The 142130-nt window shown below is 48.4% G+C and overlaps 4 protein-coding genes across 12 annotated transcripts; 3 read left to right on the forward strand and 1 right to left on the reverse strand.

Annotated features, from left to right (window-relative positions):
- Positions 1-12928: 12928 nt before the first annotated feature.
- On the forward strand, positions 12929-78318 carry COLQ (collagen like tail subunit of asymmetric acetylcholinesterase). Of its 2 annotated transcripts, none has more exons than XM_043875097.1 (17): positions 12929-13167; positions 45855-45967; positions 47046-47147; positions 50085-50129; positions 50453-50479; positions 52141-52212; positions 53989-54051; positions 54563-54589; positions 55206-55250; positions 56333-56368; positions 59504-59584; positions 64107-64212; positions 71737-71873; positions 72848-72967; positions 73303-73423; positions 75038-75140; positions 76909-78318. In XM_043875097.1, exons 1-17 carry the CDS (start codon positions 13062-13064, stop codon positions 76976-76978), a joined length of 1374 nt encoding a protein of 457 aa, XP_043731032.1. In that variant the 5' UTR covers positions 12929-13061; the 3' UTR covers positions 76979-78318. The 2 variants fall into 2 exon arrangements, with proteins under 2 accessions (XP_043731032.1, XP_043731031.1); XM_043875096.1 differs by lacking the exon at positions 12929-13167 and adding an exon at positions 37505-37907.
- An 8104-nt stretch (positions 78319-86422) lies between these two features.
- Positions 86423-101190, reverse strand: EAF1 (ELL associated factor 1). Its single transcript, XM_043873842.1, has 6 exons — positions 100785-101190; positions 98794-98888; positions 96727-96863; positions 94956-95146; positions 92501-92725; positions 86423-89861 (listed from the first exon to the last, which is right to left on the reverse strand). The coding sequence occupies exons 1-6, from the start codon at positions 101155-101157 to the stop codon at positions 89815-89817; spliced, it is 1068 nt and encodes a 355-aa protein (XP_043729777.1). The 5' UTR covers positions 101158-101190; the 3' UTR covers positions 86423-89814.
- Positions 92968-93576, forward strand: LOC122675309 (60S ribosomal protein L17-like). The gene has a single exon (XM_043873851.1). It carries the CDS (start codon positions 92999-93001, stop codon positions 93551-93553), a length of 555 nt encoding a protein of 184 aa, XP_043729786.1. The 5' UTR covers positions 92968-92998; the 3' UTR covers positions 93554-93576.
- METTL6 (methyltransferase 6, methylcytidine) lies at positions 101072-115711 on the forward strand. Of its 8 annotated transcripts, XM_043873844.1 has the most exons (7): positions 101072-101196; positions 102067-102453; positions 103177-103311; positions 107722-107892; positions 112986-113127; positions 113448-113501; positions 115398-115711. In XM_043873844.1, the coding sequence occupies exons 2-7, from the start codon at positions 102229-102231 to the stop codon at positions 115577-115579; spliced, it is 909 nt and encodes a 302-aa protein (XP_043729779.1). In that variant the 5' UTR covers positions 101072-101196; positions 102067-102228; the 3' UTR covers positions 115580-115711. The 8 variants fall into 8 exon arrangements, 7 of the variants coding, with proteins under 7 accessions (XP_043729779.1, XP_043729781.1, XP_043729778.1 ...); XM_043873846.1 differs by lacking the exon at positions 113448-113501; XR_006335232.1 differs by lacking the exons at positions 101072-101196; positions 115398-115711 and adding an exon at positions 111402-111543 and having other exon boundaries at positions 101205-102453; positions 113448-113466.
- Positions 115712-142130: the final 26419 nt, after the last annotated feature.

Below are 142130 nucleotides of genomic sequence, written 5' to 3' on the forward strand. Positions count from 1 at the left end.
TCAGCACGACGGGCCTATTGACTTTATAAAGAGCTGGTGGGCAGGGAGGAAGAGGCCCCTGAGCGGGGCTGTTAGCCTTTAGGTGCTGCCTGCAGGCGCGGTACCCCGCTCTTCAAAGGTGGCAGCTGTGCTTCTCGGTCTGTTATCTTTTGGGGTCAAGAATTCACCCCAAGTGCCATGCACCCAGCTAGTTTGGTCCCACATCGTTCCTTCGTGTCTTGTTGCTTGAGGAGAGGTGTGTCCAGGTGTGAGCACCACAGCAAAGGGTCCTGGGGTCCAGGCCCGTCTCAGGGCCAGTGTTTCACGAGAAAGACAGAGAGGTCCAGAGGGGCGAGGCGCCGGGCTGGGCAGAGCGCGGCCAGAGCACGTGGTGAGGAGGTGGCGGTGGCGGTGGACGGGTGTCCATTGGCGCAGCCGCCTTCAGAGAACAGTCAGCCCCGCTCCAGCTCAGAGACACGTCCTGCCTGGCCGGTATTCACGTCCCCCATCATCTCCACCTTCTGGACCCTCCTCAGGGGCCCCCTGCACCCCCACCCCACATCCATTTCCGAGTCCGTTTCTTACCGTTTCTATGCCAGGGTGCTCCCATTACCACATGAGTCAAAGCTTGTCTCTCCTCTCTTCAAACCCTCCACTGGCTTCCGTCTTAAAACAAAGCCAGACTCTGATGACCTGACGCCATGCCTCCCCCCACGCTTTCTCCCTCACCCACCCCTGCTTACTCTCCTGCAGCCACCGGGGCCTCCTTTCTGCTCCTGAAACAAACACCATGTCCCCTCAGGTCTCTCTGCCAGGCTGTCACCTCCTCGGGGAGGCCCACCCTGATTAGTTCTCTCTCTCCAATCTGTATTAGCCTGAATGTCTGGTTCATGCCTGGACTGTGCTTCTTGTCTGTCTTGACAGCTTCACACTAGAAAGTGATTTCCTGAAGGGGAGGAGTTTTATACATTCAGTTTGCACTAAACCCCCAACTCTTAGATTTTTGTATGGGACACAGCAGGGACTAACTGAATGAATGAATCTCTCTCTTACCTTCCTTTTTTTTTTTTCATTTCCATCTTCTCCAACTTAGCCTTGTCCATCCATTTCCTAAGGACATATGTGTGTTTGCAAAACTCTGTATGTAAGGAAACCGGTTATTACATAATCTATTGTACCGCAAGGAGTATTTTTTCTTTGCTCTCTGTAGTCCTTAAAAAAGAAAAATCACCTGTTCTCTTAACCCAGCTTCCATAGATATATATTTGGGCCTTGTAGATATAGTCCTTTTGCTGTGGCTGTTTTTAAAGCACTTTAAGATGTTAAGGAGAGGATTAAATATCGCCCATCCTGAATTTGTACAGTCTGTTCCCAGACAGCCGTCAGGATGGGGAACCGCCTGGTTGCAGGGGCCACAGGGCCTCGTTGAACACAGCCCGGGGCTGCTGAGCTTGTGTGTCCTCTCCACTGAGGTTGAGAGTGAAGTTGCTCAGTCATGTACAACTTTTTGCAAACCCATAGACTGTAGCCTACCAGGCTCCCCCAACCATGGGCTTTCCCAGGCAAGAATACTGGAGTGGGTTGCCATTTCCTTCTCCAGGGGATCTTCCTGGCCCAGGGATTGAACCCAGGTCTCCTGCATTGCAGGCAGATGCTTTTCCCTATGAGCCACCAGAAGCCTGGTTCTAGGACGTCCCTCAGCAGCTGGTACTGCTCGTGTTGGCCTAGATCCCCCTTTCCATGGCAGGGTAGACGTGAGGTAGTGACACAGAGCTGGGGCCCTGCCCCCACCCTCCCTGCAGAGTCCTGATTGGCCCTGGCCCAGCAGCGCGTTAGGAGTCGTCCTGCTCCAGGGTGGCCAGCGACCTCTGCCTCCAGCTGCATGGAGACTAGATCCAAGCTTCCAGACAGAGGTCTTGGCTTTACCCTGGGCCAGCTCAAACTGTGAGGCAGCGTCCTCCTCGCCCCATGCAGTCTCCTGGCATCCAAGGTGGGATGGTGGGGATGATGGGGCAGGGTGGCGGGGAGAGGTAGGCGGAGGTGATGGGGTGGTGGTGGGGGGGGGGAAACGTTCTCCCAACAAATACAGAATGAACGCGTTCTCCCAACAAATACAGAATGAACGTGTTCTCCCAACAAATACAGAATGAACGTGTTCTCCCAACAAATACAGAATGAACACGTGGCAAGTACAAACAGTAAACGGGGAACATAGTTTGGCCTGGCTAGGAAAGAAGGAAATGAAGGTCAGCTATGTTCTAGGGTTCACCTCTGGGAAACCTGGGGTACTCACACCACCCCACCTGTGAGGGTGGGGTTGAGTATGCTGAGATACTTTGGTGGCTTAGCGATTGTTTTGTGCTCTTTATTTCTATGATTCTTGAAATAACTAAGGTCAGGAAGCTGGCTCTGCCCAGGAGTCAGGATGTTTTCCCAGCCTGTGGCCATCAGTTCAAGAACCATCCATCCTCGGTTGTCACAGATCACTGGGGGTCCTCCTCCAGCATCTCCAACCCTCCCTGACTTCTTGTCTTAAAACAGTAACTTCCCTGTTTCCCCATCAAGGATGAGGATTCCTCCCTTCACAGCTGAGCGGCTCTTGGACCCACAGCACGTCTGAGCCTGGCGTCAGGTAGAGACGAGGTTGGCTGGTACTCCCTTGGGGAGCAGGCCAACTTGAGGCCCCGGAGCACCAGCTGGCTTCTGGCTCTCGAGGCGGTGCGAGGGGTCAGGTCCATTCTTGTCAGTGATGGCTCTGCCTGCCGGAACATGGCTGGAACCTCTGCTGCCATCCCTGGGGCCTCACATAAGCCTCAATTTTCTCACCTGTAATATGGGAATTATTATAAGTCTAGTCCTGCTGCCTCCCTTGTGCACTGCAAATGGGGGGAAGAAACTGTTAAAAAACATCTTATTAGAAAGTAAAGCCCTACATAATAATTGTTTATTTACCAACCAATGACATGTTTGCTGTATAAAATGCAAGAAAACAAGGGGGTTGGGGCTTCTCTAGTGGTTCAGCAGCTAACACTCCACTCTCCCAGCGCAGTGGGTCTGGGTTCAGTGCCTGGTCAGGGAATAAGATCCCTCATGCAGCAACTAAGACCTGATGCAGTGAAATAAATCAATACTTTTCAAAAAAGAACAAGAGTTCGGGGGAGAGATGGGTACCTGTGTACATATGGCTGAGTCTCTCCACTGCTCGCCTCAAACTACCACCACATTGTTCATCAGCTATACTACAAAACAAAATAAAAAGTTTAAAGCTTGGGGAAAAAAAGAAAAGGGGGGATTAAATAATAGGAATTAAATTAAAATAGATTTTGTGCCAAATGCTTTTTTAGGAGAAATAGCAAAGTAAATGGGTTTCTTTTCTGCAGGACTTCCCAGGGCCTTTGGTATGCTACCAAGAGGGACCTACAAGAGGCCACGTGTCTTGACTTATGTAAACCCCCCTGCTTTTTACAAAGTGGGGTTAGAATGGGTGCACCTCCAGCCCAGTTTTGGAAAAGCTGCGTTGAGTGAGATTATTGTCGCTGTTGTGACAGCACTCCAGGTGACCCAGGGCAAATCTCCTTCCAGACAGCAAGGACAGCCCCCTCCTGCCCTGCAGGCTCATGGCCTGGGCCCCTTAGACTGACGACCAGGAGCTTTCCAGCCCAGCTCTCCGCTGCCCCGACGATGGCTCCATCAGAGCTGGGAGGAGGGGCTCTCTCCAGCCTCCCAGCTGCCCAATCTTGTCTGCCTCCTGCTGACGCAGCTGTCAGCGGCTGTGGGGAGGTAGCCAGCGCTCAGTGTCACTGAATCAGCCTCCATTCTGGGCCAGAAAGAGCAGGCTCATGGCTCTCTTCTCTGCCAGGACCAAACAATAAACGGTCTGTCTGCCCTGCTCCGCAGGTCAGCAGGGACTTGTTGGACCTCGGACCTGCAGGAAAGACACACCTCTTCCCTTTCTTCCTTCTGCTGTACTCCTAAGGTGGCCGAGAATTTGATTTCAGATTAAAAGTCCTCTTATTTTTAAATTACAGATGAAAGAATGCTCACTGTAAAAATCCACTAATACAAATATCATTTGTATAAGATTTAAAAGGTATAACAGGTATAAGAAGATTAAGGTGTTATTTATATACGATTGTAGTATTGGAAAAGACTCCTGAGAGTCCCTTGGACTGCAAGGAGATCCAACCAGTCCATCCTAAAGGAAATCAGTCCTGAATATTCATTGAAGGGACTTATGCTGAAGCTGAAACTCCAACACTTTGGCCACCTGATGCGAAGAGCTGACTCATTTGAAAATATCCTGATGCTGGGCAAGATTGAAGGCAGGAGGAGAAGGGGATGACAGAGGATGAGATGGTTGGATGGCATCATCGACTGGATGGGCATGAGTTTGAGTAAACTCTAGGAATTGGTGATGGACAGGGAGGCCTGGCGTGCTGCAGTCCATGGGTCCCCAGAGAGTCGGACACGTGAAAAGTTGAGCAACTGAACTGAACTGAACTACATACGACTGAACTGGAAGGTTTCCCTCTGTTTTCCCTTGGCCCACACTCTTCCACCCCCAAGCATGTAATGCACACTCTAGACCTTCCTCTTTGCCTTTCTCTTCACACATATAAGAGATAAATACATAGACTCGCTTGTTTGGTCAGATGCATTGCATCTTTCCAGTTTTTCTCAACAATATTCAAGGGACAAGTTTCCATGTCAGTGTGTAAATGGGAACTATCTTTTTCTTCTTATTATTTTTTATTATAAAGTCAAGTTTATTGAGGGAAATTTTTTCTTGGCCACACACTTGGCTTGCAGAATCTTAGTCCCCCAACTAGGTATTGAGCCAGAGCCCCCTGCAGTGAAAGCGCAGAGTCCTAACCACTGGACCACAGGGAAGTCCCCTATTGAGGGAAGATTTACATACAGTAAAACTCATTGTTTTTAGGAGAAGAATTTGCTGAGTTTTGACATAGGAGACAACATTCCAGTCAAGACAGAGAACTTTATTATCATCACCCAAACTTGCCTTTGCCGTTAACTTCCTCCTCACAACGTAACCCCTGGAAGCCACTGATCTGTTCTCCATCCCTAGAGTTTTCTCTTCTCCGGAAGGCCATGTACCCAGAATTAAACAGGATTCAGGTTTTGTGTTGGCTCCTCCCACTTTGCATCATGCATCTGAGATTCAGCCGTGGCCTTCACGTTGACCCCTCATCACGTTACTGACTACTGCTGCCTTGTACGCAGTTTAGCTAGTCATTCCGGTTGTTTCTAGCTTTCAGCTATGACAAATAAAGTGGCTATGAACATGCACATACAACTCTTTGGGTGGAAATATGTTTTATTTATTTTAGACATGTATCAAAAAGGAGAGTGGTTGGGTAGTGTGATAAGTATATATTTAGCTTCATGAGAGACTGCCAAACTGTTTTCCAAAGTGGTTGTACCATTTTGCATTCCCACTAGCAACTGAGAGTTCCAGTTGCTCCACACCCTCACCAACACTTGGAATTGTCAGTCTTCTTTCATTTTAGCCATTCTAGTAACAGGTCATGGTGTCTCACTATGGTTTTCATTTACGTTTCCCTAATAACTAAGATCATGGCATCTGGTCCCATCACTTCATGGCAAATAGATGGGGAAACAGTGGCTGACTTTATTTTTCTGGGCTCCAAAATCACTGCAGATGGTGATTGCAGCCATGAAATTAAAAGATGCTTGCTCCTTGGAAGGAAAGTTATGACCAACCTAGACAGCATACTAAAAAGCAGAGACATTACTTTGCCAACAAAGGTCCATCTAGTCGAGGCTATGGTTTTACCAGTGGTCACGTATGGATGTGAGAGTTGGACTATAAAGAAGGCTGAGAGCCGAAGAATTGACGCTTTTGAACTGTGGTGCTGGAGAAGACTCTTGAGAGTCCCTTGGACTGCAAGGAGATCCAACCAGTCCATCCTAAAGGAGATCAGTTCTGAGTGTTCATTGGAAGGACTGATGTTGAAGCTGAAACTCCAGTACTTTGGCCACCTCATGTGAAGAGCTGACTCATTTGAAAAGATCCTGATGCTGGGAAAGATTGAAGGCAGGAGGAGAAGGGGACGACAGAACATGAGATGGTTGGATGGCATCACCGACTCAATAGACATGGGTTTGGGTGGACCCTGGGAGTTGGTGATGGACAGGAAGGCCTGGCGTGCTGCAGTTCATGGGGTCTCAAAGAGTTGGACATGACTGAGTGACTGAACTGAACTGAAGTGAATGACTAATGATGTTGTATTTTCATGTACTTGTTTGCCATTCATGTATCTTCTTTGGAAAAGTATCCATTCAAACTCACACCTTTTGCCCTTTTATTTTAGTTGGGTTGCTTCATTATAATTGAGTTGTAAAAGTTATTTGTGTATTTTGAATATAAGTCCCTTGTATGTGTCTTGCAAGTATTTTTGTCTAGTTTTTGGCTTCTCTTTTCAATTTAACATTGTCTTTTGAAGAGCAGAAGTTTTACAATTTTGATGAGTCCAGTGAAGATTTTTTTTTCTTTTATTGTCTGTGCTTTTTCTGTCCTTTTAAGAAACATTTTTTTTTTCATAGAAGCACGGATGGTTACTAGAGGTGAGGAGGTGAATGGAAAAATGTTGATCAAAGGGTACAAAGTTTTAGTTTGTAGGATAAATAAATTCTAGGGTTCTAATGTTTAGCATAGTGACTATAGCTAATAATACTGTATTGTATACTTAAATTTTTCTAACAGAGTACTTCTTTTTTTGGCCACACTGCATGACTTCAGGATCCCAGTTCCCCAGCCAGGGGATCACTGAACCTGTGCCCTCCGCAGTGAAGGGCGGGATCTTATCACTGAACCACCAGGCAAGTCCCTAAGAGAGTACTTCTCAGGTGTTCTCATTAGGAAAAAACAAGCAAACAAACATGTAAGGTAATGAATGTGTTAATCAGCTTGACTAATTATTTCACAATGTATATCCAAAAAATCATGTTGTTATTCCTTAAATATATAGAATTTTATTAAATATTTTTAATTTAAAAAAAGAAGTTTTGGCCTAACCCAAGGTCACTAAGATTTTCTTTTATTTTCTTCTGAAAGTTTAATGATTTTATCTCTTTCATTTAGATCTATAGTTTGCTTTGAGATAATTTTTTTGTAGGGGGCAATGCAAGGGTTGGGCTTCCCAGGTGGCTCAGTGGGTAAAGAATCCTCCTGCAACACAGGAGACCCGGGTTTGATCTCTGGGTCAGGAAGATCCCCTGGAGGAGGGCATGGCCACCCACTCCAGTATTCTTGCCTGGAGAATCCTGTGGACAGAGGAGCCTGGCAGACCACAGTCCATGGGGTTGCAAAGAGTTGGACATGACTGAAGTGACTCAGCATGCACACACATAATGAAAGGGTTAGGGTTCATTTTTGTTTGTTTTGCATATCGAATACCAGTTTTCCAGAATCACTGTTGCAGAGATAATGCCAAAGAATGTTCCAGCTACCACACAATTGCCCTCATTTTACATGCTAGCAAGGTAATGATAAAAATCCTTCAAGCTAGGCTTCAGCAGTATGTTAACTGAGAACTTCCAAATGTATAATCTGGATTTAGAAAAGGCAGAGGAATCAGAGATCAAATTGCTAACATTCATTGGATCATGGAGAAAGCAAGAGAATTCCAGAAAAACATCTACTTCTGCTTCATTGACTATGCCAAAACCTTTGACTGTGTGGATCACAACAGACTGTGGTAAATTCTTCAAGAGATGGGAATAGCAGACCACCTTACCTGTCTCCTGAGAAACCTGTATGCAGACCAAGAAGCAACGGTGAGAACTGGACATGAAGCAACGGACTGGTACAAAATTGGGAAAGGAGTGTGTCAAGGCTGTGTATTGACACCCTAATTATTTAACTTATATGCAGAGCACATCATGCAAAATGCTGGACTGGATGACTCACAAACTGGAATCAAGATTGCCGGGAGAAATATCAACTACCTCAGAAATGCAGTTGATACCACTCTAACGGCAGAAAGTGAAGAGGAACATAAAAGGCCTCTTGATGAGAGTGAAAGAATGAAAACACTAGCTTAAAACTCAACATTCAGAAAACAAAGATCTTGGCATCTGATCCCATTCAGTTCAGTCGGCTCAGTCGCTCAGTCGTGTCCGACTCTTTGCAACCCCTTGAATCACAGCACGCCAGGTCTCCTTGTCCATCGCCAACTCCCGGAGTTTACTCAAACCCATGTCGATCGAGTCGGTGATGCCATCCAACCCTCTCATCCTCTGTCGTCCCCTTCTCCTCCTGCCCCCAATCCCTCCCAGCATCAGGTCTTTTTCCAATGAGTCAACTCTTCGCATGAGGTGGCCAAAGTGCTGGAGTTTCAGCTTTAGCATCGGTCCTTCCAATTACTTCATGGCAAATAGAAGGGGAACAAGTGGAAGCAGTGATAGATTTTCTTTTCTTGGGCTCCAAAATCACTGTGGATAGTGACTGCAGCCATGAAATTAAAAGATGTTTGCTCCTTGGAAGAAAAGCTGTGACCAATCTAGACACATATTAAAAAGCAGAGACATCACATTTCTGACAAAGGTCCATATAGTCAAAGCTACGGATTTTCTAGTAGTCATGTGTGGATGTGAGAGTTGGACCATAAAGGCCGAGTGCCAAATAATTGATGCTTTCAAATTGTGGTGTTGGAGAAGACTCTGAGAGACCCTTGGACAACAGGGAGATCAAATCAGTCCATCCTAAAAGAAATCAACCCTGAATATTCATTGGAAGGACTGATGCCAAAGCTGAAGCTCCAATATTTTGGCCGCCTGATGCAAACAGCCAACTCACTGGAAAAGACCCTGATGCTGGGAAAGATTGAGGGCAGGACGAGAAGGGGATGACAGAGATGAGATGGTGGGATAGGATCACTGACTTAATGGACATGAGTTTGAGCAGATTCTAGGAGATAGGGAAGGATAGGGATGCCTGGCACACTACAGTCCTTGGGGTCACCAAGAGTCGGCACAGTGACTGAACATCAGCAAACCTTATTCCTTGCGATGTCTGTATAATGTTTCAGTGAATGGAGGGAACATCTGTTTCACATCTGAGGCTATGATGAATATGCTTGCATCTGAACTGCTAGGCAGTGGCAAGAGTATTTCTGTGGAATCTCTGAGTGAAATGGCACGTGTCTGCTCAGCGTTAAAGTGACGGGTACTCTCACATTGCTCCTCAGCGTGCACCCCGACCTCCAGGGCCTGGGAGGGAAGGCTCTAACTTTGATTGGCTTTATTGGTGTCAGCCTTTCACAAATCTCAGATCATTTCCTTCTAGAGAAATGTAATAGCCTGTGTTATTAGATTCTGAAAGATTCAGAGCCCTTCCAGAAGAGTTTCAAGAGAGATGATAATTTCTTCCTCAGTCAGTTAGGATAACCTCATATGAAACAGGCCCATAAAATACCTGGTCCAGGGGAAGTGGAAATTTACAAAACATGATTTAATAAGTACTGGGGGCCTATAAATGCCTCTGTGCTGGGGCCTCCCCAGAGGGTGGAGGTCTCAGTTGCATGTTTAGATGAGCAGTGACTTCCCCTGCATGGCCTGAGTGCACGTTCAGCCTCCTGCGTGCAGGCCGCGGTCCACACAGCCCACCCTGGCCCCGGCTCTCCCTGGACCAGGCCCTGGTCCACAGCTGCACGGGCGCAGGCAGGGCTGCTGGGAAGCTCCAGCCGCTCAGCATGGCTGGAGCGTAAGGTTACATCCCTTTTCCTACTTCCTTTTCATCTTACAGTGGTGTGATTGGACCATATTAACTGACACGGGAACTGTCCTGGAGGGTCTGAGGGGGTTGCACCGAGCTCTGAAACAGTCCCCTATCTTTAGGGACAATGGTGTGTGTGTGTGTGTGTGTGTGTGTGTGTGTGTGTGTGTGTGTGTGTGTGCGTGTGCGTGTGTGTGTGCGCGTGCGCGCTCAGTCACTCCATCGTGTCTGACTCTCTGAGATCCCACGGACGGTAGCCCTCCAGGCATCACTGTCCGCGGGATTCTCCAGGCAAGGAAATGGGGCAGGTTGCCATTTCCTACTCCAGGTGACCTTCCCAACCTAGGGACCAAACCCCCATCTCCCGCGTCTCCTGCCTTGGCCGGCAGATCCTTTAGCACTGCGCCACCAGGGAAGCCCCTCAGGGACATTCACATACGTTAAACAGCAACACATGGTGGGGTGGAAGCCGTTCAGACATTATACCACCAGTTGTCACTGGCAGGACGTAGCAACAGAATCTGTGGCAACTACAAGGCCAGTAGTGAGATCTGGGTGCTGAGAGGAGCAATCCCTCTGGCTTCTCAGAGGAGAAATCAGCACTGGATGGTGAAAGTCCAGGTTCTGGCATCAAGTTACTGAAAAATTACCTTCCCCTCACATAGCCTACACCTTCTGCAAGGCACCCAAAGCCCATTGCTGGGGCTGGAGGCTTCCAGAGCTGTGCAAACAAGCCTGAGAATTTCCTGGCTGGACTTGGCCAAAAATCATGATCCTTCTGTTAAACATTGTGGGAACAGCGACATGGGGTACCCCTTTCTTTAAACTGTCCTGTTGTTAATTTTGAATGTAACTCGAGTATATTCTTCATAGTTTTCTCCTAAATCGTGTATTAGTTAGCTATTGCTGCTGTAACAAATCATCTGAAAACCCAGTGGCTTCGGGACACTGAAGGCAAATCAACAGGCAACTTGCTTGCTCGTGACTCTGTCTTCTGGGCTGGGTTCACCTGTGTAGTTCTTTACAGGTTCACCTGGTCCCTTCGTTGACTACCATCATCTGGGGACCTGAATGAAGCTAGAGGATCCAAACTGACCTCACTCTCCTGTCGAGGGCCTTGTCCGAGACGGCCAGATGGCCAGTCTCAGCTGCTTCCCTCTCCTTGTGGTCTAGTCAGTAGTCCAGACTTTTGAACGTGGCAGCTATTTTCCAAGAAGAGGCAAAAGCCAAAGCTCCCAGGCCTGTTGAGGCCAGGCCCAGAAATGGCAGCATCAGTTCAGCCACATTCTGGGGGTCAGAGCTTGCCACAAGGCCGGCCCAGACTCGACAGGAGGGGAAACAGACCCCCACCTCCTGTGGGGAAGAGCATCGTGCATCTGCAGGGATGCGGGAGACTGCGGGTGGCCAGCTCAGCCGCCTGTCCACCGCGGCTCCACAGGCTTCATTTCTGTTGTCTCTATACATAATCTTTAATTCGTGTATGAGTCATCCCGTGCTACCTCATGTAACCTTTCCAACAGGTCGTTAAGGAGAAAACTGAGGCTCGGAGCCATCAGGTAGTTTGTCCCCGGTCACAGCAGAGCTCCAGCCCCTGGACCTGGAGCTGCGGGCATCGCCTCTCCGTGTCCTGCTCTTCTGGAGCTCGGCTCCTGCACCCCGGAGATGGGAGTCACACCATTTGTTTTAGTTTTTCTTTTTCTATTGGAGTATAATCACTGTACAACGTCATGCTAGTTTCGGCTGCACCTCAATGTGAATCAGCTCTGTGCAAAGCTCATCCCATCCCTCCTGAGCCTCCCACCCCACTTCAGCCCCCCCAGGTCAGCACAGGGCCCCAGGCTGAGCACCCTCTGTGGCACGGCCGCTTCCCACCCTCTGTCTGTCTTACACTTGGCAGTGTGTACACGTCAATGCTACTCTCTCAATTTGTCCTGCCACCCCCTTCCCCTTCTGGGTCCACGTGTTTGTTCCCTACATCAGCGCCTCTATTCCTGCCTTGCAGATAGGTTCATCCATACCGTTTTTCTAGATTCCACATATATGCATTAATATACGGTATTTGCTTTTCTCTCTCTGACTTGCTTCACTCTGTATGACAGACTCTAGGTTTCTCCACATCTCTACAAGTGACCCAGTTTTGTTCCTCTTTATGACTGAGTAATATTCTGTTGTATATCTGTACCACAACTTCTTTATACATGCATCTGTCAATGGACATTTAGTTTGTTTCCATGTGCTGGCTATTGTAAATAGTGCTGCAAAGAACATTGGTGTGTGTGTGTCTTTTTGTATTATGGTTTGCTCAGGGTATGAATTAATGCCCGTGAGGGGTTGGGAGTATGTTATGTAGATTAAAGCAAAATGAACATCTCTGTGGATTATTATTTTAATTATTTATATAGAGAGATCTAAAGATCTCTTTAACAGTCTCTATAACCTCATGAGAGGATTTATTGAAAGATGTGACATTTTATTTGAAGAATTTTGTCTAGCCAAAAGTCAAGTCAGTGATGTTATTTGCCTAATGTAGTATGATCAATAATCATTTGCATTATAATCCACTGACTTCATTTTTCGCTCATTGCTTTGCATAGATAAAAAGTTACAAATTCTTTAAAAAAAAAAAAAGGTTAGGAATAGTAGAGGGAAAATAAGCACTTTTTAATGGAGAAAGAAAGCTGTTTTGGAAAATATAAACTCACCACTACGACCACCCCCCACTTTTTATTGGATGATTAAAGAAAAAAATCCAGGGTCAACATAACATTGGTCCCCCAGTGGCTCAAAGTGTCACAGGCTGACCGCAGAAGGCTTTGTCTCCATGGAATTCAGTTCAAATCCTGAGAGTCTGAGTTGACTCTGGGATCTGCAGAACACCTTGGTTGGGAGGGAGCAGGCATTGGTGGATGATCAATCAAGAAGTCTGTCTGCCCTTGAGGACCGCTTCTAGGGGACATTTGAGAATTCACTGCCCTTCTTTTTTTTTTTAAAGTCACTTCTTCAGTGGCCTCTTTCCTCAGTCTGCAGAAAAGAAATTTCAGATATCTTAATTTTAACATGGGCATCTGATCCCGGGTTAAGATAAATATAACCCTGTGTAGTACGGAGGAGGTTTAGTGGGAAATGGTTGGCATTCTTTCTTGGTAAAGGCATGGGGAAAGGAGAGAGGGGAGGGAAAGCGCGGGGGAGAGAGAGAGAGGCAGAGAGAGAGAGGGAGAGAGAGGCAGAGAGAGAGGCCAACCACGAGAGGAAGACAAAGCAGAGATAAGCCAGGCTCCCCGCAGCCCGGCCTTGAGAACTTGACACTCTCCAGACCGCAGCCAGCATGGTTGTCCTGCATCCAGTGACTCTGGGAATTTATCTTCAGCTTTTCTTCCGCTTCATCGTGTCCCAGCCCACTTTCCTCACCAGCGTGCTCCCGATTTCAGCAGGTAAAGCCGGACCATGACCGCCCCGTCTCCCCTCTGTCGTCCCCAGCCAGGGAGGGAGGCAGCCTGGCCGCAGCGTCTCGGGCTGGAGGGGGGCTGGATGGGAGCGGCCTGGGGTCGTGGCTGGCTGTCCTTGTGGGGACACCCCTTCGGTGCTTGTCCCCAGCAGCTGCTCAGAGCCCGGGACCCTGGACAGACTGCTTCACTTGCTGCAGGATGGCGTTTTGGTCAGAATTGTGGGGAGCGTCACAGAGACAGACGTGCAAGTGAGGGAAGTGAGTCCAGACGTTGCCATCAATGCACCCCTGACCCTGTCCCTGGGGCGGGGGGCGCTCGGCCCACAGGGGCCCGCTGCGCTGCAGGCTAGCCTGCCCATGAGGGGCGTCCCGCTGGTTCTCTTGGGGGTCTCAGGGCCCCTGCAGCCTTGGGACCAGGTCTCCCATCTCTCCAGCGCTGTCTCCTTTTCCATCGAACTTTCTCCCTGAAGGGGTCTTCTTGGCGAGCGCGGAACGGGGCTGCAGAGTGGACGCCCAAAGTGCTGGGTGGCCAAGGGGGCTCTCTGAGCCCCTTAGCCCAGCAACCTCCCCTGAGGGCTCCAAGCTAGTGGCCTTGTCCTGCCCGAGCCCGGACAGGGGAAGTATTGGGTTACTGGCTGGCCTGTGTCAACCTTTCTGAGGAAACGCAGAAGTTTCCTGAGGGCTTGTGGGGGGTGGGGGGTGGGCAGACAGACCCCAGGCTTAGCAGCCTGCACCCTCACCGCCCCCCTCAGCTCACCTCAGTCACCCTTGACTGCAGCAAAAGCTGTTTCCATCAAGCCCTCCAATGCATCTCAGAAACACCCGAGTTGAGGCAGGAATCGCCCTGTCCCTTGCTTTGCTGGACGCAGGCTCTGGGGAGGCAGGACATGGCTCCCTCCCAGTGCCCAGCCCCGTCCATTCATAACAACGCTCCGCTGACATACGGAGCCGCCAACGTTTGTGGGCCCCTAGGGAAGGGCTCAGAGAAGGGTGTGGGGCTAATTATAAATGCAGGGGGAGCTAGAGGAGGGGGCGGGAGCTGGTGGAGAATGTTGGGGGGCAGGAAACGTGGATGGTCAGGCTGCCACAGGTGTGTGTCTTCACCCCTTCCCCCCATCAAGCAGAGAGTGCCAGGCTTTTGGGAGTGAGGAGGTCTTTACTCCCCAACTCAGGAGTGAAGCCCGATGGTTACTTTGGCCTGTTTGGTGGTTCTCAACCTAGCTTGATTCCTTTGAGAATCTGCTGAAGTCTCGGGACTCTAGGAAACTCAGTCTTGTGGTTCCAGCCCTGATCTGGGGTTGCGGGGGTTGGGGGGGGGGGGTTGCTCTCTGGTCTCTGGGAGGTGGTTGGCGTTAGACTGAGAGCAACTGTGGGTAGGCACTACACAGTCTTCCTCACTATTCCTAATCCCCCGGGGAAATAGCGGGGAAGTGTCCAATAAATATTTGGTGACTGGATGAGTCAGTGAGGGAGTGAAAACTTTTCTCATCTGTAGACTGGAGTCTGCCATCCTTTCTCACAACTTAATTTAGAGGCAGCCAAAGTGGCTACTGAGTTCTGAAAGCTGGAGAGAAGAGAACCTTGGGTATTTTGTTGTTTTTTTTTTTAACTCCTGGCCCTCAAGAGAGGCTCAGCATGGCTTAGATGGCTCTTAGGTGAGACCTGGTACAGACTGTTCAGTCAGGGTAACGGTGGATGAGAAAGGAACTGAGGACCAAGGGGACCACTCTCAGAGGTGCGGGTGGGGTTCAGGGAGCCCAGAAGGCAGGCTGAGAAACCAGCACCCTGGGAGCCTTTCCCATCCTGTGCTTGAGGGAGAGGTGGGGAACTGGATCCTGGGAGAGTTGGGATGTTGAAGGAGGAGTTACTGAGCAGGAGCCTTTGTCAAAGAGGGACCCAAAGCAGATAGCATCCCCAGACCACTTCAACCCACTCCTGCAACCTACTGGCAGTGCCTCCCGTGGGCCAAACCCCACTGGAAGCTGGGGCAAGAGGGCCCCCAATGTAGTCGTGGGGGTCAGCCCCTAGTTGAGTGAAGAACTGGGAACTAAGAAGAGTCAGCCCACCGGTCCAGAAGCCCTTCATCATGAGCTGCTAAATCCAGATCTTCTGGTGGTCTTTGGACATTTGGTAAAGCGATGGGGATTGCTCTAGGGGGGAGTCACGGAGGTGTCAGCTCAACGGAGCAAAAAAAACCTGCTTCCTCCCATGGAGTCACCCTGCCTTGTCCCTGTCACCAGGTCACCAGATAGCACAGTTCAGAAACTCACGCCCTGAAATGGGAACTTGTTCCTTAAACACAGGAGAACTTTATTCTGAAAACAGTTTTCCAGCAATCTGATGTGAAACAGTCTGAACCCAGAAGCTCACACTTCTTTTTTTTTTTTTTTTTATTATTATTATTTTTTTTTCAGTGGGTTTTGTCATACATTGATATGAATCAGCCATAGATTTACACTTATTCCCCATCCCGATCCCCCCTCCCACCTCCCTCTTCACCCGACTCCTCTGGGTCTTCCCAGTGCACCAGGCCCGAGTACTTGTCTCATGCATCCCACCTGGGCTGGTGATCTGTTTCACCATAGATAGTATACATGCTGTTCTTTTGAAACATCCCACCCTCACATTCTCCCACAGAGTTCAAAAGTCTGTTCTGTATTTCTGTGTCTCTTTTTCTGTTTTGCATATAGGGTTATCATTACCATCTTTCTAAATTCCATATATATGTGTTAGTATGCTGTAATGTTCTTTATCTTTCTGGCTTACTTCACTCTGTATAATGGGCTCCAGTTTCATCCATCTCATTAGGACTGATTCAAATGAATTCTTTTTAACAGCTGAGTAATATTCCATGGTGTATATGTACCACAGCTTCCTTATCCATTCATCTGCTGATGGGCATCTAGGTTGCTTCCATGTCCTGGCTATTATAAACAGTGCTGCAATGAACATTGGGGTGCACGTGTCTCTTTCAGATCTGGTTTCCTCAGTGTGTATGCCCAAAAGTGGGATTGCTGGGTCATATGGCAGTTCTATTTCCAGTTTTTTAAGGAATCTCCACACTGTTTTCCATAGTGGCTGTACTAGTTTGCATTCCCACCAACAGTGTAAGAGGGTTCCCTTTTCTCCACACCCTCTCCAGCATTTATTGCTTGTAGTCTTTTGGATAGCAGCCATCCTGACTGGCGTGTAATGGTACCTCATTGTGGTTTTGATTTGCATTTCTCTAATAATGAGTGATGTTGAGCACCTTTTCATGTGTTTGTTAGCCATCTGTATGTCTTCTTTGGAGAAATGTCTGTTTAGTTCTTTGGCCCATTTTTTGATTGGGTCATTTATTTTTCTGGAATTGAGCTTCAGGAGTTGCTTGTATATTTTTGAGATTAATCCTTTGTCTGTTTCTTCATTTGCTATTATTTTCTCCCAATCTGACGGCTGTCTTTTCACCTTACTTATAGTTTCCTTTGTAGTGCAAAAGCTTTTAAGTTTCATTAGATCCCATTTGTTTAGTTTTGCTTTTATTTCCAGTATTCTGGGAGGTGGGTCATAGAGGATCTTGCTGTGATTTATGTCGGAGAGTGTTTTGCCTATGTTCTCCTCTAGGAGTTTTATAGTTTCTGGTCTTACATTTAGATCTTTAATCCATTTTGAGTTTATTTTTGTGTATGGTGTTAGAAAGTGTTCTAGTTTCATTCTTTTACAAGTGGTTGACCAGTTTTCCCAGCACCACTTGTTAAAGAGGTTGTCTTTTTTCCATTGTATATCCTTGCCTCCTTTGTCAAAGATAAGGTGTCCATAGGTCCGTGGATTTATCTCTGGGCTTTCTATTCTGTTCCATTGATCTATATTTCTGTCTTTGTGCCAGTACCATACTGTCTTGATGACTGTGGCTTTGTAGTAGAGTCTGAAGTCAGGCAGGTTGATTCCTCCAGTTCCATTCTTCTTTCTCAAGATTACTTTGGCTATTCGAGGTTTTTTGTATTTCCATACAAATTGTGAAATTCTTTGGTCTAGTTCTGTGAAAAATACCGTTGGTAGCTTGATAGGGATTGCATTGAATCTATAGATTGCTTTGGGTAGAATAGCCATTTTGACAATATTGATTCTTCCAATCCATGAACACGGTATGTTTCTCCATCTGTTTGTGTCCTCTTTGATTTCTTTCATCAGTGTTTTATAGTTTTCTATGTATAGGTCTTTTGTTTCTTTAGGTAGATATACTCCTAAGTATTTTATTCTTTTTGTTGCAATGGTGAATGGTATTGTTTCCTTAATTTCTCTTTCTGTTTTTTCATTGTTAGTATATAGGAATGCAAGGGATTTCTGTGTGTTAATTTTATATCCTGCAACTTTACTATATTCATTGATTAGTTCTAGTAATTTTCTGGTAGAGTCTTTAGGGTTTTCTATGTAGAGGATCATGTCATCTGCAAACAGTGAGAGTTTCACTTCTTCTTTTCCTATCTGGATTCCTTTTACTTCTTTTTCTGCTCTGATTGCTGTGGCCAAAACTTCCAACACTATGTTGAACAGTAGTGGTGACAGTGGGCACCCTTGTCTTGTTCCTGATTTCAGGGGGAATGCTTTCAATTTTTCACCATTGAGGGTGATGCTTGAAGCTCACACTTCTGAAGAAGCCCGGCCCTGTGCATACAGTGAGAAGCACCACTGGGAAGCCCTTTCACTCCACCCGCTGCAGCTCAGGGGGTGCCTGCTGTGTGCCAGGCCCTGTGCTCACTGCCGTGCAGGGCACGAGACGAGCCCGACCGGCGAGAGAGAGGCCGAGATGGAGGAAGCCTGGTCTTTTCCCTCACTCTCCTCAGGAAAGACTGGCCTCCAGCAGCCCCAGACACAGCACAGCACTCTGAAGCAGATGGTCAGGGCCTGGCAGCCCCCCCGCTGGATCCCTGAGAGGCCCAGGAAGGGCGCAAACGGCATCCAAGAAGCCACAACTTGATGAGAGCAATCCTAGCACTGCAGCACCCATGTCAGATACCCAGAAAATGAGCTCAGGCCCTCACTGCAAGCCTGTGAGCACTTAGAAGGGTGTCATCCCCACAGGCTGGGAGAGCAGGCTTCTTGGGGGTGGTGAGTTAGCTGAGCACCATAGCCTAGGGTCTACCAGGGGCTGCTGCTTTAAACAGACACAGTGAGGACAGAAACAACAGAGACAGCTGACACAACTGATCACTAGAGGAAGGGTAAGGGACCAAGGGAATAATTCTTTGATCAATAAGGATAGCAGGTTGGAATTATTCCTAGAGCCTCTGTTCTGCATGTTGTCTGCAGAGGCACCATCGACTTGTAGCTCATTGATTGGTTGGCACTGTGATGAACGTGAATGACCCTGTGAAGACAAAATTGTGTTTGCTTTATTTTGCTTAAGAAGGCAGAGACGTGTCAGGTATTTAATTTCTATTGAACGTGGCCCTAAAATAGAGAGTGTCAGAAGCCCTAACTTTTGGTGTATTGTTTCAACCCTTGACGGGCGATAAACTACCATAACACTCAAGTGGCTGAGCAACAGTTGTTTACTGCTGAAGCTCATGTGTTTGTGGATCAGCTAAGGGTCAACTGATCTGACTTGGGTCTGGCGGGCCAGGCTGGAATCATGGTGGTCTGTGCATTCACTCAGTTCAAGGGTCCATTCACAGACGTGGCTCCATCATTGTAGATTTCTCAAATGTGGTGGCACAGACCCAAGGATGGTGATATTTATAGGACAGGCCTCTCACACACTTCAATCTCGGCAACTCTCACAGCACCTGGGATGGGTGTGATCTCATTCCTGCTTTTCAGAAGGAGCAATGAAGGCTCAGAGAGGTAAAGTGACCCACCCAAGACAGCACAGCTGGTGTTGGGAGAGCTGGAGACTGGAACCTGCCCACTGACTCTAATTCTAGGGCTCTTACCAACATAGACCAAATCTGCTATGGCCATGGATAAACAGTGATACTAGCTTTTAAAGTCCTATACCCCAGCCTCCAAAAATCCAGTTCCAGGTCTGCATTCTCCATACTTTCCTGCCTTCTCCTCAGGACATCAGCGCTTTTAGCAAAGGATTGACACAATGACTTCATACTAAAGTGTGAATGACTTGCCAGGGAACAGGTTTATCTTTCTTTAGAGGTATTTGTGTCCTGTGTGTGTGTGCTAAGGCACTTCAGTCATGTCCATCTCTTTTCGACCTATGGACTGTACCCTGCCATGCTTCTCTGTCCATGGAATTCTCCAGGCAAGAACACTGGAGTGGGTTGCCATGCCCTCCTCCAGGGGATTTCCCTGACTCAGGGATCGAACTCATGTCTCTTCTATCTTCTGCATTGGCAGGAAGGTTCTTTACCACTGCCGTCCCCTGGCAAGCCCCTTTGTGCTGTAAGAGGAGTCAGAGCTCTAAGCCAAAGTGTGCTTTGGTCAGATGGGCGTCAACCAGCGCATGTGGGGGATGAGGCTTCCTGGAGCCAGGGCACCAGCATTTCACAGACATTCTCTCCAGCATGTGAACCAGGCGGCTCTGCCCAGAGACACACATGGCTTCCCTTCTGCATCGAAGGATTTCTCAAGCAGGCAGGAGCTCACCAGGTGATGCTTGGGTCCAGGGTTCAGGATGAGATGGAGAGGAGAAGGCCCACATCCAGTCTGGCTGTCTCAGTCTTCTCTTGTGTGTGCTGGGACGGGACCAGGGCAGGCGTTCGTGGCCTATAGGACTGGTGGCGAGCCCTGCACTCCCCTGCCTGGAAGCCAGCCAGGCCACCGCTCGGGACCAATCGTGTTCTTGGCAGTAGATTACAGACCATTTATTTGTGTCTGATGCTGGTCGACTGTTGTTTAATGTTCTGTAATGTACTTCTCAGCCATCTCCTCTGATTTAGCTCCCCATATTTCCTCTGGATAATATAATCAGAGAGGGTTCTTAAATTAGAGGGCCCTCCAGGGGTCCCAGCTTGCCCACTTCGCCCCACCCTAAGCCTCCTAATGAAGCAGTAGATGCCTCTCAGCTCAGAGAGAAGTGGGAGTGAAAGATGACGACTTCCTCTCCAGGTTAGCTGGGTCAAGCCCCAACACTGTCACTCACCAAACCCAAGCCTGCTTCCCTCCGACCCACGCACATGCACGCATGCTAAGTCACTTCAGTCGTGTCCGACTCTTTGTGACCCCATGGAGTGCAGCCCACTGGGCTCCTCTGTCCGTGAGATTCTCCAGGCAAGAATACCGGAGTGGGTTGCCATGCCCTCCTCCAGGGGATCTTCCCGACCCAGGGATGGAACCCATGTCTCTTAAGTCTTCTGCGTTGGCAAGCAGGTCCTCTACCACTAGCATCACCTGGGAAGTCCTCTCAGACCCACAACTATACAAAAACAACACAGCCCCAGGAGGAAGAGAAATCCCTGTGACGTCCATGAGTCACCACGTAGGCTGGTGACCAGTCTTCCTGAAATGTGGTGCACATAGTAACTACTACTCACTCTCATTGCTCTTGTAACTGGTACCAAGTGCCCCCAGACCCTTCTTTTGCCAGACTTTTTCACAGCTGCAGTGTACTTGCTCTTCACAGGTGTCCTTCCTGCGGGGGGTCTTGAGTTTGAATCCTATGTGATTGTTGGACGTTCACATAATTATTGTGGTGTTAGCCCCCATTTTCTCATCTGTAAAGTGGGTACAGTGATCTCACAGGATTGCTACAAGATGATAAATTTAAATGTATTCATTCAATAAACACTAAATAACCCCCAACTCTGTACCTGGAGCTGGGATGCAGCAGTGAGCAGAAAAATACTTTCTGCCCATGGAGTTCCTGCTGTCATCCTAAGACTAGTCTCCTGGGCCCAAGGGCTGAATGAAAGACCCCTGCAGCAAACCAGCTGCCCAAGGACCACATCCACTCTTCACATGGTGCTGTACCCAGCGCCTTTATGCTGCAGTACCAAAAAAAAAAAAAAAAGAGAGAGAGAAAATTTTCAGTTGCCTTGTTTGCTAACATTTAAAAATCAAGTTATTTAACAATTTTTAAAAATTATTTTTTAAAAGTAACTTTGTTATATATTCTCAGCTGAGCTGGGTCCTCATTGCTGCATGTGGGCTCTCCTCTGGTTGTGGAGAGAAAGGGCTTCTCTGTAGTTCGGTGCGAAGGTTTATCATCACGGTGGCTTCTCTTGTTGCTGAGCACAGGCTCTAGGGTGCGAGAGCTTCAGTGGTTGCGGCACGTGGCCTCCATAGTTGTGGCACACGGACTTAGTTGCTCCATGGCATGTGGGATCTTCCCGGATCAGGGATCGAACCCATGTCTCCTGCATTGGCAGGAAGGAGATTCTTTACCACTGAAGCCACCAGTTCAGTTCAGTCGTTCAGTCGTGTCCGACACTTTGCGACCCCATGGACTGCAGCACGCCAGGCCTCCCTGTCCATCACCAACTCCGGAGGCCCCCTAAAAGTGTATTTCTGATGTCTCTTAAAAACCAAAACACCTCTTGGAAACCAGGGCAGCCTGGCCGTCCTGACCCACATCCTGGTACCGAAACAACTGTTGGCTCTTGAGTCCCCACCACACGCTCCCGTCTCACGACTGAGCTGCCTTCTCCCTTACTCCCACTGTTTTGGACTTTGCTCCCTCCATCTTTATCTGTCTTGGCATTTTTCCAGAATTCCCAACTCTGCAAAGCTCAATTTGAAAGTTAACGTCCTGGATCAGTGGTTCTCAAACTACAGCACTGGTTTTTCCTGGAGAGACATGAGACTCACCTGGGAAGCATTACAGGTACCCAGTGTCCTGGCCAAACAGACCAGCTGCAACAGACTCTCTGGGATATAAAATGTATAAGATCGGGCATGGAAAGTGTTGAGTGCCCCCGGGGTGATGCTAATGTCTGGCCATGGTTAACCATTACAGCCAGCACCAGAGTCACCGGGAAGGGTTGTTAAGCCAGGTTGCTGGGCCCACCCCTGGACTTTCTGATGTGGGGGAGTGGGGCCTGTGGGTTTGCAGTTCTAATGAGATGCCAGGTGCTGCTAATCCTGCTGGCCCCTGGGCCGTGCTTTGAGGACCGCTGCCCGTTTGCCTCTGTGTTCCTGCATTCATTTCCTCTGGCCACTCCCTGGTCACACGGCCTCCCTCCTCTGTGCAGGTCTTCCTCGACCTCTCTCTTATCAGGACACTTGTGATTACATTTATGGCCCGCTCAGGTAGTTTCCCTATCCTAAATTTCCTAGTTTAATCCCACCTGCAAAGTTCCTTTTGTCATATAAGGTAACCTTTACAGGTTCCAGGAATTAGAGTCTAGACCTCTTTGGGGGCCAGTAATCGGTTTTTCTCCCACAGTTGCCTTTTACACTGGGTAAAGGACCTTCCGAGGACTTTCTTTAAGGACATCAGGATCAGAGGCACATAGATACTATCGACATTTGGATCCCTCTCAGAGGGTAAAGCGTCTGCCTGCAGTGCGGGAGGCCCAGGTTTGATCCCTGGGTCAGGAAGATCCCCTGGAGAAGGAAATGGCAACCCACTCCAGTATTCTTGCCTGGAGAATCCCATGGACAGAGGAGACTGGTGGACTACAGTCCACGGGGTTGCAAAGAGTCAGACACGACTGAGCAACTTCACTTTCACTTCTAGAGCTGACCCTGAGACAAAGATCTGGGTGCAAGTGGTGTGTTTGGGGGGGTGATCCCAGCAGGGCACTGGGAATCCAGACAGGAAAGGAAAGGCAGTTGGTGCTGGGGGAGGTCATAAGCAGACTTGGGTTGGGGGGCAGCTGAGGCTCAGACCTCCCTCAGGGAGACAGGGGACTGGATGCTCACCCACCAGCTCTTGGGGATGTGCTTTGCAGGTGACATCCATGGCTGGAGAAGCCCTCCATCATAGGCTCAGGGGCTTGTGGCAGGAGCTGGACGCCTGCAGGCCTGGTGATTGCCAAGGGCTCTGGCAGGGAGCAACAGCGCCGTGGACACGTTAATGCAGCAGCTGTGGTCCTGATGGCCCTTGTGCTGTTGCCTGCCTGCCCACCCCTCTGGACAGTAGCAGTTATGGCTCAGCACCCACTGCTGTGATACCAGCACTGGAGTCCAGCTGCCAAGGGAGCCCCATTAACACTCATAAAGCTAACTTGCCTAGAGTTCTACTTATCTGCTAGACTCTTTACATACCTGACTTCTGATTGCAAGTTCACAAGACATTAGTAACCCCATGTTACCAAAAGGGGAACTACCACTCAGAGAGGTGCAGACACTTCCCTGAGGTTGCACAGGGCCAGATTTCCAAATCAGGACTGTCTGGGCAGAATGGTGCAGAGGCAGAAGAGCCAACTGATTAGGAGTGGGGCGTCTGGTGTCATGCTGCTTAGGTTCAAATCTTGCGTCTCCCTCCTTAGCTTCATAATGTTGGGCAGACCAATCGCCCTCTATGTGCCTCAGTGTCCCTAACTGTAAAATGGGGCTCAGAGTAGGATTTCAGTCACAGAGCAGTTGTGAAGATTAAGTGGGCTAATTATGAACACAAAGAACTTTAAAAAGCACCTGGTGTGTGATGTGTCAGCCTTTCTCTCATTATTTCCAGAATCTCACAGTGACTCTACACACACCAGGAGGTCATGACGGTGTCAAAAGTCGAAAATACAATACAGACAATAACTTTCTGCTTAAACTATCCAGTGGGTTAAGGCCATGCAAAAGGCTCAGTGTTTAGCCATTTTGCATTTGTGAACCAGTCCCTAAAGCAGGGACCCAGTGACCAGGGAAGGAGGCTCTTCTCGTGATGACCAGTTTTAAAAATACACCTGGCCCTATTCCATCTCCCCACTGGGTGTGTTAGACTCCATTCAAGCCCACACTTAGGTCTCCAGGGCAACCAGCAGAAGTACAAGCAGGAGGCGTGTGCTGGGAGGTGAGACAGCTGAAGGGGGGCCTGATGGCTGCTGGGAGGTTTGCACCACGAACCAGCTGAGATCTGAAAACAGAGAGGAAAGAAAAGAAGGGACTGGGAATGGGACTGGGACTGGCTCTTCCCTCCGGGGCTTCCCCACGGATTCTGCCGCTGCTCACCTGGCCTTCTTGGTGTCTTTCTGAGAAGCCTGGAGAAAGCCCTGGAGCTTTTCTGCTGCAGCTGGGAGTTCTGTCTGGGACTACATGCTCCAGGAAGGACATTCCGGGTCTCAGACCTAGCATGCCGGTCTCGGCGAACTAAGAGGGCAGGGGATGTGGTGATGATGGCCGTCCTACCTGTAGAGACCTACCTGCCAGACTGGGGCTTTCTAACCTTACCCTGACTCGGGGCTGAACTCGTCCCCTCTGTGAGGAGCCTGTAGGTGCGTCCTTACCGTTGACAGTTGAAACCAGGCTGCCCTCTGTGCCCAAACAGAACTGGCTGGTTTTCTGAGATCCTCTGTGTTGGGGTGGACCTCACAGGGTGACTCCGCTAACAAAAGGCCTCCAGAGTCTCTGTGGTCGTCGGGGAACCAGGTTCTCTGCTGTCGAGGTTAATGTGCAGGATGTGTGTGTGTGTGTGGTGGGGGAAGGTTCCGAGGGAGCCCATCCTGAGGCAAGGCCTTGGGTCTGGGTGTCGCTCCCCCACGCCCCACCTCCGCCCGTGACAGGAGCTCCAGGAGGCCCAGAGGCTGTCGGGTGTCGCTCCCCCACGCCCCGCCTCTGCCCGTGATGGGAGCCCCTCCTCCGCCCTTGACGGGAGCCCCGCCAAGAGGCCGTGGGCCCGGCTGGCGCTCCCCCACGCCCCTCCCCCACCCGTGACGTAAAGGGTGGTGCTCCTCCAGGCCCCGCCTCCGCTCGTGACGTGAGCCCCAGGAGGCCCAGAGGCTGTTGGGAAGACGTAGGTCCTGGGAGCGCTTTCCTCAGAGCATCTGAGTAACCGGTTTCCCTTCCTTTTTTTTAATTATGGGAGTTGACTGCCCAGCCCTCACCTCCTCTGTCTCACAGGGCACCTGCCCGACCAGCTTGGGGCCTGCAGCTCAGCTTCTCTTGTCCAGGCCCAGCTAGAAGGTGGCAGCGGGGGGAGAGTTAGCCATCACCCCGTTTACACTCAAGTTCACCTGAGAGGTGCTGCGGCGACGCGCCAAGACCCTGAGGTCAAACTCGGGGACCCCGGGTTCTTTCTCTGACCTGCTGCCGCCTCTGGGACACGTGTCCTATGGGACCAGCCATCTGCTCTGCGTGAGACTCAGTGTCCTCAACTGTGAAACCAGAGAATGGACCAGATTCCAGGGATCCTTGTAGCCACAGACTTACTCTGACTCTGTGGCACACAAGTCACTTGCTGATTTACAGAATTAGCTCCTCCACAAAGAAGGGGTCTTGGCCCACGTTTCTCTTCAGAGCTTTGACACCTGAGAGCTCACTCGTGGCAGGAAAAGCCTTGGGGTCCGTGTTCAGACAGCTCTGGTCTGGAGTGACAGCTTCGTGACCCCAGTAGCTGAGTGATCTTGGCCAAGTGGTCCCCGTTTGATTTGGGAAGGCCTCAGTTTTCCACCTCTGTATAATGGGATTAATAAGAGTAACTGCCTCTGGCCTCTGGCCTTGAAGCTGCTCTGAGACCCTTTTTGTGATTAGCAGAGACCATTCTCCTTACTTCCCAGAGAAGAAATGCCTCTCTCTGAAGCAGGGTTTCCCAACCTCAGCACTGTGATATTTTGAAATAAATATGTGCTGTGGGAGGTTGTCCTTGAAGGGTACTTAACAGTGTGGTGGCTGAAAAGCATCCCTGAACATTCATATTCATCTGGAACCTCAGAATGTGACTTTGTTTGAAACACAGATCTTTGCAGATGCAATTAGTTATGGATCTTGAGATGAAGTCATCTTGGATTTAGGGTTGACCTTGAATCTAATGACTGGTGTCCTTGTACAAAGAGGAGAGGCCACACCAGATCCAGGGAAGAAGGCCACGTGAAGATGGAGGAAGAGACTTGAGTGGTAAAGGTAAGGGCAGGGAATGCCAAGGATTGCTGGGAGCCATCAGACGCTAGGAAAGCATGTTCCCTAGAACCTTCAGGAGGAGTCTGGCCTTGGCAACACCTTGATTTTGGACTTCTAGCTTTCAAAATTTAGAGACAACAAATTTCTGTGGTCTTTAGCCATTTTTTGTGGCAATTTGTCATGGCAGCCTTGGGAAACTAACATAAGCACTGTCTCTGGCTTCTGCCCTGTAGAAGGCAAGAGTACCCTTCTCAGTTATAACAAAAATGTCTCCAGATGTTGCAGAAGGTCACCTGGGAGAGGGGCAAAATACCTCCCCCACTTTGCCCTTCATTGAGAACCACAGCTCTATTGTGAAACAATGAGGAGAGGAACTGAGCAGAGTGGGAGGAACCTGTGTTTCCATTTCAACCCCACTCAGAACAGCTCTGTGACCTTGGGAAAGGTGGTAAACATCTCTGAGCCTCAGTGTCTGCGTGAATAGAACAGGGGTTAAAAATGTACTTGGGGGACTTCTCTGGTAGTCCAGGGACTAGTTTTCATTTTGTTCATTTTTCAAAGCATTCTCTTCCTGCCTTATCACTGTGATCTCTGCTTTATTTGATTACCCTTCTCTTGGGAATTCCCTGGAGATTCAGTGGTTAGGGCTCCACATTTCTATTGCAGGGGGCACAGGTTCAATCCCTGGTCAGAGAACTAATATTCCGCATGCTGTGCGGTGCTGCAGCAACAAAAAAGATACTTGGATCTCTCAGAGCCATCACAATGAAGCAATGACAAAGTATGCTGAACGTGCATAGCACTGTGTCCAGCCCATAGCAAACACACAATAAACAGTAACTGAAAAATGGGGGTTGGGGGGAAGAGTACCTGCCTCATCAGATGTCAGTGTAGTAGGTACAGAGCTTTGCACTGCACCTGGAACATAGTTATGTATGTGTGTAAGTTATGTATGTGTGTATATATGTATGTGAAAGTTGCTCAGTCGTGTCCAACTCTGCAACCCCATCAACGGCAGGAGCCTGCCAGGCTCCTCCGTCCATGGGATTTTCCAGACAAGAATGCTGGAGTGGGTTGCCATTTCCTTCTCCAGGGGCAACATAGTTAAGCTCTCAGGTACTTGTTGCAACCGTTATTCCAGATGGCAGCGAGAGAGTTGGAATCCAGGCCACTAGCCTCCTCCCGAGTTGCTTCATTTCTGCCCTATTCCCGCCTGCTCTTATTTGGTGGCAAGATGGATTTGCTCAGGGCACTGGAGTCCAGTCTCAGCCTTCAGTCTCCAGCAGACCCTGGGTTGAGCAGGGCCCATCACAAGAGTGTGGGCTATGGAACCAGAGGTCTGGGCTCAGACGCTGAACCCCACAGGACCGTGGCGCTCAGAGCCTCAGTTTCCTTCACCTGGAAATAGGGGGCATAGCAGAGGATAATTCAAGGGGTTGCAATGAGGATCAAAGGAAGAAACATGGGAGGCCACGACCTGGAAACATGGGCTCACAGCAAGGGTGAGGCCTGAGCCGCTGAGTCCTGAGCTGATGGGCAAAGTCCACCTAAAGACACCCCCCTGAGCTGTGAAGAAGAAAGCTCTCAGTTCCCTGGACTGGGTGGGCACTCTAGGGGCCCCCAGGAAACTGCAGGCCCGAGGGGACCCCCCCTTTGGGAAGTTGTGTGACCCCATGTAGTCCCTAGCTGGTAGACAAGTCACTTCCTGTATCCAGTTCATCTGAGTCAGGAGAACTCGGCCCTCTGTCCACACAGCATCTGGAATGACGGTCTTGCCCCCTTCCAAATGGACAGTGATGCCAAGTCACCAACCAGGCCTGCCAGCGTGCAACCTCAGGGGAAATGAGACAGGTTATTAAACATAAAAATTTCAAATGGAATGCCAGTAAATGTGGGCTGACTTACCAAAGATGCTCAGTTTTGGGGCCACATACCCATCTGCTGCTACTTATTGTTTTTTCCCTGTATGAGGCAAGAAGATCCATTTGAATGGATTCAGATCATTGTCATCATTATTATTATAGCATCTGTCTCTAAATTAAATTATGACTGTTACTTGATATATACAGATTTTGATACACTTCCCATCAATCAAATAACCAATTTTTATTGTACCTCCTCCTATATGTGGGCTTCCCTGATAGCTCAGTTGGTAAAGCTGCCTGCAATACAGGAGACGCTGGTTCGATTCCTGGGTCAGGAAGATCTGCTGGAGAAGGGATAGGCTACTCACTCCAGTATTCTTAGGCTTCCCTTGTGGCTCAGTTGGTAAAGAATCTGCCTGCAATATGGGAGACCTGGGTTCGATCCCTGGGTTGGGAAGATCCCCTGGAGAAGGGCTAGGCTGCCCACTCCAGTATTCTGGCCTGGAGAATTCCCATGGGGTCGCAAAGAGTTGGACACAACTGCAGTGCGTCATGTGTACTTAACAGTATACTTAACCGTTATACTGAACAAGAAGATTCACAAGACAGACTAACACGAGAATCCCATAGTCTGTCTGTGACATTAAAGTAACACAAGTGAAGTAACCAATGAGAAGTGAAGCGGGTCACCATGGTGGGATCCAGGGTGCACACAGGTGGTTGGCATTTGAATGAACAGAGCAGTGAAGGGAAGGACACAGCTGATCTGGGTTCAAGTCCTGGGCCAGCCGTGCGTGTTCCCAGGTGGTGTGACAGCTGATATCTGTGGGCTACCTTCAGTAAAGAAGGTTTTTGTTTCCTGCATTAGGTCACAGATGAAATGTCTCCGGGAAAGCAAGCAAACAAACTTACATCTTACACCAGAATAAATCACAAATGAATTAAGATTGATAACATGAGATATGAAATCATAAAGTTATTAGACAAAAACTTGGGAGATTTGGGGGAGGACCTATAATGAGGAGGACCCAGAAGCCATAAAAAAGGCTTCTGCAATCAATTATACTACATAAAAAGAAAAAAGTTATGTATGAGAAAAACAATTCAAAAAACAGTATCAAAAGACCAAAACAAACTGGAGGAAATATTTGCAAGTTGTACCATAAAGTGCTACTTTTTTATATATTCAAAAAATTTATAACAGAAGGCCACCAAGCTAATGGAAAAATGGAATAAATACAAATAGCTCTAAAACATGTGAATGTATCCCCAGTCCCATTCAGTTTAAGAGACATGTTAATTATCACACCGAAGTGTCATTTTTCATTGGTCAGATGGATGACGTTCAAAGGTCTGACATCACGTGTGTGGGTGAAGGTGTGTGGAAACAGATACCATCATTCTCTGCTTGTGGGACGGAATGTGACTTGACGAGGACTTTGTGGCGATGAATTAGGCATCGTGTGTAAGAACTACAAATGCACACACTCTTTGACTCAGCAATTCTATTCTAGAAATTCATCAAATGGACATGCTTACCAATGATACAAAGATGCATGCAGAAGACTTATTTTATTTATTTTGGCCATGCTGGGTCTTCACTGTTGCACAAGGGCTTTCTCTTACGTAAAGCAGAGGCTACTCTAGTTTCAGTGCATGGGCTTCTCATGGCAATGGCTTCTCTTGTTGCAGAGCACAGGCCCTAGGCACACCGGCTTCAGTAGTTGCAGCTCTAGAGCTTGGGGTCAGTTGTTGTGGCACACCAGCTTAGCTGCTCCAGGGCATCTGGAATCCTCCCAGACCAGGGATCAAACCCATGTCCCTTGCATTGGCAGGCAGTCTCATCCATTGGACCACCAGGGAAATCCAGAAGGTTATTTCATTGTATAATTGTTTGTATGAGAAAATGTTTGCAAATCACCCAAATGCACATTAGTATGGGGCAGGGTGAACAAACTATGGTTCTTCCAAATGAAGGACTATTCCAAAGCCATAGAAAGGAATGTGGATGCATTTTGTACAGCACAGTAGCACGGTATATACTATTAGAAATACTGTGAAGAAACTGAGAAAGTTGAAAAAAAAAAAGAAACTGAGATAGCATCAGAAATATAGTATTATTTTACAAGTAACTCTTTGAGTAAGAGGGGGAAACACTATACCTATTTCCTCCACTGTGCATAAAATATTCATGGAAAAGTACACAGAAGACTAATTGAAAGTCAACAATTGGAACTGAGACCAGATCCTACATGTCTTGAGGCCAAAAAACAGAAAGAAAAAAAAAAAAAACAACAATATGGTAACAAATTCAATAAAGACTTTTAAAAATGGTGCACATTAAAAGAAAAAAACTTTAATAAAAAAAATCTGTTAAACACAAATTACAGAAGGGAATTGAGATCTCAGGGAATTTCCAGAATGCTAGAACCACGTAACCATAGTGCTGCTTATAAGATTCCTTCTGCCAGCTTGTTCAGTCAAGAAACTCTATTGTTCAATTGAGTTCAAGCGGGTCAAGCCGAGGTCCCCCGTGTTCTGGAATCCAGGGATTTCAGTGACTCATGAGACCGATGGGTAGAAACTTTCCCTCTGCCGGCGGGTAACCAGCAGGCAGCCAGGGGCTCCCAGGGTCCCTGGCTCCCTCCTCCCCACCTGCAGGGGACCCTCAGGTAACAATTCCTGGAAGTGGTGGAGGAGGGATGGGGGTTCTAGGGAAAGGGCTGTGTGAGCCACGTGATTTTGAATCATAAATGTCCATAGAGCTAAAATGTCTCCATGGATGAATGAAGGGGTGAAAACATAGCTGGTGGAAACTTAGGGTCTTTCCACTGAGTCCCACTTGTCAGGGCAAGTTGCAAACAATCCAGCCTTCGGGCCCGATGTGACTGGAGGGTTTTGCCTGTGACCTGTGGCCAGATCTCCAGAATCACTCTAGAAACTTGGCCTCCCTGTCAAGACAAAGCAGGAGATTGAATAGGACTTGCTGATTTATCCTGGCCGCTCTAATCAAATTCAGAGCCAAGGCACAGCCTGCCGTGGGGAGGTTTCTGGATGTTCCTTTGCCTCCTAATAACGTTGCCTCCTCCTTCCTCTCTATTTACCACATGCCATTTGGTCAAATTAGAGCTTGAACTCAGAAAAAGCAGATGCCTCCCTTTAGATAAGATCCAGAGAAGTCCCCTTGTGGGGGATGGGAAGAGAGGTGTGTCTCCTCAAACCTCTGCACAACCACAGACGTGGCTTCTGGTGTAAGACTTACTACAGAACAGTGACCACCAGGAGGTGACTTTCCTGCATCCTTGTAAGTTGGGCAGCCTTATGTGGGTGGGGCGCAGAAGAGGATGGTCATCTCATGTCCTTCCCGAGGACCAGTTTCTTGCTCGAGGTCTCCTGGTGAGTGACTCGGGGCTCCTCCAGGTGACACTGGTGCCCAGCTAGCTCCACGTGCGGCTCCTGAGCACCCAGATGTTTGCCAGCAAGGGCATTGGATGGCCCACTCCACTCCTAACCCTGTAGAGGTGTCTTTGGTTCTCTGTTGTCTGCTTGTATTTAAAAAATTTTATTGTAGAAAATCCCCAACATTCAAAAAAAGTGGAAAGAACTGTCCAGGGAACGCCAAGATGCCTACTCTCATGGGCTGACTTGCATCTCGTCCTGCCCTGAGATGTGTCTGTTGGAGTCCCAGCCCCCCTCACCTCAGCACGTGACTGTATTTGGAGTGATTCAGGTTACTTTACAATTCTCTGAGTGACTCACAGGAGTGAGTAAGGTTAAGCGAGGCCATGTGGGTGGCTCTGGTCCACACTTATGGGTGTCCTTTTAAGAAGAGGAGATCTGGATGCACACAGAGACACCAGGGATGTTTGAAAAGAGGAAGAAGGCCCCATGAGAACACAGGGCAAGGTAGCTGTCCGCAAGCCAAGGAGAGAAACGTCAGGAGAAACCAAACCTTCGGACACCTTCATCTTGGCTGTCTAGCTTCCCAAAGTGTGAAAAGTGATTATCTGTTGTTTCAGCCACTCAGGTACTCTGCTACGGCCGCCCTGGCAAACAAATACACCCACCACGGAGATTCTGCAGTTGTTATCATTTTGCTATATTTACTTATCCTCTGTTTATCCATCTTATTTTTTTTTTTTGATGAATTTCAAAATGAGCTGCAGATCCCTTGCCCACTTTGAAGAGTAAACTATTCCACAGAGAAGGTAAATGCATGCATGACTGTGCCCTCTCTGCAGCTGGGATAATCAGGGAGGCAACTGACTAGTGAGTTGCCTGCTCGTGTGCATTGACCAACCAGGAAACTAGAACCTGAAGATGAGTGATCATGAGAGACTGGAGACTGAGTGTGAATGCCCCCAAGCCCGCCTGACTGGGACACAGCTACATTTTTCTGAGGCTCCCTGCTGGTTCCCCCCCACAGGTGGGGGGTGTGGAGCAGGGTCAGCAGTTCATGCTGGTCACCAGATGTCCAGAAATCTCCAGGGTCAGACATCTGGACTCAACCAATGTCTTCAAGATCAGGCCACCTACCTACTGGCTCTGTGTGTCCCCAGGTGCCTCCTTAGATCTTGAGGCTCGTCTGGAGACGAGGCTGATGATATGGGTACACACAGCATGTGGGGACCAGGGAAGTGTGCTGCAGAGTCACGAATGTCCCCCCAGCTGGTGCCTTGCCAGATTCGGGATAATGCTATATGCTGTGACAAATGCCAGCATTTCAGTGACTTTGCCTAGTGAAAATTTACTTCCTGCTTGCCCAAGAGCCCAGAGGCTCTTGTCAGAGGCAGCCGGCCTCCTTGCTGGCATTCAGGGGTGCAGACCCTTTCTGTCCCAGCTCTCACATCACCAGAACCATCAGCGGGAAGAATCACATGGCCACATGCCACTCACTGAGGGGGCACTGGGCATTGCTGCCGCTTCTCAGGGACAGGTCTGTTCCTTGGAAGGGGAAGTACCAGCCTTCTCCACCCCAACTTGGAGGAGGTCCTGGGATGTCCAGTCAGCACCTGGGGATTGAGAGCCCGCCCCCAGGGAAGGGCCAGGTCAGGGTCAGGTGAGGGTAGATGGGGAGCCGCCTGCACCGCAAGAGCAGCTAGAGGAGCCAGAGAGGGTTAGGGTGGTCTGACAGGGAGCCACCCTCGGGGCTGGGGAGCACCCCCAGGAGGCCACCTTTGCCCAGGGCCGCATGAGAGTCCTGTTGAACTCTGACCCCCCACCTTCTCTGGACCGAGTGACCCAGCTCCTCCTTCGTAAATCGGGGATGATTGTCCCCTGGGGACTCAGTGTCATAAAGCATGGGACGTGCCGAGTCAGGTGATGTCACTGTTCCGTGAGGAGATCTTGCTAAACGAGGCCCAGCCGGCATCAGCCGAGATGCTGCTCCCTCCTCCCATCTCAGGGAGGCCCTCTTTCCTCAGAGCCCTTCTTAACACAGCGTCCCAGGAAATCAGCACCAGCCGTTGGAGCTGGCAGAGGAGATGAAAGCCCTTCGCCCTCCAGAGGCCAGATTGCGGGCAGGTTTGCCTTTCCATCCTGGGGGCACAGCAAAGGCTTGGCACACAGGAGAGTGTTAGTCGCTCAGTTGTGACCAACTCTGCGACCCCGTGGACTGTGGCCCTCAGGCTCCTCTGTGCATGGAGTTCTCCAGGCAAAAATACTGGAGTGGGCTGCCATGCCCTTCTCCAGGGGATCTTTCCAACCCAGGGATCAAACCCAGGTCTCCTGCACTGCAGGTGGAGTCTTTATCAGCTGAGCCCCCAGGGAATTCCAAGAATACTGGAGTGGGCTGCCATGCCCTTCTCCAGGGGATCTTTCTGACCCAGGGATCAAACCCAGGTCTCCTGCACTGCAGGTGGAGTCTTTATCAGCTGAGCCCCCAGGGAATTCCAAGAATACTGGAGTGGGCTGCCATTCCCTTCTCCAGGGGATCTTCTGAACCCAGGGATTGAACCCAGGTCTCCCGAATTGCAGGTGGATTCTTTATCAGCTGAGCCCCCAGGGAATTCCAAGAATACTGGAGTGGGCTGCCATTCCCTTCTCCAGGGGATCTTTCCGACCCAGGGATCAAACCCAGGTCTGCTGTATTGCAGGCAGAGTCTACCATCTGAGCCACTAGGGAAGCCCAAGAGAGGAGAGAGTGGGCTCAATTCCGCATTAAATAGGAATTGTTTAATGTGATGATTTGTAGTTGAAAAGCAGGTTGGGAGGTTGGTATGTGGAAAATTACTGAGATACCCCAAGGGTAGGGGGATCTGGCTAAAGCCACTTAAGAGGATTCTTGCCGAAGGCAGGACACATGATGAAATACCAAGGGTATGGGGGGAGGGGGGATGAGGAATTTGATCAGATGTCAAGGGGGAGAAAATGTCAAGGGTGGGGAGTCTCTCAAAACTGACTTAGAGGATTGTTGTGAAAACTGGACTCAGCAGGCTGACAGGGAAGCCCAGGGTGGGGGCCCAGTTCAGAGCCTGACCAAAGTTTGGTCAAGGTGAGCATGTCAGGTGGTGAAAAGGGAGAACCCAGGTCCTCTGGCCTCTTCTGGGAGCCTGGGTCCTTGGGAAGGGCGCCGAGTTAGCCAGGCTGCACGGTGTCTCTGGGAAGCAAGGGTGGGAGTCACACGGGGATGGGGAGGTGGGGGAGATGCAAAGCAGACCCCACTTTGGTGGCTCAGCAGGAGGCAGGCCTGTGCGTGCAGCGGTGGGGACAGGAGCACTGGCCTGGTGCCTGGGGCGGCAGTATTCCAGAAGGGTCTTCTGGTCCGGCTAATACATCCCAGAGCTGAAATTAAGACAAAAGACTGTGAAGATGACACCTGCTGACACCAGCTGCAGGAAGGCCCTGGAAACTTTTATTATGAATTAGATTTTGCCGGCAACTCTGCTGGGTGAGCTGGTGCTGGGGCCGGTGAAAGGCTGTGCCACTGGCTGGCTGCCTTGAAGGCAAGAACTGCTTTCCAGGGGAGAGGAGAGGAACGTGGCCCTCCATCCTGGCCCAGGACCCTCATGAAGGGCCATTTGTGTCTTGGGAGTTGCCTCCCCTGGGAGAAGCTGGGGCTGGAATGGGCTTAGAGCACCTCTGGTCCAATGCTCCTGAAACCGTTTAACAGACTGGGACTCAAACCCATGGGCCAGGACTCAAACCAGGCCAGAACCCACACTGTCTTCTCGCTGAGATGGCACACCTGGTTTCAGCATTTAACGAAGCTCAGGTTCTTCCTCATTGAAGAAAGATTTCAGTGGGAGACAAAGTGATAGGTAAGAAGTAGATTTATTTAGAGAGAAACACACTCCATGGCGTGTGCCGACTCAGAGAAAAAGAGTGGTTCAAAATATGACACAGTTTTCATGGGCTGGGTAGCTTCATAGGCTACTGAGTGGGAGGATTATTCCACCTATTTCAGGGGAGGGGTGAGGATTTTTCAGGAATCGGGCCACCACCCACTTTTTGGTCTTTGGTGGCTGGCCTCAGAAATGTCCTGGTGTCTATAGGCGAGTCAATCACTTAGCTTACGGATATATTACAATGAGCATGTACTGAGGCTCAAGGTCTACTGGAAGTCAAATCTTCTGCCATCTTGGACCCATCTTTGGTTATAATCAAAAGGAATGTTGAGTCCTCGGGCTATGCCATTCTTTTAAGGTTGTGCTCTGCCCCCTTCCCTCCTGTTTCACTCCATTTTACATATGGGAAAACCAACCCCGAGCACAGAAGGGAGTTTTCCAAAGCCTTGCCACACGTTACTGTCCACACTGGGGCTGGAGACCAGGACCCCTCATCCCAGGATGGCACACCTGACTGACAGGCAGTCCAGTAGTGAGCACACCTCCAGGCATTTGACTCAAGGAAATTCAACTGTTAGTGCCAGGAGAGATGGAGTGAGACAAAGTCTGAGAGATAGGGAGACAGAAAGAGTGGGGCTGAGGCAGGAAAGAGACAGAAAGAGACCCTGGGGAGCCTGAGACATTAGGTTCAGAGCAGAGATGTGGACACCAGCAGGGCTAGACAGGACCTTGGTGATCCTCTGCTTTGACAATAATGAAACAGTATAGCTGGTGGTTTCCTTGTATAAAACTTTGGCGAAATTTGACATGGAATGGTAAAAAATAAATGCTTTGGATGCTTAAAGTGGCCAAACTTCTGTCTCTGAGGGTGTTTGAAATAAGGCTTGAAAAACTGAAGAGCTGCAGTAACATAACCCACCTCCAGGAAATCTGGGTAAAGGGGACGTAGATGACCTTTCTGCCACGGGCTGGGGTTCAGAACTGCGTGCCCTCTGTACTGCATTTCCTGATGTTTCTGCTGACAGAGGGAATGTCCCAGAGACGAACAGAGCCCTCTCCTCCCCAGCTCCTCCCATTATGGTACCAGCAGATCTTCTCCAATTTCATAGCTCAGCTCAAGTACCACCTCTTCCAGGAAGCTTTCCCTGATTTCTCACTTGCATCCCTTGCCCCAGCTGGTATCCAGCACTTCCTCCTGTAAATCCCTCTGGATACCCAGCCCCATGTCAGCCACTTTTAATTTTCCACCTCATACAAGTTATCTATGAAAATATCGACGAAACAATCCCTATTCCACAGGAACTCCACAAGTCCTGCTCTAATCCTCACAACAAATGAACTAGGTTCATTTCTCCCTATCCTCTCAGTAGATAAGTGAGCTAAGGCCCCGAGAGTGTGAATAACTTCCTTAAGTTCAGACAGAGGCAAAAGCAGGGCTCCAGCCCAGGTTTGCCTGACTCCAGGTCCTTGACTCTTTCCACGAAGGCTAATGACACGTCCTGAGGGCAGGGACTGTGTCCAGTCAGTGTGTCTGGCAGGCATTTGGCACTCACCCTCTGTGTGTTCCCGAATGAATGAAACAGTCGATGAATGAACGGACGAACGTTTTGACGGGTGTAGCTCAGTGGTCGGCAAACTACAGCCTGGGAGCCAAGTCCAGCTTGCCTCCTATTTTTGTAAATGATGTTTCACTGCAGCGAGGCCACATGCCCGCTGCCCATGTTGTCTGTGCTGTTTCCACACACGATGGTGGGGGTGCAGGGCAGTGGAGGCTGCCCATGAAGCCTAAAATGCTTCCTCTCTGGCCCTTTCCAGATAAACTTTGCCGACTCCTGCTGTAGCTCATGGTCTTCACTAAGCTGATTTCAACAACCATGCTTACTGCTTCTATGACCTAGAATATTGTGTGTGCGTGTGTGTGTATGCACGTGTTTGTGCACTGGGTGCTTATCAAGTGTCAGATTTCCACACGTATCTGGTATATATCACTTAATCATTTTACAGGAAAGCTTAATCTAAAAAAGAGTTTGCTCTGTTGGCTCTTTGAAAATACATACCATATTTTTAAATTAAGATTAGCTCTGTTGCCAGCACTTTGGCACAGACATGGTGAAGCAACAAAGACCAAAGACCTTCCTTCCCTGGAGTGGAGGCGGGCAGACTGCCCCACCCCATCCCCTCGCGGTGACAGGCTGGCCCTGTGAGGCTTGCCAGAATCAAAAGCAGCCTATTCGACGGCTGACCTCTGCTTCCTCTCTGCTGCAGGGGCATCAGTATCTGAGGCTCCCAACCCCACCTCCTCCCCTGGGTGCTCCCCAGGACGCTCTTCCTCTCCCAAGCCACCCCCCCCACCCACTGCCCAGTGCATCCTCCTGAGTGGTGAGAACCCTGCCTCCCCCTTCCTGTTCCCAGGAGCTCAGGACTGGCCTCCGGGCCCCTGGCCTCTGGGGCAGAAGCCGGGGTTGGCCAGCTCCCACCCCAGATGCCCAGCAGGCCAGGTGCTGGCAGCGCTGGGGGCGTGACGGCTCTCAGCCAGCCTCCAGAGGGTGCCCCCTGCCAGTGCACCTGGGCCCTGCCCGCGATGACCAGCCCACCCCTCAGCCTCGCTCATCTGCTCACCGTTTCAGGATTGCTCTGTTACTCGGCTTGCTGTTTGGGTGAGTTGTGTGTGTGTGTGCGTGTGTGTGTGTGTGTGCATGTGTATGTGTGTGTATTGCATGTTGCTTTGGGAAAAGAAAAGACTCTTGGAAAGCCAAGTTGTTTTGGGGAACTTCCAGAAGCCTTTAAATGTCCAAGTCCCCCGCCGGTGTTGGAATTGCCGTGCAAAGGGGTTTGATGTTGGAGTACGTGGGATCTTGGCTCCCACGCTTGTGTGTGCCCCTCCGGTGACCCTGGGTGGCAGGCTGGCAGCTGCCCCCTTGGCTCTGAAGCAGCACGGTGCTCTGTGGTCCGGGGCCACCCCGGCATGGGTGGCCGGGACGTTCTCCATCCAGACGTCTCCAGGCCGTGTCCTGCGGCTCACTGCCGTCCCACGACTCTAACGTGGTCTTTCAGAGAAGTGCAAACGCCTTTAAGACCTAGGGTCAGAATTCGTGTCTCAAGGTGCATGTGGCGTGAGTGGGGTTGAAGCCAAACTGTGGGGTGCAGTCTGGTCTGGAATCCGTGCATCAGGGGAAAGCAGGCAGACGGCAGGCAGGCAGGCTGAGAGTGTGGCTGTTGCTGAGCTGTCTGACTCACAGGCAGAAGCCCTAGGGATGCTGTGAACATGTGCCTCCCCCTCTCCGCCCCTCAGCTCTGGCGGGTGCATGTTCCCCCAGGCACGGGAGCCGCAGAGGGGGCGGGAGGAGCAGGCTGAGCGCCAGCAGCTGCAGTTAGCGTGTGGCTGCACCTGCAATTTCCCCAACCTGCAAAGGTAGAAAGTTTGGGCCACTTCTTTCCCGTGCTGCTTGATGCAAAACAAGGAGGCAGAAACAGAGGAAGCCGTCTCTAGTGCGCTGCGCATGGGCTGGCCTAGTGAGTGAGACCCAGATGGCCCAGATGGTGGTGATGCTGGGGCTCACCGTGGGTGAAAAAGGACTCTGGAGGGGGTTGGGGCCAAATCCCACATGGTGCAGTTGGGGAAACTGAGTCTCAGACGGCAGTGGGGAGTCGCGCTGGGCCCCATGGCCCCTTGTGCCTGGATTCACACTATGATCCAAGTCCCTGTGTTTCCAAGCATAAGTCTGAGTAAATCACTTTCCAAGACTCAAGGAGGTATTTTGTTCAAAGGGCAAAGACAGCATCAACAACAGCAAAAGGGAAAAACCCCACCCATCTGCAAAAGCCTGCGTCACACCCAGGATTGTCCCCACCCAGGATGTGGCACAGCTGAGCCACGCACAGTGGAACTCCCATGTCTGTGCGTCAGGGCAGGCAGTCCCGAGATTCCCGGGAGGTTGGCATTTCCCGGGGCTAAGCCTTGTGGAGCACCCCGGTTTCTGCAGACCCCATGTGCGCGCACACACACACACAGGGCTAAGCCTTGTGGAGCACCCAGGTTTCTGCAGGCCCCATGTGCACACACACACACAGACACACACACACACACGCGCGCGCGCACGCACACACACACACATGATGTTTTCCATTACAACAGTGCCTCTGGGGCTTTCCAGGCGGGACCTGAGCTCAGACACGATTCCATGGAGGCAGCCTAGTCCGGAGAGACCAACGGGCCACTCAGATGACCCCAAAATAGACGTGTGAAGTCCTGTCTTAGTGACCGGGAGGGAAGGGCGGGGGGTGGGGGGAGCGGGAAACTGTTCCCAAACACGTCCACCTGATGGAAATATTCTGAGCTGGAATGAGCTGGAAATAAACTAGATGATGCTAAAAACAAACCTCTCTAGGGAGCTGGGCGGGGGTGCAGGCAGAAATAGATGATCGTCACCTGCTGAAAATGAAGGGGGTCTAGGGGTAGGGCTGGGGGGCAGCCCCTGCAGAAGCCTTAACAGGAGGAGCAGCGGCTGCAGTGTGCTTGCTAGGGCAGCGCCAGCGTCCAGGGGGCGGCCTGGGGTAGGGCTCTGACGGAGCCAGGGTCTTCCACCGGTGGGGGCCACACAGGGTGTGGGCTGCAGAGGCTCCGGGGCCCTGGATGGTCTGGAAACTGGAGTGATGAGCAGCACACCGTCATGAGCTGCCCCCAGCTGCCCCTGGCTGGGAGAGGCCACGCGGACAACCACAGCTCAGCCCTGGCTGTCCACTGAGACCGGGTGGTGGCAAAGGAGAGGCTGCAGTGGCCAGTCCAGAGCCAGGTCAGACTGGGTGTCCGCACAGGCAGCCCTCCAGCATCATGTAGCAGAGCCACACTCCTAGAATAAAGCCTTCCTCGCCCCCTCTTGCGAGATGCCCGTGGGTACCCTGGTGCATGTCCTCACTCCTCGCGATGAGGTAGTGGAGCCCGCTGTGTTCAGCACCAGGTGTGCCTTGGAGGCACTGACACTTTCTCTAATATATCAGCTGGTTGTTCCAGGAGCCTCTGGCCTTCTTAGCTCCTGACCTTTATTTCCATAGTCAGTCCAGAGCAGCAGGAAGGACTCTTTGAACCAGAGTTCAAATCCTGTCTCTGTCACTTACGAGTTGTATGACCTTGGGCAATTGCTTCACCTCTTTGCCTCAGCTAATGGGCCTGTAAAATGGGATCATAGTAATAATAGTACTTAACTCTCAGGGTTGCTCTGAGGATTGTTCTTATTCAGTTGCTCTTTGCAACCTCATGGATAGTAGCACATCCGGCTTTCCTGCCCTTCAACATCTCCTGGAGCCTGCTCAAACTCACGTCCGCCAAGTCCATGATGCCAGCCAACCATCTCATCCTCTGTCGTCCCCTTCTTCTCCTGCCTTCAATCTTTTCCAGCATTGGGGTCTTTTCCAATGAGTCAGCTCTTCACATCAGATGGCCAAAGTATTGGAGTTTCAGCTTCAGCCTCAGTCCTTCCAATGAATTTGGACTCATTTCCTTTAGGATGGACTGGTTGGATCTCCTTGCAGTCCAAGGGACTCTCAAGAGTCTTCTCTAGCACCACAGTTCAAAAGCATCAATTCTTTAGCACTCAGCTGTCTTTGTAGTCCAACTCTCACATCCATACATGACTACTGGAAAAACCAGAGCTTTGACTAGACGGACCTTTGCCAGCAAAGTAATGTCTCTGCTTTGTAATATGCTGTCTAGGTTTGTCATAGCTTTTCTTCCAAGGACCAAGCATCTTTTAATTTCATGGCTACGGTCACTGTAGCGATTTTGGAGCCCAAGAAAATAAAGCCTGCCACTGTTTCCGTTTTTTACCCATCTATTTGCCATGAAGTGATGGGACCGGACGCCATTATCTTGACTTTTTATTTATTTATTATTATTATTTTTTTAGGTGAAATAGAAAAGAACAGTTTTATTGTTTGCCAGGCAAAAGGGGACACAATGGGCTCCTCCCTCCAAAGCTATGTGCCCCCTATCTTGACTTTTTAAATGTTGAGTTTTAAGCCAGCTTTTTCACTCTCCTTTCACGTTCATCAAGAGGCTCTTTATATCCTCTTCACTTTCTGCCATAAGCATGATATCATCTGCATATCTGAGGTTATTGATAGTTCTCCCATAAATCTTGATTCGAGCTTGTGCTTCATCCAGCCTGGCATGTCACATGATGTACTATGCATATAAGTTAAATAATCAGGGTGACAATATACAACCTTGATGTACTCCTTTCCCAGTTTTGAACTAGTCCATTGTTCCATGTCTGGTTCTAACTGTTGCTTCTTGACCTGCATACAGGTTTCTCAGAAGGTGGGTAAGGTGGTCTGATATTCCCATCTCTTGAAGAATTCTCCACAGTTTATTGTGAGTCACACAGTCAAAGGCTTTAGCATAGTCAATAAAGCAGAAATAGATGCTTTTCTGGAATTCTCTTGCTTTTTCTATGATCCAATAGATATTGGCAATTTGATCTCTAGTTCCTCTGCCTTTTCTAAATCCATCTTGTACATCTGGAAGTTCCTAGTTCACGTGCCGTTGAAGCCTAGCTTGAAGGATTTTGAGCATTGCCTTGCTAGCATGTAAAATGAGTGCAATTGTGTGGTAGTTCGTACATTCTTTGACATTGCCCTTCTTTGGTATTGGAATGAAAATTGGCCTTTTCCAGTCCTGTGGCCACTGCTGAGTTTTCCAGATTTGCTGGCATATTGAGTGCAGCACTTTCACAGCATGATCTTTTAGGATTTGAAATAGTTCAACTGGAATTCCATCACCTCCACTAGCTTTGTTCATAGTGATGCTTCCTAAGGCCCACTTGACTTCACACTCCAAGATGTCTGACTCTAGATGAGTGACCACACCATCGTGGTTATCTGGGTCATCAAGACATTTCTGTACAGTTTTTCTAATTCTAGACTCCTAATTTATCCCTCTCCCTTTCCTGTTTGGTAACCATAAACTTGTTTTCTCTGTGAGTCTGTTTTGTATTAATAAATAAGTTCATTTGTTTCATTTTTTAGATTCCACATATAATACTATACAATATTATAAGTAATATTGGGCTTCCCTTGTGGCTAAGCTGGTAAAGAACCTGCCTGCAATGTGGGAGACCCGGGTTTGATCCCTGTGTTGGGAAGATCCCTGGAGAAGAGAAAGGCTACCCACTCCAGTATTCTGGCCTGGAGAATTCCATGGACTCTATAGTCCATGGGGTCACAAAGAGTCTGACACAACCAAGTGACTTTCACTTCATAAGTAATATTATATGATATTTGTCTTTCTCTGATTTAATCCACTTAATATGACACTCTCTAGGTCCATTTGTGTTGCTGCAAATGGCATTATTTCATTCTCTTTTAGGGCTGAGTAATATTCCATTATATTACTGGAATATATATATATATTCCATTATATTCCAATATTCCTTATGGCAGAAAGTGAAGAACTAAAGAGCCTCTTGATGAAAGTGAAAGAGGAGAGTAAAAAAGTTGGCTTAAAGTTCAACATTCAGAAAACTAAGATCATGGCATCCGGTCCCATTATTTCATGGCAAATAGATGGGGACAGAGTGGAAACAGTGGCTGACTTTATTTTTCTGGGCTCCAAAATCACTGCAGATGGTGATTGCAGCCATGAAATTAAAAGATGTTTACTCCTTGGAAAGAAAGTTATGACCAACCTAGACAGAATATTAAAAAGCGGAGACATTACTTTGTCAACAAAGATCTGTCTAGTCAAGGTTATGGTTTTTCCAGTGGTCATGTTTGGATGTGAGAGTTGGACTATAAAGAAAGCTGAGCACCAAAGAATTGATGCTTTTGAACTGTGATGTTGGAGAAGACTCTTGAGAGTCCCTTGGACTGCAAGGAGATCCAACCAGTCCATCCTAAAGGAAATCAGTCCTGGGTGTTCATTGGAAAGACTGAAGCTGAAATTCCAATACTTTGGCCATCTGATGCGAAGAGCTGACTCATTGGAAAAGACCCTGATGCTGGGAAAGATTGAGGGCAGGAGGAGAAGGGGACAAGAGAGGATGAGATGGTTGGATGGCATCACTGACTCAATGGACATGAGTTTGGATAAACTCCGGGAGTTGGTGATGGACAGGGAGGCTTGGTGTGCTGTGGTTCATGGGGTCGCAACGAGTCAGACACGACTGAGCGACTGAACTGAACTGATTGGCCATCTGGATGTTTTTGGAGAAATGTCTGTTTAAGTCTTCTGTCCATTTTTTGATTGGGTTCTTTGTTATTGAGCTGTATGAGCTCTTGGTATATTTTGGACATTAATCTCTTGTTGGCTGCATCATTTGCAAATATTTCCTCCCATTCTGCAGGTTGTCTTTGTTTTGTTTATGGTTTCCTTTGCTGTGTCAAAGCTTATTAGTTTGGTTAAATCTCATTTGTTTATTTTTGCTTTTATTTCTATTGCCTTGGGAGACTGACCAAAGAAAACATTGGTACAATTTATTTCAGAGAGTGTTCCATGGGGCCTTGTTAGAAATTTTCATTTTCAGTTGTCACAACAGCTGAGCCGAGAGGTTTCCTGCAGTGGGACAGCATCATATGCATGTCCCATGTCGCACATGACTCTGAAATGTCACATGGAAGATGCATACATTTTATAATTATCTCATCCTAGGAGCTAATTCTCTTTCATATCAATATTTGTTGAACTGCTATATATGAAACTGAGTTTTCTCATATAACAACTGCTGAGTAGTGACTATGCTTTGTTTGGTTGGGATTTTATGCAGTATTTTTCCTCATTTGAGAAAATCACATCTCACAGTGGGCACCTCACTTGAAGCATTTGCGCTGTAGATGCCGCACGTTATGTTAGTAGACTTTGCATTCAGTATGGTTTCACACGCAGGCACAAGCATCTAACTATGTCATCAAGTTTTCTGACATTCTAGTGCTCAACAAAATATGCATATTAAAACATGCATTTTTATATCATAAATCACTTTTCTGAAAGCTCTCTTTTATATTACATTCAGAACATTACATTGATTTTTAAGTGGTATAGGTATGTTGTCTTATTTTGGGATTCTATTTTGGGATAACAAAGGGGTCTTTAAAGATACTTCTTACCAATGGGGCCTTGCATCTGAGGGGGCTGAGGACCAGTGGTCCAGAGAGCGGGATGCTCCTCCGCTGGGTGCAAGGGTGTAGGTATGTGCAGTGATTCCTGGGGTGCTGGAGTTGACACCGGCAGCCCCACACTGCGTGCCTTCTGGGACGCACCCGCTGGCTGCCTGATGTCGAGTCAGGCCTTGGATCACAGGGTGGAAGGAAAAGACAAGCACTGTCTCCGGGAGACAAGTCTGAAAACTGGTTTCAGGGCATAGAGGGGTGTGAAGGGCAACCCACTGGTCAGAGATTCGGAGGAGGGGTGGACCAGGAGGCACCATCACGAGACCAGGACGGGGAGCTGGAAAATCAACAGCTCTGGGCAATGTTCGAGAAGTACGTGTGTTTGGGTGAACGCGCGTCCACTTTTCCGTTGGTGAACACCTTGGCGTGAGAGTTGCCGAGCCATCGGAGGTGGCCACATTCAGCTTTAGGAGACGATTCAGCCAGTTTTCCAAAGAGGTTGAGCCCATTTTCTATCCCGCCGGCCAATGAGTGAAAATTCTGGTTGTCCCACACCCTTGCCGACAAATGTTGCGTTCTGGCATTCTCAGTTTAGCCGGTCTGGCGGGCATGTAGCCGTGTCGACCCAGTGTTCAGAGGCAGCAGGATGGATAAGAGGGTTGTGGTCATGTCCCACAGCGGGACTCTGTTCAGCAGCGTGAGGACAAGCAGGGATCAGGATGCCCGTCACAGACACGATGTCGAGCCAAAGAAGGATGATGTTCATACGAAGCTCAAATGCAGCCACAAGGACTCCCCCAGGCTGGGAGCCAGGGCGGTGGGCAGGGAGCAGGGCAGAGACTGGACAGGAGCTGAAGGGGCTCCTGGAGGCTGGGGAGTTCGGGATCTCTACCCAGGGTGCTGCAGGAATCCCTGGGGATCTGTGTCCTTTCTGCCAGGACCAGCTCAGCACTGAACGTGTGCTCACGTTGAACACCTGCCTGTGAAGCTGCAAGGATCCAGGGCTCCCTTGTCATCTCACTCCTGTGTCTGAAGACATTAGCCTATAGCTCTCCTGTAAGCACGGGTGGCCCGAATGTCTGTGTAGAGTCTGGAGTCAAATCGATGCTTGAAATCTTGGCCCGGGGCACTGCCTCCCCCAGGGAACGGTTCCTTCCAGACACGGTGTCAAGGGTGTGAGCAGACCCTGCCTTCTCCCCAGCTGAGAGAAGGGGCACCTGGCGGGTCTATTTGAACCGTATGCTGTCTGTCCCGTCTACAAAGTGACCGTCAGCGTCTGGAGAAGGAGCCTGACCTACCGGTGGTCCCAGCGGCCGCAGTGCGCACCCAGCGAGGCGGGAAGGGCGCGGTCAGGGCGAGGCGGGGAGGGCCCAGCGGGCTGGACGTGAGAGGCGGCCGGCCGTCGGGGGTGGCACACGGTCTCCGCCCTTCCCGGGCACAGTGGGCACCCCGAGGCCCTGACGCAGGCCCCACACTAACGAGCAGGGGGTTTCTCCGAGCAGCCCTGCCCGGCCTGGATCAGAAGAGGCGCGGCGGCCCCCGAGCATGCTGCCTGCTGACGCCCCCGCCGCCCCCGCTGTTCCCGCCGCCCTTCTTCCGAGGGGGCCGGGGCCCGGTGAGTACCGCTGACTGTCGGGGGTCCCGGGGCGCCCCTCCGCCCAGCCACGCCCCCTCCGCCCAGCGGGGGCTCCTCCCGGTACTGTCCTCAGGGGCCGGTTCTCTGCACCCCGCTGGTGCCCGGTGCACCTCAGGCGGGATGGAGGGAGGGAGATGCTTCCTCACCGGGAACGGGGCTGGGCCGTTCAGCTGGCCAGCAGACAACGTGTCTGTCTTGGCAGGTAGACGGCGGGGCAAGTGTCCTGTCGGCTCAGAGACACTGAGGTGAACTGATAGCTTTCTGGGCTCCTGTCAGCGGCTCAGACGTGGAGTTTCCCCCTCTTGTTTTTTCTTCTCCCTAAGCGCGTGTGAAATTTCCTTCTTACTCGGTTATCCATGAAGTGACACAGGAAACAGTCCTGTGAGGGAGAACGGAACTGAGGAAAGGGAGGGAAAGGGAGGGGAAGAGCAGGATGGGGGAAGCTGAGCTGGAAGGCATTCCAGGGGCTCTAGACGCTCAGATTTTCCCAGAACCTCTTAGACCCGTACTGTCCAATACACTAGCCTCTGGCCCTATCTGGCCAGTTCCAACTGAGATGTGCGGAGTATAAAATACACACGGAATGCTTTTTATAATGATGCAAAAATATCTCAGTAATTTTTTTTCTTGCATTGAAATAATATTTCAGATATATTGGGTAAGATAAAATACTCACCAGAATTAATTTCACGTGTCCCCTTTTACCTTTTTTATGTGGTTATGAGAACATTTAAGATGGCACGGGGGTCTCGCATTAGTGACTCATTTTACTCCTATTGGATGGTGCTGTCCTGGATGCTGGGTGAAGGCTCCCGAGTGAGTTCCTAACTCCATCCAGAGTGGTTGCTTTTTCTCTGTAATCCATTTAAGCCGGGTTGTCTCAGCAGATGGGAGGAAGGGGACTGGGAGTCAGAGGTCGCCTTCCTGAGACGCCCACTGGGGAGTCAGGGAACGGCCGGCCTTGGGGCCTGGGCTGTGGGACAGGTCTGTGCCCGGGGGCTGACTCTTCTTCTGCACCCCTGGTCAGACCTATAACCTGTGTCACTTTGTCTTGAAGCTTCTCTCCCCGGACGTGAAGAATCTCGTCCTGGAACTGGAGACGGCACGGTCCCCGTGTGTGCAGGGGTCGCTCAGCTCATCTGGGCCTCCGGGCCCCCAGGTCAGTACACCCTGGGCCCTTCCCCTGAGGTCCGGGCGCGCAGGTCAGTGCACCCCCAGGCCCTTCCCCTGAGGTCCTCTGCTCAGGGCAGGGACCCTCCCCCGCCTACCACACCCTGGGAAGAGCTGCCCCCCTTCAGGTGCCTTGGGGTTGTTTTCCTGCCCTGGAGGAACCACGTGGTTCTTCTCTGGCCGATTCTGCCTCCCAGCCTCAATGTGCCCATCTGCACAATGGGGATATAACTTCCCCTGCAGTACTAGATGTGGGAGGTGGCCAGGCGAGCTACTGCCTAGATGGGGGTGGTTATTGTTATAGCGGTCATCAGAAAAACACTCAGGGGCAATGTGGCTGTTAACCCCACCCAGAGGGGCCTGTGTGCAGGGCAGAGAAACTCATTTTGGCCCCAGACTCGGGCCCCAACCAGCCCTCCCCTCCCCACCAGAGCTCAGGTTAGAGTGAGGAGCAGGCCGAATGCTGGTGGAAGGATTTTTTAGGGAGACAAAAGGTCCCCTCCAGAGACTGTCTCACAGACTCCTGGGCCCTCTGGCCGGCCTGGGAGAGGGGGTCCATCGAGGAGGACCTGGGGTCTGGAAGTCTGTCACCTCTCCTGTGGCTTCCCGTCACAGGAAGACTAAGACACATTCCTCACCCTGGGAGCAGAGCCCCGCGTGGGGACCTGTATCTCCTGCAAATTGTCTCCCATGACGTCACGGCCCGCCCAGTGCAGCCGCAGTGTGTCTTGGGTCCTCAACCACCCGAAGTCTGTGGCGGCCTTAGGGCCTTGCTTGCGGCTCTGGCTGTCTGCAATGCCCTTCCTTCTGACTGTCCCCATGGCCAGCTCCTCTGTCCCTCAGAACCCAGGTGCCCCACCTCCTCAGACATGCCCCCTCCACCCTCCTTCTGCAGTAATCACCCCATCACTCTCCACCCAGGGACCAATTTTCCTTCTCTGCATAGTTTTATCATGTCGTTATAGTTTTATTCTTGTTCCCAGACTCGTGGGTCTGCCCACCTCCATAAAATACAAGCTCTATGCCTGAGGTTGGCAAATTATGGCCAAGGGTCCAGTCCAGCGTTTTTTGTAATTAAAGTTTGTTGTTCTCTGGTGACTTCTTGCACTGAAGGGCAGAGTTGAGTTATGACAGAATTGCTGTATTAGAGGCAAAGCCAAAGTGTTTCCTGTCTGGCTCCTTGCAGACCAGCTCTTGCGAGCAGGGACTGTCCACCTTGCTTTGTGCCCACCCACACCAGTACCTGGGGTGTAGTCCTGTCCTGTGTTCCTGGGGAATTTTAAAAGGTCCTCAAGAGCTTGTGATGTGCAGAGAGGCTTGGAATCCCTTGGCTGGGAAGTAGAGCTTCCCCGTAAATGTTTATTGAATGCAGTGAAGAAAGCAGGACTTGGGACCCACAGTTGGCCAGAACTGCCACAGAGGCTCTGGGAAGTCTGCAGAGACGCACGGTGAGTGCCCGAGGCTCAGCTCCCAGGGGGTTTTCCACCTTGTCAGCTCCCGTGGTCTGCACCTGCAGACACCCCACGGGAAGGGAAGGGGGTCCCGGCTGCCTGGAGGCCACGTCTCCAGCTCCACAGGAACCTCTCTGACCTGGTGCAAGCCCATGTGGGTCCCGAGGAGGCTGTGTGGCTGGCTCCAGGGATCCCACAGCCACCTCTGCGCTTCAGGAACACAGGGTGACCCTGTACCCACACAGAGGGGGAGCCTCGGAACCACAACTGCCAGCACTGGGAACTTGCTGGAAGCACAGAATCTCAGCCTCCCCTCCCCCCACTCCACCCCCTCTCATCAGAACCTGCATCTTAGCAAGACTCCCCAGAGGGAATCACCCTCATGTCAAAGTTTGGGAAGCCCTGAGCTAGGGACAGCATCATGGCCTGATAAATAGTTCTAGCCTATTTGAAGAAAACGAAAATCACTGAGGCTTGGAAAAGAAGAAAGAATGGAACTGAAACTCTCCCTTTCCGCCCCCTCCCCCAAACAGAAGGAGAATAAACCAAAAAACGGTGGTTCCCCAACTTTTCTGCCCATTAGAATCCCCTGGGATGCCTGTGTCCCTGGGGAATTTTAAAAGGTCCCCCAAGGGCATCTGATGTGCAGAGAGGATTGGAATCCCTTGGCTGGAGTGGGTCGTTTGAACAAGCTTCACAGAAATCCTATTTCAGGCAGGCTTCACGTAAGGCGTGCTCACCTGCAGATCTTGGGGATGAAGAGGCGGCCCAGGGGTTTTGGTGGATTTCCTCTCTGCCGTCCTGGGGAGCTTGGCAGACAGCTGCCAACTGAGGGTTTCATAAGCACGTGCACCGGGGGCAGCTGCATCCTGCAGTGTGTGCCAAGCTCCAGTGCGACAGGCGCGGGGGGTCCCCGAGCTGGACTCGGCCCCACCCCCTGGCTGAGCAGTGGGACAAAAATTCACTCTTCACATGCCCACCCTGTTAGCATCTTGAAACAGAAGGCTCTTTGCTCTTCCTGGTACCCAGAGGTCCACCGCGGGAATTTCTGTGTCAGCTACTCCTGAGAGCAAAGCCTCACTTCTGTCTGGTCAGGGCCCCAGGGGAACTTGGTAAGAGCAGCGGAAAAGAGGTGAGAGGTGGTGAAGCATCTTGTTTCACCAGATAGCCCTTCTTAAGTCCCTTGAGTTGCTCTCACCAGGCACTCAGGAGGTTCAGCCTATCGGAGAATTCCAGGGAGAAAAGGAAAATCACAGAGAGCAGGTGTGTGAGCACCGCAGTAACAGTGATGCTGAAAACAGCCCAGAGAAAGCAAGAAGAGGGTCCCAGGGAGGAGGATGGGCCTGGCCATGCTGGGACCCCTGAGTCTTCAGCGAGAACTGCCTACTGAGGGGCCAGGGCACCCAGGGCGCCCTCTCACCCGTCCTGCCTCTAGCTGATGCGGGCTTTGTTCTCTTTTTATCTTGATCGCGTAGGGCCCGCCCGGGCTTCCTGGCAAGACTGGACCAAAGGGAGAGAAGGTATGAAGCACCTCTGTCTTCACCCCCACCTCCCCTGGGTAACACCAGCCTGGTTTCTAGGGATGCCCCTGAGGGTTTTCTGGTTGAGATTTCAAAGCATGCGCTCATCCTGCCTTAGAGGGTGACGATGGGCTCCATGGTGACTGTGGGAGTGGGACCCCATCCGTCCATCTCAGCGGGGCCCCGTGATGTGGCGGGGACGCTGTGAGCCTCCAGGGCACCTTGCCACGTGGGCACGCCGGCTCATCAGACCTGCCAAGCCCTCAGATTCCAGAACTTTTCCTCCAAAGCAGTTTCTGCTTACCTGTCTTCTCCATCCACAGGGGGAGCTTGGTCGACCAGGAAGGAAGGTACGGTCCACGTTACCCTGTCAGAATTACACGGGCAGCTGTGCTGGGCAAGTGAGACTGTGTGCCCTCGGGGTGGGGACCAGCTGCACACTCCGCAGCCCCAATGCCCAGGCGTCATCCTGATGAGGATGGAAGTGACCGCCTCTCTCTGCCTGCTTCTCAGTCAGAGTCTACAGCCTGCCCCTGGTGGCATTCGGACTTCGGAAGCTGCCAAGCCTGGCCAGGGTCCCCCCCAGCCTCATCCTGCCGTCCATCAGAGAAACCCTCCAAGGCCCCAGCCGGCGGCACCAAATGACTCTCACTGTCGATTTGATTAAACTGGAATTAAGTGTCAGACAAGAATGAATGGCTTTGCCTCAGGGCCCAGCTGAAATAAATGGGAGTTACCTCAGGTCGCAGGGACTCTGAATAAACCAAACATGCGTTATTAAGACTCTCATTAGCATCAGGAAGGAGTCAGTCAACCATTGCCCACTGTGGTCAGGGGATGCTGGCACTGAAATTGTCGGTCTTGGTGATACAGAAGAAGGTTCAAGACCAAGAAAAGATGCCCATGGTTCTAAATATAAATTACTATTTCCCCAGTTATTTTATTCAAATACTTTTACTATCAATAAGAGCCTCAAAAAGACCTTTGTATGACAAAGGCCCACCCCTTTAGGACACAGTTGACCTCCAGCCAAGGCCTAGTGGTTATCTGAAGCGCCGGGCTGGGAGGATTCTGGGGCCTGTGATTGCTTAGTGATGTCTGCCGTGGGTGAAGCAGGCAGGAGTGGGAGCTAGCGTGCCTGCCAGCATCGTGATCTCCGGGTGAGGGATAAGAGAGAGAGCTGCTCTAGTCATTAATTCACTTGCACATGGCATGGACCACCTTTATCTCTGTGTCAAGCAAACCCAACTGAGGCCAAGGAGCTGTGGAAGAGTAAGCCCGGCAAGAGAGTGCGGGGGCAGTGAGGTGGGGTCTGTATTGACCTCTGCACCCACTGGCTAATTTCGGTTAGCCTAGCTGGGGATGTGGAAGGCTGTGGTATCAGGTGACATCCAGCTTCAGCCTGAGCCACAGAGGAGCTCTGCAGTGGGAATGGCAACAGAGAATTGGTCTTGCCTCACCTTGATGTAAAGGGGCTAGGCTGTTGGCTTAGGAAGGGGTGGTGAGTCAATTGCTGGGCAGCTTCCGCCCCCAGCAAATCCACACGTGCAGGTTGCAGGAAGGAGTGAGTTGTTATGGCAAGGAAGGTGTCCTCTGGGAGGTGGGCATGCTGAGCAGGGGATAGACCTCAAGGGAAAGGGCCCAGCATCTGTCGCTGACCCCCAAACCTCACCTTCCCCCTTCTATGTTGCCTCCTTGGAGAGAATATATTGGAATGCAGGGGATGTGTGGGTGGGTGATAACAATAAAAGGACCGAGAAGTTTAGAGCTCCTTCCCACCACCTTCCATCCCTTGAATGGAATAGTCTCATGTGTTGACGTCATGTGATACCAAGGGCTTCAACCCATCTGAGTGGCCCAGCTTTCCAGGCCATGAGTCTTTGGAAGTGGGGATGAGGGTCCCAGGGCCAGGCTTGGGCCTATACTCCCTACCAGGCCACAGAGACAAATCTGTTTTCAGAGGGAGGGGAATAAGCCCAATAGTCCTAACTTTTGTTCTCTGTCTTTGAAGGGCAGACCTGGCCCCCCAGGAGTTCCTGGCATGCCTGGGCCTGTCGGCTGGCCCGGCCCTGAAGGCCCCAGGGTAAGTGTGTCGGCTCCCAGGGCATCAGAACTCGAGGGGAGGAGGTGGCGTCTCCCTTGTCTCCTGGCACAGTCGGCGAAACTCAACCTCCTCAAGATAGGGAAAAAGGAGAGAGCCCAAGGACTGCCCAGAGGGCCCCAAACACTTCCTCCCTTGCTTGGGCCACAAGACTGTGGTCAGTCCCACAGCTGCTCCTGTGGGAGGAGAAACAAGGGCCTGCTGCCTCGTTCCAGGGGCCCTGTCCTGCTCTGTCCTGAGGGTTAGCTTCCAATTCTTTGGCTCCTTGAGATGACCCCAAAGGAGCTTGTGTCTGGAAGGTTGTTGGCCCATCATACTAACTGGTCAGTGGGTGGAGGGTGAGGGCAAGGGAGTCGGAGCCTGGAACCACGGAAACCCTGCTTTCACAGATGGATCGCTAAATGCTGGGAAAATCCCCTTCCTCAGACAGGTGAGGAGAAGCTGACACACCCACACACATGTCTTTTTACACACTTTGGTTGTAGACTATAGTGTGCAGAGGCCATGACTTAGAACTGACCTGCAAAAGTCAGGGGTGGGCAGGCGAATGTCACCATCTGCTCTGACTCACTGGCTGCATTTATTATGAGACTAGAAAATTGCTCCCAGTCATCTTTAGGAAAATTCCCAAGGATATGTCCTTAAAAATCCACTGTATAGAATGCTTAGCCATCCTGTATGGCAGCCACTAGCCACATGTGACTATTGAGCCCTTGAAATGTGCGAAGTGCAACTGAGGAACTGAAATTTTTTCAATTAATTTAAGTCTGAACTTAAAAATCTTTACTCAATTCAGTTATTTGAAAACATTTAAGTATTTTTGAGCAACTTGAGTTGAAATCTGCTTTTTTAACTGTAAATTTTATGAAATCTAATACAGATCAAGTATTTTGGATGAAAATTTAGCAGCTGAATTGAGGTGTGATGTAAATTTAAATACACAACAGATTTCAAATATTTATTGTGAAAAATCAAATGTAAAACTCTCATGGATACTTTTTACATTGATGACATGTTTAAAATAATTGGATTATTAAATAGTGATTAATAATTAACTAGAGTAAATTTAATGTTTAAATTTAAAGTTAAAAACATCCCTTTAGTTTTACTTTTAAGGTGGCTTCTAAAAAAATTTAAAATTAAGTCTGTAGCTCACCTTCTATTTCTACTGTTTAGTGCTGGTTAAAGTTTTTTTAGCACAGAAGGTACTAAAAGTTCCAACTGTAAACCATTCTGAGGGGTAACAGATCCCATCCATGAATCCTAGTCCCCTGCTTCCACCCAGAGGTTAATGGTCACTCTGCTTGGCTGCAAACCTAGGGAAAGAGTATATGGAAACATCTGAAAGGCCCTCCCTATGCAAACAGCAGAGCAGATGTAGTTTTTTGGAGCACAGATACCTTGCCCTTTGAGAACCCAAATGCCTTCATGCTCTCTTCCCCATCCTTTCCCAACCCTCTCTGGGAGAGTATCAAATGTCAGTTCATTTATAACACATGAGTGAGCATTTGGTTTGGAGAGCTGCTCTACCTTGGACAATTTCCTTCTATGTTTCATGACAAATACCAGAATGAAGCCTGGATTCTGTAGTCTTGGGCCCCTGGGAGTGAACAAGGGAGCATTTGGGGTCCTGAGATTCACAGGCCAGCCTCGATATCCCCAGCTCCGTCCTGATCTAGCCCAGGCCTCTCCTGGTTCAGTTTCTCTAGGAAATGTCACTGGAGGTCCTTTTTTCCCCCCTTCTTGTGATTCCCACAGGGTGAAAAAGGTGACCTGGGTCTGATGGGCTTGCCAGGGTCAAGAGGACCAATGGGCTCCAAGGTCAGTGTGTTGGTCCAGACATATGGTTCCAGGTCTTCTGATTAAGGCTCTAGAGCAGCTGGTGTCTATAAAGTGGGGACTGGGTGACGGCTGTCCTGGGCTGGGGATTATCACAGATGTTGGAGAGGCTGGTGCCAGGCTGTGCTTATCTTTACTAGCCTTCCGGGGGCGGGGCATGCCCTGGGACATGGGGCAGAAGGAGGCCATTCCTGCTGTTCTCTTGGACAATGAGGGTCAAACCTCTGGACAACAAAGCAGATGGAAACATTTTGTTTGGGCCTTTGAGGCTGGGGGTTAAGAAAAGCAATGTTCTTTTTAGGCCTGGTGTAAACACAACCCTCAGGGACATCTTTATATTCACTGCTGCAACCTCCCCTGACCTCTGCCCTAGAACGTGCAGCCCAGTGTGGAGACACATCCCACCACCCCATCCAGGGGTTCCTTCCACTCTTACTCCAGACCCGGAGGTCCTACAGGGCTGACTGTCAATGTGCCTTCTGCTTTCTTTTAGGGCTACCCTGGATCCAGAGGGGAAAAGGTTTGTGCTTGTCTCTGATGGCTCCCCAAGCCGAGTCTGGGGTCCGTGATGCACAGAGCATGGGCCCAGGGGTCTCTTTAGTCAGTGGCTGCAGCCGCCACCTCTCAATGTTACCCTGTCCTTCGTCAGTGGGCCGCGAGACAGAAGTGAGGGCCCCTGAGCCAGGGCAGGCGGGTTAGGGAGGCGCTCCCAGTGGAAGTGGAAGCCCCTCACGTGGAGCAGGTAAGGTCTGGAGGTTGTGCCAGGTGCAGCGTGAACACCCCTGGCAGGGGGAGCTGGGCGAAGATGGTAGATGTGTGACTTAGGCCCCGCTTCTACCACACAGCCTCGGTGTCTGTCAAAAATGGAGTAAAAAATCCAGCCACACCCTGAGAACAAATTTCCTGGAAGATAGGAGAAAATCTAGGACCCAGAATTTTCTATGGAGTGTCCTTTATTAATGTAAGCAGTTTTGGGGGATCCAAATAGGAGGTATCTCATAAAGAAGACCTTCCCTGGGCATACCCAGTCTTCTAAGGGCAGTGAGGGTGGTGACCTGTGGAGTTTTCAGTTAGAAATGCTCCAGTTTTTCTCCTGGGAGTTAACTCATTGACTCTCTCCTATGGCTTCCTCTTAGGGATCCAGAGGTGAAAGGGGTGACTTGGGTCCCAAAGGAGAAAAGGTAATGGGCATTTCATAGAAATGATAAACTACAGCAGAAGTGACATCCCCTACCAATCTGCATCTTGTGGGCTGACTGACTGACTGCCTGGCTGCTGAATGACTGAATGACTGACTCACTGGCTGGCTGACAGGCTGCTGACTGACTGAATGACTGACAGGCTGGCTGACTGGCTGGCTGCTGACTGACTGAATGACTGACTGACCGACTGACTGGCTGGCTGGCTGACTGCCTGGCTGCTGACTGGCTGAATGACTGGCTGGCTGCTGACTGGCTGAATGACTGGCTGGCTGACTAACTGGCTGCTGACTGACTAAATGACTGACTGACTGGCTGCTGAATGACTGAATGATTGACTGACTGGCTGGCTGGCTGCTGACTGACTAAATGACTGGCTGGCTGACTAACTGGCTGCTGACTGACTAAATGACTGACTGACTGGCTGCTGACTGACTGAATGATTGACTGACTGACTGACTGACTGACTGACTGCCTGGCTGCTTACTGACTGAATGGCTGGCTGGCTGCTTACTGACAGAATGATTGACTGACTGGCTGGCTAGCTGAATGACTGACTGACTGGCTGACTGACTGGCTGCTTGCTGACTGAATGATTGACTGACTGGCTGACTGGCTGCTGACTGACTGACTGACTGCTGACTGACTGAATGACTGACTGACTGGCTGACTGCCTGGCTGCTTACTGACCGAATGACTGACTGGCTGGCTGACTGACTGGCTGCTGACTGACTGAAGGACTGATTGACTGGCTGACTGACTGGCTGGCTGGCTGAGTGAGTAAATGGCCGACTGGATGAAAGAATGAAGGAATGGCAGACTGCATGACTGGCTAGCTGACTGGCTGAATGAATGAATGCCTGTCTGATCGATTGAATGGCTGGCTGGCTGAATGACTGATTGACTGGATGACTGACTAGCTGGATGGCTGACTTGCTGGATGACTAATGGGTTGGCTGGCTGATTGACGGGGCTTTATCTTGAAAATGACTGACCAAGTTCTTCCTTAGCCTTTTCAAGAATTATTTCAGAAGCAGTCATTATGTTTGTTTTTCTCTTCACAGGGTTTCCCAGGATTTCCTGGAATGTTGGGGCAGAAAGTAAGTACTCAGAAGTAGTAAAAATAGGCTTCAGTAACAAGTTAGATCCTCCAAGCACAGCAAAAAGAGGTCTGCCTTTCATCCATCAAGCACGATAAGTGGATTTCTTTGTGGAAGGTTCCTGTTTGAAAGGGGAGCAAGTTGCCAAATGTATTGGTAAGACCTCTCTCCGACTCAGAGGAGGAAGGGACACCCCACTTGAGAAGAGGGAGGCCTTCTCTGTGTCTCCTGTCTGTCAGGGGGCTATCAGACTGTTCAAAAGCAGAAAGCTTTGTGCCCCGGGACTCAGATTGGAGCTGCAGTGGCCAGGGGCCCTGGAGAGGGTTCAAGGCCAGTTCTGTCGGCACCCAGCTCAGCACTCCTTCAGGAGGGTACAGACACTACCAGAGGAATGCAGAGCTATTTTAGCAGGTGACAGCTAAAATGTTTTTATTTGACAGTTAAATGTATTATTTATTTGAGTACTTAGAAGGATTTCAGGACAAGGCTTAATAAAAAGGAGTTTATTTGATTGACTTAAATAAAAAGTAGTCATTGAATAACAGAGTGGTGTCAGATATACTAAAAATTGTGAAAGTGGCAACTGACTGACTTTTTTTTTTTAACTTTTATTTGAGGTTAGGGTCTGGGGAAGAGAACTCAGGCGTGAAGGTGAGGGGAGCGTCAGACAATAAAGAGAAAGGGTGCTTGAACAACCACTTAGGACAATCACCACTGCAATGGTGGGTCCTTATGTTGTTAAGGCATTAAGATTAGAAACCTATTTTTGTCTAAGCCTCAGGGCATGATATTCTTCCAACAGGCAAGTGGGATGCTTTCTTAGAATTCTAAATTGTTTCCAAGTTCACCTTAAAATTTTATTTTCCATGCTTGAAAGTACAAAGTTTTATCTTTCTCCCATTGGTAGATTATATTTAAATAATTTCAATCATCTGAAATTATTATCATTTATCACTGCCCAAAGCTATCAAAAGCTCTGTTTCTGCTACCTACATAGAGTGCTGGGTTGAAAAGAGATTAATTATATAAGCAAATGAAAGGGAACATTACAGAGAAAAACAATTTTATTTTAAAATACTTAGTCTAGGTTTTCATCCTGTGTATCCGAGAGCAATACATTCCTGTAAAATTAAATATGACAGCTTCTCTGCTCTCTGTTCCATTCACTAGACTTTCCATAGAGAATTCTCCCTCCCTCCCATGCAGCCTGTTTAAGACAGAGGTAATGTGATGACCATAATTAGGTCTTCAGAGAGAAATCAGATCAAGATATTACTGGCTGCTTCCAACTGGTGAGGAGAAGGACCACACTTCCTTCAGGCAATCTTTTCCAAAAAATTATGCTGTTTATGCTACTGTTTTCTCCCAGACAAACAAGGCATCTCTCAGCCTCCTCTAAATAGCCAAGGAAAATTGTGCAAACATCTACATAGTCACAGAGAATCCACCCTATCCAAGCAGGCTGAAGAGCATGACGGATGAGAAAGAAATCGTAGGTTTAAGGACAGTTCTTGGTGAGGCAGGATGTTGGTAGCTTGACAAATTCATTACACTGGCTGAACCAGCAGATAATTTCAGAGCTCTATGCTTGATCCTCACTGTGAATTGGTGTTCCCTGGAATTTTCCATTGTGTTGTACACAATAGCGTCCCTGGGAGAAGTTATCTGGGTGTTATTCGTTGTCTAAGTGGTTAGGGAAGCTCTTCACAGGCACTGGCCACTGCCTGGCAGAAATTCTCACGGCTCCTGCTGCGAAACTTAGTTTGTGTGGTGCTTTCTGGGTGTCCAGGGGTTCCTGGGGGTAGGAAGGAAGGCTGCCCTTTGGGTTCATGAGCCAAAGAAGCCACAGGTGAGCCCAGAATCCTAGAAGAACACAGGGAAGAAGGGGATGGTCTGAGATGCAGAGACCAGTTTTACAAAAGGCTGACCTTAAACTCTCGAATTCTGCAGTTGGTGCATTTGCTTTTTAACTGGGAATATGGCTTATGTTTGGGAGAAGGGAATAGCTACCCACTCCACTATTCTTGCCTGGAGAACCATGGACAGAGGAGCCTGGTAGGCTACAGTCCATAGGGTCACACAGAGCTGGACATGACTGACGCGACTTAGCACACACGCATGGCTTACGTTGCTTTCCATGCAGTTTATAATAATTTTATTAGGAATTTGAACACATGTCTGGAACATCTCTCCCACAAAGTGTTTCTCTCTGAATCAAATGGAAGTGAGGTGGAACCAGTTTTTTGCTGAAGAGTAGGAATGTGTATTGGAAAAGGCAATGGCTCAGTCCAGTTCAGTTCAGTCTCTCAGTTGTGTCCGACTCTGCAACCCCATGGACTGCAGCACGCCAAACCTCCCTGTCCATCACCAACTCCCAGAGTTTATCCAAACTCATGTCCATTGAGTTGGTGACGCCATCCAACCATCTCATCCTCTGTCATCCCCTTCTCCTCCCACCTTCAATCTTTCCCAGCATCAGGGTCTTTTCAAATGAGTCAGCTCTTTGCATCAGGTGGCCAAAGTATTGAAGTGGGAGTTAGGGTTAGGGGCTACCCATTCCAGTATTCTTGCCTGGAGAATCCCATGTAGAGAGGAGCCTGGTGGGCTACAGTCCATGTGGTCACAACAAGTCAGACGCAACTGAGCAGCTAAGACGCATACACAGGGATGTATCTAACATGGAAGAAGCTTCCCAAAGATGACAGTTGTCAAAACTGTGTCCAATTATTCAAAAACCCCAGAGATTTGGATTTATGCTAAAAACACAACATAAAATTTCAACTAAGAAAGAGAGCATTTCCCCCAACAGTGTCCCAGGCACAGGCACGGGGACTAAAATGCAGGCACCTCCCACCCTGGCCGCTCGGACTGGGGACCTGGGAACCAAACCGTGTGCTGCCCAGCCTCTGTGTCTCTCAGATGATAACCCCACCCGGGGTAACCTGCTCCTTCCCCTCCTCTTCCGTGAAGAATCTCTTTCCCTGTCTCATGACCCTATCGCTCCCCCAGCCTCCTGAAGCAGCCTGCCTAGAAGAGAACGATGGCAGAGATGGCCCATGAAGGGGGCGGATCGACCTGGAGCTCTGCTGGAGCCTCGAGCCTCACCCCTCTCTTGCTTCTCTTTCTTCTTTCCAGGGAGAAATGGGGCCAAAGGGCGAGCCTGGGCTTGCTGGCCACCGGGGACCCACAGGCAGACCAGGGAAACGAGGCAAGCAGGTATGGATCCCAGGGCTAACCAGATCTGGGGTGCAGGGCATAGTGGGTCAGGGACCTTCTGGGCACACAATCTGGTCTCTGGCATCCTCTGGGCTGGGGGGCAGGGCACCTGGGCTCCCTAGGGGAGCCGAGTTTGAGGGGGATGGGGTAGAATGCTCATCTAGCTGTGTCCAGTGCTGAAGCCAGGAGTGGGTCTTCAGTTCACAGGAACAGGTCTGTCTGCACCAAGATCACTGACCCCACGAAAACCTGCTTTTTACCTCAGTGTCCCAGAAACAGATGGACTTCTGGAACCAGCCCAGATATTTCCGGGCTGTTCAAGGGTCTTCTAGGTCTCAAAAGCAGGGTGTTTTCTCCTCCCTCAGGATCCCCATTTGTAAATGACCCTCTTTATTGGCACTATTCAGGGCCTAGGGAAAGTTTTCCTTCCCCGGGTCAGCAGGCTCTTGGGTCAAAACCATGTAATGTAAGCTGTCCCCAGGGCCTCAGAGCACCTCACCCCTTTGAGTGAGTCACATGTCCCTTACTCTTTCGGTTGCCACTCTGTTGGCTTTTTACCTCCTTTTCCATTATACATGTAATACATGAGCATTGTGAAAAATGGAAAGTTGAGAAAACTAGGAAGGAAATCATCTAAACACATAACATCCAGGCGTAACCCTGTTACCATGTTGGTGGTCTTCCTTCCAATGTTATTGCTTCTGTGGACTCTCTAGCCATTTGTTCCTTTTATGACCAATATACATTTATATTTATCCTAAATTTTAATTAAAAATCACAACATATGCGCTTTCACTTGTTACTTCATTCATTAAGTGTTTTAAAACATTTCTTTTAAAATCCCTGCGTCAGATTTTAGTAAATGAGGGACCAGAAGATTGCTCGGACAAGAGAGGCCTAACCAGATTATAGATAATGCTGAGGAGTGAACACGTGTGGGCACGTTCCTGTTCTTTCCTTAGGCTAGATCCATGGCTCTCAGACTCTAGCTTACATCGGAATCACCTGGGGGCTGATTCAATACAGATGCCCTGCCCTGGGTGCAGTGGTGGTGTTCCAAGTGTGTCTCTCCTCTTTCCTGCCAAGCCCTTACTTCCCAAAGACTCTGATATAAACCTTCAGGGTGGGTTGTTGCTTCTAAATCTCCACGTGAGTCTCACATGTGCCAGAACTCAGAACCACAGTAACGCTAAGAAGCCAGTTCTAGTCTTTTCAAAGTGGATTTAAGAATGACATAGACTCTGACCTGATGAATCAGCTTCCACAATGACTTTTATTTGTTTTGGTTGCGCTGGGTCTCTGTTGCTGGGTGCAGGCTCTCTCCAGCTGTGGTGAGCCAGGGACACTGTCTGTCAAGGTGTGTGCAGGCTTCTCGTGCCAGTGGTTTCTCCTGCTGCAGAGCTTTAGGCATGCAGGCTTCACTAGTTTTGGTGCATGGGCTCAGAAGCTGTGGCACATGGGCTTGCTTGTCTGGTGGCATAGGGGATCTTTCTGGACCAGACATTACACTTGTGTCCTCCAAGTACCACCGAGACACCAGGGAAGCCCATCCATGGTGACTCTTGAAGTCACAAGGTTCCAGTTCAATTTCTAAAGCTTTACCGTGGGTAGCATGGCCACGAGGCCACAGATAACAGTTTCCTAAAAACTAGGCTCAGAAAAAGAAAGACAAAGGAAAAAGTCTTTTTAAAAAGAAAGCATTTTCCCCTCTATGGCCGTGTTCATCCAGAATGTGCTATGCTTGGGATTCGAGAAGCTACTTGGTTTCCGTCATCTGTGTCTTTCCTTGGACAGTGTTTGTCTGGTCCTGGTCAGAGCAGAAGCCAAGAAGTCTATTTCTTGACCCTGTTGAGAATGACTGTGTTGGAGCCATCTTAAAGACGACACCAGAACCACGTCTGGGAGCTCAGTTAGGAATATGGACTTATCTTCCTCTAAGACTTTATAGACACCTGAGTGCCGCTTCAACCCCGGCCTGCCTGGTCAACCTTGGGGGCTGGATGTGATGCTTTCTTTTTGTCATGAATTAATTGCCTAATAGAGTCTTATACACAGGGTGTTTGTTGAGCTGTGGTGCTAAGAGTCTCTGGAGGTTAAACAACCCAGACCCCAGAATCAGAAATCCAGAAGAGGCTCCAGGAATTAAGAAATTCAGATCTAGAAGGACTGAAGATCCCACCAACCCAATTCCCTTGCATGTAGTCACCTAGAAACCAGGGGCCAGGGAAGCGGCATGACCACCCAGGACCCCCCAGCCAAGCCAGCTCCCCAGCAGGGACAGAAGCTGGAGACCTGAGACCAGTCTCCCCACTGCATAGCTTCTCCTCAGCCTCCTGCTTCCAAGCTGGCCTTGGGCAGACCCAGGAAAACCACATGAGTGTATCACACACGTCTTCCTTCCCAGAGACACGGCGGCTTCCTGGATGGGAATCCCCAGATTTTGTGCAACAAAGGGATGAGGAGCATTTTCCTGGAAAGCAGTGCTCAGTGAGTCCTGCTCACAGAGGCAAGGCCGATCCGAGCAGATGACCGACAAGCAGGACATTCTGTTACCGCCGAGGTCAGGACGAGGAGCGTTTCCAGCTTCTTCGAGCTGTGTCACTTCCTCTGCTCAGAGCCAGCCGATGTGGCTGTTAGATAAATGAGCCTTCGCTGCGGCTATATTAAGAAGGTGTGACTTCCTGTGCCATCTGCAAGGGGAACCTGTCTCGGTGGCCTCGCAGATTGCTAAGGCTCAGGCAAAGCTTAAGACTCCCTCCCTTAGGATGGAGTTGGGGACAAACTCTGACCTCACCATCCCACATGAAGGATTTGAGAACTCCTTGCACACTGCCAAGAGAGCCCCCAGGGCCACGTGGGCAAGGTGGAGGTAACACGTCCCATGGTGGTTGAAAGGCATGCTCGGCTGGCGTGCCCCCCAGGCTTGGGAAGATTTACATTTCAGCAGGTGGGTGAGGCAGTCCTGGCACACCTGTGTGAAGGGGACCCATCCAAAGCTGCCGAGCTCCAGGCACCGCCGTGGTCGGGGCCCAGGCAGGGACAGTTAGCCACTGGCTCGGGGGGAGGCTCTGCAGGTATGCCAGCCTTGGTTTCTGGGGTTGTTCCTAAGGGCAGCCCCGGGGGAGATGTGTGCACTTAACCCTCCAAGAGCAGACCGCAAAGAGGACATCCCACGTGGAAAGACACAGGTACACGTCTCTTTACGAGTCAGGACTTTTCTGACCGTGGAGCAAAGATGAAACCAAGCCAGCTGCTATGATAATCAGCTTGGCCCACGAAGCCCTTGGTTCTGTGCAAACCACATTTTCACCTCTGAGATCTTTGCTAGCCTCATGACAAGCCTATGAAGGTGTATATTGCCTGGCTGCCTTTCACAGACAAGAAAACTAGGGCACAGAGCAACGCCCTGAGTTATGCAGGGCCTCATGGACCAGATGAAAAGCCAGATTTCCTGACCTAGAGCCAACAAACCACATCCACTCTCTGTGTTCAGCTTCTCCTCCTCCCCAACTTGATCTGGGGAAAGGAGGTGAGCAAGACAGATTCCAGCCTGTGGGGAGCTTCTGTCTCCTGGAGGGACGTGGATGGAATGACCATAGACCAGTTGTAGCTCTGAGCAGGGGTGAAGGCCATGAAGGCAACGGGCCTGTGCCAGGGAGAACTGACTGGATCAGGAGAGGTCGGGGAAGGCTTTGCCACAGTGGTGTTTTCACTGGGAGTGGAAGGATGGGAGGGAGTTATCGAGGCAGAAGGGAGGGGAGAGCAGTTTGGGGCAGAGAGGAGTCTTGAGAAGCAAAATAAAAGGCATGTGCTCCTGAAGACCAACAACGTCAAAAGGCTGGGACAAGCCTGGAAAGTCCAGCTGTGCAGGGCTGGGGAGGCTGAAGGAAGGGGCTCTGTCTTCATCCTGAAAGCACCAGAGGCCACAGGGTGGGAAGAGCTCTTGTGCTGAAACAGAAATGGTCTGATCAGAAAGCACCTGCTCTTTCCGCACCTGCCAGAGAGGGGGGTGGGTTGGATCCTTCCCGTTTGCTGTCACATGCTGTGTGTCTAGGACAGAGCAAGAAGTGATGCCTGCATAAAGCGAAATTAGGGTTACCAGAGGGAGATGGATGGGAGAGGGGCAGATTAACACATCCACACTATTACACATAAACTAGATAAGCAACAAGGATTTACTGTATAGCACACGGAACTCTACTCAATATTCTATGATGGCCTATAATGGAATATAATTTTTAAAAAACCATTGAATCACTATGATGTACCATGGAAACTGACACAGTCCTGTAAATCAACTATACCCCAATATAAAAAAAATTGGGTATCTATAAACTTGCATCCAGCACTGTCTCAAATGTTGCTTGCCCTGAGCTTTTTATGAGCTTGGTGACCTCTGGGACTGCATTCCTCCTCCAGCACTTGGTCCAAAGTACAAGCTGGTTGCCAGTGGAGAGCTGACTGGGGAAGAAAGTTTGCAATGTCCTGCTCTTATAATGGGCTCTGCCTTTTTCTCCATCAGGGGCAGAAAGGAGATAGTGGCGTTACAGGCCCCCCAGGCAAACCTGGGCCTTCTGGTCAACCTGGCCGTCCGGGTCCCCCAGGCCCCCCAGGTCCTCCCTCTGCAGGTAAGAACTTCACTGCTTCACCTGGTCCAAAGTGTCAGCCTCTGGCCAGCCTCCCAGAGGGAGTCCAGCAGAGGTCGGACTTGAAATGCCTGCAGCAATTCAATACACTTCTAATTTATCCACCATTTGGCTTATTTGAGTTTTACACAAGGGAGATAAACACTATTAAGGTTTTGATTTAGCATTTTGGAGAACAAATAGAGGAGAGAAAAAGAAAAAAATCACATTGGTGATGTCATTGATACATGAAGTGAAAAATAACCAGCTAGTACTTCAACAGCGAACACCTCTTTATAGAAAAACATTTCATGGCTCCAAGCAATTCGGAGCAAAGATGACACTGCAAATTTTTCTTTCTTACACAGTGTTATGAAAGAGTCCATACAGATTTGCATTGACTATGGAAAGAGTTTATTACAAAGAAATGAAAGTCTCCCTTGAAGAGGCCATAGGTACACTGATACCTTGTTTTACTTGCATTTGAGGAGCTAAGCCTTTTATTTGGTTTGTTAGAAAGGAAGGCCTTTCACAGCACATCCTCTGTATTAACACAGCATCTCTTGGTGCTGTGTTTATGTAGATAAATACTGTTTACTGACTGTGCAAGATCCATTGTTTTCAGTTATGCAAAGGAACCAAAATTTTTATTCTAATTCTTTTCTTAAGAAAATGGAGGCATTTAAAATTCCAAAGTACACTTTCCCCCACTGTGTTTATGGGTAAATATTTACAAACACATCATAGGATGGCCAAGAAATATAATTCTGTTAGATCCTTGAAACCAAATGAAAACCGGCCCTGAGACTGCAACCAGCTAGGATGCTGGGAAAAATTCAATCTTGCACGTTAATGGGGTTCCCTCCACTTCTTCAACTGTCACAGAACAGTGGGGCAGAGATCCTGGGGGATTATGGTGAAAGGACATCATAGGAGGTCCCTCCAGCCCTTGACCGGCCCCATTCACCTCTGAAACCAGTTGCCCGAGGCCATGTGGTCACAGGGGTGACCACCATCCTCATACCAGGCTTGGGTGTCAGATCATCTCCAAACCTGGGAATCCTGGGCTTCAAAGGTCAGCTTTCCCAGGAGCACCCCACAACCGCTCCTCCTGAGATTTACAGTCTCCACGTCTCCAGGCTTTGGGGTCCCTGTCCTCCCACGTCTGGGGTGATCTCTCCTCTTCTGACCTCCAGCCCCTCCCTCCTCATGGTCCTCATACAGCGCTGCCCCTCTTGAGAACAGAAGGCAAACGTCGTCTAATGTGACCTGTTTCTCAGCAAGGGCAAGAAAGCACGGTCTAGCCACCCCCTTGAAATCGGGAAGGAAAAAGTAACGGAAGGACAAGCATCAGTCACTTCGGCATCCTGCCGCACCCATTTCTGTCTGTTAGGATCTGGCCCGAGCAGTAGCTTGGCCCCGTGTCCCTGCCCACACTGTCTCCCTGAGATGACTGGATGATCCGGATGAAAGTTCTTTGGGTCAGTCCTCTCCCTTCTTGGTTCTGAGGCAGGACATTTCCCTCAAGCTCACGACCCTGGGCTGCCAACCCCAGAGACTGACAGCACGGCCTGAAGCCTGGGTTTTGCTTTTGGAAGGGATGTTTTTGGCCCCTGGTGCATATTTCAGTTCAGTTTCAGTTTAGTCACTCAGTCCTGTCCAACTCTTTGCGACCCCATGAACCACAGCACGCCAGGCCTCCCTGTCCATCGCCAACTCCCGGAGTTTACTCAAACTCATGTCCATTGAGTCGGTGATTCCATCCAACCATCTCATCCTGTTGGCCCCTTCTCCTCCTGCCTTCAATCTTTCCCAGCATCTGAGTCTTTTCCAATGAGTCAGTTCTTTGCATCAGGTGGCCAAAGTATTGGAGTTTGAGCTTCAGCATCAGTCCTTCCAATGAATATTCAGGACTGATTTCATTTAGGATGGGCTGGTTGGATCTCCTTGCAGTCCAGGGGACTCTCAAGAGTCTTCTCCAACACCAAAGTTCAAAAGCATCAGTTCTTCTGCGCTCAGCTTTCTTTATAGTCCAACTCTCACATCCATACATGACTACTGGAAAAACCATAACTTTGACTACACAGACCTTGTTGGCAAAGTAATGTCTTTGCCTTTTAATATGCTGTCTAGGTTGGTAATAGCTTTTCTTCCAAGGAGCAAGCATCTTTTAATTTCATGGCTGCAGTCACCATCTGCAGTGATTTTGGGTCCCAAGAAAATGAAGTCTGTCACTGTTTCCCCATCTATTTGCCATGAAGTAATGGGATCAGATGCCATGATCTTAGTTTTCTGAATGCTGAGCTTTAAACCAACTTTTTCACTCTTCTCTTTCACTTTCATCAAGAGGCTCTTTAGTTCTTCGTCACTTTCTGCCATAAGAGTGGTGTCATCTGCATATTTGAGGTTACTGATATTTCTCCCAGCAATCTTGATTCCAGCTTGTGCTTCATCCAGCCCAGTGTTTCTCATGATGTACTCTGCGTATAAGTTAAATAAGCAGGGTGACAATATACAGCCTTGATGGACTCCTTTCCCAATTTGGAACCAGTCTGTTGTTCCATGTCCAGTTCTAACTGTTGCTTCTTGACCTGCAAAGAGGTTTCTCAAGAGGCAGGTCAGGTGGTCTGGTATGCCCATCTCTTTCAGAGTTTTCCACAGTTTGTTGTGATCCACACAGTCAAAGGCTTTGGCATAGTCAATAAAGCAGAAGTAGATGTTTTTCTGGAACTCTCTTGCTTTTTCAATGATCCAGCGGATGTTGGCAATTTGATCTCTGGTTCCTCTGCCTTTTCTAAAACCAGTTTGAACATCTGGAAGTTCATGGTTCACGTATTGCTGAAGCCTGGCTTGGAGAATTTTGAGCATTACTTTACTAGCATGTGAAATGAGTGCAATTATGCGGTAATTTGAGCCCACTTTGGCATTGCCTTTCTTTGGGATTGGAATGAAAACTGACCTTTTCCAGTCCTATGGCCATTGCTGAGCTTTCCCAATTTGCTGGCATATTGAGTGCAGCACTTTCACAGCATCATCTTTTAGGATTTGAAATAGTTCAACTGGAATTCCATCACCTCCACTAGTTTTGTTCGTAGTGGATGCTTCCTAAGGCCCACTGGACTTCACATTCCAGGATGTCTGGCTCTAGGTGAGTGATCACACCATCGTGATTATCTGGGTCGTGAAGATCTTTTTTGTACAGTTCTTCTGTGTATTCTTGCCACCTCTTCTTTTTGGGGTATTTAAGGGCTCACAAAACTAAGGAATAGCCAGGGAGCCTGTGGTTGGGTGGCATCCTCCTCAAACGAAGACCTCAGTGGTCCCACAGTGTATCTGACTTGAATCCCGGTTCCCCACTCAAGCGTGGGGTGGGGTGGGAAGGGCAGGGCTTGGAGACCCTCATCCGCCCCCTTGGCTGCCGGCTGGATTGTCTTGTCAGCCTCTGGGGGACTGCAGCCCCTCCCTGTCGCAGGGCCAATGTAGCCCTGTATTGTCTCCTTGGTTGTCCAACACCCTCTCCTTCAGCCTGCTGTGCCATTGCCCCGTTCCTGGCCCCCTCCCCCACACCACCCTCTGTCCTCCAGAGGACTCTGCTCCTGGTTGGGCTGGAGCATATTCCTAAAGTCCTTCTGGTTCACCTGGCCTGACACAGCGTTCCTGTCAGCCCCGGGACCACCCTACCACCTCCTCTCCTTCCTCCCGAGCTCTCTCTTCTGCACTCTTCCTGGTTCCTGATGGGACATCTCCTTCCCTCAGGCTGCGGTCCCCGCTGCATCTGCGACAGTCCCTTGCTGGTGACTGCTTCCTACAGGTGTGTCTCTTCTTCCTCCTGGTGGCAGGTCCTTGAGGCAGGGTCCTGGCTGAGTCAGCTTTGCACCCCCCATTTGCACCCACCTGTAGGTGCTCACACACCGGGGCCCCTTTAGCTGTCAGGCTGCCCCCTCCACCGATCATTGCACAGCAGCCAAGCAGGATGCAGGGGGGCTGTTTGACTGATGTCCCTTCCCTGTGCCTTCCTTTGGGTCACTTCCCCTCTGTGGAGCCTCCCAGAGTGAGGGAACTGAAGAAAATGGGGCAAGAATCCTGCTCTTTGGAAATGTTTCTTTTTGGGGGGCGGGGGGTGGGGACAGTAGGAGAGGGAGGCGTTTAGAAGAGACCTTCCCTGTGCCCGGGACCAGTTAGATCATCATCAGGAGTTGGAACAGGCCTCCAAACTCATTTCTGAGACTACCTTTGAGAGCCTGGTGAAGTTCCACTCTCGGGAAAAAAACATGTGTCTACCTACACCCAGAGCTCCAGACCCCTTGTCCCAAATCCATCTTGGGATATTCTCGGGCTCTGTGGGCCCCAGGTTAACCTCCCCTGGTCTGATCCTACCCTCCCTTTGTAGATGAGAACTTCGAGCCTCAGAGATCCCCCAAGGTCACCGAGCAGACTGGTGGCCACTCCTGGTCCGAAATCCGCCTGTGATGCCCAGTCCCCTGACCCTCCCACGCAGCCACGGAGCCTCTGCAGGGACTGAGTGGGGTGGGGGTGATGGGACAGCCCAGGACTCCTCTGCTTTCTTCCAGATTCCCCTTTGAGACTTGCTCCCATCGCAGCAGCAGCCGGTGGGGATGGGAGGTCCCTTAGGCAGCGAGGCAGAGCTGGTCCTCTGGCTGCCAGGAGATGGAGAGGCTGCTCGCTGAACACACTCCGAGAGGCTGAGGCTGGGGAGTTCAGGCGGCTATGCCCTTCAGGGCAGCCTGGCAGGAATCGGGCAGATGTAACAGATGCCCCTGGACAGCTGGGAGGAAGCGGTAGGGGGAGGGGGCAGGAAGCAGGCTCCCCGCCACGTCCTGTTGTCCTATCTCGAAGCCACCTCTGTTGCTGTTGACCAGTGCTGGAGGGGTGAGAGGGTGGGCAGGATGGTGCTGGGGAGCGGGAGGAGGCAGGAGCTTGTCACGACCCAAGGTAACCAAGAAAGAGGGGCTGGGGGCCGGAGGAGGGAACAGCAGCAAAAGGCCTTGAAAATGTAATTTGCAATAACCAAATTACGAGTTTGGTGGAGTCCTTCCTGTCCCCAGACAGGGCATAAGTGAATCAATGTGCTACCTGGGAATTGCCAGCTTCCTGCCCACATCAGTAATTCTTGGACGTATGTCTTTGGAACAGCCTAGTGTCAGGTGGACATGAATTCAAATCTCAGCCTCACCACTGATTAGCTGGATTAACGGGACAGATACCACGGTTCTGGAGGAAAAGCTGGGATCACACAGGCAGCTAGAAGATGGCCCACATGATGCTCTCCCATCCTTGGCTACAGAGCACTCCCATCTCAGTTTCCCCAGGTGCAAACTCCCCAGAGCATTCCTGAGTGGGTGGAGTCTCTCTCCGAGCAGGAGACTGGCATTCCACCCAGACTGTGTCTATTTCTGGTTAGGACGAATGACCACAGCTTGGTGTAAGATGCTGGCGGGCCTCCCTTCCCTGAAGGCTGACAGCATTCTGATCTGTCCACCGGCTCAGGACGTCTCAGGGTGTGGGCGGCCCCACAGGGGTCTCCTCCTGCTGCTGCAACTGCCTCCGCCGGGTTCTGACCCAGACCTCTCCCCTGGGGTCATGTTCTCCGCACCCTTGTGGGATGTGTAGACTGTGTCCCCAGTTGCTGACTGCCCTGGGCACAGCTGTCCAACCTGAAACCAACGACTGGCTCGTCTCCAAGCCCCTGCATAATTTCCCAGAAGGAAGGGGTATTTACTTATTTCTGTTTTCAGTGCCCATCTTTTCCTGTTGGATGGCCCTGGCTCTAGCATTTTTCTGCCAACTAGAGAGGGACCTCTAGTCTTTTCCGAAGAGCTTAGTTCGTCTGGGTTCGTTCATCTGATCATCAAACATGCACTCTGTCCCCTGCTGGGTGCCACACCCTGGTGAGTGAAGACAGGCATCTACCTGCCCTCGTGGAGGTGAGCGTCCAATCCTCCAGGAGACGCAGCTGGCCAGATGATCTTACAGGGAACTGAATCACAGAGACAGCTGCCAGTAAGACAGGGCGTGGGGAACCACAGAACTGTCCTCAGTATAAGCAGGATGGAGCAGGAGGGTTCAGGAAGGCTTTCCTGAGGAAGTCATGTTTGAACCCAGATCAGGAGTGAGCGAGGAGGTGCCTGGTGAGGGAGGGATGGAGGCTGGAGAGGAGGACAGTCTGGAGGGGGTTTGTGCGAAGACCATTTCCCAAGCCCAGTGGCTAGAAACCTCGGTGCTCCCTGGAATCATCGTGAGAGCTTTGAAAAGCGCAGTTGCCTGAGTTCCTTTCACAGCAGTCCTGATGGAACTGGTCTGGAGTGTGGCCTGGGCATTAGGGCCTTTACAAATCCAGGTGAGAACTACCAACCTTAGCAGGTCTCCCACCTAGCAGGGAGTGAATTTCCCCATCATGTCTTTTTCAGACACTCAGAATCAGGGAAGAAAAAAATAGGCTGAGCATTTTCAAACATCCCATTTTCTTCTAGAAGAAATCAAAGAAACCCACACTCAGAGTTTCCTTTGTAAAGTTCCTATATATAAGAACAAAATAAAATAAGAAAAAATGAAAGTTATCAGCCAGTAACATGCTCATCAATAAGAAGTTCTTAGGTGGTGCTAGTGGTAAAGAACCCACCTGTCAATGCAGGAGATGTAACAGGAGGGTTTGATCCCTGGGTGAAGAAGAGGAGGGCATGGCAACCCACTTCAGTAATCTTGGGCTGCCCAGGTGGCGCTAGTGGTAAAGAACCTACCTGCCAATGCAAGAGACTTAAGAGACGCAGGTTCAATCCCTGGGTGGGGAAAATCCCCTGGAGGAGGACATGGCAACCCACTTCAGTAATCTTGCCTGGAGAATTGCACGGACAGAGGAGCCTGGTGGGCTACAGTCCATGGGGTCAAAAGAGTCGGACACGACTGAAGAAACTTGGCACACAAACATAAAGGATTGTTTTCCTCCTACAGCAAAGAAGTCCAGGGGCAGACAGTGGCTGGCTTTGGTTCAGCCTCTAGGTGTCGCTCTCAGGGTCCCAGGTCCCACAAGGCCCTTGCCGTCCCTGTATGCTGGCTTATTTTACTTCAGGGTCGTAGCACAGCTGCTGCAGCACCGGCCATCTTGTCTGTCTTCCAGGCAAGAAGAAGGAGGCAGCGATGTCCTCATCCAGCTCTGCTTCTCCCTTATCAGGATAGGCTTTCCCAGAAGCTCACCCTTCTTCCACCACAGACCTTGCATTGGCCAACACTGTGGCACATGGTCACCTCCAGGGGCAAGGGGGTCTGGGGAGTAGAATGTCTAGTGTCTAAACTGTGGAGAGAGGGAAGGGAGGAAGAGGGTTGGCAAAGGTGCTGTGTTTAGGGGACCCACAGCTTGGACCAGAAGTACCTCTCTGGACCTCTCCTCCAGGCCTCTCTGCAACACTGTGGACTTCAGGCTTCTTTCTGTCGTGAAGCTTGTGGACACCTCCCTGGGCTGTTTGCTTTTCTCTTCCTTTGCTCTGATAACAGCGGTTTGTTGCTTTCTAGGACAACTTGTAATGGGACCCAAGGGGGAAAGAGGATTTCCTGGGCCCCCAGGAAGATGTCTTTGTGGACCTCCCATGAATGTGAATAACCCTTCCTATGGGGAGTCTGTGTATGGGCCCAGCTCCCGAGTTCCTGTGGTAAGGCTCTTCTGGGAGAAATCTGGGGTGCTCACCCCTCAGGACATGATTGATGACCCCCTGGGGTTTGTAAAAACCTTTTAAGTAAAATTTATTTCCCCGTTACACTGGGCACAAACTTGTTATAGGAAACTGGAAAAAAGGGGGGAAATCCAAAGAAGAAAACCTAGATATCGTTGTGGGTCCATTGTGGAGCATTTTCTGTGTCTTTTTCGTTTGGCCATGCCATTCGGCTTGCAGGATTTTAATTCCCTAACCAGGGATTGAACCTGGGCTCCAACGGTGAAAGCACTGAGTCCTAACCACTAGACTGTCTTTTTTAAAGAAACACATTGTGGAACATTGCAAGTAAATACCAAAGCAGAACAAATAGTGTAAGGAACCCCCATGTCCTCTTTACCCAAGTTCAACAATGATCAAGTCCCAGCTCATCTCCTTTCTTCTTTATATTTAATGTATGACAGCCCACCCTCCTTTGGATTACTTTGAAGTAAACCCTGGACATAAATTCATCGTTCAAATGGATACATAATAATCCATGCATCAGGTGGCTGTGCTATGATTTATTTAACCAGAGCCCTATTTTCAGAAATGGATCAAGTGCTCCAAGCTTTTCCCTGATATAATAGCATTGTAATAAATGCCTTTGAGTGTAAGAATTTTAAGTCATTTCCAGATGTTGAAAGACTTGATTAAATGACATCACCTTTTTATTGAAGTCTTTGTAACACTTCAAAGGTTTAAAAATCTTAAACCTTGGTAGATATTTTTATTCCAAACTCAGACATTCTGAACTGGGTTGGGAGGCTGTGGGAATCATTAGCCCTCACTTCAGGAGGCACGCGGGAGCACAAATGCCAGCCCTCTTCACTGACCACCAGCCCCCGACAGGGCCTGTTTCCTCCTCTGGCTCTTTAAGCCCTGCTCCCCAGGGAAGTGTTTTCTGGGACCCTCACCAGTGTGTTCTCCGGCAGATCTTTGTGGTCAACAACCAGGAGGAACTGGAGAGGCTGAACACCCAGAATGCCATCGCCTTCCGCAGAGACCAGAGGTCCCTGTACTTCAAGGACAGCCTTGGCTGGCTCCCCGTCCAGGTACCCAAGGTGGTGCTCCGCAGAGGGATGCACCTGCGAAGGAAGGGGAGGCCCGGCGCAGAGCTTTCTGTGGAGGGTTAAGCGCCCCCTCACCTGGCCTCTGAGAGCTCTCTGGGCCCCGGGCCCCCGCCTGCAGCCTCCGCTCTGGGTCCAGGCTCCAGACGGGGCTCCCTGGGCTCCCCGAGGCCCAGCCTCCCCGCCGACCGCAGAGCTCTGGCCCCGGGACAGAAGTGCCCTGTCTCCACCGCCCTGTGCCCACCCCGCTCCTCTGTCCCCGGCGTCCCGGGCTGCCTGGCACGCCGTCCCTGGTAACTGCACTGTGTTTCTCCGGCCAGCTGACACCCGTCCACCCCCGGGACTACCCTGGAGACCACCGCGGCTCCTGCGGGGACGGGGTCCTGCAGCTGGGGGAGGAGTGTGACGACGGGAACACAGACGCTGGTGATGACTGCATCCGTGAGTGGGGCCCGGCCCCGGGGAACCAGCAAGCCCCACCGCGGGGCGGGGGTCAGGCCGCGCTGCTTTTGGACAGTTCGTAGAGCCACCGCTGGGCTGCTAGAGGGGATGACCGTCCTCGCTCAGGCCAGATGTAAACCATCCCACCTTCCGAGGATGGTGATGGGACTGCCGTCAAGGGTTTGGGCCCCGGAAAAGCCACGGGGCCCTCCCTTTTCTCCTGAATCCTACTTCTTGCAAGGCAAAACCCACACTCTGATCGAAAGAGAAAGGTGGTGCAGGAGGACTGAGAGACCGATGGGAGAAGCCGAGGCTCTGAATCGGGCTCGCTCTCAGCAGACGGAGTCCTCAGAGCTGAGAGCTAGGGGACGGGGAGGCCAAGCGGCCCTCAGGCTCACGGATGTGACGGGACAGGCAGGCGTCCTAGCACCAGAGCGTCCCTTTTCCCTCTTCTTTTAAAAGTCAAGGGACGAAAGCAGGAGGTGAGGAGCTTCAGAGTCAGGTGGAGTTCGGAGGCGGCGCTCAGAGCCACCGACTCACCTGGTCTCCACTGAGTCACCCCGTCTCAGAGGGGCGGCTACGGGGTGAGTGGGGTGACTGAGGGCGTCCCTGAAAACTAGGTGTGATGGGCATGGACGGCGGAAGCCTTGAGATCCCGTGAGCCAACGTCACGGGGACGGTCTGGGTGCCGTCGGGGCCGGACGCCCCTTCCCTGCATGGCTTCTCAGGCCCTGCGGGGAAGAGCCGGGCTCCGGGCTCCGGGTCAAGGCCGGGGACGCATGGGTGCCCAGCGCGGGTCCCTCACCAGCCAGGAGCTCGGAGGCTGAAGCGGCTGCTTCTCCCGGGAAGCTGCTCTTCCCCTGACGGTTCCGGGCCTCGATTCCTGAGAGGCCGGCTCTGCCCGCAGGCCCCCGGCCCCTCGTGTAGGTGACACAGCAGGAAGGACTGCCTAAGGGTCTCAAGCCCCTATTGGCTCAGACAGTAAAGCGTCTGCCTGCAATGTGGGAGACCCGGGTTCGATCCCTGGGCTGGGAAGATTCCCCTGGAGGAGGAAGTGGCAACCCACTCCAGGACTTTTGCCTGGGAAATCCCACGGAAGGAGGAGCCTGGTGGGCTACAGTTCACCGGGTCGCAAAGAGCCGGACACGACTGAGCGACTCCAGTTTAGTTTTTCGGCAAGCTGTAAAGACGAGAGTTCATACTCCCGGCCCCTCTCCCCTCCGACGAGAACAGTGGAAGACGGTCTGGCTCCTATGGGAACACAGGGTCCCCTGGAGGCTCCCTGCAGACACCAGAGCGCCTCCCGCCCCAGGCCGTCACTGAGCCCGGGGCCCGCGGTCTCCCGACCCTTGCCGTGCGGGAACCAGCAGTGGTTCCGCGATGGGGGGGGGGGGGGGGGGGGCGCTGTCCAGGCCCCAGGCTGGGACAAGGACACCAAGGCCGGGGTGGGCTCTCGGCTGACGCGCGGCGGGCCTGGACCGGGCCCAGCGCCCACCTTCCGTCGGGTTGGGGTCTGGACCCTTGTGGAAGGCCGCGCGAGAGAGGAGGGCCCGTCCGGTCACGCGGTCCTGCCGGGCCATCCCCTCCCCTCCCCTCAGGGCTGTGTCCCCGCAGGCTGCCGCCGGGCCTACTGCGGAGATGGCCACCGGCACCGGGGTGTGGAGGACTGCGACGGCGCGGACTTCGGCCACCTGACCTGTGAGACCTATCTCCCCGGGTAGGGACCGCCTTGCGGGCTTGACCACTCCCCGGCTCCCCGCTTTCCTTCACAAATACGTTCCTGAGCAGCTCTTTGTGCCCGTGGCTTTGTGGATACCGGGGAACGGTGACGCACGACGCACGCAGCCCCGGCTCACGTCACACGCAGCCTCACGTCACGCAGCCCCGGCTCACGTCACACGCAGCCCCAGCTCACGTCACACGCAGCCTCGGCTCACGTCACGCAGCCCCGGGTCACGTTGGGGGGCTGTGTCAGCGCAGCTGTGTGACCCAGCCCCACCTGGGTCCTGGGCGGGCGTGGGGCACCACCTCTGAGCCCCGCGTGGCTCGGGCTCAGCAGCTCTGTCCCCCGCTTCTCCCGGGACCGGCCTGGTCTCCCGAGGAGCGGGCCCGCCCGTGGAGCGGGGCCCGGGAGGGGGGCAGGAGGCCTGCGGGCACCGTGGAGGCCCCGCCAGCGTTAGTACCTCACTTTGCTGACCTCGGCTCCTCCAAGAGAAGCCCAGGAACGTAGCGTTCCTGCCAGCACCCCGGCAGTTGTGTCTGAGGCCCCCTCGGTGGGCATCCGTGTGGCTCAGGATAAGCATGCCGGTGTCCTGGCCTCCACGAGGACATCTCCCGGGCCCAGGGGAGGCCTCTGTCCCGCGAGGGGAGTCTCCTGAGCTGTTCAAGCAGAATGGCGCCCCCCACCCCAGACCTCACCGGACCAGGGCTTAGGGACTTCTGGGAGAGCTGGGGAGGCGGCTGCTCCCCCAGACCCCGGCCTGCCTCTCCCGTGGCCCCAGAGTGGACGGCTGGGCCTTCAGGGATCCGCCTCTCCAGCCCTTATTCCCTCCAGCCGCCCTCCTGTGTGGGCTTGGACCCAGGCCCTGGGCAGGGCTGGGAGACAGACCCCAGGCCCGCCTCTCTCCTCCAAGGAGGAGGGTCTCCTGGTGCCCACCCCCAAATGCACACCAACAAATCCAACCAAGGGGAAGAGCTCAGACTTGTCGTCACCCCTATTCCAAGCACTGCAAGCTGGGCCAAGACCTGGCCGCCTCTGTGTGCGTCGCCCTTCTCTTGCGCGTCTGCGGTCACTGCCCTTCTCTGAAGTAGGGAGGCTCCTGCCAGGCCCGGCCAGAGAGTTGGCGGAGGGTCTGCGCTGGTTGATGGCCTGTGGAGACCCCTGAGTGTGGGTAATCAGACCTGGGGCACAGAGTGCGTGGAGCCCAGGACTTACCCTGGCTCTCTGCGGTTACTCTCTTAATCCCAAGAAGCCTCGGGGCATGCTTGCGAAAATAGGTGTGAGGTTAAGACAGAGTCTCAGAATTATCACTGGGGCTTGTATATGTGTAGGCCGTGCTCTGCAACTTGGTAGGTGTAGGATTTAAACAGCTACATAGGTAAGCTATTTAAATCAAGTTAAGAATCCAATTCTTCGGTCCCACTAACTTTGTTTCAAGATCTGTGGCCAGTGGCCGCCACACTAGACAGTCAGAAATAGTACCGTGTGGTCTAAGGGTGGCGCTGGAGGAGGGGGCGGTTGTCTCCGAGAGGCTGCGTCCAGGGCAAGGCTACCCACCAAGCCTGTCCCCCCAGACCCCTCGGCTGTGCTCAAGGGAGAAAGCCCCAGAGGCCTGGACCCGGCTGCCCCCCGGCCCCTCACCTCCCTGGAGCCCCGGGCCCTTAGGCAGCTGGCCAGGGGAGCAGCCGTTTGCCGAGGTTGCACCGGAGTCCCAGGACGTGGCTGTGTCCCGGGCTCCTGCCTACTGCCCCGTGTCTTCCCCCAGGTCGTACGGAGACCTGCGCTGCACCCCGTACTGCTTCATCGACTCCACGCCCTGCCGCTACTTCACCTGAGGGCCCCCGGGAGGAGGCAGCGGCCCCCTCAGCGCCGGTAGCAGCTTTTCCGCCCTCGGCAGACTGACTGACCTCACCCCATTCTGGTCCAGTGTCCACCACCTTCGTGCCACAGAAACAAGGACAAACTCTTGCTGCTAAGACAAGCTTGTAACGCGGTCCGACTGGAGGAACCGAGGACTCCCGCGCCCTGTCTTCGCCCCGGGCCTCCACCCCGCGCCCAGCGCGACCCTGCGGCCCAATGTAGATACACGTCCCCAGGGCGCTTTGCCTTCCCGATGTCGCAGACTTGGTTCCGCACTGTTAGGCGAACACGGACTGTTTGCTCCCTTCCGCGGGGGGCGTCCGGGGAGCAGCCTCTCCGCCGCTCTGACCTCTGGAAACGCAGGCAACTCCCCGGCCGCTGGCGGGGGTCTCCCGGGGCCTGGGAACCACCGGGTGGGGAGACGGGCCTGTTCTCTGGAGGGGGCCCCAGATCTTGGCCCGCCGAGAGATCTCCCCCGAGCTGGCCACGGCCTCAAGCGGAGGCGGTTCCCCAGGCAAGCGCCCCAAATGTGAATAAGTACTGGGTCGGCGGCCCACCCGCGTTCTGCAGCAGCGCGGATGAGCGCAGCGCATCGGCCTTCTCGACGTTTCCGAAGGGGCGGCTCTCAGAGCTTCCGTCCCGGGCGCCGTCCTGACCTCCCCTGGCTCTGCGCGCGCGCGGCCTCCATCCTGTGAACGTCCCCGTGTCCATCCCTCCTTCAGGGATGCTGGCGCATCCCTGGTGCGCCAGCAGCCACGCCGTCGGGCTTTCCCGTCCGGGCCGCGCCACCGACTTCGAGCTCTGGGCCCCGCCGGTGTCTGTCTGTCCCGGCGCCGCTCCGGGAGCCCTGGGACCTCCCTCCCGGTCTGCGGGGCGCGTGCCTTTGTCCTCGTGCGCGCGCGCCTGAGCCCCGTTTCTACAGGATCGCTAGTCCTGCGCGTCCCTGCGCTGCCTTCCACCGTCGTTTCCCCTGAGTGGGGCTTAGCTGTTGTTAGGAGACACGACTTCCCCACGGCAGACCTCATGGACCTGTTTGCTCCCAGATGGATGGATCCTCCCGCCGGTGTGTACAGACTGTTCAGCCTGCCTTCCTGGGCGCTTGGCGTTGTGCTGCTGGCCTGTCGTGGGCGGGCTGGACCCGGGGGTGGTGTCCCTGGAGGTGGACGCGTTGGTCAGTCTGGGTCCTTCTGCCTCAATTGCAAGTCCTGGGCTGATTGATAGTCCATGGCCCATGTCTGTCCCCATGTGAAGCCACCGCCTTCATCCCGGCATCTTCGGATGTGAAACCAAGAAATAAAAGGCGGTGTACTTCCCAGCTGTGGCTCTCTCTTCCCTGGGGGTTTGGGCTGCTGTCCTAGAACTCCTGGATTGAATGAGGGCTCTGAAATCAAGTCTGCTTCCCAGACTCCACAGAGGGTTCTAGAATGAGAAGCAGTTCTGCTCCACCGCCCCCCCCCCCGGCCCCCCCCCCCCCCCCCCCCCCCCCGCCCGCCAGGGACAACCGATGTCCAAGAAAGGAAACTCATGTCTAAGGTCACCATGCCCAACCCAGCCCAGTCTTGCTCAGCCAGCCCTGCCCCCAGCCTGGTTTTACCATCTCCGGTAGGAAAGAACGCAGGTCCAATACTGCCCTCGGAGCTGGCCAGGGCGGGCCACATCCTGGCTCCCAGTCCTCGGAGGGCACTGTTCTGGCTTTCCTCTGGCTGTGAGCCTACCAAGGCCACGGTGACACTTGCACACCCCACGCTGCAGGTACCAGGACAGCCCGCTCCCCACCTGAGTGGTCCTGAGCCCCTTTCCAGGGCCGCATGGCCCTCTCTCCACGCCTGTCCTCCTGAGTGTGGCTCGCACACACCTGTCAGTGTGGGATGGGGTTGGGGGGGGTGGCCAGGGACAGGCTGTCTGCAGGGGTCGTCGATAGAGCTGGGACAGGCAGGCTCGGTCTCCACGTGGGCACACATCCTGGGGTGAGACTGGCCGGGGTGAGACTGGCCGGGGCGGGGCTGGTGACTGCTCTCCTTGTGGGGCCGTGGGAGACTGTGAGGAATCTAACAGTTCTAGGTCTTTATGAAGTGGTATTCGTCGGGTAAGCAGAACCTACTTAACCTGTAAGTTTGTGTCTGATCTTCATGTAGGTACTCCTTTTGTGTGGGAGCCCCCATCTACGCTCCAGATCCGGGACTGCACAGTATGGGGGGGAGGGGCCTGCCTCCAGCTCTGATGTTTCTAGGGAGAGTTCTGAAAGGCTCAGGAGAGGATTCAAGGTCACAGGTGTTAAGACCATCCGTAGAGTCGTCCTATCCCTTCAGGGCTCTGAAATGGGAAGATGAAAGCTCAGGGAAGGTGGGCCCTGGGCCCCCATGAATGCCAGCTCCGCGGTGTTAGGGGACCGCTTCCCCCAGGGGCAGGGGGCCCCCGGCCGCCGCAGGAACACCCCCCGGGATCGTCTGCTGCTCGTGCAAGGAGCTGAACTGGGGCAGCAGGGCTGGGAGGGCGCTGAGCTGGGAGACCCCTGTGCCTGATTCACGCCTGGTCCATCACTTTCCACAGCCTCGGTTTCCTTCCCCGAGAGACGTGAGACAGAGGCTGACTTTCCCCTCCAGCTCCACCTGCTTATTTCTGGGGGTGGACTCTGCCCTCGGGTGTTTCAGGGCCAGTTCTCAGATGGGTGATGGATTTTAGCTACTCTCAGCTGTCAGGCGGAGGTGGTTGAGAATGGCAGGGCCTTCAGAATACGATCGCCAAAGGAGGCTGGGTCAGTCCAGATGCTTTTGCTGGCAAGTAGCAGAAAATCCAACTTTGATATAAACCGTAGGGTAGAATTTATTGGCTCAGATCACCGATGCAAGTTCTGGGAGTGGATTGGAGATCAGGCAAGGTTCAATTAAGGCTCCTGCTCCAACTCTTTGCTTGATCTATCCTCTCAGCTCTTTGTACCTCTCCTGTCCATGCGAGCCTTAGGGTGGCCACAAGCTGACCGCTCCAGCTTCAGGCTGACATCTGCACCTTGCAATGTCCACAGGAAGACAGAACGTCTATTCCAGTGGCTCTCAAGAACTTTTATTTTTTTCCCCCAGGAGTCCCCGGAAAAATCTTGCCTTGAGTCTTGTTGACCTGAGTCTTGTTGACACGCCCATTCTTGAACCAATTCCTATTATCAGAAAAAAAAGCTGCCTGCTGATCAGATCATAGTTGGGTTCCTGAATGCAGGATGGCAAAGGTTTTAAGATTACCCTTAGCCCACACCCTGGGAATTCTCCAGAAGCACACAGGCTGTGTGGGGAGGGGGTGGCTGCTGGACTGGGTATGGGGGAGCAGGAATGGAGCCACTGGGGGCTGAGGACACAGGTCCATTACAGGGGCCATCTCTCCAGATTTGCTTTTCCTTTCAGCAGGAATGGGTGCTGAGCCACTTGGGGTGAACACTTGGCGGCACTCCCCTCCAGAAGGCTCTGGCTTGGTTCTGATGGGTCTACTTGGAAAGGTTGGCTCTCTGAGGGTGAGACCGGTCATGAAAGATGTGGTGTAGCTCGTGAAAAAACCCAGAGGACTTAGATGCACAAATCTGGATTTGAACCCTGGCTGTCACCAACGCACTCTTTAACTATCCTAATTTGCCTAACGTCTCTGAGTCTCTGCTTTCTCATCTGGAAATTGTTGTTTTGTTGCTAAGTCGTGTCCAGCTCTCTGTGGCCCCACGGGACTGTAGCCTGCCAGGCTCTTCTGCCTATGGGATTTCCCAGGGAAAAACCCTGGAGTGACTTCCATCTCCTTCTCCAGGCGACCACCCTGACTCAGGTATTGAACCTGCATCTACTGAATTGCAAACAGATTCTTTATCACTGAGCCACCTGGGAAGCCCACGTACTGGGAATAATCGTACCTTATTCAGCGTTGTGCTGCATTTCAGAGATAACATGCTTATACTTTTGGACTTCTAGAAACTGTTATGAACTTGTTGAATTTCTTCTGTTATTATTGTTTAGTGACTTAGGCTGAATCAATCCTCTCTTTGGGGACCCAAGTTATTCTTGCCTCTTTGATGCTGGTTATGAGCTCATTTTTGACAGCAGTCTGGACTACAGCCTGTGCTGCAAAGCATTGAAAGAGCATGCATGCATGTTAGTCGCTCAGTCATGCCCGACTCTTTGCGGCCCCACGGACTGCAGCCCACCAGGCTCCTCTGTCCATGAGATTTTCCAGGCAAGGATACGGGAGTGGGTTGCCATTTCCTTCTCCAGGGGATCTTCAGTGGTTCTCAAATTCTGCTGCACACAGCTTACCCAATAAACATCCCAGGGAGGGACCGGTAGAGCAACAAGGTTTACTCACTTGTTGTAGAAGATCAAACACCCCAGGAACAATGGGGCCTCTCATCAAATCAGGAAAAACAAGATAATGAGAGGATGGGGGAGGGGGTAGATAAACAGAATGTAAATGAAGCCGGCTTGGACAGTGCAAAGCAAAGGCATCGACATCGAGCCTGGACTGTCAGGTAGGCCTGGGTCCTGATTCGAATGGTGGAAAACTATAAAGTTACGAAAAACTCGGCATGTTGTTCCTGAAAACCTCTCTTAGAAGTGCTGCATCTAGGGTGGAAATTGAAACTGCTTCTCTGCTGAAGGGGTGCACACAGCTCAGGTCTTCCAGGCAAGAATGGGACATTCCTTTTTTTTAATTCATTTTAAAATTAATTTATTCTAATTGGAGAATAATTCCTTTGCAATATTGTGATGGTTTTTGCCATATGTCAGCAAGAGTCAGCCGCAGGTATGTGTCCCCCCATCCTGAACCCCCCTCCCATCTCCCTCCCCACCCCATCCCTCTGGGTTGTCCCAGAGCACTGGCTTTGCATGTCCTGCTTCATGCATCAAACTTGCCCTGGTCATCTATTTCACATATGGTAATGTACATGTTTTAATGCTATTCTCTCGAATCATCCCACACTCACCTTCTCCCACTGAGTCCAAAAGTCTATTCTTTACATCTGTGTCTCCTTTGCTGCCTTACATGTAGGATCATCAGTACCATCTTTCTAAATTCCGTATATATGCGTTAATAGACAGTACTGGTCCTTCTCTTTCTGCCTTACTTCACTCTGTATAATAAGCTTCCTGACTTACTGACAGGCTTACAGACTGCAAAGTTTTGACAGTCCATGATTTTAGTCTCAAAGTTCCGCGGTGATTTCTGCGCAGGTGGCAGGAGTGACAAGGCGAGGCTGGGGATGTCACTGGAAAGAAGGCCAGAGGCGAGAAAGGCGTGATGATGACCCTTCAGAGCTGCAGTGACCTGGGGACAGATTGCTTCCTGCTAACTCTGCAGTTACCTGTGGTTGGGCCTGCTGTCTGCGAACGGGGCACGGGGCTGACTTGCGCTTTCCCAGTCTGAACTGGCTTACTCTTTCACCAGTAATGGAGGCCAATCTCTGTTCAGCTGACCCCCAAGGATCCACCCCTGGCTGGGATTCCCTAGGCCAGTCCAGGCGCTCCCATCATCACTAAGGAAGTGTGGGGGTGGGGTTTGGCCCCAGGACTCCTGTGTCTACTTTGCAAAGTTGTTGGAGTAACATATTGGTAAGCAGTCTCTGCAGGAAACTTGGTAGCGAGGACAGAAGAGCCAGGGCTTGGGAAGCGGGCAGGATGAAACTTCTGAGCGTCTTGGGGCAGACACACCTGTCATCCATCACTGAGAGCCGTGTACAGGGCACCCATGGGCCAAACTGCTTAACTCTCCACACTCCGTTACAATTAACGAGCCAACCCCCATGACTGCTTTACTTGGGTTGTCCACCCCAGCCCTCCCCTAGAGCGGAGGGAACCGATTTAAACTTTCAAGGAAACTCAGATCTTCCCTCTGTGGGATAACAATTAGTGCCCAGCTCGAGGACCTTGGCGACTCACCAAGGAGACTTACAGCAGCCCAGTTACCACCATGGACACAGAGGCTCCAGGGTGTGGGCTGGTCCCCCACCGCCATCTCCTGGTGGCGGGGGCTGTGGCGGGGGCGCACTATACATCACGCAGGAGTGAGGAGTTGGGCTTTCCTGGTGGCTCAGGCAGCAAAGAATCTCCCTGCAATGTGCAAGACCTGGGTTCGATCTCTGGGTTGGGAAGATCTCCTGGAGGAGGGAGGACATGGCAACCCACTCCAGTATTCTTGCCTGGAGGATCCCATGGACAGAGGAGCCTGGCAGGCTACAGTCCACGGGGTCGCAGAGTCAGACAAGACTGAGCGATTAAGCACACATACATACCTGTCACTTCATCCAACACCCAACCCCTCCAAGAAACAGAGGAAAAGGATGCACACTGCCTTTATAAGAGGGGCTTTCTCTCTGGGGGGCTCACCTGAGTTCCTTTCGGCCCCAGGCAGCTGACTTTTAGACAAGCCTCTAAGAAACAACCTTACCAAACCAGCCATTTCCCCTGCCTCTCTTCCCCGCCTGGCCCAGTCCCCTCACAGAAAGGGAAAGGAGCCCACACCACCATGAAATTCTGCCCCTGGTCAATTCAAGGGCCATGATGAATTTCATCTTCAGTGTTCCAACCTGTAAACAGTACATACCACCCTCCACGGGCGCCCCAGCCCTAGTCACCTTCATCCAACACCTAGAGGGGAAGTTCCCGGCGGTCATCGTGGTCACGGGTCATCACCGAGGCTCACCAAGGGAGCTATGTCCTGGGGCGGTGGTTCTCAAGATTTAGGGTTCGTCAGAATGAGCTGAAGGGCTGGTCATTCTGACCCAGCAGGTCTGGGGTGTGAGAACTCGGGCCTCTAACAAAGTCCCAGGGGGTGCTGATGCTGCTGGACGGGGGACCTAGGAGCCTGCCCTGGGTAGATGTCTCACCTGAGAACCACCACAGAAGTTCAGGTCAGTTCAGTTAAGTCGCTCAGTTGTGTTCGACTCTGCGACCCCATGGACTATAGCACGCCAGGCCTCCCTGTCCATCACCAACTCCTGGAGTTTACTCAGACTCATGTCCATTGAGTCAGTGATGCCATCCAACCATCTCATCCTCTGTCGTCCCCTTCTCCTCCTGCCTTCAATCTTTCCCAGCATCAGGGTCTTTTCCAATGAGTCAGCTCTTCCCATGAAGTGGCCAAAGTATTGGAGTTTCAGCTTCAACATCCGTCCTTCCAATGAACACCTAGGACTGATCTGCTTTAGGATGGACTGGTTGGATCTCCTTGCAGTCCAAGGGACTCTCAAGAGTCTTCTCCAACACCACAGTTCAAAAGCATCAACTTTTCAGCTCTCAGCTTTCTTTATAGTCCAACTCTCACATCCATACATGACCACTGGAAAAACCATAGCCTTGACCTTCGTTGGTAATGTCTCTGCTTTTTAATATGCTGTCTGCTGCTGCTGCTAAGTCGCTTCAGCTGTGTCCGATTCTGTGCGACCCCATAGATGGCAACCCACCAGGCTCCTCTGTCCCTGGGATTCTCCAGACAAGAATACTGGAGTGGGCTGCCATTTCCTTCTCCATAATATGCTGTCTAGGTTGGTGATAACTTTCCTTCCAAGGAGTAAGCATCTTTTAATTTCATGGCTGCCGTCACTATCTGCAGTGATTCTGGAGCCCAAAGCAGACAAGGCCACAAACACAGGGAAGACAGCTGGGGACCCCCGAGTGGGTGGCTCTTTCATTCATTGAAGGGGGATGCGTCTGTGCCCCTTCCTCTTGAATCTCGGTGAGCCTTTGACGGCTCTGACCGATAGAACACTGTGGCGGAGTGCCTTCGGGGCCAGGTCATGAGAGACCACACAGATTCTCAAAACACGCGTCCTAGGGGAAGCAGCCAGCATTAAGACGACACACTTCCTGAGCCTGCCTTGCTAGAGAGGCCAGGTATGGCCCCAAAGAAGCCTGCTTCCAGCCAACCCCGCCACGGGCCAGACACGGGAGAGAAGCCGGACCTGTCCATCTGCCGACTGACATCAGTTGAAGCAACAGGAAGCAGAATTGCCCAGCCCAGCTCTGTCCTAATTCTTAACTAAAAGATTCCATCACATGAAACGGTGACCTTTTTAAGCCACAAACTTTTGGGTCAATTTGTTACTTAGCAATGGGTAACCAGCGTGATGCTCTGGGTTGCAAAGGGTAGGTTAGCAAACCGCACGCAGTGAATGGACGGGGCCCTGAGGGAGCCTGCGGCCTGCACTTGGCGCCCTCTGCAGGGATCAATTTAGATCTGTCAGCTCCTCCGGCCTCTCCTCCACCCATCCGGCCAGGAGAAAAGCCAGAGCCCCGAGTGGCCTTGGTGATCCTGTGGCCCAAGGTTCCCAGCCCAGCTGGAGACACACAGCCCACGGAGGGAGGAGAACGACGGCAGTAACTGCCCGATAACTGCCACTGCTCCCGGGACCCGGTGAAGTTCGCCTTTCCTCCTGTGGGCTGCTTTAACGTCTGTACCCATCGTGCCCTCGATCCTGAACTCGGCCTGGTGACCTCCTTTGCCCAATGAGGTGTCAGCAGTCGTGACGTCCAGCACCCCTGCCCCTGCCGTGGCCACGTGCCCAGGCCCGGCCGCTGGACGACGGGACATGGAGCTGACCTGAGCGGCCTGCGCTGCGTGGGCTGAGGTCACCCCAGATCGGCCAAACCTGTCAGACCCCAGGCACAGGAAGGAGTCAAAACCAGAACCGTCCAGCCAGATCCGGTCTAAACTGCAAAATAAACACTCACTATCTTAAGCATCCGGCTTTGGGATGGTTTGTCACTACTGCTGTAACAGGAACAGTTCACTGAGGATCAGACTCCCTTAGGTGACGGCCCCGCACCGCTGCTCCCGGAGTCCGGGCTCGTCTCCCGTGTCTACCTGAAGGCGTGGGGGACACCTGCAGGGTAAGCGGCCGAGGATTCCCAGCCTTGTTCCCTGAGTGTGTAACTGTATTCAGCCCAAATCTACCGAGCACCCAACAGATTGAAGACACCAGCGAATTGAAAAGGAACATGGTCACTTCCAGCCTAGGAGTTGTCAGGGGCATCAAGACCCCCAGACAGGTGCGGGTGCTGCTGCAGCCCAGCTGAGGGACGCAAGGAGGCAGTGGGATCACGTCCAGACCGTGTCGACTGGGGGTCAGGGGCGTACGTAGGCCCTCTGTGTAGCGTAGTGGTCCAGGTGAGCTAAAATGACTAGGAGACACATCTAGGGAATCAGTTTAACGCCTCCAGGGTTCTCAGACCCAGTACGGCCTCAGACGCCATGCGGCTTGCTACAGCCATCCTTCAGTTCTGATCTTCATGCATTTTAAAACGGAAGTGTAAATCCTAATGATGAGAATCAACAAATGAAAAAGGGAATCAATTTAAATAATTAGTCTTAAGCACAAATGATTCTTAAAAGAACTCTATATTTTTCATTGACTCCTAGATCAATTTCTAGTAAAAAAAGAAAACACGAGACATGTATATTGCAGACCTTCATTTTTTACTTAAATATAGTGATTTTTTAAAAAGAGTAAACCAAAAAAAAAAAAACCTTTACAGCAAATATTTTGCATAAATATAAACATGCATGTCTACTTCATAATTAAGCAAAATAAACTTTCAGGCACAAGATTTTAATAATCATTAAAGAACGAGACAATTAATTCAAGACAGAAATAACAGGAGCAACAAAGACATTTCATGACATTTCAATTGGTCTTGTCGTCCAACCTACTGGTTAAGGCCTGAGTTTTATGGATCCTACCTTCCTCACCAAATGGAAACATACAATTTGGCTGTACCTAATGTATATCCACATAACAATTACTCTTTCAGAATAGTGTAATAAATACATCACATGCACACCCCCCCCACACACACACCCTACTTAACCAGCCTCTCAAATAGGGAAGTAATAAGGATCTTGGAATTTTCAAGTTTTCCCACCACTGAAACACATACACATTAAAACCACACTTTAAAAAAATGATTCTGCTACAGAAATAAAAGAATTAATGAGTGGCATCATGACACATCTCTAGTTTGTTAGGTTTCCCCGAATCACGCCTGTACGGCGGCTTGCTTGCCATGGCTCCTCATGTGCTTCGGACTTAAGCCTTCACACCTCACACCTCACACACGCACCCACAGTGACAGATGGTACACAGAACAAAGGAAAGGCCGTTTTAATGCTTCGGTCAGACTTTGAAACCAGGACAGCCGGCGCGAACAGTCTCCAGCTGTCTCCGGAGGCCGGGAGTGTCCCCTGTGGTTCTCTGCCCTTCCCGCCAGGCCGTGAGCCTCTCCAGTCTGCTCCTGCGCGCTCCAGGGAAGAGAGCAGAGAACCACAGGGCCTGCTCGGGGCCCGCGCCGACCAGCACTGGGCAAGGGGAAGGTCCGTGTGGACGCATGGCACTCCGGCTGGCGGCACCCAGAGAGCCCCGTGAGCGGGGCTGGGGCAGGCGGCTGACAAGGCACAGAGGCAGGAAGAATAGGTCCAGCTTGGCTGGCAGGAGGGCACTCGTGAGGGGGAGTCTGTGAGGCTGGAGGCTTCATTTCCAAAAAGCAAGGGTTCCTTACTCTGCTGGGCAAAGCTGGAGGGCTTGCAGAGGCAACAGGCACAGGCTGTTTGGAGAACAGAACCAGGGCTGGGCCTGCAGCTGGGACAGGCCTGCAGGGCTGGCACGCAGGGACGGGGCGGGGGCTGCGTGCAGAGCCCACTCCCCAGGCCCAGGCCACCGGCAAGCACTGCCCAGACACCAGCAGGCACCAGACAGGCCCAGACCCCAGGCTGGCCACACACATCAAGCCTGACGGGAGGAAACGAGGGAGAGAGGCTTAAATAGATCTGTCTTTAGTCCAAGTTCCTGGTACCTGCCCCAGCTTGAGCAAGTGAAGAGCGGTGAAACAATTCCCACGTCTAGAAACAATCCAAGTCTCCCAACCATCACCTTTGGGCTTCCCAGTAGCTCAGACGGGAAGGCATCCACCTGCGGTGCAGGAGACCTCGCTTTGATCCCTCACTGGGGAAGATCCCCTGGGGAAGGAAATGGCAACCCACTCTGGTATTCTTGCTGGAGAATCCTATGGACAGAGAAGCCTGGCGAGTTAACAGTCCATGGGGTCGCAAAGAGTCAGACATGAGTGAGCGACTAACACACACAACCATGACCTTCAGCTTCCCTGAGCCAATAAATTAAAAACAACCAATTCATTATAAGGAAGTTCCTACCTGCCATGAACTCCACGAGGCCCCATGACGGGTGGAGGACCCAGTGTAGGTGCTGGTGTGGCCCCTGAGGACCCAGCGCAGGCGCCGGCCTGACCCCAAGCCCAGCTGGAGGAGCGGCGTGAGCAGGCCGCCCAGCCCCGCTCCAGCTAACTGGGGCTGCTGCGCGGGGGACACAGGTGACTTCGTGAGGCTCAACTCAAAGCCCCTGCCACCGATCACCTAGCTTCTTCCTGGGTCCAGACTGCTTCCCTCCACTAGCCAAGGAGAGGACACCCAGAGGGAGGAAGGTCAGTCTTCATGTTCTCAATACCGCTGAATCGAAGCAGACAGAAATTTCTCAGGACGTAATCATTCAAATGACAGAATGGGTGACTCCAAGCTAATGCACTAATTGTGGGACACCTTATCACAACGTCTGCTGTATACGGAACACTTCCTAGTGACCGGTTTCCCGCAACGACAGATTCATCTGGAAAGGGCACACTGCAGGAGGCAATCCTGTGACTTTCTTCTGGTTGCGTATAAAAAACGAGTCAGCTTGGGAGCCAGGCAAGAACAGCGGTGCAAAAGCAAGAACTGGGGAGCCCTGCCAACACCTGCTCATTGCACACTGCACGCCTCCCACCTGTACCCCGGTCTGGAGAGCACCTGCCCAGAGGCCTCCTCACCTCAGCCGTCCCACTCCAGTCCCCGCTGGCAGCCTCCGAGAGAAGCCCTCTTGTTATGGATCCACACGGAGCTGAAAGCCCCAGTTTAAGCGAGTCACGTGCATCAGCACCGTGGCTGCTGCCTTCATTTGCTCCCCCACTCCCCTCATGAGGGACTGATGTATTCAGGGACTGCGTGGATCTAAACTGGAGCTAGAAGGAGCCCACACTCCTATCTTTTGGAATCCAGGAAAAGCTCTCATGCACAACACAGCTCTTACACAGGCCCATGGACAAGACTCTCTGGTTCCAATAGGAGATTCAGGTGGGAGCAGTGGGAAGGCCTGGCCTGGGGCAAGACGCTGGCCCCACACCAGCCAGGCCCGTCCCTTCCTCATCTGCAGACGTGGGGCTGAGCCACGATCCAGGTCCCCCCGCTGATGCTCTCCTACCCCATCCTGAAGTCCATTTCCACACAGGCCAGCCAGGCTGGCTCAGACAGAACTTCCTCACTGCCGCGGGTCTGTAACTGGAAGTGGTTGGAACATGCTTCCATGCTGGGGTTGCAGGCTGCCCTCTCCCGCACCTGTCAGAGACTGAGCTTCCTTTCACTGGGGCAAACCACTTTGCCACGCTGGTGGCTGCTGAGGTTTGAAAGTGAAACACTGACCAGGAGAAGTGGCCTTTGAGGAACCTAGGCCAGGGCACGTTTGTCTGGTTTCCATTAACAGTGTTAACCAAATAGAGATACAATTCTGTTAGTTCTGCTATAGATCTACTTAAAACTTTGAAACGTTGAGATTGTTCAAAAATCACATGAGAAAATCACCCATCACCGCTAAGTTAAAGACATGCACATCTGAGCGCTTCAGAGCCTCCAATTCCTCCTAGAGTCACGATCCCCACGTCTTCCTCTCAGTGTGGATGCCACGCTAAAGCAGCCTGGTCTCGCGGCAGATCTGTGCACCAAAAAGTTGATTTCAAAAGATCCGGCTCTAGTCATCACTGTCACTGCCAGACTCGCTCAACTGCAAGTCATTTCCTATAAAGAGAAAACAGAATCAGACCAAAAGGACACAGTTTAAAAACGACTCCCCTGTGGTTCTTTGGTTGACCCTCTGAGCTCTCACGCTCTAGGTAAAGTAACACCAGGCTGGTTCAGTTTAATTACGGAGGAAAACTGATTCAGCTCGGCCACAAACCTGGTAGAGTCAACATTTTAAAAGAATTGCTATTTTTGCATCTGCAAAGTACAGCAACACTGCACACTGGGGCAGAACAGGGAAGGATTGGATACACAGTGCTTACAGGTCTCAATAAATAGCAAAAGATACTTATAACTAGCTAGTTATAAATTCACTATCTTGTAGAATTGTTCATATCAAGTTTCTTTATAAAAGCAAAAATAATAATACCCAGTTGGGTTTCCTGGTCAGGCAGCTAAATTCTGTTTATGCCAATAATATGCTAATGTAGCATAAACACACACCCAGCCCCTCTGGCTGGAACAGTCACATTATTTTACACCTCAGACCTGAACTACTGAGCTCTGTAAAACCTTAAATTTTGTTCAGCGTGCAACATCTAGGTTTAGGAGTGAAGAATGTAAAGCTTTTCCATCTAAAAGAAGAAGAATAACAGGACCCCAGCTGATACCACCTGGAATAAAACAGAAGTGAACTTCTACATTTCTGGATCCCTGATCTCTAGGCCATCTCCTCTCAATGTGTTCTCAGGATCAGGGTCCCCGAGGCCCTTTCAGAACACTTGAACCTAAGGTCCTCCCTTTTCTAACTAGAAACCTTTGTGATGCCAGATTTTCTTCCTAGACTTCAACCTACACAACTGATGGCAAGGCTGAATGCAGAAGCAGATCTAAGACTCCCTACTTTGTACTATGCCAGTTAAAGAGACTTGCAAAATTTTAAGGCAATGTTACTCTTCACACTGAATATTTTTTTATTTAGAAAATTTTTCATAAAAGTGTTATTTTTATTATCATATGGCTGATTGTCATTTTTTTCAGATGAATTACTGAGTATTTTAAGCATTTCTCAGTTTTAATTTCTAATGTGGTAAACACTGACACAAGCTACAAACACAAAAGCTCCTCGGGGTCCTCAATAATTTTTATGACATAAAGAGGTCTGAGACCAGTCAAGGGGACCTCTGCTGTTCCAGACATGGGGAAGGAGGCCCAGGACCAGCAAGTAATCCCAATCAGAAGAGCCGAGTACCGTCACTTACGAAGAAGGGGACGTGCATGTGAACGGCTCAGCGTGACGGAGCTGAAGACTCAGTTCTGAGATTTCTTAACAGTTTATTTGACCCAGGTTCAAACTGATCCATTTGTTTTTTGGGGGAAAAGATATAATGCATGCTACCATCGAGGAAAACAATATTATCACTCTGTATGTTTTCACATTAGAGTTTAGGAGATTTGTGCTATTTACTGTGACTTTACGGTTTGTGAGTTGGTTCTGGTTGACAATCCTGGTTTAAGTAACTTCAGTACTTAATTGTATATGTGGTATGCAAAGATGAAGGTCTTGCCACTGGAAAAGCTGCAAGCCGGGAAAGCTGATAAAGAGCCATAAAGAGCTAAAAAAGAGTTTAAGGCACTGGTAGGTTAAGTAACATGCACTGAGCCATTTTTGGCTCTTACTTTCTGGAAGGAAAGGAAGTTTAGCACTGACTGGGTAAAACGAAGAGCTGAGTTACACAGTCACAGGAGCTGTGGTCATTCTCCAGTATGAATACCAGATGCCCAGTGTAAAACATAGTATCCTGAACCAATGGGGAAGAGCACTAGGTATACCTGAAATCCAGAAGCTCAGCTTGTACCGTGAGATGGCAGAAGACAGCCTTCACTGGCGTCACAACAGTGCTGAACTCACTTAGGTAGGAGAGTAGGGCCCAGCACATACGGGAGTGTGTGTGTGCATTGGGGTGGGCAGGGGAGTGCTCTGGCCCCTAGCAGGCAGAGGCCACAAGGCCGGCCCCACACAAGGGGTCTGTTAGACGTCTACACTGTGGAGCTGAGAGCAACTCTGCCTGCCCCACAGAAGCAGGGTTAGGACACCTCCCGAAGTCAGCCCAGGAGGACACCCAGCTCCAGGAACTCTGGCGAGAGGACAGCGAACAGACCCACGTCATCCCACCTCCAAAACGAAGACGGTTGCTCTCGGTGTCCTCTGCCTTACCACCACCAACTGTGCCAAAGGCCACCAGACACCACAGTGTCCCTTCCTTCCCTCCTGCCCAAGGTCGGCTGGTTCCAAACACATCCTAAGGGCACCCGCTCCCCTCTGTGGTGGTGGGACCCTGCAGTCTGCTGGCACTGGGCTTTCAGGACCAGACAAAGACCTGCATGGGGGCAGGCAGGGCCCTTAAAACCTGGGATATGCAAAAACAGAGAGCCCTGCCGCTCACACATCAGCACTTCCCAGAATCCACAAAATTTAAATTGTGCCAAGAGAAGGAACCGATTTTTAGTTTTGCGCTTCTGTTTTTTACTGCTTGGGGACTTGCTCCTTTCTGCTTTAAACTGTCTTTGCAGGACCCTTTCTCACGCCGTAAATATCTTCAGGTTTACAGACTCTGGCGTAAGACAGACAGAAGCCACCAATCCGACCAGCCCTCCCAGCTCCGCCCCGGCCGACAGTGGGAAGGCGCACTTACTGAGGGTGCTCATGAGCTGCGTGCTCCCTGGCGGCCGCGGGGCTCCAGTCCCGTTGGCCACGGCCGGCCGGCTGCCATAGGGCTGCAGGGGCGACGCGGGGCCGCTGTCCTCGCCGCCGCTGCTGGAGCTGTCATCGTCGCTCCCCGAGGAGCTCTCGGAGTCCGAGGAGCTACTCCCGCTGCTGCTGCTCATCTGCTCGATGATGTCCACCTCGGCCCTCAGCTCTAGAACAGACGACAGGGCGGGGTCAGCGTGTCGAGCTTGCCACACGCAGGGCAGGAGCAAAACCCAGAGCAACGATGGTACCTGAGATGAGCTCCCACCTCTCCAGCCCTCAAAAGCAAACAAAACGACCTAAACCAACAAACAAAAACACCTAACAATGGAAACACTTAATTCACCCAAAGTACTCAAAACGCACACTGGTTCAAGCTAACGATTCTTTTAAGAAACTAAGTTAAGCTTTTCCGGTAAGCGGCCTGAGCTGACCCTTACAAATGGTGCGCTATTCACTCGACCCAGAAAACCCCACAAAATCATGCAAATCAAGAGGTTCAAATCTTCGTGTTCACTTTAAGAACACTCGTGAGACTGCCCAGGCCATAAAGGGTATGCATATTCGAAAAGCCACCAAGTATCTGAAGGATGTCACTTTAAAGAAGCAATGTGTGCCATTCCGTCGTTACAATGGTGGAGTTGGTAGGTGTGCACAGGCCAAACAGTGGGGCTGGACACAGGGTCGGTGGCCCAAAAAGAGTGCTGAATTTTTACTACACATGCTCAAAAATGCAGAGAGTAATGCTGAACTTAAGGGCTTAGATGTAGATTCTCTGGTCATTGAGCACATCCAAGTGAACAAAGCCCCCAAGATGAGGCGCAGGACTTACAGAGCTCACGGTCGGATCAACCCCTACATGAGCTCTCCCTGCCACATTGAGATGATCCTTACTGAAAAAGAACAGATTGTTCCTAAACCAGAAGAGGAGGTTGCACAGAAGAAAAAGATATCCCAGAAGAAACTGAAGAAACAAAAACTTATGGCCCAGGAATAAATGCCGCAGAAAATAAATGCAAATAAAAGTAAAAAAAAAAAAAAAAGAAACTAAGTTAAGTCTGTTTGGCCTTATCCGCTTAAAAAAAAAAAGATTGTGAATGACAGGATTAAACACCAAGTAGGAGAAGAGCAATATTCTGCTCAGGGGCTGAGAAGTATCTGATCAGGAACTGGAAGGTCTGAGCACTTGCTTTGGATCCATGTCTAGTCAGCTGGGAGACCCAGGTGGAAGGCAATGAATTTTCCAGGACACTCTGGAAAGAGGAAGGGCCAGAGCAGATGGCCTCTGGGGTCCTTTCCAGCTCGCATGGCCCACGAGGCTCACAGGAGGGGCCAAGGCTGCTGAAGAATGTCTTTCTCTTCCTCCTCTGTCCTCTTTACACATTTGACGGACAGCCATGCCTTTAGGTGCTGCGTTTGTATTAAACATAAAGCAGGGAAGGAACACGTTTTACCCAACCACTTCAGTGTCCGTGAGCATATTAAGAATCCACCACAGAACACATCGAGGAAGATGCCAGATTCACCTGTCCAAACACACCACGAGACCTTAAATGACTATGTCTCCTTTAAGCATAAATGGCAACAACCAACCACTCATGGCCCAACTCCTATTCAGCTAAAGTGAAAACTTCCACAGAGAACATACCAATCTCCATGAGGAAAAACAAAATCTAGATGCTTAACAACTGTGCCCCACAAACAGAGTGATCTCATTTGCAAAAAGACAGTATTTCCACAAGGTGGAAAAGGCAAATTTCCCAAGGCCAACTTTGTATCTTTTCCTGTTTACTGCTGTTACGGGTTTAATTTTATTTCATAAAACTTCACAAATATGAAATACAACACTTACCTTCATAACTTCCTAACAGTCTGGACAACTAAAACCATCCACCGTGTGGGGAGAAAACCTCGGTGAGCTCTGCGCCTCAGGCGTGCACTGGAGAGAGCCTGACCAGACAGCTAAGTCCTCGGAGGCCACTGGTCCTCAAGGAGCTCTCCCACGTCACACCTGGTGTCACTGCAAAGCAGTGGCTGAGGAATCTGACCTGCACACGGTATTTACATCGGCACACTTGGTTCTCACCCCCAGCACCGGGAATTCTCTTCTCCCAAAGGCTTAAAGGTCTGCCATATGGACCTTCAGATGGTAGTCAGGCTCATTTACACCCCGGGCCTCTAAGCAGACCGCTGCAAAGACAGCCAGAGCTCAAGCCACTGAACTCCCCCTTATCAAACGAGGTGAGTGGTAACCCCTGCACACCCATCACCTCTGGAACGGTGACCCCTGCAGAAACTGCTACAGTGGCAGAACGCCCATGCCGCCAGCCCCATGCCTCCACAGAAACATCAATGCCCTCCTCCAAGCTGCTACTGGGGCTCCAGAAACTGCTCTCTACCTCTTTTGATGTCATCCAGCTGAGGTTCAGGTGAGGGGTTATCCTTCAAGGGAGAGGTTTTGGGTCCAGCTGGAGGCTTCGTTGGTGCTCTGAACGGTATAGGTGGTGGTGGTGGCGGCGGCTGGGATGGCTGTGGGGGTCGCGGGGGCTGCTGCTCCATCCGGGCTTGGATTTTACTGCTCCCCTCAGCTCTGAAATGAGAAGCAGTCTGTAAATTAGAGGGGCAAAAACAGTGGTTCTCAGATCTGCCCCAGTTACCAAGCTCCTGGAAGCACCTACAGAGCCCCAGGCTTCAGAAGACTGAATTTTATCACACAAACTACTCATTCTACTGCATTCCAGTTCTGCATCGTGCACCAGAGACAGATGGATACCACACTCGCCGCCCTCAAGGAGCTCATGTTTTTTTATCGCGCAGCAGCTAAGGCACTGAGGTAGAATATACTGTGATTATGATAACAGAATAATGTAACTACTCAACTTCTGCACACTATAAAGTTATAACCACACGCAAATGTGTTATTAAAGAAAACTAGCTCTGGAAATACTGGCCTGTTCGAAGTTTTTTTCCCATTCTCTAATTACCACTCATTTTGTCACATGCCAGCTCTTGCTGGCAGACAGGCAGAGCATTCCACCCCAGACCAAGGAAGTACCATCAACAATTTATTTTGTAAATGGACTAGCTCAGCACTTTTCAAACTTTGGGGAATCTCATTAAAGTGCAGACTCTGACTTAATAGGTCCTGAAATCTTGTATTTTTAACAAACACTTAAGTGATAAAACACTGCTGTTCCCCAGAGGACACTGAGTAGTAACAGAAACGCCCACAACCAACAGCTTCCAGGAGGATAACCGCAGCCCCTGGCTGGAGGAGGTAATCTACCCACACACTGCACAGCAGGAGGGGGCTCCCCGCCGGCCCTGAACTTAGAGAGGCACCGGCGCACTGACCCCATCTCTCCATCTGTGTGCGTGTGTTCGCAAGGATAACACCACCACCTTTCCAAAAGTTACTTGTAAAGGTTAGATAATGCATGTAAAACATCTAGCACAGTGCCTGGCCTGTCATAAGACCTCAATAAATGGTGGGTACGTTTACTTTTTGTGGAATGAGTAAAGAAAAACAACTTGAGGAAGCATACACAGAAAAACATTGAGCTAACACTCTCTTTAAAATTTATTTACTCTATTACAATAATTACTGTATCACAATAATATAACCACTGGGTTACTTCTATTTATAGAATAGAATTTGACTTTAAAATAAAATCTAATTGGCCTCATATGACACATGTAATGCCTGTCAAATTAAAAATTAAAAGAGAGCTCACTATTCAAAAGAAATTAGATAAAGCTTTGATATTATAATGATCTCAAATGTCTCTTGTAAAAATTTAATGTTGTCACTCTAAAAAATAATATATATTACTCAATTATTCTTTCATAATTTTAAGTCTGTAAACTTAAATCTTATCCCTTGGGTGGTACTGCATCAACTACCATGAGATTAATAAAATTGACTTAATCATAAAGTTCACCCCTCTCACCAGTGACTTCTATGTTTCAAGTCTTAAAAACATTATTTATTTTCATTGCCTTTGAAGAAAATATATTTTATTGACTTGTCTGAGAAGACACAGGTGGGAGTTGCTGAGACTGCCAACAGGACACTAAGTTCCCAGACGTGCACATTCTTATAAAATAACTGAATAGACAAGGTAAGTCTACAGAAATGGCAGAGCAACCTTTATCCGCTTTTTCACATACCGTGTCTTCTTGACCTGGATGCTGCTGCTGAGCTTTTCCAGCACATATTCTCCAGTGTCGTGATTGATGATCAGCACACAGTCCTTCTGGTAAGGCCGCTTGTTCCCCTTGAACACAGTCATCGGTGGTGTGGATCCCTTTTCCGCCACAAAAGAACAATTCAGACAATCAAACCAAATACTCCAGTTATGAATATCAAGACTGAGTTTAGAGCTGGCTTTATCTCATCAAATCTTTTATCAGAACTACCCAAACAGGAATAGAAAGGGGACTTCCTTGGTGGTCCAGTGGCTAAGACTCTGTGCTCACAATGCCAGGGGCCCAGGTTCGCTTCCTGGTCAGGGAACGAGATCCCACCTGCTGCAACCAAGATTCAGCACAGTCAAATAAACATTTTTTTTTTTTAAAAGAAATAGAATAAACTGATTTGTATTTTATTTTTGCTTGGGAAGCCAAGAGTTAAAGAGGAAATAATATAAGAAGACTCTGTAACTGTGCAATTAGCTCTAAGTAATCAAGAAATATATATAAAATTTTAAAATTACTGTACATTTTCCAGAGATTTGGGAAATGTACAAATAACAGTAAAGTGTGAACTGAGAACAGAAATGACACGTTCATGTCTGACACTGAATAGAGCTCTCACTATGAGCAGTAAAGCTAGTGAGTGATCTCTGCACTTCCTTATAATAGGAGAGTCCGGGCTTCCCCTTCATGCTAAGTAACCACACACCTTCTCCAAGCTCACTGTTCTAGCTGGTTCAAGTACCTCAAGCCACTATCCTGCTTAAGGCCTTCCAAGACTGCCCAGTGCTTAAGACCCAAGAAGAAAACCTTCAAACCAGCCACCTGGCCCCTCCATTGCACCCGGCTCCTCTCACCCCGGGCTCTGCGGGTCCCAGAGAAGAAGGCACCAGTCCTCTCTCAGAACCGCAAGTTCTGTCTTGAAGGGATTTAACAAGGATTCTGTCTGCAACATCCCAACCCCTCCCTCCCTTTCAATTATTCAACCTTCAAATCTGCTCAAAGGTCACTTCCTCAGGGAAGTCTCCCTAGATTTTCTAAAGTAAGTGCTATGTTTTTCTACAGTTATTGAAACTCCCTAAAGGCAAGAAACACGCTTGTTTTCTTCAAGACTATATTCTCAGTACCTAGTAATGAGCCAGCATCACGGTGGGTGGATGTTAATATTTGTCGAATATATCATTTAATCCCCTTGATGGAATCAGAAATTGGTTTGCTCCTTGACTCCTGGTTCAGACAGTAAAAATTAAGAGCTGGAAGGGACCTTAGGGACCACTTATCTAACCTCTTTATTTTACATTTGGGAAACTAAGGTCCAAAGGGAGATGATGTAACCTGCCAAAGACAACTAATGAGACAGCAGTTTAAACTGGCAGACAGTTTTTTGTCAGCACAAAGCTTCCCAGGTCTCTCTGTCTAGAGCCTTTTCTTTCTCTCATTGGTTACCAAGAACTTATCATGTTCCAGGACAGGCCTCAGACATGCACTGACACGTGTTCATTAAAGACTATTCTGTCTGATCCTTGAGATCACAGAGGTGCCTTGGTAAGGCTTCAGCAGTGTCTCTCTCTGGGAGGGTTCTCCACTCAGCTTTTAACCTGGGGCTCTGAACCGAGGCCCTGCCTGAAACCACCAGCCTGCATATCACCCCCTGCCAGATTCACAAACCACGCTGATCCTGCCCCTGCCTCTCCACGCTCCTAAGCTGTTGCTGTTTTATACCCATAGGGCACTTAGGCCTCTTTTTCTTCAGCTGTTGGGGGAGGCTACATATGTCTAAGGGAGGAGCCAGGTTCCACCATGCCTTCTTTGGAACAAAAGGGAAAAAGGGAGCTTGGGAAAAACGACAAAGAATTTTTTTGCTCAGGAGCCTGGGAAGCATGAATTCCATCCCATCCACTCCCCAGAGTTCCTTTTCTCCTTATGTTGGCACTTTGGAAATCTAGAAGTTTTTAAAAAGGAGGAAATCAAACTGCAGTAACAGAATATGAAGATTTACTGTGATTCCATATTGAAAAACAACAACGATGGAATAAAACCTACAGGGATGTGTGGCAGTGTAATCGTGACTTCATCGCCTTTGCCAACCTGAAGCTCTCCTTCACAGGAAGTGTCTATAGATGCTGGCTTAAAGTCATCTAAAGGGAAAGAAACAAAGCATTTATTCACCAGGTTACTTGTACCAAGCGCTTGCAGGGCATTTGCGTGTAAGAATGGAAATTTTTTGCAACTCAGATAAAAGAAAATACAAACCACTTAGAATTTCTTAAAATGTTATCTCACTGTGGAAAACTTCTCACATACAACAGCAAAGAGAATAATACAATGAGTCCTGCGTACCATCACCCAGCTTCATTATCAGTTCTGGGACAATATTGTTTCATCTATACCTCCATATACTTTCCCTCTTATCCCCACTGGATAATTTTGAAGGAAAAAGGCTAGACTTTAGATAACATTTCATTAAGCAAAGATACTCCCTTCCCCCAAGTGACAGATGAAAATTCATGCCTTATTACCCACAATGAGGTGTTTTATTAGGGTTATTATAAAGATGAAAAGCAACAGAATATGTTTTTAAAACGCTGTGATTGTAAAACACAATATGAAACATGAAAGGTCACAGCATGATATAAGTTGATTTCATTTTGATAAGAACTGTCAAAGTTAGGATTTGCCACACTCAAGTTCCATAGCTCTAATAAGAATATTCCTATAGCTATCTGGAGCAGAAGGTTGAACTGTATTTCCAAAGGTTAATCCTGCCCGTGTTTCTGAATTGCAGTTAAGGCACAGTGTGAACAGCCACCTTACTCCCTTTTAACACAAACCTGCCTCAAACAGCAGGCCAGGCACTTCTGTCAAGCGTCTGATTTAAACTGCACATTGCCCTTCATTCTGCTAACACATCAGCTTAGTAAACTGCTCAGGAAATGATGCTGCTCTTATGCCATTCCCAAAACCCAGCCCCTCAGAGGGTGATCTGCTGTCAGCAGGAAGCAGACTAATGGCCTGGCAAGTGACCACAGGAAAACAGAAGTTCATTATCTACTACGCCCTGTTTCAAGGTGTTGAGTCACATCTAAGGGCTCCTCGGACAAAAACAAGTCTTAACCAGTACTGGGGCTACCAGGACGCGAAACCAGGAGTCTGTGAATCACAGTGGGATGCGCCGGCGGCCAATTCTTCACCCAGGATACAGAGTGGAAAGGCCCTCCCTCAACAGAGTCTGTAATCATGGAGAAAAAAAGAGGTCCAGCATAATGACTATTTGCACATTCCTTACGCCTGCTGGCTTTTGCTTCCAAACATAGATCGAGCTCTAACTTATTCCTGGCTCTCTAATTTTACTTTCCACCCACAAGAGACTGGGTCTGGAAGAAAAGTCAGGGGTAGTCTGGTGACCTCAAAAAGACATCAAAGCACGAGACAAGCTGGCACAGATATATGGAGGAAAAGAAGACGGATGAGGTGCAGAGCTGCGGATTCTGGGGCTGCAGCGGGGCGTAGGGGAGAATAGAACCAAAGCGGGCAAGGAAAGAAAAGGAAAGAAGACAGGAAGGGAATGGAACAGGAGGGAGTGGAGGCCAACCCCGAGGAAAACGAGAAAACCTCCTGAAGCGTGGAGATCCCCAGTGGGGATCGGTGTGGGGGGGGGGGGGGAGGCTGGAATACAAAGAAGCTGGAAACTGATGTGGGGTCGCAGCCCTTCGGTAATAAGAGGGGAAGGTGGAGGATGCCAGCCCCGAAGAAAGAAGAAAAGCTCCTGAAGCGTGGAGATTGGGGTGTGTAGGGGGCGGTGGGGGCGAGGAGGGGGACTTGGAGGTTCAGGGCGCGAGAGGGTCCAATGACCTTCGGAAGAAGCATTTGGTAGCGCAAGGCGGAGAAATCTTGGGAGCTGAGGGAAGGGTCTGGTCTGAGAAGAGGGAGCTGGGAAAAAACCAAAGGGAAAACCGAGGTCCCCCAAGGGAGGGAACGCCGGCAAGGCCCCCTGGCCTTTTGCTGGGCCGAGGGCGGCCGGTGTGCGGACTCACAGCGGATGGTGTGGAAGGAGGCCCGCGGCCGCTTCTCGAAGCTCTCCCCGAGCCGCAGGCAGTGCTCCTCGCGGTCCAGCAGCGGGTTGACCGTCCCGTTCATGGCCCCGCACGTGCCTCGCGCCCGCCCGGGCGCCCTCCTGGCGCGACCCCGGCCCGAGCCGCCGGCGCCGGCGTCCGGGGGAGCCGCGCTCCCGGGACAGCGCTCGGGGGCGCGCGGGTAGCCGAGCCGGCGCCCACCCGCGCACGCCGGAAACGAGCTCGGGACTGCGCGTCTGGGCGGAGGACGACTCTGAGGAGACCAGACAGCGGAACTTCCGGCGCCGAGGAGGGACTTCCGGGCCCGCAACGGAAGTAGCGGGGGCGGTGCCATGGCCGAAAGTCTTCTCTGCCTGGAGAATCCGGATTCGAGGTCTCTCCGCGGGGCGGGGGGTGGGTGTTGACCTGTCGAAGGGTTTTGGTTGGTGGTTTTTTTTTTTTTTTTTTTCCGCGGGGGCTCCCAAATTCTGCTTTTGAGGCAGCGCCTGGCTGGGGGCTCAGCGCGCCCGTCCCCACCCTTCAGGGGAACCTAAGAACTGCTGACGGGGGCGCCCAGCGCGCGGTGGACTAGGCTCACGCGGGTCGCCGCCGCCCCTCGCGGCTGGGCGGCCCGGCTCATCCGCAGGGTCCTGGCGGCCCCACTCTCCGCGTCCCTGAGCCTCTTCTTCGTCCCTTTCGCGCGCCCAGGGCGGCGCGAGGGCCTCCGTTCCCAGAAAGGGACGCCCCCTCGGGTTCATGAGACAAATTCAGGCCACCCGGGCGTAGTAGCTCCGTTTTCCCCGAAAAACGCCGTGTCTCAAGTACTTGGCGACGGTGACCGACCGCCTCCGGCTCGGACAGCAGTCGTGGTTGTTTTTAAAGACACCCCTGTTTCACGGACACCGAACTCTGAGGAACCGTAAGGTTTCTCTGTCAGTTCTGGAGAATGACTTTTTTCCCTGACTAAAGCGGCTTACTGACTGTTCTGGTTGGAATTAAGCCTTTCTGTGCGTGAGAGCCCTGGCCGCTGCATGTCAGCCCCCTGACGGCGGGGTCTGTGTCTTGCTCTTTGTGACCTCTCTCCTGTAGTGGGACAGGGCTTTGTGTAGGGTCAGCATCTAGTAAATGTCTGCGGAATTGAAATGTTAAGTGAAAGAACTATTCTGGAACCGCTAACTCAGCATCTTAAAAAAAAAAAAAAAAACTGTCCTAGAACCGCCAACCGGAATTTTTTTTTTTCTTTCCTGCGAATTATCTGCTTCAGTATCTGCGAAGATGCTGCTTCAGGCTTGAACCCAGACTGAGGGACCACTTCTGAGAGGACCCTGCCTGTGTCTGTGGTATCCGCTTGAATTCCTCAGGTTGTTGAGGAATGGAGAATCTCCAGCAGTGTTAAATGTTCAATATATGACCGTCCACGTAGGAGATGGCTGCTTTGCAAAGGAGAGGACTGCAGACAAGGATTCTCAGCTCTGAAGAAGAGGAGAAACTGAAGCGAGACCAAGCTTTAGTGTCTGATTTTAAACAGCAGAAACTGGAAAAAGAGGCTCAGAAGAACTGGGACCTTTTTTACAAAAGAAATAGCACTAATTTTTTCAAAGATAGACACTGGACTACCAGAGAGTTTGAGGAGCTCAGATCATGTAGAGAGGTAAACTAATATTGCACCTTATTTGAGCGATTCTTCATTTAAAATGTGTAGAAGAGGGATGTTTTATTGCATTCCCAGGGCGAGTGTGAGGTAGAAAATTTATGAAACCTGTCAAATGTTTCCTGAATTTTTGTAGCTTAGATATACACTGTCTCAGATAGTTTTAGCAGTTGCTGAGTTGTAAAATACAGAGGAGAGAGGACTTTAGTGGGCATTTTCTGTTTCTTTAAAGCTAATCTGAAAGTTGTAAATATTAAGTTCATACGGAATGATTTCAGTGACAGGTTCATAATGATAATAATGATGAATACTTCACCACACCCCTTTACATGAACTTAACAGTAGTGTTCTGTAATTTAAACCTTAAAGTAACATGTTGAAGTTTGGCATTAGTCTTATTCCCACTTGCTGATGAAATTGAGGGACAAAGCTGTTTAAGTGATTTGTTCAGTGACGGAACATGGGGTGAGGGGAAGAGTTCAGATTTGAGTGCAGGCAATTTAACCTCAGAGCCTGTTTTGTTAGCCATTATGCTGTATTTTCGCCACACCAGATTACCCAGTGTTGGGACAACAGACGAGGCATCAGTTGCTTTGGGTTATCAGTTCACTGGTTAATTGTCTACTCCATGGGGGCAGAGAGTTTGTTTCATGTTCTGGACTTTTTAGTTTGTTTCTTCATTATGTGGATGTTGTGTACTGTAACTGGGTTCTCTTTCCTCAGTTTGAAGATCAAAAATTGACTATGCTTGAAGCTGGCTGTGGGGTTGGGAACTGTTTATTCCCACTTTTAGAAGAAGATCCAGATATCTTTGCCTATGCCTGTGATTTTTCTCCAAGAGCTGTTGAATATGTCAAGGTTGGTGCACCATCCATGTGTTGTTATGTTTCTATTTTCCTAGACTTGTTGTACCTAACTTCCACACCCGTTTTCCCAATTCGGTCCTCCTGAAGGACCAGCTATGATCACTGTATTCCTATTCCTGTGTATGTGCCTGTATAATACATACAGAAACATAACATTATTTAGAAAAGTAGAAAGAAATACCAGACAACATCCATAAACTTGTGTCCAGATTTAATGATTGCTAGCATTTCACTTCTTTTGCTTTATAAACTTTGATAGTGTCGTTTATAGCTGTATTTAGTTAAGGACTGCATCTTACACTTTATTATGTACCTTAAATCTTCTTAGCCTAAAACATTCCTGCCCTTCCCCTTGACTTTTTCCCCAATGACATTGAGTTTTGGGAGAGCAAGCAATTTTATGTAATGAGGTCCCACATTCCAAATTGGCTGATTGTTTCTTTCTATCATTGTTTAACTTGTTGCTTTATGCCTTGTATTTTCTGTAAACCAGAAGTTAGATTTAAATCAGGTAAAATATTTTGAGCAAAAACACTTTAGTAGGTGATGATGTAGCTTTCATATTGCATCCTGTCAGGAGGCAGTGATCTAATCTCACTGTAAGTGATGCTAGTTTTGGCCACTGGGTTAAGGTGGCTTCCTAATTCCCCTGTTGCACAGGTGTCTTCTTTTTGTCATTAGCAGATATGTGAGGGATTCTTTGGCAACATGCAGATACCTATTTTTCCATCAACCTTTCACAATTTTAGCACCTATTAGACTATTTTAATAGTGATATTACATTGTACTATAACCTACCTTCTTCGCTCTACATTATATCTTGCCAAGTTTTTTCATCCCAGTACATGTAGGTCTACTGCATTTCATTTACCTCTTGTAGTATTTCACAGAATGGATATGCCATATAGTAATATTTGCATTGTTGATGATTGTTCAAATTGCTTCTAATTTTTGCTCTCACAAGTAGGATTGATGTAATCAGCATTATACGCATGCCCCAAAACACATGTGTACATGTCTCTGTGGTGACTAATAGGAGAAATAGAATTCCTTGGAGGAAGCATACACATTAAAATTTAAATAGATAATGCCAGCTATCCATCCAGAAAATTATACCAATTTATAATTTCACCAATAATATAAAGATTTTTTTTTCCTCTGTGCCATCAACATTTAACATCAGTCCTATTTTTTGGCTGCACTGTACAGCATGTGGGATCCTAGTTCCTCATTCAGGGATCAAACCCACTCCCCCATGCATTGAAAGCACAGAATCTTATCTCCTGGACCACCTGGGAAGTCCCACCATCAGTCTTTTGTATATCTCCCAATCTTATAGGCCAAAAGTACTGTCTGCATATTTTAAATTGTTTATTCTTTATAACAAATAAGGTTGAAGATTTTGTGATGTGTAAATAAGCATTAGTTTTTCTTCTGCTTGTTTTTTTTCCTTTATTCTACATATGTTTATCCGGAGCCTAATGTAGGCCAATCACTGTTCTAAGCATTGGGATGAAGTAATAAACAAAGCAAACAAAATCCTTACCCACATTGGGCTTAGACAGTAGTATGAATTGTCTATTCATACCTTTGCCCATTTTTCTGTCATTTTGTTTCCTATTTTGAGGATATATTCTGTTATATCTGTTGCAAACATTTCTTCCAGTTTATCAGGTATTGTTTTATTATAGAATTTAAGTGATCACATCAAATTAATAATCATTTCCTTTTGAGGTACTAAGGTTTTATGTCTTTTTGGAGTTCTATAATCACATAGATATGCCTTCTATAATTTTGGTTATGAGGATTTTTAATTAATCTGGAAAAGTTTGGCCATTATTTTTCGAGTATTTCTTGAGTTCTTGTTTTCTCCGAGGATTCCAGTTATCTCTCTTATACCATTTGCTATTGTTTCACAGCTCTTGGATGCTGGCTTTTTGTTTTTGTTTTTTTTAACTTTTTTGCCCTTTGCATTTTCAGTTTGTGTATTTTCTGATGTCTTCACTGATTCCTTTTAGGCAGTATTTCCTATTGATGAGCCTGTCAGAAGCATTTTTCATTTCTGTTACTATGTTTTTGGTTTTTAGCATTTCCCATTGACTTGTAGTTTCTATATCTCTGAAATTATCTATTTGATCTTGCATGTTGTCTGCCTTTTTCATTAAAGCCTATAATACGTTAATCATAATTTTTTGTTTTTTAATGTCCAAACCTGTAGTTCCAGTGTCTGTGTCATATTTGAATCTGGTTTTCATGATTGTCTCTTCAGACCATGTTTTTTTCTTGCCTTATGGTGTGCTGTGTTTTTTTTTTGTTGAAAGCTAGGTATGTTATCCAGGGCAGTGGATAGGTAATAAGGATTTGTGATCATCTAGACAGGAGTTGCAGTCTGTGTTAAAGTCTGTTGTTGTTATAGTTACCTGTGAGGTTTGTTGTTGCTATGGGCCCGTGAGACTTCAGACTCCTCTGGTGACTTTGTTGCTCCTGTTGGCTTCGGGTCTTCCCTCTGTGCTCCTCCCCGTGACGAGCCTGTCTCTTGCAGCTTTCCCACAAGTGTTTCTGCCTCTCCAGGAATAGAGCTTTTCTTTCTCATCCTTTCCCCTCCTCTGTCATCCTCTGTGGTCATGAGGCCATTCTGTCTGCAGATTAAGACAAAGTTTGGGCAGAGCAGTGCCCTCCCCCAGGGGCAGTGATAGTCTACCAGTGCCCCAAGGACCCAAGTCTCAGATGGCTTTTCCCCTGCGTATTAAACCTTTTCTCCCTTAAAGGAGCTGAGAAAGTCCAGCCCCGTTCTTTCTGTGAGAGTCTAAGCGATGTCCCTGGGGAAAACACCTGCAAGGGCGGGGCCTCCCGATGGCTTCATCCCTGGGAGCTTCATGCTGTTTGTCACATTGCTAGTTTTCTCTCTCCAGACTGGAGGCTCCTGCCTCAGGTAAGCAAATGCTTGGGTCCTGCATCTTCCTGAAAGCGCCGCTCCTTCTCCAGATCTGGGGGTGGCTGGTGGTTCTTTGACCTCTGCTCTCTCGTGGGTTCGCATGAAGTTGCTGTCTGTCCCGCTCATGGCCCTGTAAGGATAGGCTCTCCGTCTCTCCACCTCTGCACTGGAGCTGAATTCTTTTATTTCTCCTAGCAGTCTGCTGTCCTTTAACACAAGTGGATAGAGCTAGCTGTTCAAACAGTGAATTGAGGGAGAAATTCATTTTCCATTCCTGGTGATTGTAACCTTTGTTATCTATCTTTTTAAAAAAGTTAATGTCATTTTTGTCACCTATCTTCTGTCATATACACTACTGATCCCTCTAAATACATGGGTCTGTTTGGGGACACTCTTTAGTCTCACTGATATGTTGGCCCCCATTCTCAAACCACACTGTTTAGTACTACATTTTGTAATGTGTTTTGATGTCCTGTGGTATGCCTCCTCCTCCATTGCTTTTCATCTAAAAATTGTCTTGGCTGTTCTAAAGGTTTTTACTTCCAGATGAATAAAATTCACCTTATCAAATTTCTTGAAATCTGTGAGGATTCGGTTGAGATTGCAATAAACTCCAATTTATAAGCAGAGTTATAGGTAGAACTGACCCGTCCTATAACTTTATATATCTGCTTATTAAGGTCCTTATTTACATTAAATACAAGTTTATTATTTTTCTCTATAATGCTGTTATATATGTGTTGAAACCCATTACCAGAATATACCAGGAATACACTTGTATTTTAAAAGGGGGGTTTTCTTAGCTCGCTGCATCAAGGGAAAATATACCCAGAAGACGTGTGGGAGCGTCTCAGTAAAGGGAGTTGGAAGGCCCTCATAGGATTCAGGGTTATAGTGGATGATTCAGAGGAGGGCTGAGGGAGCAGAGGCAGATTTTGATTTATCATCCCTCTGGAGTTACATGCTTCTGAAATGCTCAGTTTGGAATATGTGATAGACAGTATACACAGTTAAAAATAATTCGTTGATGTGTTTAAAAGAGATCCATCAACAAGGACCTACTGTATAGCACAGGGAACTCAGCCCAATACTCTAATAACATAAATGGGAAAAGAATTTGAAAAGAAGATACATGTATACGTATAACTGAATCACTCTACACCTGAAACTAAGGCAACAGACGTTGTTAATCAACTATACTCCAATATAAAATTTAAAAAATTTTTTAAAGAAAAAAAAGGAACAAAATTATTTGTTAAACTGAGATCTTGCCCCTCGTAGCAGTATTGAATGTTACATGCTTTAATGTGAAAATGACCTGTTCCTCAGTTTACCCTGTAACAGTGACTGTTGAGTTTTCTGCAGCAGTGTGCACATGGAAATAGCATCTCCATGTGCGTTGTGTTTTTCTGTATGTATCAGCATGGATGTTGTGTTGAAGTTATTTTGTGTTTTTCTCCTCTCTAGCAAAATCCTCTTTATGACACAGAAAGATGCAAGGTGTTCCAGTGTGATCTGACTAAAGATGACCTTCTGGAGCACGTGCCCCCAGAGTCTGTGGATGTTGTCACCTTGATATTTGTGCTCTCTGCAGTTCACCCTGATAAGATGCACCTTGTCTTACAAAACATTTACAAGGTTAGTGATTGTGAGCCTGCATTTGAGGGTTCGACATCCTGACTTTTCACTTACCTTCCCTCTGAGGCTCACATGCCATCTTAATTCACAGTCTCTCTGTTCTTACAAGGTGGGCTGTGTAGTCAGTGTATGAAAAGAAGTTCTCCTGCGTAAAACATCCACCTTAAGTTCTGATTGGCTTAGTGGCCATAGCTGCGCTTCAGAGCTTGGCCGGCCTTGGAGCAGCTGCCTGGAATCTGTGGAGCCCTGCGGTAAAGCCAGAGGGAGCAGGGGCCAACGCACAGAGCACACAGGCTGGAGTCAGCGTGCCTCGAGTTAAGCCTTACTTCCCTCCGCAGGCCGCTGCCTTTATCTCTCTGAGCCTCCGTTTCATTATCTGTGGAATGTTGAGATAATGGTTCCTAGATCTTGGGATTTGGGGCAGATTATATGAGATGTTTTTGCAGTGCCTAGTAATGGTGAGTGCTCTTAAAAGTCAGCCATGGTCATTGTTGCCTCTCCCATCTTTGCTGTTAGAACCCAAGCTACTGTGACTACCAGCAGGCTGCTGCAGCACTCAGGGAGTGAAGTAGCACTTCCAAATAATGGGACTCGAGACAGGCCACCTTATCGTCCTTCCCTTTGACGGTTCAGGTGAACGTGAAGGATTGAGAAAGATGGGGATTAGACAGATGGAAAAATGGTGAGGGTGGTCAGAGGGTGACTTGTGTGACATTGAGAGTATGAAGGGGTTATCACACTTCATGGTGTGGGCAAGACTTTAGAACATTACTGTGGGAGTGAGTGATTAAGGTAAGGTGAAGGATGAAATCTTTGAAAGAGAGAAGCTCAAATCATTGAATCCAGCATATTTGGAAGGGTAATTCATGTGTATGTTCATATTAATTGGAGTTAAAAATGGAGTAGTGTACGGATAAGAGCATAAACCAGAAGAAACATTCATCGTGAAATCGAGGGAAACGACCCTGGAACTAATAGATGCCCTCGTGGCTCAGTGGTAAAGAATCCATCTGCCAATGCAGGAGATGTGAGTTCGATCCCTGGTTTGGGAACATCTCCTGGAGCAGGAAATGGCAACCCACTCCAGTACTCTCACCTGGGAAATCCCATGGGCAAAGGAGCCTGGCAAACTACAGTCCATAGTGTCGCAAAGAGTCGGACACGACTTGGTGACTAAACAACAGCAATGATAAGGGGTCGTGGGTGGTGGTGTGAGCTGACGACAGAAGGTTCAGAGCTGAAACTTGAGGGGAGAAACAGGGATGCACAGAAAGAAGCAGTGGGGGGCAAGGAGGACCCTGTCCCATCCCTGCACTAGGTGATACTTGGGCCATGGGCAAAAACACTGACTGCTTGAGAGGTGGCAGGGAAAACTGTCCTCAGGGGACAGTCAGGTTGTTAGCACAGGAATGTGAAGGGAGCATTCAGGATACCAGTGATTTCACTGATGAAGGGTCCAGGGACTAGGAAGGAGCGGGAGACAGGAGTAAGGAATGTCTGGGACTTCGTGGGGAGGACAGTGCCCACTGTCAGTACTGTTCATCATTGTGCTAGAGGTCCCAGTCAACAGGAAAGCACCAGAAAGAAGAATGAGAAAGAAATACATTGTTTTCAGGTAGTATAATTGTCTATTGAGAAAATATTAAAGAATATTAATATTAAATAATTACACAGGTAATAAGATGAATGCCTTTATTTAAAAATAAAGAATTGTATGCTTTATTTAAAAAAGTAACATGCACTGTGTAATCATGTTCCACTTCATGATATATTTTACCCTGTTGTTTAAGTTTGAGGTTTTTGGTAGACTTTTTCTTTTTTTCTGAGGAAATTGACAAGTTGATTCTAAATTTACATCAAGGAATAGAGTCAAAACATTCCTGAAGAAGGAGATGGGAAGATTTATACCTTACCAGATATAAAGGCTCATTACAGCTATAGTTATTAAGACAGATGGTATTTGCAGAGGGACAGAAAAATTGACAAATGAAATATGATAGCTTAGAAGAAGATCCGTGTATGTATGGAAATTTGATAGTTGATAGAGGTGACATTGAAAGATGACTGGGAAAAGGACTGCTCAGGAAGTGATTCTGGGACCATTGGTGGTCCATGTGGGAAAAATCCAGAATTGTTTTCCCGCTTCACATCCTTATGCAAAAGTCATTTTGTATGGATTTAAAGGTGGATTTAAAGACTTACCTGGAAAAGACAAAAAATTTAAGCCTTTCAGAAGAAACTATAAGAAAGAAATCTTTGACTTCAGAGTGGGGAAAATTTTCTCAAAGACTGAAAAATATTCTGTGCATAAAGATGATATAATAAAATTAGGAGTTTGTTTTCTTCAAACGATAAGATGATACAAAGAAATTAGAGAGACCAGGTGGGAAAAGTAACTTAAAATCTACTCAACTGAGAGCCTTCTCTGGTAGTCCAGTGATTAAGACTCCTTCCTTCCACTGCAGAGGTGCATGGGTTTGATCCCTGGTCCTCTGTTTGGGGAACTAAGATCCCACATGCCACTCGCTGTGGCAAAAAAAAAAAACCCGAAAAACTATTCAACTGACAAAGATTAGTATTTCAGAATGTATAAAGAGTTCTTGGGTAACAGTAAGAATGACAATGGAAAAACAGTCTTTTTATAGATGAGAATATACAGATAGTAAGTTGACATATGAACAGATAACCTCAGTAACCCAGGAAATGGAAAATAAAGCCTTAATGAGACACCATTAGATTATAATAAAGTCCAACAGAGCTGAGTATTAATGAGGAAATCCCTCTTCTTGATTTAAATGAAAACATATAGCATGTTGTGTGTATTTTAGTAATAATGAAATGTTATGTTAAAAAAAACAAAAACGCTGACTTGAGCTGTCTCAGTCCACACATGGCCTCTGTTGTAACCTTTCTTAGGCTAATAAGTTCCATTTCAGCCTCCTCCTGTTTTAGCCCTCAATAGAATTCCTTTTTCAGCTGACCTGGAATGAGTTCACAACAGCAGTGTGAGGCCCCCATACACGGTGACTGGTTCATTAATTGGATATCATGTGCTTCATCAGAAAGTTAGCGGAAAAAGCAGCCTCTCAGCTTCTGACAGTCAGACACCCTTTGGGCAGCTCTCCAGTCCTGTATGAGCAACCACAGTAACGTGCTTTTCCATGGTAGAGCTAATTACACTAGGATGGTAACACCAGAGGAATTTTAAAACCACTTAATTTTAAACTGAAAGGGAACCTTAAAGTTGGGTTCCCTCATTTTTGGAATGAAATGGTGGAGTAAAAATCAACCAAATCTGTCGTCAGAAGACAGGATTTTGGTTTTCCCTGTGCCACTGACTTGCCCTGAAAGCCTGAGCAAATCACTTGTACTCTGAACCTCACTTACCAAGAGTGGGTCTGACTGATCTCACCTGCCATCTTCATGGAGCTGTTGGGAGGATGAGAAACCCAGCGAAGGCACAATCCTGCCTCAGAGGAGGTGTTAGTACCGTAATTTCTGTTTTACAGACGAGAAAACACATTCAGAGGGATGAAATAATTTGTCTAGGGTCATTCAGGCAGTTAACAGAAGAGCTGGCCAATGGATCAGGAGTTCCCAGATTCCTGAGCGAGAGCCCCATGCGGCCTTCCCTTCCTTCTGAAAATAAGAGTGAGTCTCATACAAATTAAAGTTTTCAGATTGTTTTCTTCTCAGTCACATTTTAAAATTTAGCATTTCTGACCAAAGTAAGAATGTTTTTATCCAAGAGGTTCTTTATTGACAGTATTTTAAATGCATGCTAGTGTTGATAAGAATTCGCTAAGTGAGAAAATCTGCAGCACACTTGGAAGTATTATGGACTCTTTCATACTCTATTCAAGAAGAGGAAATATCAAATTACCTCAGATATCTACTGTAATAGGTAGTATATGTCATACGTTGTAAAGATTATCTTGCAGATGTGATGAGTCAGAATATACTTAGTAGTAAAATCAATGCCCCCTTTTGAAGACCACTTTCACTTGGTAATGTTACACAGTTTGAAAGAATACCCACTTAAAAAACAAGTGTCACAGCAAGTACCTTGTTCTTTTCATTCTGGAAAGCATATGGCTGTTTGCTTTGTAGGAGGGGAGCAGTTATACGATGCTCTGCAGATTTTACCTTCCAGTTTTTGAAACGCCTGCTCTGTGACAACTGTTTCTAAAACCTGGGGTAAGGGACTCCCACCGGGGCCTGACACTTGTCCCTTCTCTACACACTGCGCTGGCCTGAGGGTGCTCCACCTCAAAGCAAGAAGTGCAGCAGTAGGGGGAGAATGGGTGGTGTTAGCCCTTCCCTCCCAGCCTCTCTGGTCTTGTTAGGAGTGAGGACAGAATTGGACTGACACTCCCCCTCCCCATTGCTGCCCGGGACTAACAAACATCCCTGATCTTCTAGTGTGATGCCATTTGACCCAAGTATGAGCTCGGACTCTGCTGTTTAACAGCTGCTGTATGATTGTGGGCACATCACTTCCTTTTTCTGCTACCAGTTTCTTAGTCTCAGGGGATAATCACACTTTTCCTCCCAGAATTGTTTGAAGACTTAGTGAGAAAATGTCTGGTCAGCTGTAAAGGGCTTAGCATGGTGTTAGCATGGTGGGCAAGCCATACAGAACTGCAGTGCAGGAGACCAGAACTGACACTCAGGATGAGGAAGGCCAAAACATGACTTCGTATTGATTATATATATATATTTAAAGAAGCAGTTTGACTTACAGGGTCATGGATTAGGAGATGGCTGATAAAGTGATGGTAGAATAATATATTAGTGAGGGTACATGTTTTTTCCTCTGATGTCTTTAGCGTTTTGATTATGGCACTGGACCTTCGAGAGTCCCCTCCTCAGAGCCCAGGAAGTACCCCCACAGCACATGGGACTCTGCCAGGCCTTACCACACCTTTGCTTGGCAGGCCCTTTTCCTTCGTAGTATGGGTGTTTCAGTCTGGCCCTTTTCATCTTGTCACAAATGTAAGCTATTCTCATCCGTAAAATAATCAGGTTTTAATTTATAATAAGTTCTGTCTGACTGGGTCCCTGAGTTATGTGCAGCCTGTTTTGTTTTGTAGGTATTAAAACCAGGCAAAAGTGTCTTGTTTCGCGACTATGGGCTGTATGATCATGCCATGCTTAGGTTTAAAGCCGGGAGCAAACTTGCAGAAAACTTTTATGTTAGACAAGATGGAACCAGATCATATTTTTTCACTGATGGTAAGATTGCTGGAATTGGTCATGATTTCTGTTTCCTTGATTGCGTTGTTGCTGTGGTACTGCTTGGGGTTGGGGGCGACTGGACTCCACACACAGGCGCACTCACCAATGGTGAAGGAACACACCAGTGGTGTGTGAACCAAACCCATTCACACACACCACTTACCGCATCAGCCGTGAGCTCACAGGCTCTCTAGTGAGGGTGTCCATTTAGTGACCCGGGTCAGTAGACAGGCTGTGATGCGCCATGTGGATGAGGCCAGAAGCAGTGTTGGGAAGGCTGGGGGGGGCAAACCAGAATCTTCACTTTGTTCCCTCAGAAATCAAGCAAATAGGACAGGATAGTGCCTTGAGATTACTAGAGTCTCACAAAGGTAAGAGGCCTTTTTCTATAAAAGTGAGTGAAACTTCTTAAGTACATAAACTTGCTAATAGACTGGTCTTTAAAAGGTCATTTTTGATAAGAAAACAATCCAAATGTTGAATATGACTTTAGTACTTTGAACATTAGTTTTAAGCCTATTTTATACAGGCATACCTTGTTTTATTGTGCTTAGCAAACACTCCAGTTTTCACAGATGGGAGGTTTGTTGCAACCCTGTGTTGAGCAAGCCTATTGGCGCCATTTTTCCAATAGCATTTGCTCACTTAATGTCTTGCAGTATTTCAGACTTTTTCATTAGTATTATATTTGCTATGGTGGTCTGTGGTCAGTGATCTTTAATATTACTGCTAAGATTCACTGAAGACTCAAATGGTGGTTAGCAATAAAGTATTTTTTAATTAAGGTATGTGCATTGTTTTTTTAGACACAATGCTCTTGCATTGTGTCTACACCACAGCATAGTGTAAACATAACTTGTATATACTGGAAAACCAGAAAATTCGTGATGCTTACTTTATTGCTTTTTTCGCCTTTTTTGCGGTGAACTGAACCTACAGTATCTCTCAGGTATGCCTGTAATATGAACTGTAATATAATTACCTTCTTAAGCTCTAGTTTTTATATTTGTTACACACACACACTGAGCACACACAATGAGTGAACACACACTGTATGAGTGAACACACACTGTATGAGCGAGCACACACGCTGTATGAGTGAGCACACACACTGTGAGTGAGCACACTGTATGAACACACACACTGTTTGAGCACACACACACTGTGAGTGAGCACACACACTATATGAACACACACACTATATGAGTGAGCACACACTGTATGAGTGAGTGTGCACACTATGAGCATGCACACTGCATGAAGACACACACTGTATGAGTGAGCGCACACACTGAGTGAGCGCACACACTGTATGAATGAGCACACACACTTTATGAACACACACACTGTATGAACACACACTGTATGAGTGAGCACACACACTATGAGTGCACACTGTGAGCACACACACTATGAGTGAGCGCACACACTGAGTGAGCGCACACACTATGAGTGAGCGCACACACACTGAGTGAGCACACACACTGAGTGAGCACACACACTGTATGAGTGAGCACACACACTGTATGAACACACACTATATGAGTGAGCACACACACTGTATGAGTGAGCGCACACACTGTATGAACACACACTATATGAGTGAGCACACACACTGTATGAGTGAGCGCACACACTGTATGAGTGAGCACACACAGTGAGCACACACACACTATGAGTGAGCGCACACACTATGAGTCAGCACACACACTGTATGAGTGAGCACACACACTGTATGAACGAGCACACACACTTTATGAACACACACACTGTATGAGTGAGCACACACACTGAGTGCACACACTGTATGAGTGAGCACACACACTGTATGAGTGAGCACACACACTGTATGAGTGAGCACACACACACTGTATGAGTGAGCGCACACTGTATGAGTGAGCACACACACTGTATGAGCGCACACTGTATGAACACACACACTATGAGTGAGCACACACACTGTATGAGTGAGCACACACACTGTATGAACACACACACTGTGAGTGAGCGCACACACTGAGTGCAGGGTCTGGGGCTGTGCTGCTGGTGGGGAATCCTGATGGGACAAGGAGCGTGTGATCCAGGTTGGTTAGCCTCTTGGTGATCGTTTGGGAGTTTCTGCTGACAGGGAGAAGTGTGTTCACTCCCAGAGCAGAGCCTTCTCACCTCCTCACGGTGAGGTTCCCTCAGCCTCCCGCTATACTGACTGTTGCTCAGGGTGCAGTGCCATCCAGACTGCAAGCGCTGCTGATCTGCTTGTCTTCCAGAATTCCTGGCGCGGCTCTTTCTGGACACAGGTTACGAAGAAGAGGTGAATGAGTATGTGTTTCGTGAGACGGTGAATAAAAAAGAAGGACTGTGTGTGCCGAGGGTTTTCCTTCAGAGCAAGTTCCGAAAGCCTCAGAATACCCAAGCTCCTGTTACCCCCGACCTGGGCCATGAGTCCTGACCTTTCACAAGGTTGATCTCTGTGCCTTTCCTTGACAAGCAGAATTTAAACTCACTCTTTATTTTGTGTATTTTTGTATTTTAACTTTTTTAAAGGGATGTGTATACAAATAAAAATACAAATATAAAAGCAGTGCCTGAAAAGGAAAGTTTTATGGTATAACATAATATTCCATGTAGAAATGCAGAAGGGCCCTGAGCACTTAAGCACCCGTTATTCATTGTTCCTGCAAGTCTAAGTGTGTCTCCAAGCAGCGTGTCAGACAATGCTGTGGAAAAATGAGGCCAAATAGACCAACATAACACCTCCAAATGTATTTTTAGCTTGAAGGAGTGCTCTTTTTCCACTGCCTCATATTTGCCCATTTTCCTCTGCTTTGACTCATTTGTGTGCCACCTGAAGACCAGTGTCTACAAATTCCCTTTCTGCTATGTCTCAAGAACACCCCCTGGCTCCCTGCCTCGTTCTCAAGACCCTTCACCCATCCCTGAGGGAGAGGGGGAGGTTGTCCCCTGTCCCCGCATTCCACTGGCACATGAGGCGGTGGCCGCTAGGCCGTCAGGACCGCCTGGCCCAGTGCTGAGGTGGCCCGTGTGACTGTCCATAACCTGTTGCCCAAGGGCTCCTGTGTAACAACGTTTACTTTACATAATCGGAGTTCTTTTGGTCTGCCAACAAAAGTTGATCCTGGAAGCCTTTATGTTTCCCTTTTTGCAGAAAGCTCTTGATGAGAACATGTGTCTCAAGTGTAATGTCTGGGCTGTCCACACAGTCAACCAAGGCCCTAAAACCCCAGTCACCTCTGAGAGGGGGTGGCCCCCACGGGGAGGGGCTGGACACAGTCATAAGTATTCTGTGCAATGAGCTCTTAGAGGGGAGAAGGACACAGTGGGCTCAGACTGTGCTCACCAGGGGTCCTCTGTCTGCCATCTCCCCCTGACTGGAAAGATCTGAGCAGCAGTGGAAACAAGAGGAACTGCTGACTGTCTGCTCTGTGGCTCTACGTATTCTCTCCCTTTCCCTTGAAGGCTGGAAGATGGCTCGCCCAGGTAAGCGCAAAACTGAGGAGGGCTTGTACAGAGTTGTCCTTTGAAATCAACCTGTAAAGAAACCAAGGGGAGAGCGCTCACGGGCCTTCTCGTTAAGCAGGCCCAGCCCCAGAGAAGCTGGTTAGCAGAGCATCTCCACTAGCCCCAGGCTCCCCCACCCCAGTCCAGGCTCTTTCCCCTTTATCCCACACCCTGTTTCAGCCCTGGCACGCCTCTCAACATCCGCTCCTTAGAGCCCCTTTCACCCTTTTCCTCCACTGCTTCCGACCAACGTCCCTTGGCTTTTAATGGCTGAGCTATATAAAAACAGGATATTTAAAGTAGGAAGTGGAGAGCAGTGGTGGAAGGGTAAGGTTGGGTTTTTGTTATCGGAAGTCAGTTGTGGCCTTGCTCTGTTAGAACCTCGGATTCCTTGTAAGGCATGGGTAACTGTCTTGAGACCTACTGGAGGTTGCTGACCCGGCCCAGCACGTGCCCTGGAGCCAGGAGTGGATCTAAAGCATGCTGAGCAGGCTGATAAGGACCTGGCTCTAAGACCAGGCGCCTCTGCTGGTGGTTGGCCTGTGAACAAGGCACACGGTTTCCTCCAAGTACAACTTGGAGTTGTCTCCATCCTCAGGAGCATTAATGGCCCCAAACTCCTGCCCTGTAAACAAAAGGCTGCAGATTTTTCACTTGGAATGTTTAAAGCTGGCCTAAGGATGTGCGGCTCTGACGCTGAGCCAGGTAACCTCAGTGACCCCAGTTTAAAATACATTGGTTGTAAAATATACTTAGAGTTGAATGAGGTCCCATAGTTTGTCATGGTTTGGGCCAGTAGACTGGTGTAAGAGACAATAAAAGCTGGCCTCGGTTCTCTTGCCTCGGTGTCCCATGTCCCTTCTCCCTGGGACCCCCCCATTACTGCACCCAAACTGACAGAGATGCAGGGTCTACTGCAGGTAGGGTGCCCAGAGGATCCAGGAAAAGAGGCCACAGTTGGTTTAGTAGCTAAACTCTGTAACAGCATTTGCTAAATCATAGACTGCCAAGAGTCAACCAATATTGCCTTGTCTTCACAGGCAGGAAATAGCCCCAGAAAGGTAGTGAATCCTGGTTTATAGTGCTATAGAAAATAGCACAGGTGCTATCGCCTTCTCGAGTAAGGTTTATACTATATATAGTATAGGGTATTTATTATACTACATGTGTTTGCTAAGTTGGTTCAGTTGTGTTTGACTCTGCAATCCTACGGACCATAGCTCACCAGCCTGTTGTGTCCATGGGATTCTCCAGGCAAGAATGCTCAAGAGGGTTGTCATTTCCTCCTCCACGGGATATTCCAAAACCAAGGGTCAAACCCACGTCTTTCATGTCTCCTGTATTGGCAGACAGGTTCTTTACCACTAGTCCTACCTGGGCAGCCCATTATATTACATACATACATACACTGTATACCATATACAGTGTTTGCTGTACACAGCAAAAAGAAGGCCGAGAGCTGACTGTGTCAGAACATGAACTTATTGCAAAATTCAGACTGAAACTAAAGAAAGTAAGGAAAACCATTAACCCATTCAGTTATGACGTAAATCAGATCCCTTGTGATTATTCAGTGGAAGTGACAAATAGATTCAAGGGATTAGATCTGATAGAGTGCCTAAAGAATTATGCACAGAGGTTCATAACATTGTAAAGGAGACAGTGATCAAAACCATCACCCAGAATAAGAAATGCAGGAAGGCAAAATGGTTATCTGAGAAGGCCTTACAAATAGATGAAAAAAGAAGAGAAGCAAAAGGCAAAGGAGAAAAGGAAAGATATACCCATCTGAATGCAGAGTTCCAAAGAATAGCAAGGAGAGATAAGAAAGGCTTCCTAAGTGATCAATGCAAAGAAATAGAGGAAAACAATAGAATGGGAAAGACTAGAGATCTCTTCAAAAAATTAGAGACATCAAGGGAACATTTCATGCAAAGATGGGCTCAATAAAGGACAGAAATGGTATGGACCTAACAGAAGCAGAAGATACTAAGAAGAGGTGGAAGAATACACGAAGAACAATACAAAAAAAATCTTCATGACCCAGATAACCATGATGGTGTGATCACTCAGCTAGAGTCATACATCCTGGAACACGAAGTCAAGTGGGCCTTAGGAAGCATACTATGAATGAAGCTAGTGGAGGTGATGGAATTCCAGTTGAGCTATTTCAAATCCTGAAAGATGATGCTGTGAAAGTGCTGCACTCAATATGCCAGCAAATTCGGAAAACTCAGCAGTGGCTACAGGACTGGAAAAAGTCAGTTTTCATTCCAATCCCAAAGAAAGGCAATGCTAAAGAATGTTCACACTACCGCACAATTGTACTCATTTCACATACTAGCAAAGTAATGCTCAAAATTCTCCAAGCTAGGCTTCAACAGTACATGAACTGAGAACTCCTAGATGTACAAGCTGGGTTTAGAAAAGGCAGAGGAACCAGAGAACAAATTGCCAACATCAGTTGGATAACAGAGAAAGGAAGAGAATTCCAGAAAAGCAGCGACTTCTGCTTCATTGACTACGCTAAAGCCTTTGACTGTGGATCACAACAAACTGCAGAAGATTCTTCAAGAGATGGGAATACCAGACCACCTGACCTGCCTCCTGAGAAATCTGTATGCAGGTCAAGAAACAACAGTTAGAACTGGGCATGGAACAACAGATTGCTTCCAAATTGGGAAAGGAGTAGGTCAAGGCTGTATATTGTTACCCTGCACATTTAACTTATATGCAGAGTACATCACGGGAAATGCTGAGCTGGATGAAACACAAGCTGGAATCAAGATTGCCGGGAGAAATATCAATAACCTCAGATATGCAGATGACACCACCCTTCTGGCAGAAAGCGAAAAGGAACTAAAGAGCCTCTTGATGAAGGTGAAAGAGGAGAGTGAAAAAGCTGACTCAAAACTCAACATTCAAAAAACTAAGATGGCGGCATCTGGTCCCATCACTTCTTGGCAAATAGATGGGGAAACAATGGAAACAGTGACAGACTTTATTTTCTTGGGCTCCAAAATCACTGCAGACAGTGACTGCAACCATGAAATTAAGATGCTTGTTTCTTGGAAGAAAAGCTATGACCAACCTAGACAGACATATTAGAAAGCAGAGACATCACTTTACCAACAAAGCTCCATCTAGTCAAAGCTATGGTTTTTCCAGTAGTCACGTAAGGATATGAGAGTTGGACCATAAAGAAAGCTGAGCTCCGAGGAATTGATACTTTTGAACTGTGGTGTTGGAGAAGACTCTTGAGAGTCCCTTGGACTTCAAGAAGATCCAACGAGTCCATCCTAAAGGAGATCAGTCCTGAATATTCATTGGAAGGACTGATGCTGAAGCTGAAGTTCCAGTACTTTGGCCACCTGATGTGAAGAGTCAACTCATTAGAAAAGGCCCTGATGCTGGGAAAGATTGAAGGCAGAGGAGAAGGGGACAACAGATGATGGGATGGATGGATGGCATCACCAACTCAATGAACATGAGTGAGCAAACTCCGGGAGATGGGTGAAGGATAGGGAAGCCTAGCGTGCTGCAGAGGTTGCAGGGTTGGACACGACTGAGCGACTGAGCAACAACATACCATATGTGCTGGGAGCCGTTGTGGGAGATCCCACCCATGACGAGGTCATGAGGAGAAGACCTGACACGCAAGGCCATTCAGGACACAAGGGACCGTCCAGGTTGGTCTCGGCCTCTACCCCACCCTGTATCCTCCCCGCTTTTCTGCTGTTGTTCTTGTTCGCCCTGCTGCAGATTCTTGTGTTGCCTGCCAAGAGCTCTCCTGCTGCTCTTTCACTGAATAAAGACCAACTTAAAACCCTAATTAATAAATCTCCTAGACGCTGGTACCCTATGAAGGGGCCAGGGATGAAATGCTTCAATTCAAACCCTTTTGCTGGCATTCTGGCTTGTTTGATAAATGTGTGCTCCCATTGCAAAAAATGCTCATGATTGTTCTAAACATCCTAAGCACAGTACGCTAACAAAAGAAACCATTAAGGATAGGTCCCTCCGCGGGGTGAGAAAGGCTCCACAAATAAAATAGCCACAAATGTGCCTAGTAGAAAATACTTGAGATAGAGATTAGCTGGTGATTTCTTGGAGGTAGTTAACTTTTAGACTAAGAGCCTGTTTTGTGCTATATCTGCTGTTTTTGCAATCCTTCACATTTCTGTTCCATAAAAATGTAATCCTATCTGGTTCCCATAGAGATGACACCTATCAAAAAGAAGATAGACTAACCACAAGAGAAACAAGGTCAGCTACTGAGGCTGCTTAAGTCACACCTGGAGCAAGCCATAAAATGTTAACAGGCCTGAAGGCCAAATGATAAAAAAGATTCTTGTAAACGAGAAGTATGTGGATGACATCCTGTTTCTGTTGAAGGTCAAGTTGCTGTAATGTTTTGAGCTGATCCTTGTGTAAGCAATATGCACTTCCCCCAAAACATGTTGTTAAGGGTATAAAGGGGGAGTGCAAAAATAAACTTCAGACTTAGCCCCGAGCTTTGTCTCACTGTGTCCTCTGTCGCCGACGCCGTTCATCCTGAGGGTTCCCCTGGATCCTGCTGGGGCTGGACCCTGGCACATATGCAATACAATATGGTACTATTAATTTCTTTTGCGTTTTTATGTATACTACATGCAACAATCCTAATTGTGTTATGCTATTTAGAATATGAACATCTGGGTTCAAGCCCAGGACGCCCCATGCAAGTAGCCAACTTCTTCCAGCCTTGGTCTTGATGTTTCTAGGACTGAGATCCTACTACTTGCAGCATGGGACTGCTACCAGGACTAAATGAGTGCTTTGTTTACTGTAGAGTTACACTTAAGTTTTAGTTATTTCTGTTAGTTTTTATCGCCTAAGAAAAGGACTTAATCCACACTCAAGAAGGCTGTCAATCCTCGGTCCTACAGGACCCTTTGAAAGGGCCTGGGATTTGAATGAGCCACCACAAGGTGGCGCTAGAAGCCAAATAGTCCCCCTGGCCTTCCCCAGCCCCAATCTTAATTGCATTTAAAGTGTATCCACTTTTGTTGGCTTTGAAGAGGAAGGGCAAATCTTACAAATATGTTTTCTAGGGCAACTTTAGCTCGTAAGATAAATTTTTGCCTCACTGTGGGGATGAGAAAGCAAGGGTGCTTCTATCCAGCATTCATCCTCCTTTGCCTACTGAAGACAACATCTTTAGGCAATGGACTCTGCAGTGGTCTGCAAGTCCTCTTCCTCATCCTCAGATGGTTCTGTGGATTTGCTTTTATGATTGTCTGGGTTTAAAGCAAGAGAGAACCACAGCGTGGACCCTTGTTTGCCTCCCACGTTATTCAGTTAAACTTTGACAGCCTTTGGCTCCGTATTTCACAGTCATCCATCAAGGGAGGGGAAATCGTGAAATGAATTATGTCCACCAAGAGAGTAAAACAGTTCAGGACCAAGTTTGCTGTTGAGGAACAAATATTTAACAGAAACTTAAGTAGGCTTCACTACCGAAAGCAAAAGTAAAATTAGCTGTTTTTTTTTTTTTCTTTTTCTTTCATTTTTGCTTTCTGCCCCTCTCTGATGTGTGACATTTCATTGGATGGTGTTCTGTAGATGCCAGCTGGACAGAGAGGTCCGTGGGGTCCCTGTGGCTGAAGCACAGGGTTGGAAGGGAGGAGATGCAGGCACGTGCTGAGGGGCAGCCCCGCCATGTCTTCAGTAAGCCAGAGCAACACAGAGAGGAACCCAAACCCCCACAACACCAGAGGCAAGAGGAACAGGAAGACAGACTACCGGAAACCCGAGTGCGGCAACTGGCATCGCTTAGAAAGAGCATTTCCACACGTTCACAGCAGAAGCATTGTAGGCTGCGGTCTGGGATGGCCATAGAGATGAGAAGGTGGCACACAGCTCCTCTAGGATATCTTACCGAGCACATCGAGAAAAATATCGAAACTAGATGATTCCCAGAGGAATTATAACTGCTAAAAATACAGTCAACTCTATTGAATCACAGCAAGATCCTCTATGACTCACCTCCCAAAGTAATGGAAATAAAGAGAAAAATAAACAAGTGGGACCTAATTAGCTTTTGCACAGCCTAGGAAACTACAAACAAGGTGAAAAGACAACCCTCAGAATGGGAGAAAATGAATAATGAATGAAACAACTGACAAAGGATTAATTTCTAAAATATGCAAGCAGCTCATAAAACTGAATTCCAGAAAAACAGCCCAACATAAAGTGGGCAAAGACCTAAACAGACTTTTCTCCAAAGAAGACATACAAATGGCTAGTAAACACACGAGAAGATGCTCAACGTGGCTCATTAGAGAAATGCAAATCAAAACCACAAACAGAAATCACCTCACACCGGTCAGAATGGCCAGCATCAAAAGAAGCACAAATAATAAATACTGGAGAGGGTGTGGAGAAAAGGGAACCCTCTTGGACTGTTGGTGGGAATGTAAATTGATACAGCCACTATGGAAGACGGTATGGAGATTCCTGAAAAAACTGGGAGGAGAACCACCGTATGACCCAGCAATCCCACTCCTTGGCATATACCCTGAGGAAACCAAAACTGAAAAAGGCGCGTGTACCCCAATGTTCATTACAGCACTGTTTACAATAGCTAGGACATGGAAGCAACCTAGATGTCCATCGACAGATGACTGGATAAAGAAGTTGTGGTGTTTACACAATGAAATATTACTCAGCCACAAAAAGGAACACATTTTAAAAAAAAAAAGGGAACACATTTGAGTCAGTTCTAATGAGGTAGATGAACCTGGAGCCTATTATACAGAGTGAAGTAAGTCAGAAAGAGAAGAACTAATATCCTGTATAAATGCCTGTGTATGGAATCTAGAAAGATGGTACTGATGAACCTGTTTACGGGGCAGCAATGGAGACGCAAGACAAAGAACTTACAGACACGGGAGAGGGGGAGGGAAGGAGGGGGAGGGATGAATGGAGACAGCAACATGGACGCACATACACACCACACGTAAAACAGGTAGCCAACGGGAGTTTTGTGTGTGACTCAGGGAGCTCAAACCGGGGCTCTGTAACAACCTAGAGGGGTGGGAAGGGGTGGGAGGTGCGAGGGAGGGCCAAGAGGGAGGCGACACGTGTACACCTCTGGCTGACTCACGTTGATGTATGGCAGAGGCCAACACAATATTGTGAAGCAGTTCTCCTTCAGTTAAAAATGAATGTTTGGAAACAAAAAAATACATAATCAACTCTAATTAGAAATAATCATAAATAAATTGAGACTCCTTTTTCCTATGAAAGGAATAAAGCTTGAGAAAGAAAGTTCCATGCTGGTAAAGAAATAAATGTTCAGATTTTTTTTTTCAATTAGAGCTGATGCTTTTTCTTCTTTATACTTTTCTGAAATGTCCATGTTTTCTGTAATGAGCATATATGGCTTCTACAGTAAGGGAAAATGTGATCTAGTCCTCAGAACTCCGTTCAAAACCTCTTGGGTTAAATGAGCTGAAATCCTCGTGACAAATCTGCTAGAATAAACCTTTTCAGCCTTTGAGATTCTTACAGACCAGGAGCTGGAAGACACCTCCCAGGAGTAAGAGAATGGGTGTCTCAGAACTGTCTTTTTGCTCCCCATGCTCTGGAGTCTTGGGGAGGTGCCTTGGAACGGGGTTTCATTTGCTGGTCTCAGCTCTCCCTGGCTGCTTTGAGTTTGGAAATGCATATTCTTCAGTCCCTTGGAGAAATTTACTCAAATTATTCATTTAATTATTCTTTACCACTAAAACAAACACATACATACCCCACCTGTGTTTTCTCTCTTTCTGGAACTTTCATTAATAAAATGTTGAGCTTCCTGAACTGATGCCATAATTTTGCAATCTGTCCTCTCCTTCTCTGCCATCTTCTTTCTTAACATTTTGCTTGCTGGGAGATTTTGTTCACAATCCTTTCATTGAGTTTTTTTAATTTCTGCTTTTATAATTTTAATTTCCAAGAATGCTTTTTTATTCTTTCAATGTCCATTTTTAAAATAGCAACTGAGTCTTATTTCACAGAAGTAATGTCCTCTCTGATTTAAGGCATACACTTTGCACAGGGGCAGTATTGTCTCCCAAAGGAGCAAAAATCAGTTCTTTGAAGGCTGGTCAAAAATGTTAGATATTGCAATAATTTATGACTCTCCAAAACTCAACCCTTTTCATACTGTTCATGGGGTTCTCAAGGCAAGAATACTGAAGGGTTTGCCATTCCCTTCTCCAGTGGATCACGTTTTGTCAGAACTCTCCACCTTGACCCGTCCGTCTTGGGTGGCCCTACACCATGACTCATAGTTTCACTGAATTAGAGAAGGCTGTGGTCCATGTGATCAGATTAGCTAGTTCTCTGTGATTGTTGTTTTCTCAACCATATTTGACAAAATCATATTCTTTAATATTTAACTTTTCATTGGGAAAAAATATTTTTATTCTAATTTTTCCCCTTAGAGGTGAGGTTTAGGTTTTCCTCTCCCTGTATAGTCTCTGTATTAGTCTGGATTCTCTGGAGAAAGAGAACCAATATATATAGTTATATATAATATATATTGTATGTGTAATATATATATTTATAATTATATAAATATATAATATATTTTTTATTTAGTCAGTGTTTTATTATAATTTTGTTATTTAATTTCATCCATACAGTTAGATGTTCTTTATCTTCTCAAACAAGTGAAGACATTTAACAGACAGACAAATGGATGGATTTGGGGAGTTTATTAAGGATAATGTAAACTGTTAGCAAGACAAGTAAATGTCTGACATTTAAGAGGAAAAAACAGGAGGGGAATAGAGAAATTCACAACAAAGCAAAGAGATGGGTAATTTAAAAATAAATGAGAGAGAGAGGTTGGTTTACTATAAGGAGTTGGCTTACACAGTTATGGAGGCTGGGAAGTCCAGGGTCTACAGTTTTCAAGCTGGGGGCCCAGGGGAGCAAACAGGATAATTCCAGTCTGCATCTGACAGCCCAAGATGCAAGACTGTTGATGTTTAAGTTCAAGTCTGAGTCTGAAAGTGGGAGGAGATCAATGACCCAGATACAGACAGGCAGAGAGAAGAATTCTTTCTTATTCAGGCTTTCATCCTGTGCAGGCCCTCAGCAGATTGGGTGAGGCCCACCCACCGGGGGAGGGCAATCTGCTTTACTCAGTCTGCTGATTCAAACGTTAGCCTCATCCAGAAACACCCTCACAGACACACTTAGAAATAACATTTAACCTATCTGGATGTTCAGAGGCCCAGTCATCACACTCCATTTCCTTTTTTTTTTTTCCCTTTCCTGTTTTGGTCTCTACCTTGATTGTTAGGGGCTTTTCCCAGATTTGTGGTGATCCTTGGTTTTCCATTCATATTTTAAAATGGGGAGCTAAAAAACTGCTGAGAACTTTGAGCATCAGGGGGAGTTGACAATGTGGGCTTCTCTGTATGGCAATCCACCTGTTGCCTTATGTAACCCACATTTTTATATCTTTAGGTCTCTGCAGAAAGTATCTTCCAGTATGTGCCTGGAAGATACCGTCCTAGCTATCCATGGTCTGGGAGCCAAGCCAGCAAAGAGTGGGGAGGCTCTGAGCCCTCGGCATGTAAGCTTTCTCTCGGTTCACTGTGCAAATCTTATAGTATCTTGCTGTCTTCAGTCTGGTGGGCCATCTTCACGGCAGCCTGCTCTGCCTTTATCCCGAGACCTGTGTTTTCAGCCATTTGGTCTTGTTGTGGGCTTGGGGACATGCAGTGGTCTGGCTGTGTGACCATGCGGAGGAGGTTGGGGGTACAGACACTCTCTAATGACTTTCAACCAGTCCTTCTGTTTTCAGTCCCATCTGCACCCACACTTCTAGAAACAGCTGATACCACCAAGTCCTGGGCCACAGAGCCTGTGGGAGTTCTCAGTGCAGACCGAGCTGCTCCTTGCCTTTCCTCACCATGGGCTTCAGACTCAGCTTCTCATCTACAAGTCAGCAGCTACTCATCCTTCTGTGTTCAAGCCCCGCCACATTTATCGTCTCTGTGTAGTTCCGTGCAGTACAGGATCCTTTTGCTGTCGTTTAGAGGGGTTTCCAGAAGGAGCTGGAGTAAGTCCCTGTGTGTAGTCTGCACATGAGGACTGATTGACTTGTTGGGCTGGGAAGGAAAAGGTAGCACACGGGCTGGTGGACAGTGTAAGCAGGAGGTAGATGGCATGCTGGCTGAGGGTAAAGGGCCTGGCTGACCTGGAGGGGCAGAGACAACGCGGGGGAGCTGAGCTGGGTGCTGCAACCTTAGGACTTAGGAGAGCTTCGTTCCATGTACTGCCTTGGCAGAGCCCAAAGGTGTTGCTGAATCAGGATCAGAAAGCTGCCTCAAGCCATATCCAAGGGTGTGCATCAAGGACCTTAGAAATACCCATAATTTTCTTCTATTAACTTCATTTGTAGAATTCTTTCCTAAGAAGAGAAAGCATATAATATATATATACTTTCCTAAGTTACTATATATACATAGTATTACTGTATATATGGTATATATAATATACAGGCTATTATATCTAGGCTTATTTCACTTAGCATAATGTCCTCAAGCTTCATCCATGTTGTAACATGTGACAGAATTTCCTTCCTACTTAAGGAAGGAAATAAAATAAAATTCCATTTTGTGTATATGCCACACTTTGTTCATCTATCTATCTATATATATATTGTTATTGTTGTTCAGTCACTAAGTCGTGTCTGACTCTTTGTGACCCCACAGACAGCAGCACGCCAGGCTTCCCTGTCCTTCACCATCTCTCTGAGTTTGCTCAAACTCATGTTCATTGAGTCAGTGATGCCATCCAGCCATCTCATCCTCCGTCACCCCTTCTCCTCTTGCCCTCAATCTTTCCCAGCATCAGGGTCTTTTCAAATGAGTCAGCTCTTCACATCAGGTGGCCAAAGTATTGGAGCTTCAGCTTCAGCATCAGTCCTTCCAATGAATATTCAGGGTTGATTTCCTTTAGGATTGACTGGTTTGATCTCTTTGCAGTCCAAGGGACTCTCAGGAGTCTTCTCGAGCACCACAGATCGAAAGCATCATTTTTTCAGGGCTCAGCTTTCTTTACGGTCCAACTCTCACATCCATATATAATTACTGGAAAAACCATAGCTTTGACTATATGGATTTTTGTTGGAAAAGTGATGTCTCTGCTTTTTAATTCACTGTCTAGGTTTGTCATAGCTATTCTTCCAAGGAGTAAGCATCTTCTCATTTTGTGGCTACCACTGTCCACAGTGAATTGGAGCCCAAGAAAATGAAATCTGACATTTTCCACATTTTCCCCATCTATTTGCCATGATCTTCGCTTTTTGAATGTTGAGTTTTGTTTTTTTTTTTTTAAATATTTATTTATTTATTTGCACCAGGTCTTTACTTGCGGCATACAAACTCTTTAGTTGTGGCATGTGGGATCTAGTTCCCTGACCAGGGATCGAACCCAGGTCCCCTGCACTGGGAGCATGGAGTCCTAGCCACTGGACCACCAGGGAAGTCCCTGAATGTTGAGTTTTAAGCCAACTTTTTCACTCTCCTCTTTCATCTCCATCAAGAGGCTCTTTAGTTCCTCTTTACTTTCTGCCATTAAAGTGGTATCATCTGCATATCTGATGTTGTTGATATTTCTCCCAGCAATCTTGACTCCACCTTGTGCTTCATCGAGCCCAGCATTTCCCATGATGTACTCTGCATAGAAGTTAAATAAGCAGGGTAACAATATACAGCCTTGATGTACTCCTTGCACAATTTGGAACCAGTCCATTGTTCCGTATCTGGTTTTAACTGTTGCTTTTTGACCTGCAAACAGGTTTTTCAGGAGGCAGGTAAGATGGTCTGGTATTCCCCTCCCACTAAGAATATTCCACAATTTGTTGTGATCCACACAGTCAAAGGCTTTAGCATAGTCAATGAAGCAGAAGTTGATTTTTTTTTTTAAAACCTTTTCTTAGGAAAGTATATATATTATATAAATAATAAATAATATTATAAATAATATTATAAATATAAATAATATATATAGACTTTTCCACAAGACATTCATTCACAGCATTTTTATAATATTAGAATATTAGAAATTAGAAATTTTAGAAACAGTCTAAACCCGGGCTCAACAAACGATTTGACCATTGGTCAAATCCAGCCCTCCTCCTGCTTTGCAGATGCAGTTGTACTGAAGCACAGCCACCCCCAAGGACACATTGTTCACATCTTTCCTGCTGTAACAACAGAGACTATGGCCAACAAAGCCTAAAATATTTACTATCTGGTCCTTTAAGAAACAGTTTTCTGACTTCTGGTCTGAATGACGAGTAGAAGAATTGTTAAGCCAATTAAGGTGCATCACACCAGTTTACCAGCTTTTTTTTAACTGGTAAAGAAAAAAAATACCATTTTAACCATTTGTAAGAGTTCAGTTCAATAGTGTTAACTAGACTCACATTGTTGCAAAAGAGAACTTCACCTTACAAAACTGAAACTCTCTACACATTAAATAACATTTCCCTTTCCCCAGCCTGTGTTCTGCTTCCTGTTTCTATGAATTTGAATACTTTAGATACCTCAGATGAGTGGAATCATACAAGTTTTGTCTTTTTGTGCCTGACTTATTTCACTAAGCATAATGCCATCAAGCTTCATCCATGTTGTAGCATGTGACAGAACTTCCTTCCTACTTGAGGAAGAAAATAAACTTAGAATTCCATTTTATGTATATACCACACTTTGTTCATCCATCAATAGATATTTGGGTTGCTTCTGCCTTTTGGTTATTGTGAATGATGCTATTGTGAACATGGTGTACAAATATTTCTGTGAGAACCTGCTTTTAATTCTTTGGCTATAAACTCAGAAGTGGAGTGGCTGGATCATATGGAGTTCTGTTTTTAAGTTTTTGAGGAACCTCAGTGCTATTTCTATAGCAGTTGTACTATCTCCCCTTTTTACTGAAGTATAGTTGATGTACAGTATCTTGTTAGTTTCAGATGGACAGCATAGTGATTTGACATTTATATGCAATACAAATTGATTACCGCGATAAATCTAGTAACTATGCACTCCTGCCAAGTCACTTGAGTCACGTCCAGCTCTCTGAGACTATGCACTATAGCCCGCCAGGCTCCTCTGTCCATGGGATTCTCCAGGCAAGAATACTGGAGTGGGTTGCCATGCCCTCCTCCAAGAATCTTCCCAACCCAGGGATCGAACCTGCATCACTAACATCTCTTGCTTTGGCAGGCAGGTTTTTTTCCCCACCACTAGCACCACCTGGGAAGCCCCCTAGTAACCATCTGCCACCATAAAAAGTTATTACAATTTACTATGCCCCCTGTGCTGCTACATGCATTACAGTCCCATAATTTATTTATCTTATAAGTAGAAGTCTGTACCTCTTAATCCTCTTCACCTATTTTGCCCAAATCCCCACCTGCTCCTCTCTGGCCGCCAACAGTTTGTTCTCTGTATCTAAGAGTTTCCATTTTGTTGTGTGTGTTTATTTCTCTTTTTTTAGATTACACATATAAGTGAAACCATACAGTATTTGTCTTTCTCTGTATGACTTACTTCACTTAGAATAATACTGTTAATCCATATTGTCACAAATGGCAAGTTTTCCTTCTTTTTTTTTTTTTTTTACGGCTGGGTAATACACCCTTGTGTATAGAGTTAACCCTTGAATAACCCCAGGAGTTATAGGCACCAACCCTCTGTGTGGTTGTAAATCCATGGTGGTCCGGTGGTTAAGAGTCCAGCTGCAAATGCAGGGAACACAGGTTTAGTTCCTGCACCGGGAAGATGCCGCGTGCTAAGGAGCAACTGAGCCTGTGCACCGTGATGATCCTGTGCCCTGGAGCCTGCGGCTGCAGCCCCCGAAGCCTGCGTGCCTGGAGTCTGTGCCCCACAAGAAGAGACGCCTCCAGAAGGAGAACCCCGTGCCCCGCCACTAGACAGGAGCCCGCGCTCGCCAGAACGAGAGAAGCGCTCCTGCAGCAAAGACCCAGCACAGCCAAAAGCAGATTTTAAAAAATCTGTGTATCACTTTTGATTTGGCCCTCTACATCCACAATTCAATGTACAGGTAGATCTACAGATTCCACCAACCGTATCCTGTAGAGTACTATAGCAGTTATTTGTTGGTGAAAAATGTGTAAGTGGACCCATGCAGTTCATACTCATGGTTTTCAAGGGTCAACTGCATATATCACCCTTTGTCTATTCATGGATGGATGGACACAGGTTGTTTCCATATCTTGGCTGTTGTAAATAGTGCTGTAGTGAATGTAGAAGTGCATATATCTCTTTGAATTAGTGTTTTCATTTTTCAAATAAGTTTTTTTTTTTTTCAAATAAGTACCCAGAAGTAGAATTGCTGGGTCATATGATATTTCTGTTTTTAATTTTTTGAGGAACCTCCATACTATTCTCCATAGTGGCTGCACTAATTTATGTTCCCACCAATAGTGCATGCAGGTTCTGTTTTCTCCACAATCTTGCCAGTACTTTGTTGTCTGTTTGATAAAAAAATAATAGATAATAGCTCTCTGACAGGTGTGAGGTGATATCTCCTTGTGGTTTTGATTTGCACTTCCTTGATGATTAGTGATGTCTATTCATATGTCTATTGACCATCTGTATAACTTCTTTGGAAAAATGTCTATTCAGGTTCTCCGCCCATTTTTTAATTATTTTTTTCTCAACGTTGAGTTGTGTGAGTTCTGTTTATAGTTTGGCCATTGAACCTTTATTGGACATAGTGTTTACAAATATCTTTTCCCGTTCAGTTGGTTGCCTTTTTAATTTGTTGATGGTTTCCTTTGTTGTGCAAAAGCTTCTTAGTTTGATGTAGTCCCATTTGTTTATCTTTGTTTTTGTTTCCCTTGCCTGAGGAGACAAATCCAAAATAATATTGCTAAGATCAATGTCAAAGACATACTGACTATGTCTTGTGGTTTCAAGTCTTACATTTAAGTCTTTAATCCATTTTGAGTTTATTTTTGTATATGCTGTATGATAGTAGTACAGTTTCTTTTTTCTTTTCCTTTTTTTTATTTTTTGCATGTAGCTGTCTAATTTTTCAGCACCATTTATTAAAGAGACCGTCTCTTCCCCTCCTTCCTTTGTTGTAAATCAACTGATCATGTACATGTGGGTTTAGTTCTGAGCCGTCTATTCTGTTCCATAGATCTATGTGTTTTTGTGCCAGTACTATAATTTTGATTATTATAGCTTTGTGGCATAGTTTGAAATCAGGGAGTATGATATGCTCAGTATTGTTCTTCCTTATGATTGCTTTGGCTATTTTGGGTTCTTTGATAGCTCCATACATATTTTAAGATGATTTGTCCCACTTCTGTGAAAAAGGCCATTGGTATGTTTATAGGGGTTGCATTGAATCTGTAGATTGGTTTAGGTAGTTTGGACATTTTAACAGTATCAACTCTTCCAGTCCATGAATACAGTGTATCTTTCCATTTATTTGTGTCATCTTCAATTTCTTTCATCAATGTTCTGTAGTTTTCCAAGTATAGGCCCTTTACCTTACCGATTAAATTTATCCCTAGGTATTTTATTCTTTTTTTAAAAGATTTATTTATTTATACTGCACTAGGTCTTGGTTGCTGTGGGTGGGCTTTCTGTATGCAGTGAGCAAGGGCTATCCCGAGTTGCGGTGCGTGGGGCCTCTCACTGCCGTGGCTTCTCCTGCCGTGAGCTCTGGGTGCTGAGCTCCCGGTGCTCCAGGGGCGTGGGCCCAGGGGCCGCTCCAGGGGCGCGGGCCCAGGAGCAGTGGTGCACAGGCTTAATTGCTCCTTGGCTTGTGGGATCTTCCTGGAGCAGGGATCAAACCCATGTCCCCTGCATTGGCAGGCAGATTCTTAACTACTGGACCATCAGGAAAGCCTGGTGTTTTATTTCTTGATGCAATTGTAAATGGGACCGATTTTTTAATTTCTCTTTCTGACAGCTCATTATTAGTATACAGAAATGCAACAGATTCCTGTATATTGATTTTTTTATCTCACAGCTTTACTGAATTCATTTATTAGTTCTAATAGTTTTTTTGTGTGTGGAGTCTTTGGGATTTTCTGTATATAGTATCATGCCATCTGTATAATGACAGTTGTATTTTTTCTTTTCTAGTTTGGATGCCTTTTATCTTATTATTATTTTTTTTTTTGGTGGTCTGATTGCCTTTGTTAAGCCTTCCAATGCTATGTTGAATAAAAGTGGAAAGAATTGGTATTCTGGTCTTGTTCATAATCTTAAAGAAAAAGATTTTAGCTTTTCACTGTTGAGTATGATATTGGTGATAGATTTGTATATATGGCCTTTTTATGTTGAGGTATGGTCTCTCTATACCCGCTTTGTTGAGAATTTTTAACATAAATGGGTGTTGAATTTTGTCAAATGTTTTTTCTTCTAGTGAGATGATCATGTGGGTTTTATGGGCTTCTCTGGTGGCTCAGACAGTAAAGAATCCACCTACAGTGTGAGTTTTATCCTTTTTTGTTAATATGGATATCACAATGATTGATTTGTGAATACTGAACCATTCTTACATCTCTGGAATAAATCCTGCTTATTGATAGTGTATGATTCTTTTACCGTACTGTTGAATTTGATTGATTAATATTTTATTGAGGATTTTTGCCTATATGTTCATCAGGAGTTTTGGATTGTAATTTTTTTTGGTAGTATCTGTCTTTGGTATCAGGGTGATGTTGGCCTCAGAATGAATTTGGAAGCATTCCTTCATCTTTAGTTTTTTGGAATATAGTTGACCCTTGGAAAATGTTCAGATTAATTCACATATAACTTAGAATCAGCCCTCCATATCCAGGTTCTTCACATTTGTGGATTCAGTCAACCACAGTCCATATAGTACTGTAGTATTTACTATTGAAAAATATCTTCAAATTAGTGGAACCATGCAGTTGAACCTGCATTGTTCAAGGGTCAACTGCAGTTTGAAAAGAATAGGTATTAAATTCTTCTTTACAAGTTTAGTAGAATTCACCTATAAAGCCACCTTGTCCTTGGCCTTTGCTTTTTTGGAATTTTTTACTTATTGATTCAGTTTCATTACTAGAGCTCACTCTTCAGATTTTCTAATTCTTCCTGATTTAGTCTTGGAAGAGTGCATGTTTCTAAGAATTTAACCACTTCTTCTAGATTTTCCAATTCATTGGGGTATAATTGTTTGTATTAACCCTCTTATAGTCCTTCATATTTCTTGGTGTCAGTTGTAAGTTCCCTTTCATTGCTGATTTTATTTATTTGAGCACTTTCTCTTTTTTCTTGAGTGTAGCTAAAAGGTTTCTCAATTCTGTTTATCTGGTGATCTTTTATTTTCTTTTTAGTCTCTAGTTCATTTATTTCCATTCTGATCTTTATTATTTCCTTCTGTTAACTTTGGGCTTTGTTTATTCTTCTTTTTCTACTTCTTTTAGGTGGAAGGTTAGATTGTTTATTTGAAATTTTTCTTGTTTCCTGTTGGAGATCTGTATCACTATAAACCCACCTCCTTCTTAGAACTGCTTTTTCTGTGTCCCATAAATTTTGGAACACTGTGTTTCCATTTTCATGAGTCTCAAGGCATTTTAAAATTTCCTTTTGATTTTCGTTGATCCGTTGGTTGTTAAGAAGTATATTGTTTAGCCTACATGTACTGGGAGGGGTGGTTTGCAGTTTTTCCCTTGTAGTTGACTTCTAGCCTCATGACATTGTGATCAGAAAAGATTCTTGATGTGATTTCAATCTTCTTATATTCATCAGAACTTGTTTTGTAGCCTATCATGTGACCCATCCTGGAGAATGTTCCCTGTGCACTTGAAAAGAATGTGTTTTATTGTTTTCTGGTGGAATGTTCTATAGATATCTGTCAAATTCATCTGTTATAACATGCCATTTAAGGCCAATGTTTCCTTATTGATACTCCAGCTGGGTGATCTGTCCTTTGATGTAAGTGGAGTGTTAAAATTCTCTACTATTATTGTATTGCTGTTTATTTCTCCCTTTATGTCTGTTAGTATTTGTATTTAGGTGTTCCTATGTTGGTTGCATAGATATTTACCAGTGTTATAGACTCTTGTTGGAGTGATCCTTTTATCACTTTGTAATGCCCTCCTTTTTGATGAGTTTTTTTCTTTTATAATTTTGTTTCTAGTTTTGACCTTTCTTTTCTGTTTAAAGATGTCCCTTTAACATTTTTTTATAAGGCCAGTTTAGTTGTGATGAACTCCTTTAGCTTTTGCTCATCTGGGGAACTCTAAATCTCTCTTTCAAATATGAATCATAACTTTGGTAGGTAGAGTACTCTTTGACTGTAGGTTTTTCCTTTCAGCACTTTGAATATATCATTCCAGTCCTTTCTGACCTATAAAGTCTCTACTGAAAAATTAGCTGATAGTCTTTTGGGTGTTCCCTTGTATGTAACTAGTTGTTTTTCTCTTACTGCTTTTAAGATTCTCTCTTTAACTTTTGACGTTTCAATTATAATATGTCTTTATGTGGGTCTTTTGGTTCTTTTCATTTGGGTCTCTGTGATTCCTGGACTTGGATGTGTTTCCTTCCCCAGTTTAAAGAAATCTTCAGCCGTTGTTCCTTCAAATAGGTTTTCTGTCCCTTTCTGTCTCTCTTCTCCTTCTGGGGCCCCTATAATGTGAACATTAGTAGGCTTGATGTTTTCCCAGAGATCCCTTAAACTATCATTTTTTTGAAGTCTTTTTCTTTTCCAGTTGGATGATTACCACTATTCTGTCTTCCAGACTGATGACTCATTCTTCTGTGTCCTCTAAACGGCAGTTGATTCCTCTGGTGTGTGTCTCATTTCAGTTGTTATAGTCTTCATTTCTGACTACTTCTGTTTTATATTTTTACCTCCTTGTTGAAGTTCTCACTGAGCTCATCCTTTCCTCTCCCAGTTTGGTGAGCATATTTATTACTTTGAGCTCTTTAATCTGGTGAGTTGTTTGGCAGATATCTTTCATCTCATTTTGCCTAACTTTCTGGGATTGTTCCTGTGGATCAGGTATGTCAGCTATATCTCCTGGCCTTGAAAGAGTGGCTTCATGCAGAAAGTGCGCTGTGGAGCTCAGTGGCACACTCCCCCCTGTCACCCAAGCCGGATGCCCCTGTGGTGACCCCTGTGTGGACACCTGCGTGTGTCCTCCTGTTGTGGGTGGGCCGCAACTGATGTGGGTGTGTGGGTGTCGGGGGCTGGTCCCCAGAGCAGAAGCCACTTTGGAGGGGCCTGATTTCAGCCAGGGCCACCTGCCAGGTGGGGTGGGGTGGGAGCTGCTTTAGGTGGGACAGGTTCTTGGGGGATCACTGAAGCAGAGTGCATGGTTTTAGCTAGGTTGATGGGGAGTGATAGATACGGTGCTTGCCAGCACCAGGCCAGATTGGTGATACTGTTTTCCATAACCATAAAAAAAAAAAGGTGTTTTCCAGCACTTCCATCCCCAGAGAAAGTTCCACCAGATACAGGATTGCCTCTCTGCCCCACTTTCCATCTCTCTGTGGCCTTTTCTTTATCACCTTAGTCACAGGAAATCTGTTCAGTTTGCCTTTGGGTCAGTCTCAGAGATACTTGTTCTATATGTAGTTGTAGTTTTGCTGTGTCCATGGGAGGAGGTGAGTCCATGATCTTCCTACTCTGCCATGTTGATCTGGAACTCAGTAGTTGAACCATTTTACAATCCCACCATTTGGAACAAGGATTCCAATTTCTCCACCTCCTTTGAAACACTTGTCATTTGTGTATTTTTGATAGTAGCCATCCTAATGAGTGTGAAGTGATATCTCATTGTGATTTGATTTATATTTCTCTGATGATTAGTGAAGTTGAATATTTTTCCAATACTTATTGACCATTTATATATCACTTTTGGAGAAATGACTCTTCCAGGCTTTTTCCCATTTTCAATTGAGTTGTTTGATTTTGCTGTTGCTGAGTTATAGGAGTTACAATGGACATGAGTTTGGGCAAGCTTCGGGAGATGGTGAGGGACAGGGAAGACTGGTGTGCTGCAGTCCATGGGGTCGCAAAGAGTTGGACATGACTGAGTGATTGAACAACAATGTAATTCTAGCATCCCCTTTTTCTGGAATCCCTTCATGGTTTTACAGTGGTTTGGGTGTTGCAGCTTCTCAATTGGGTACTAGAGTTCTCATGGAGGGGTTCTGGTCTATATATTCTGGTTAATTAGGTGTCTCTGTGAGGGAAGGAGGGTCTACAGCTTGCTGCTTGAAAGAAAAACTATGACAAACCTAGACAGCATATTAAAAAGCAGAGACATTCCTTTGCTGACAAAGATGCATATTATCAAAGCTATAGTCTTTCCAGTAGTCGTGTATGGATTTGAGAGTTGGACCATAAAGAAGGCTGAGGACTAAAGAATTGATGCTTTTGAACTGTGGTGTTGGGGAAGACTCTTGAGAGTCCCTTGGACTGCAAGGAGATCCAACCAGTCCATCCTAAAGGAGATCAGTCCTGGATGTTCACTGGAAGGACTGATGCTGAAGCTCAAACTCCAATACTTTGGCCACCTAATGCGAAGAGCTGACTTGTTGGAAAAGACCCTGATGCTGGGAAAGATTGAGGGCAGGAGAAGAAGGGGATGACAGAGGATGACATGGTTGGATGGCATCACTGATTCAATGGACATGAGTTTGAGCAAATTCTGGGAGATGGTAAAGGACAGGGAAGCCTGGCATGCAGCAGTCCATGGAGTCACAAAGAGTCGGACACAACAGAGCAACTGAACAACAACATAATTCTAGCATCCCCTTTTGCTGGAATCCCTTCTTGGTTTTACAGTGATTTGGGTGTTACAGCGTCTCAATTGGGCTCTAGAGTTCTCATGGAGGGATTCTGGTCTATATATATTGTGGTTAATTAGGTGTCTCTGTGGGGGAAGCAGGATCTATAACTTCCCAGCCTGCTATCTTGCTGATATGACTGTCACAGGAAAATGTTTTTAGGATTTAAATAGAGTGTTCATGTTGTTAAGTTAAAAAAAGAAAATCCAAATATAAAACTATGCAGTCTGTTCTGAACTGTGTAAAAATATTCATAGAAAAATTACTGGTAAGAAATTCAGTCCCATAAAATGTTACTACTTTTCTGTACTCTAAATATTCTACAACAAATAAACATTCTTTTTTAGTCAGGGAGGGAAGGAAGGCAACTAAATAAAGCAACCAGGAACTCAGAGGTGTACCTGGGGTCTGATTAGGAAGGGAGCCTTTTGTATTCAGCCATCAAAAGAGCAGAGAAGTAGTGCTCTGAGGGCCTGCAGGACAGAGGTAGGAAAAAAGAACAGAGTGGTGCAGAGAGGAAATGCATAGATGTTAAGCCAGCACCTTTGGGACAGAGGGATGGGAAGAAAAAGAGTGAATTTCTAAGTCAATCAAGAGGTCTGAGGCACTGACGCCAGAGCATCCCCAGCAGAGGCACACTTTGCAGGATCGGGCTTCTTCCCTCTGTGATGTCTGTGTCCTTTAAACACAAGGGTCACCCCCAGGCAAGGAAACCACAGGGAAAGAGAAAGGGGAAACGCCAGGAATTTCACTCCATCATGAAGTGACAGTCTGAAGGTGCCCAAAGTGAAAAAGTGAAAGTGAAGTCGCTCAGTCGTGTCCGACTCTTTGTGACCCCATGGACTGTAGTAGCCTACCAGGCTCCTCCATCCATGAGATTTTCCAGGCAAGAATACTGGAGTGGATTGCCATTTCTTTCTCCAGGGGATCTTCCCCACCCAGAGATCGAACCCGGGTCTCCCGCATTGTAGACAGACGCTTTTACCATCTGAGCCACCAGGAAAGTCACCCAGCTAGAGGAAATTCCCCAAAGTGGGGTGGCCAGCCATGCCAGTTTGCCCGGACTGTCCTGGTTTCAGCTTCACAGTCCTGCAACACAGGGCCCTCAGACCAGGTGAAGCTGGACAATGAGTTGGCCTACAAGCCATGCCCTTACACACATACACACACACACACACACACACATACACGCATGCATGCACACACAGGGCTACCTAGCTTTGGCAGGCCTTTGAGGTAACTGAGAAGGAATTTTTCTTTTATTAGGCACTTCTCCAGTCGACAGTTTGGTGGAACCCCATTAAGGAATAAGCACTTTTGTGCAAAATTAATAAAAGTCCTGCTTAGGGCAAATGCAGCCAGAGTGTTGCGTGGTGTAGTATGTTTGTGTAGAAGGCACCCTCTGACTGATAAAATGTCTTGCTAGGGCCCACAGCTTGGCAAGCAGAACTCTGTGTGGTCTCTAACCCCCATTGTCTTAGCAGGTATTTTCATGTGGTGTACAAACCACACAGTCACCAGGGGCGGGCCTGCCGCTCAGCCTCCACAAAGGATTTGGTTTCCGTCCTAGATGTCTCTAGCATCAGCAATGCCAGAAAAAGGGAAAACACTTTCATATTCACTGAACTATATATATATATTATTTTTTTGCCTAGGAACTATGTCTGTGTGTAAAATCCAAAATAAACACTGGATTTTAAAAAATTTTCACACATCGGATAAGGACCTACTGAAAATAGATGAAAGAGAAATAAAAAGACATCCAGAGGGGAAATGCTATAGCCGAGGATGAGACTGGAGGGGGACTCAGTCCTTTGATCTGCCTCTCTGATTCCAAGGAGAAGGGACCTGCCTGTAAGCACCGGCATGGAGATTTTCCTTGTTTTTTCAGCCCACCTTGGCTCTGTCAGTGCCATAAAGGCCACCTCGTCAGACCTTCTCCTGCCTCACTCTTTTCAGGCCTCTGATGAAACGTTTGGTTAGGCTTTAAAAACATTTTGTCTATGTCTCTTCTCTTCTCTATTTTCCATCTTGTTGTCTCTTGGAATGACACTCTGGGTCATTTCTTCAAACCTGTCTCCCAGGTGTGAATTCTCTAATTCCTTCTTCGGCTGTATTTCTCTTGCTATGAAGCTTCCGTTAAAGTTAGTATGTATGTATGTATTAATAGGTATGTGTTTTGGTAACTGCATTTTTCTGTTGTTGTTGTTAGAAGTTCTACTTAGTTCTGGGAAGACTACACTACATGATGGAGTTTCCGGTTCCCAAAGGTATCAATAAAACTGCCTTTTTCGTTTGTCTCATTGAATTATTTTAGGCATAAATTGAAGATTCCTTTCTTCAAGAAGTATTTGCCTTTGCTTCTGTGAGGTGTATAGAGGTACCATGAGTCTCAAAACACCTTCAACCAAATTCAAGGATTGAGATTCCCTGACCCAGACGATTAGCAGTGCCCACCGTGTGAAGGAATGAACCAAGGAAATGAGAGAAACACAGAAGATGGGAGCACACTGCGCCAGAGGCTGTCCTGGGACTGCAGGCGCCAGGATGCATTTAATCCCTCCTCTGCAGCGGCAGCGACTGTGTCAACAAGAGCAGGGAGACCAGTGAACTCTCAGGAGCATACCAATGCGGGGGGAGGCTGCCAGAAAGTAGTCAAACCGCCCCAAACAGCGGGCAGAACACTGTCAACAGAGGAGAATTGTCAGGGCCCCCGAGTGCTCGCTCACCTGATAGGTGAGAGCCCCTGGCGAGTCCTCCAGGGCTTGTTGTGTAAAAATGCCAGCCTCGTTATGTGATTCGAACATCTCAAATATGCTCATCTATGGAAGAAAGATATTTGCAAGTTGGGGTTGGGGGCTTAGATCTGGGACTTTCTTGGTTCTAATTGCTGTGTCATCATGGAAGGATCACTTCCTCTCTCTGGGTCTTGGTTTCTCCAGCTCTGAACAACGGCACTGTATTTGATCAGTGTTTTCTGGTTTTTAATGCTCACACGAATCCGCTAGAGATCTTGTTACGCTACGGGTTTTGATTCAGTGAGTCTGAGATGGGCTCTGAGAGCCCCTTCTAGGTAAGAAGCTCCCAGATGATCTGCTACTCCTGATCCGTGGCCCACAGATTGAGCAGAAGCTTTTAACACGAACTCCCCTCCCAGGGGAGTAAGCTCCCCTCCCAGGTAGGTCTAGGCAAATAGGGATGCTTTGGAGGCTTGCTGTCTAAACAAGCCCCCTCCTCCTTGACGGGATGATTCTGTTGCATATTTCAGGGCTGAGTCAGAGTCACCTTCTCCAGGAAGCGGATCGCTGTCACCAGAGCCTCCGACCAGGACCCAGCTGGCTGAGTGTGGGCGTCACAGCACTGTCTCCAGCAGCTGCACAGTTCTGGGCCCAGCTGAGACCCAATTAATGTTTGAGGCATAAATGAACGGAAGGACAAAATAAATGTAACGGTGGGATAAAGTGATGGGGGCAGGGGTGACTCAGCATATTCCTGACTGGGCCTTAAGAGCCGAGTGAGTCTCTCTTTACTCTCAGAATTGCAGATATCCATCTGGCTCCTGTCATGGACTGAACTGTCTCCCCTGCCCCATCCTGACCTCAGCTGATGCAATGAAGGCCCGTTGTTGTTGGTCTTTAGAAGCTAAGTCGTCTCTGACACTTTTAAGACCCCATAGACTGTAACCCACCAGGCTCCTCTGTCCATGGAGTTTCCCAGGAAAGAAAACTGGAGTGGGATCTTCCAGGGGTTGAACCCATGTCTCTGCATTGGCAGGAGGATTCTTTACCGCTGACCCACCAGGGAAGTACTATCATACTTTGTCACAAATGGTACACAAGTTTCCGTAATTGGTTTTCTTAATAACAGCACTTCCTCTGTGGGATCATGGAACATCCCCAAAGAGGTCTGAATATAAAAGGCCTTGGGTGCCCTATATATTATTCACATTTGGCAATATTAATAAATTATTGAACTGTAGAAGTTACACTAAGGACTGGAGGTGATGTATCTTCTATCCCTAACTGAACTTCAGTCGTAAGTGTAAGTCATATGCCCCTCTGTGCCTCAGTTTCCCCATATAAAGTGGTTTAATTACATAGTATTAAGCATAATTCAGTATGGACCTAATAGAAGCAGAAGATATTAAGAAGAGGTGGCAAGAACACAGCAAAGAACTATACAAAAAAGATCTTAATGACCCAGAGAGCCATGATGGTGTGATCACTCACCTAGAGCCAGACATTCTGGAATGCAAAGTCAAGTGGGCCTTAGGAAGCATCACTACGAACAAAGCTAGTGGAGGTAATGAAATTCCAGTTGAGCTATTCCTAATCCTAAAAGATGATGCTGTGAAAGTGCTGCACTCAATATGCCAGCAAATTGGGAAAACTCAGCAGTGGCCACAGGACTGGAAAAGGTCAGTTTTCATTCCAGTCCCAAGGAAAGGCAATGCCAATTGCCAACTGCACAATTGCACTCATCTCACATGCTAGCAAAGTAACGGTCAAAATTCTCCAAGCCAGGCTTCAACAGTACGTGAACCATGAACTTCCAGATGTACAAGCTGGATTTAGAAAAGGCAGAGGAACTAGAGATCAAATTGCCAACATCCACTGGATCATT

The sequence above is a fragment of the Cervus elaphus genome, chromosome 19 (genome assembly GCF_910594005.1).
Source record: "Cervus elaphus chromosome 19, mCerEla1.1, whole genome shotgun sequence".
NCBI classification, from domain to species: domain Eukaryota; kingdom Metazoa; phylum Chordata; class Mammalia; order Artiodactyla; family Cervidae; genus Cervus; species Cervus elaphus.

Coding starts and splice junctions, on each gene's coding strand:
- COLQ (XM_043875096.1), top strand. CDS start 37,733: ATGCCCAGCAGGCCAGGTGCTGGCAGCGCTGGGGGCGTGACGGCTCTC. Junction 45,968..47,045: donor TCCGAGGGGGCCGGGGCCCG/GTGAGTACCGCT, acceptor TTTGTCTTGAAG/CTTCTCTCCCCGGACGTGAA. Junction 50,130..50,452: donor CTGGACCAAAGGGAGAGAAG/GTATGAAGCACC, acceptor CTCCATCCACAG/GGGGAGCTTGGTCGACCAGG.
- LOC122675309 (XM_043873851.1), top strand. CDS start 92,999: ATGGTGCGCTATTCACTCGACCCAGAAAACCCCACAAAATCATGCAAA.
- EAF1 (XM_043873842.1), bottom strand. CDS start 101,157: ATGGCACCGCCCCCGCTACTTCCGTTGCGGGCCCGGAAGTCCCTCCTC. Junction 96,864..98,793: donor TTACACTGCCACACATCCCT/GTAGGTTTTATT, acceptor GTGGCGGAAAAG/GGATCCACACCACCGATGAC. Junction 95,147..96,726: donor ATCCAGGTCAAGAAGACACG/GTATGTGAAAAA, acceptor TTCTCATTTCAG/AGCTGAGGGGAGCAGTAAAA.
- METTL6 (XM_043873844.1), top strand. CDS start 102,229: ATGGCTGCTTTGCAAAGGAGAGGACTGCAGACAAGGATTCTCAGCTCT. Junction 102,454..103,176: donor AGCTCAGATCATGTAGAGAG/GTAAACTAATAT, acceptor CTCTTTCCTCAG/TTTGAAGATCAAAAATTGAC. Junction 107,893..112,985: donor TCTTACAAAACATTTACAAG/GTTAGTGATTGT, acceptor TTTGTTTTGTAG/GTATTAAAACCAGGCAAAAG.